Source organism: Mytilus edulis, chromosome 7 (assembly GCF_963676685.1).
Source record: "Mytilus edulis chromosome 7, xbMytEdul2.2, whole genome shotgun sequence".
In the NCBI taxonomy this organism is placed as follows: domain Eukaryota; kingdom Metazoa; phylum Mollusca; class Bivalvia; order Mytilida; family Mytilidae; genus Mytilus; species Mytilus edulis.
The window spans coordinates 57619778-57763956 of NC_092350.1; the positions used below are offsets into that span (position 1 = coordinate 57619778).

Below are 144179 nucleotides of genomic sequence, written 5' to 3' on the forward strand. Positions count from 1 at the left end.
ATAAACGTACAAAAATCTGTTATGTTTATTATGTTGGCAAAAATGAAAGACAAGAATACAAAAACTATCATAGAACAATAACAAAGTGACGGGATGTATGGAACGCCATAGCTGTCTTATGTGGCATATTCTATTATATATATGTTGTGGATATTTCATTATATGTAGGTGCTTTTTTATTATATGATGGTGCTTTTCTATCATATGATGGGGCTTTTCTATTATCCGAAATAAAAACAATCGGTTGGTAAAATATAAAGAAAAGAGGATTACGGGTAAACATTTAAAGAACAGAGAATAATAGCAGGCAAAAACATACTTAAATTAGCACCCAACACAATCCTTTCCTCCATAATATACAAAACAATATGTGACTTTCACTGATATCTTCAATTTAATTATTTGCCGCTGAACCTGAGACTACTATAACACAGTTATAGTAGTCTCAGGCTGAACTGTATAGAATAAAGTCAACATTATGTAATCCTAGATGTATACATCTATGGTGTAATCAATCCATGTAAATTTACCATACCCCTAAAAAATATTCTGCCGAAACACTACATTTAGCGTAATTGTGTTTTGCCGTTCTATAAAAAAAAATCAGGCACACTTGATAATTTTAATAGCAATGAAACCGGCCAACGAAGGTAATAAAACAATTCCAGAGGGTATAGAATTTTAAGATAAATTATGAGAATATAGCTCTTATAATATCCTTTCAGATAAGAAAAAGAAATGATGGGGTCATGGGTCTCGTTTTCTTGCTACATTATAACATAGATAAATGTTATTACAAAAATTACTGTATCGAGTTATCTCCCCTTGTATCTGAGTTATCTATTCTTATATATGGCAAAATCAAAAAAAGAAGAAAACAAAAATAATCAAATTTTTATAAAATACAGCTGTTAATATGATAAAACATATATTTTTTTTTATATTAAAATGAAAAGTCTTGCACATAAATTACACACTACTTTTGAAATTTGCACATTTCATTAAAGATCTAGACCGATTAATATCTGCTTGTTTTCAAAATCAAAGATGGAGAGAGACATTATTTCTACCCTTGCCGACCGTGCTATGGCTGAAAAGCCAGTCAAGGTCGTTAAACACTTCCACATATCTATCTACCCTTTATCGTCTAAATACATGTTTTGACTAATTCTAAAAAAAAATCTGTTCACATGGTTTAATATCGAATAAATATTTCACACTTATAAAAACAAATATTATACTCATCATCGTCATTATATATTGAGTATTTAACATCATCTCATATTATTCACATATTATCGCCATTACTTGACGTTTTAACATCATCTCGTGTATCGTCGATTTCTAATATATCATTCAGTCAGTGCAAATAGAAAAATTTAAACCGAAAATAAACTTAAAAAATGCTGATTCTTTTTTTTTTCCTCTTTAAAAATAAGGCTTATTCTTTAAAATTCTCGTGCAAATCGATTTTGCTTTTATATTTTTAAAAGATTTCTCCATTCTGTATGTATCATTTATTTCTGTAATCGTGCAGTATTTTTTTTCTTCATTTTTATGATGTCACGTACCCTTTCTGTACAACCCGTTTTAGCGAAATATTTATTATATATTTTTAATCGCAGAAAATGTATTATATTCTTCTATTGTAAAAGCTTATCTATTAATTTTAATTAATGTTTCGAATAAGTCTTCTATTGAAAGCGTCCCATGATATAAAAAAAGAAAAGATGTGGTATGATTGCCAATGAGACATCTCTCAACAAGAGACCAAATGACACAGAAATTAACAACGTTATATATATATATATATGTTACAGTAAATTGGTGAAATTAGGAATTACACGTAATTACTAAACATTTCAGTAAATACCTGTAATTACTAGTCAATTTAGTAATTACATGTATTTACTAGCTGTTTCAGTGATTACTGGTATTCACTGATTTTTTTTGTCATTTTTACAGCTATTTACTAACTTGATATTTTAAAAAAAAAATTAGAGACATAATTCGAGATATCAAATAAGAATGATCTTTTTTGTGAATTGAATAAGTAAACTATATGATCCATCCCTTTTCTTTTATTTTCAATGTTAACATTCTTTTCCTTTTCGTCGAGCCTGCGACTTTTGTCGCAAAAGCGTCGACAGCCGTGTCCACAAATATCCACGTTGTGTTTAAAATCTTTTTTTAATTTTGATAACTTTCTTAAAATATCCTGGATTTCTACCAAACTTTAACAGAAGCTTGTTTATGATGAAAGATAAATTTAAAGAAGTAAATTTTGTTAAAATAAAATCAAGTTTTTCCGTATTAAACTTATAAATGTACTTTGTTTTTATGCTAGTAAACATTACATTCACACTGTGGTTAAAGATTTTTAAATTTTAATAACTTTCTCAAAATATCCTGGATTTTTACCAAACTTGTTCAGGAGCTTGTTCACGATCATAAGTCATGTAAGATAATATTAAGAAGTAAGGTTTGTAAAAAAAAATCGTCTTTCGTATATTATTTATAAACGGACTAGGTTTCTTTTCAGTTAACATAACTTACACTCTGCAGTTAAAAGTTTTTAAAAACATTTCATAAGTTTTCATAAACCATCCTGAATTTTTACCAAATTTGGACAAAAATTACAGAACTATAGTCAAAAGATAGTATCTAGAGGAAAGTTTAAAAAAAATCCTATTTTTGCCTGCGATTCACAACAAAAGTAGATGAGAAACTATGTTCTGCGAAACCCTTACAATTTTGATAGCTGAATACATCTGTAACCCAGCTCCAGCTAGTGGTTGAATTGAAGGTCAAATGAATATGTAAGTCTAATTATTAACTTCATTAATGATTTAACAAAAACAAAAATCATGTTATATTTAAATTTAAAATCTTGTAGCTAATGCACCTATAGTAAAAAAGTACATTTTATGCTGATAAATTTTTAAGAGTACTCAGTGATTTTATAGTAAGTATAACCATAACTTTTGATTAATCAACTATATTACAACATTGTTTTAACAGTAAGTAAATAGGTGTAAAAAATCATTTTAAAATTAGTAACTTTACAGGTAATTACTGGGCGGTTTTAGGAATTACTTGTATTTACTAAGTGCATCAGGAATTACATGTAATTCCTAAATTTTGGTAATTACATGTAATTCCTAAATTTTGGTAATTACATGTAATTCCTAAATTTTGGTAATTACATGTAATTCCTAACTTTAACATATATATATATAAAGGTCACCGTACGGCTTCAACTATGAACAAATCTCTTATCGCATGCGCATAGTCAGCTTTAAAGGGCCCGAAATGACAAATGTAAACAATTCAAACGAGAAAATTAACGGCCTAATTTATGTACAAAAATGAACGAAAAACGACAACCACTAAATTACAGGCTCCTGACTTGGGACAGGCATATATTAAACATAGATTGAAATAATTTTATAATGTTATACTAACGTTTTAATAATTTATTGCTCATATGTAATAGTTTATACCATCAGATTCACAAGTTCTTAAATTTTGTGCGTTGTATGCTGTTTTTTCAAATAGACCATATGCAAAAAAAAAAATTTATTGCGACTTTCAATTTTTACTCTTTCTCCAAAGTTTACTAGCAGTGTAGCTGCCTTATATTTGACCAAAATTATTGTAACATTTTTAGATACTCCTCAAATTATTGATATGCAAATCCATTGAAATATCAATGACAAAATTGCTACAAGTGCCTAATATGTTTAAAGACACTGAAGAGGTTTTTTTTGTGTATACCGGATGTCTCATTGCTCCGAAATAACAAGACATCAAAACATAACATAATTAAATAACCATAGATATGTAAATCTACTGAAATTTCAATGACAAAAATGTTAGCACAGTTGGCGAGACTCTCTATAACTATGCAATTAAGGTTGTTCACTTGATCCCATAACTATGTTTATGAGCGCCAGAAGTTAGCACTAGTGATGAAGCACATAGTTACATCTTTTTTTATAGGGGTTCTTGATGTTCAATCTTTTGTTTTCCGACCATTTCTTAATAAATTGTTGTGTCGTTTTGTCTTTTTAATATTTTTCCTTTTTGTCATGGTGTAGTTCGTTTCATTGTATAGCCCGCCTTCGAATCGAAAGAAGGTAACAATATTTTCCTTTTTATCCGTCCGTCCGTTCGTCCGGCCTTCTATCTGGCAACGTTGATGTTTAATTATGCGATTCCCTGATCATGATTGGATCGTGTGAACATATTATTTTTGTTATCTACGATTCCAAATAACAAATTTATCTCTTTAAGAAACTTGAAATTCACGTTACAAAAAAATTTACCTAGTTATGCAACTATACTGAACCGTGGCTGAATCACAGCGATATAAATCTGAGGATTTGATTTATAACATAAATCTGTTCATCTTTTATATATATAAGAGAATACTGAGTAATAAAAAAAACCGTTAAACTATGTCCTTGCATGTCACTTAGTGGTTAGTGAAAAAATTGTAACTGGAGAAATTTAATTGAGTTTCATCTTTTATGTTTGACGATCGTGAACGAGACGACAATTGATGCATTGAAGACGATTCAATTTTGTATAACATTTTTATAATGTAATTTCCTTTGTTTTCTAGGATCCATGGATTTTTCGAACAACGATATCACTATGTGCAATAACTTCTTAATTGACGACTTTAATCCATTGTACAACAAAGAATGGTCGCCAACGTTTCAAAACAAGAGCCAAATCAAGAACGACATCACGTCTTCTGCAGGACCAGTAATTCTTCAAATACCACGGAGCAATGGCTTCAAGGACAATGACTTCTTACTATCGCCAATGGAAACGTCGCCTAATTCTGATAAAATTTGTAATGGTGATTTCCAAAATATTCTCCAAGACGCGTTCATTTCTATGGAAACGGAGACCAGCGATCATAAATTACCCACAACACAACACCAATACCAACCAGGTGCTCCGCAGGGCGCAGCTTTATACGACCGCAGAGGTCGAACCCTGAACAGTTGGGGCAAGTATGGACAAAACATTCAAGCATGATACAGCTCTGAATTTGGATTGTTATCAAATTTTTGACATTACATGGGTTTTTTTTACACAAAACAAATGCCAAGATTTTACAAATCTATTAAAGATTTCTTCTTCAAACTTTTTAAATCTAAAATTAAATAGTTGACACAGCATAGGTTTCTGACACAGAATGAATGTGGTCTAATGAACTTAAAAGGTTTTTTTTTGCCTTTGAGCACTATGCTGTTGAATATTAATCCTCTCAAAAAAATGTTTGAAGAAATTTTCTTTTTATTTATGAAATCTGAAATGAGAAAAATTTAACCCCCCTCTTTTTTTTCACATCCCCGTTTCCCTTTTTCAAAACTGATATCAATTCAAATTTCTAATGGAGTTTGCAACAATAACTACTCATTTAAATACATCATAAAATATTAAGATGTAAAAAAACTGCTTGTTATCACTGAATGGTAAAGATTATTTAAATTTATCAGTTGGTAGTAAAAAGTGTATATACATTGTATATTGTATATAACAAAGATTTAAGTTGATTCTGGACAAAGAAAGATAACTCCAATTAAAAAAAATTCTTGCTATTGCACAAATAGGATATTTCTTGCTTACTATTCTGGACAAAGAAAGATAACTCTAATTAAAAAAAAATTTGCTATTTCACAATATTGTGCAATTAGATATTTCTTGCCATTGCACAATACTGTGCAATTGAAAAGACTTGCTATTGCACAATACTTAATATAATAATTTGAGATCCTGATTTGGACCAACTTGAAAACTGGGCCCATAATCAAAAATCTAAGTACATGTTTAGATTCAGCATATCAAAGAGGCCCAAGAATTCAATTTTTGTTAAAATCAAACTTAGTTTAATTTGGACCCTTTGGACTTTAATGTAGAATTTGAAATTTGAAAACAGGACCAAAAATGAAGAATCTACATACACAGTTAGATTTGGCATATCAAAGAACCCCAAGGATACAATTTTTGATGAAATCAAACAAAGTTTAATTTTGGACCCTTTGGACCTTAATGTAGACCAATTTGAAAACTGGACCAAAAAAACTTCAATAATCAAGAATCTAAGTACATTTTTAGATTCAACATATCAAAGAACCCAACCGATTCATTTTTTGTCAAAATCAAACTAAGTTTAATTTTGGACCCTTTGGACCTTAATGTAGACCAATTTGAAAACGGGACCAAAAGTTGAGAATCTACATATACAGTTAGATTCGGCATATCAAAGAACCCCAATTATTCAATTTTGATGAAATCAAACAAAGTTTAATTTTGGACCCTTTGGGCCCCTTTTTCCTAAACTGTTGGGACCAAAACTCCCAAAATCAATACCAACCTTCCTTTTATGGTCATAAGCCTTGTGTTTAAATTTCATAGATTTGTATTTACTTATACTAACATTATAGTGCGAAAACCAAGAAAAATGCTTATTTGGGTCCCTTTTTGGCCCCTAATTCCTAATCTGTTGGGTCCTAAACTCCCAAAATAAATACCAACCTTCCTTTTGTGGTCATTAACATTTTGTTTAAATTTCATAGATTTCCATTTACTTAACCTAAGGTTATTGTGCAAAAACCAAGAAAAATGCTTATTTGGGCCCTTTATTGGCCCCTTATTCCTAAACTATTGAAACCAAAACTCCCAAAATCAATCCCAATCTTTCTTTTGTGGTCATAAACCTTGTGTCAAAATTTCATAGATTTCTATTAACTTAAACTAAAGTTATGGTGCGAAAACCAAGAAAATGCTTATTTGGGCCCTTTTTGGCCCCTTATTCCTAAAATGTTGGGACCAAAACTCCCAAAATCAATACCAACCTTCCTTTTATGGTCATAAACCTTGTGTTAAAATTTCATAGATTTCTATTCACTTTTACTAAAGTTAGAGTGCGAAAACTAAAAGTATTCGGACGACGGACGACGACGACGACGACGACGACGACGACGACGACGACGACGCAGACGCCAACGTGATAGCAATATACGACGAAAATTTTTTCAAAATTTGCGGTCGTATAAAAAGACATTAACGAATTAAATCGTTGTTTCAACTCTAAAAAGACAACCGGGTTTAACGCAATCGATGACCTCACCAAAGATTTGATCTTTATTGACCCGCCTGTTTTATCTACTGAAGAGTTTTCACATTTCATAGTTGTTCAACAATCCACTGTTTCGAATTGTGAGCACGTGTTCGAAGACAAAAGACGATCAAGAAAGTGTTTGTTCCAACCACAAACTTCATGCAAGGATAAGGAATCGGACTTTTTCGAATGTTTCAGACCAGTTTAGACTCTTCTCGGATTTATGATATTGTATGTTCATCATTTTTTAATTGTTAATATCAATGTTTTTGGTGTACCCTTATGACATTAATATATTAGCTCATCTCATTGTAAATTAATATATACTATAGTAGGCCAAAAAGGTTTAACTGACAAAACATTAGTTTCGTTGTCCTCTATATTACAGCAGAGACATATAATACATGTATTATATGTCTCTGATTACAGATAATAAAACATAAAGCTTAACCACAATTTAATGCATAATTATTCTGTGTCTGTTTAAAGAGATACTAGTAATAGATATAAGAACATCCAAGGCACAATTGGTAAAAGCATAGAAATGTATACACGTCTCTGGTAAAAAGTAAACCATTATAGGTCAAAGTGCGGTCTTCAACATGGAGCCTTGACTCACACAAAACAGCAAGCTATAAAGGGCCCCAAAAATGACAAGTGTAAAACCACGGTCTAATCTAGATTAAAAAAAACGTGAAACACTGATGAACACATCAACTACTGAACATCAGATTCCTAACTTAGGACAGGTGCAAACAAATGCAGCGGATTTAAAAATACTATAAAATATCAATTGAAATGGCTGTAATTGGCAGATCATATTCGTTATTGGTCTATTGGTTTTTAAACAAAAATCAGACTATTTATTTGCTTGTTTTGCTTGTTTTTCATCTTTCATATCAGTGGCCTTTCATAGCTTGCTCTATTTTATGGTTTTTGCTCCATGACAAACACTTACAGACAAGAAGAGTGCACACACTGAAATGTCTCCCCTTTTTTTTACCTACCATTGTTATGTTGATAGTTCTAAAATAAAAATGTTTCTACAACCATCACATAAACTTAACATGATCATTACAATCATTCAATACAATAAATAAAGTTGATCTATTGCTTATTGTCCAAGAAACTGATTTAACCAAGAAAACTAAACATTGACCTATGAACCTTGAAAGTGAGGTCAAGGTCAGATGAACCATGCCAGGCAGACATGTACAGCTTACAGTCCTTCCATACAACAAATATAGTTGACCTATTGCATACTTAGTTTTAGAAAAACAGATCAAAACACTAAAACTTAACAATGAGAAGTGAACCGTGAAAATAAGGTCAAGGTCAAATAAAACCTGTGCCAGTGACATGTACATCATTAAATATTTCCATACACGAAATATAGTTGACCTTGTGCATATAGTATTAGAAAGAAAAAAAAACAGCTTTACTTTGACCACTGTACCATGAAAATAAGGTCAAGGTCAAATGACACCTGAACATGTACATCTTACAATCATTCCATACACCAAACATAGTAGACCTATTACTAACAGTATAAGAAAAACAGGCCAGATCACAAAAACTTAACTATAACCACTGAACAATGAAAATGAGGTCAAGGTCAGATGACACCTGCCAGTTGGAAATGTACACCTTACAATCATTTCATACACCAAATATACTAGACCTATTGCTTATAGTATCTGAGACTTGACCACCAAAACGTAACCTTGTTCACTGATCCATGAAATGAGGTCAAGGTAAGTGAAAACTATCTGATGGGCACTAGAACCTTGCAAGGTACACACATACCAAATATTGTTATCCTATTACACATAATAAGAGAGAAGTTAACGTTACAAAAAATATTTACTTTATTTTCAAGCATTCACTGAACCATGAAAGTGACAGATGTGACAGACGGAAACTGTAAAATAAGGCAAATATATACAAAGTATCAAGCATCCAGGTCTGACACCTTCTAAAATATAAAGCTTATAAGATGTTATTTAACGCTGCCGCCAGATCACTATCCCTTATGTCGTGTTTTCTGCAACTATAGTAGCTAGCTCGAAAAAAACTAGCGATTGTCCTGTAATTATGCTTTTCTACAGTTTTTACATTTCTATAAATTGAGCAGTGAGACAACTCTCCACAAGAGACCAAATGGCACAGAAATTAACAACTATAAGTCACTACGACCTTCAACAATGAGCAAAGCCCATACTGCATAGTCAGCTATAACAGGCCCCAAAATGACAATGTAAAACAATTCAAAAGAGAAAACTAACGGTCTAATTTATGCACAAAAAAATGAATGAAGAACACATAAACAAAGACAACCACTGAATTACAGGCTCCTTACTTGGGACAGACACATACATACTGAATGTGGTTGGGTTAAACATATTAGCAGGATTCCAACCCTCTCTAACCAGGGGTCTCATTGGGGGTTTCTGATCCCTGATCCCGCTTACTGTTTTGTCAGATTTACGTATCCCGCTTACACTATGTACGTAAGCAATTCTCATTTTTTTTTGTAATTTCCTGTGTCACGCTAGCATTCAGTTCCTGTTTTCACGGCACAATAATTCGACTTTCACGTGTCACGCTTACAAAAAATCATCATCCTGCGTCATGTAAGACCCAAATGAGACCACCTAGCCTGGGACAGTGGTGTAACAGTACAATGAAAGAACAAACTAAAAACCAGTTGAAAAAGGCTTAAATTGGATAAATTCTTCCAAAAAAATAATAGTTTTAAGTCCCTACAAAATAACCTATTTGACAGTGGCAGTAATCTCTGATGGAAAACATGGATGGAAGGTTTATAAATGTCACTGTAAATTCAGAAATTAGTGCAAAAAATGCCACAGGGTTATAATCGCAATAAATTTAACTTGCAATTTGAAATTGTTTATATAAATTTAACAGGGTTTTTCTCAATATCGCATAAATTTAAATCTTGTTTTAGTCTAAAATGACAAAATTGCAATAAATAATGCACTTAATAATTTACAATATTGCGATCTCAGGAAAAACTGTAAACAAATATATACATATAATATTAGTATGCAAATCATTATTTGGATATTCACCCTGTGGTATTATTTTTATTATTAAAAACTTCATAATGATTTCTGTATTTATATAACCATTAATTTAATTCTATTATATGTGATCTGTTTCATTAATTGGACTATCATCACATGCTAGGCTCCCAGTTGTACTTTGACCTATAATTGTTTACTTTTACAAATTGTGACTTGGATGGAGAGTTGTATCATTGGCAATCATACCACATCTTCTTATATCTAGGACTATCATTTAAGTGTTTGTGCGTACAAGACATTGGGAAAAAAAACATTATATGAAATGGACAATGGTCAAAACGATCAGAATTTAAAATGGCCATTATAATACAAGAAAATTCAAATAAAGAAAAACATAGTGTTCCCATCTAATCAACAAACAAAGATATAAAATTTAATCTTTTTTATTGTTGCTATAGACATTTTATAACATTTAATAATCAAATCAAAATGTTCATAATTGTATATTGTCATTTATTTAGCACTATTTTTATACTAAACACCTGGTTTGAATATTTTCATCTGTTGCATATTCATATAAATTTAAATAAAACATATAAGGTAAATCAATACATTGTCTAATGTTGTTTTTTTACACCTGAATTAACTTTTCTAACATGCTCCATCATAAACTCACATACTGTGGATTCATTTATTTAGGAAAACTTGCATTTGCCTGGATATTCAATTTCATTGTTTTGGCAAAGTTTGCATTCATTCTTTTAAAAATGTGTAGTTTGTTCATCATTTAAATTCATCACATGAAATCCACAAAATTGGTATTCAACTAATATTAATAAATCCACATGAAGTTTGAAGTTATACAAACAATAGATTTCATTTAGATGGTAAATTCCTTGGAGGGTTTCAATACGTTTTTAATGTTTTTCCTCCACCCAACAAATAACATTTGTACAAAATAACTTAAAGTTGATTTTTTTTAGTGCAATATTGATCATGATTGATATTATGTGCATTTTTATGATAAATATATACAAATATATGATGACTAACATTCCATTTTTACAGGAACACATAGGTTCACATTTTTCATAGAATCACTGATAAACATTCCAATCACAGGATGTAGAATTACAGGAGCTGCCTCATTCATAGGATGCAGAATTAGAGATGAGCATTACATTTTAGAGCTGTTGGATTCATTTCTATAATTAATAGCAAGTTGAATTATTGTCTTGTCACCATTCTGGGTCCCCAAATCTAGCTATTAATTTGCCGTGATCCTCCAAGTCTTTCTGAACTTTCTTCCTCATGTAGAAAATTGGACAATCTCGACTACAACAAAAAATTAACAATAAAAAAGTGTTCATCTTCATGCATTCTATTTTATCCACATATGTCAGACAATATTTCCACTTTATGAAATCATATCAGGGGTCTTTTAAAATCAAGCATGTAAATATTTAAAGTGTCTACAAATAAACTTCTAGAAGACAAGTGGATGCTCCATACTTTTAATGTACACCTAACTATAAGAGTGTAGTTGATTGAAATGAGCATAAAAATATTATTTTGACAGTGCTCCTAAAAATTTGGAGATTAAATATTTTTATGTTTGCGCACAGCTTTTGATAACATTTGTACAGGTAAACTCAGGTAAAAATAAAGGTAATATCAATAAAAACAGTATTAATATACAAATGTGACTATAATTTATTAATTTTCATTAAGGAATGACTGTAATATTTTTTCTGTCTATGAAGAAATAACATAAAAAATGTGGTGCACACTGAATAATGTGCATAGCTGGTTATTTAACAGTGCACCACATTTTTTTATGTTATTTCGAAAAGACGACAAAATATTACAGTTATTTCTTATAATTTAATTCTAAATTCCATTTTAAACCGGCGTAAATCATGAAAAAATGTTGATGACGTCATGGTCACATGTCAAAATTGTGTCTATCATATGATAAACAGAACGACGTCAGCCAATCAGAAGACGCATTACATCCAAAATTAAATTATTAATAGATATGACTGAAAATCATTAATTTTGAAAATATTTGTTAATTTGAGTTATATATTTTTCATATTGAAATATAAAACTGAATATAAAGTGATCATGCTAAATCCTGTTATTCATTGCAAATATATCAGATTGAAAAGTGTTTCACCAAAAAGTAATTGCTTTTAAATAAGTAAATAGTTTAAGTTAGCTTGTGTTACACATTCAATAAATACATATCTTACTCCTACCTTGTACAAAGCACATCTTCATGTAGACTTCCCTGACATCTTTGACACTGTGTCCAGAGACGAGAAAACTTCTCTTCCAGAACATTTAAATGGGAGATCTCTTTCTGATATATCTGGGACTCTCTTGATTTACAATAATTACACACAGCACCTGTTTAATGTATGATATCACTAATTTATTTATTTGGTGTCTTGCTTGTAAATGTATAATTATATATGTAATTGTTAATGTATAACTGGTATCCGCTTGTAGCACCATATGTGTGCCTAAGTTGTACTAAATTGTCTTGTCTTGAAAGATGATAAAATATAAAGCTAATAAACAGCTGCGCCATGAGCGCATGATACGCCCGACGTCTTGTGTGGAAGTTTTATGCAATAATCATAAATAGTTTCTGAGGAAGTTTTAAGCAATAACCATTTATTGTTTTTGAGACACGGCGGGACATGTGAAACCCCCCCACCCTGTTTTTTTTTTACAAATATCACTAAAATAAAATTTTGAATCAAACCAAAAAGTATACAGATCTTTAAATTAGTATAACAAAGAAGTGTGTACAGTTTCAAGCAATAATCATAAATTGTTTTTGAGATACGGCGCGACATGTAAAAAAAAACCTCCCCTTTTTTACAAAATACTCAATAACTCAAAAATGAAATTTTAAGTCATGGACGGACGGACACCGGACATTTGTATACCATAATACGTCCCGTCAAAATTTTGACGGGCGTATAAAATCAACATATATTGTGAAATCTTGATTTGTTTTAAATCATAAAAATTCATTTCTCCTCTTGAAAAACAATTTAATGGTTTGGATTTTGCTATACCAAAGTGAAGTTACAAAATTAGGGGGAAAATAATCATATCAAAGCTCCCTCGTTCCTTTCTTTCATATGGTACAATTACAGTATTGGAAAATACCATAACAACCAGTAAATTGTCTCATGTTCTTTACAGCAACCAACAAGACTGTGTCTATAGTACACGGATGCCCCACTCGCACTATCATTTTCTATGTTCAGTTGACCGTGAAAATTGGGGTTAAACCTTTAATTTGGAATTAAAATTAGAAAAATCATATCATAGGGAACATGTGTACTAAGTTTCAAGTTGATGTTACTTTAACTTCATCAAAAACTACCTTGACCAAAAACTTTAACCTGAACTTCGCACTATCATTTTCTATGTTCAGTGGACCACAAAATTGGGGTCAAAACTATAATTTGGCATTAAAATTAGAAAGATCATATCATGGGGAACATGTGTACTAAGTTTCAAGTTGATTGGACTTCAACTTCTTCAATAAAGGGCTGCGCTTTAGCGCATGATACGCCCGTTGCTCTTTTAACTTGTCTTTTATGCTTTAAATGAATTTATATGATCAACTAGAAATATATATACAAATCAAAAGGGATGTTACATTAATATATTCACCAAAGTTTCATAAAATCCTCCTTTTTTAAGTATAAAAATTCATTACTTAAGAAAACGTAAAATCTAAAATTTATAAAAATGGAAAGGGAGCTTATGTCAATAGATATAAACAATTTATCAAAGTTGCATAAAATTTTGTGAAAGTGTTAGTTATTGTCCCAAAATTGGAAAATCCCCCCTTTTTTAAGCATAAAAATTCATAACACGGAAATGTAAAATCTGAAATTTATAAAAACTGAAAGGGAGCTTACATCAATAGATATAAACAATTCACCAAAGTTTCATGGACATTGGTGAAAGCCTTTTTGAGTTATTGTCCGAAGTGTTGAAAATCCCCCTTTTTTTTATGAATAAAGCCCCATAAATTTAAAACTTAAAATCTGAAATTTATAAAAATTGAAAGGGAGCTTACATCAATAGATATAAACAATTCACCAAAGTTTCATGGACATTGGTGAAAGCCTTTTTGAGTTATTGTCCGAAGTGTTGAAAATCCCCCTTTTTTTATGAATAAAGCCCCATAAATCCAAAACTTAAAATCTGAAATTTATAAAAATTGAAAGGGAGCTTACATCAATAGATATATACAATTCACCAAAGTTTCATGGAAATTGGTGAAAGCCTTTTTGAGTTATTGTCCGAAGTGTTGAAAATCCCCCCTTTTTTATGAATAAAGCCCCATAAATCCAAAACTTAAAATCTCAAATTAAAAAAAAACGAAAGGGAGCTTACGTCAATAGATATAAACAATTCACTTAAGTTTCATGGAAATTGGTGAAAGCGTTTTTGAGTTATTGTCCGAAGTGTGGACGACGGACGGACGGACGGACGGACGGACGGACAACGGTATACCATAATACGTCCCGTCTAAAAGACGACGGGCGTATAAAAACTACCTTGACCAAAAACTTTAACCTGAAGCGAACGGACGCACAGACGGACGAACAAACGAACGAATGGAGGCACAGACCAGAAAACATAATGCCCCTCTACTATCGTAGGTGGGGCATAAAAACATATTACCAACTACTTCTGCGTAATCCCATTTACCTTCTCTGTCCAAAACAGCTCTGCAACCGACACATGTCTCTCTTTTCTTGGTGAAGGCAGACAGTCCGCCAGCTTTAGATGTCACAAATGTTTTTGTTCTTGTGTGGTCACCCTCTAAAATAAAAGTAAATCTTTGCTTATATCAACTGGTTAATTCAGTTTTTGAATAAAATTCTTCTATATTTTTTTTTTATGACAAACTCTTGTAATATGGCATGGAAAGAGGCTTAAATATGCAAAGAAGTATGTGATGACCTGTATTGAACCTTACATTTAAAGTTTCTAATTATACTGTGCTATAATATAAAGTATTGTTTTTATCATGTCATATATACAACCCCCACCAAGACTGTTTCAGACTGTTTTTTTTCAGTTTTTCCCATAAGTCTGTCCCTTAAACATCCTGTTACGGGCTATTCCACTAAAATGTATGTGGGAGGGTAGGAAGGGACTTTCAAAATATCTCTACAACCAAGAACTTTTTTTTTAGTTTATTGCGCATAATGGTAATAGATACATACTGAAAAAAAAGACCAATGACCCCCAATCAATAAATAAACTTATTACATTGGTTGCAATGAATTACATTGATTTCCCAGTTTAATAAAAACCGATAATTTCACATGCGAAATAAACATGGTTCATGGTTATTTCACTCTCTAACATCATACAACAATAGGCGAAGAAAAAAGATATAGTTCCTTACATGTTTACATTAATTTCTTTAAAAAAAGCCATTTGCCAATGTAATAAAAAGAATAACTAATTAAAGAATTCAAATATCAAAAAATATGCAACTAGTGACCGATAAACACTGATAATTAACTCATGAATGCGCTAAACGCATTTCTGAATTAATGTGTTGTTCGGTCACTCGTTGAATATTTTTCTCTATTTGAATTCTTCGATTAGTTATTCTATAATTCCCTTTGTAATTTCCTATATAATAATTTTCACATGCATTATACAGAGGGTTTATGAAGGGGTGTAATCCCTTATTCCCAAAGAAATTAAAACTGAGTCCAGAATTTTTGAAAAAAGAAACATTTGGACCTAGATCCCCAAAAATAATCTTTAATTCCCAGACATGTGACAGAGTTGTCAAGCCACAACTGGAGATTTGGAAATTTTCAGCTGGAGTTTGGGCCTCATAACTGGAGATTTTTTATCGACCTTTTTATCGAGGTATGAAATGGTTTTATGGTGTTTAAAAACTGCATTTCTTCCTTTTTTTTGGTTATAAGAACAATAATTCCATACCTTTAAATACATGCATATCCATTTTTACTTCATGTACTTGTTAAAAATAGAAGATAAGGGTTTTTTAAATATTTATTGATTATGTATAATTCAGGATAAAATGATCAGCCATCATACTGTTACATAGTTGGCAAAAAGTATCTCTGATTAAGCTACATTGTCAACTTTGGAACCACTACTGAACAAGCTTGTAACAGAAGGTGTTAAATTGATAGAGTTGTAGGCTTGCTGGTGGGTAGCTGTCTTCATAAGTTTGGTCAAGTCATTAGGGCCACCATAATCAGCTTTGCATGAAGTGTAGTTAGCATGGTCTTGACACTTAGTACTGGATCTGCACCATTTGAAATCAGACATCCAGGCAGAGTTGAATTTGGCTAGATACTTGGTCTTCTTTTATTTGCTGCTGGGGTATTTGGTGATAAAATATGGTTTGCATTTTGTCAAATTCTAAAATTTTACAATAGTTCAAGACAACTATACTTATATAGGTGTTGGCTTGGATAGAAAATAAGCCATAAATATCATATTTGAGTTGATTTCATTTGTCTTTGAGGTTCAGTAAATGCTCAATGTTTTCAACAGCATCAAATAAATGGTTGTTTATACAACTTGTACAATTAGTCAATTTTATCCTTTGTCAGTATTCACTTTTAGTCAACCAGGCTTGTGTCTTTAACTATTTAGTTGATCATTGGGTAATTGCCTATTATCTTTGATTTATTGTTGTATATGTTACAGGGAATTTGTGAAATCAGGGATTTTGTAAAATCACTGAAATTTCAGGGAATTTGTAAAATCACTGAACTGATTAGTGATTTGATAAAATATCTGATTTTGACCAGTGATTTTACAAAATCCCTGAAATAATTAAGATCTTTTTTACAGATTCACTGATAAAATTCAGGGAATTTGTAAAATAAATTAATTCAAATTTTGTTAAGAATTTCTGTGGAAAAAGCCTTCTATAGTAACACTCAGTAAGCTTAAGGTTAATCTAGCCTTTATTTTAATATTAAGTGAGCAGTTTTCATGCACTATAGTATACAACTGACATACTGTAGAACAATGGCTCAGGCACATATATCTTAAAAACAAGAGCAAACATACACACAAAAGTTACTTCAAATATAAATTGGAGGAAAATTAAAGTGCAATATATGGAACCGGGGAAAATATGATGAAATTTTGTCAAAAGCCACAGAAAGAAGACAAAACAATTAAGCTCTTATCATCACCTTGTTTGAAAGAAAGTTACTATAAAATTGAGAATGGAAATGGGGAATGTGTCAAAGAGACAACAACCCGACTGTTTATTATAGTTTTTCTGTAATTACTGTCATGACTGTATAAAATAAAACCAATTATATCAAATTTTTTAAACAAATATAAAAACGGAACATGAGGTTGATTGCTGTCATAAGAGAAAAAAAAACACATATGTAAGGTATAAGAAACAAGTGAAACTGCGAGCTACTGCTCACTGATGATACCCCCGCCGCAAGTGGATAATATTAATAGTGTAAAAATATGCAAGTGTTCGGTAAACAGGAAGTTGTCGAGTGATGAATCTGAAAACGCATCACACGGTATAGCTGACTTATATAAATCCTGAAACCAAATTTCAGAAATCCTTGTATTGTAGTTCCTGAGAAAAATGTGACGAAAATTTTCAACTTGGCTATCATGTGTAAAATCAGACAAGTGTTCGGTAAACAGGAAGTTGTCAAGTGATGAATCTGAAAACGCATCACACGGTATGGCTGACATATATAAATGTTGATACCAAATTACAGAAAGGGTGGATGTGTAGTTCCTGAGAAAAATGTGACGAAAGTTTCATGGGACGGACTGACTGACAGACTGACGGACTGACAGACAGAGGTAAAACAGTAAACCCCCCTTTTTTAAAGCGGGGGTATAATGACAGACAGAGGTAAAACAGTATACCCCCCCCCCTTTTTTAAAGCAGGGGTATAATTAAGTAAGTTAGGGTATGTGATCCAGTGGCAAATATTACATGCATATCAGAGCAAGAGCATCTTATTGCTGCATGAACATTGATAGATAAAAGCAAATAAGTGTTGTATTATTATTTGCCTACAAAATAACATTTATATTCTCAAAATAATAACAATAAAAGACAACAGCAAATATAGTAAAGAATACTTTGTTTTGTACTTGCATGTTATGAATAGGTTCTAACCAAGCAAAAATAAAATAGTTTTACTTACTTTGGTCATATATCAGATACATGTTTTTTATCACTAAGTGATATAACTTTGAATAAGTTTCTAAACTTTCTCAACTCTTTTAATCCAAATAAAATAAATATTTTGTTAATATTTTGTTAAATGTAGGTATGAAGTTCTTCAATTTGGAGATTTGAAAAAATCGTTAAACGCAGTATTCATCAGATGAAGATGTTTTAAAAATATTATGTATGTCTTGAAGATATGTACAGCATCGTTCAGAAAATTCACGTATCAATAGGTCATGGTGGTAGGGACAAAATGATTTTAAAAGTAAGCAAATAGAAAGTGTGCAAATGTTTCATACAAAGCTTTAGAACTTTACAAGGAACTTTGAGAGGAATGCCAATTAAAAAACTTAAGAGCTGCTACAGTAAAGGCATGGTCGTGAAGTGTATAATAAGCAAAGAGTTCAATTTTCCGAGTACAGGTTGATTTGATACAGACATGCATCGAAAAGCAGGGCAATTATGTAACAGTAGATGTCACCCAAACTTACCATGAAAAAATTGGTAAATTCACAGTGGTATAAATATCCGTTTACATGCCTTTTAGTCATTATCATTATACACTAGTTCTAGCTCATAGTGTTCAAATAACAAATACATTTCAAAACCATTAGTGATCATTAGTTTATTTTTATATTAAGAAAAACACATTTCTAAGAGCAAGTTATACTTAATCGTAATCAGGGATTTTACAAAATCCCTAGCTCTATTTTCAGTGATTTTGTAAAATCCCTAACAATTTCAGGGATTTTACAAAACCACTGAAACTGTTAGTGATTTAACAAAATCACTGATTAGTCCAGTGATTTTACAAAATCACTGATTTTACAAATTCCCTGTAACATATATACAGTTTGAGCCTTAAACACCTCAGGCTGATTTACCTATTTTACGACCTCATTTTCGTTTGACACAACAGGAAACTTCCGTTTTTTTCAGACTTTTCCTATATCAATTTCGAGTTTCTCTGACTTTTTCTCTGTCCTTATCAATTTTGTAAACAAAAATGTGTAATGAAAATTTTACGAGGTTGACATTTTCAAAAAAACAGAAGATTTCAAATTTTGACAGGAGGGACAGAAGAGGGTCTGAAAAGCGGGGGATTTTGACTCCCGCCGGAAAAATCACATGTATGAATTCCTGAATCCTAAAATTCTACATAAAAAATTGGCCCAATCCAGGTTCCTAGTGAAAAAAGGCCTTCAGAACTTGTTATGTATACTGTGGATTCATTATTAATAGTTAGATACCAATTTTTGTGGGTTTCGTGGGTACAGGTGAACCATGATTCAAATTTTCAACTTATTACAAATTTTTTATATGCTATGTATGCAGAGATTGGCAAAACCACGAAATCCAATATCCACCAAAATGCTAGTTTTTCTCAATCAACGAAAATTGATACCAACGAAAAATAAAAGAATCCACAGTATTACGTATTAAAAAATATAAAAATAAGGTTAACTTACTGAGAAGTACTGATTCTGCTTTCTTTTCTCCCAAGATTGGTTCAAATATCCTGAGTAAAGGTTTGGATAACTGATTATCTAGGTAATATGATGTGTCTATAGGAATGTTGTTCTCTAACACATATATAGGATCCTAAATAAACAAAATATATATTTGTAAGGTTAAGTTACTTGTCAAATCTCACGATTTTTTTAAATACATGTATAATGTTAATTAATACAGATTTCAATGGATACTGTAAATCAAAAAATTATTGCATGCATTTATAATTGTGATTTTTTAAAAATTGAAAAATTGCGAGATTAATTTATGAGATCTCAGTAAAATGTACATACAGATAATACAAGTTCTTATAATGTTGATACTCACCCCGTTGCATTATTTGCATTAATGAAAACCTTGCGATAATTTCTGAATTTACAGTAATCTTCTTTGCCTATCCCTAGCCAGTAACCTTGTCAGTGGTTGTATGATGTTATAAACTGTTTTTTTATTTATTTTTATTTTGGAGAATTTTGTGTTCATGTCCCCTTTCGTCAGTTTCAATTTAGTAGGCGATTTGGAGCCTGTTTAATGTATAGATTCAAGGCTGTTTTTAGAAACAATGCTTTGACGGGATACATTTTTTAATATTCCTGGTGTATGGTTGCTGTCAGATTGACGTATATCTTTTATTTACAATAAAGTTTACTGACTTTTCCTGTAAAATCTCAAAAAATAAACCCTTCTAATTGAAGGCAATGGTATTAAAACTATAAACAAATGCAAATACCTCTGACTTCATGAAGGCAGGTGTTTTCTTGCTAGCAGCTATGATGACATATGGTACTCTGTCTCCTAACTGTGGAGCACTACCAGGATCTCTTTTCTTTATCCTACAATAGTTCTGTTTTATTAACAACTAACCTCCAAAATATATTATATGTACCAGATCAGAAATCAATAAAAAAAATAAATAAGAATAAGCAGGGGATTTATTTGCTTATGAACCTATTTGTTTTAATACAAAATAAAATTAAGGAGATGTAGAGCTCATTGCCAACAAGAAATCCTCAAAGTTCAAAAAGTGGACAAAGCCTTGCAAGGTGATAATGTCCAATTATAAACAAGAAATTGCACTGTTAATTGTGCAAAGTATATCGCCCTGAAAAAAATCCATGCTCTGACAGTTAAATCAATAAGAATTCAAAGTACAATATATCATCAAACAGGAAGTGCCTTCTTGTTAGATCTGGAAATTGCCTACACCGGTTAAATTCAACAATATAAAGTTCTAGACCTAGTTAATATCAAATGATTTCTCAATAAAAAAGCTGATTAATATCTAAAGAAAGTTTAGGAGGAATGAACAGATTTGAAAGGCTATAAAAATATACCTCACTTAGTGAAAAGGGATGTCATTATTATTTGCTCTTACTAAAAATATCTCAACTCTAAAATACCAAAGTTGACAAACTGAAAAAAAAGATTTAGCATGAGATCCATCATGTGTTTGAAAATATTTTACATTCTCTATTAAAAGTATTCATGTATAAAACATTTCTACTATCTGCTTCAAATGAATCAAATGTCAGAAAGCTTGAGTGTCCTATCTAATGTTTAATTAAGAAACGAACATTTGAACAACTAGTTATAGTATTGTTCATGAAAAACAACTTTACTTGTTTATATAATGGTGAAAGAAAGATTTAGAGATTTTTTTCTAAAATACTTATGAAAATAATCTTCAAAGAATTGTCTTTGATCAAAACTAAAAGAAAAGATGTGGGGCCAAATATCATACATTGCACCTATTGGCTTATTCTACATGAGCCTGTTTTCCTACATATTCAACATCAACCAAAAGAATAGAATATAACAAGATGTGGTATGATTGCCTATGAGAAATTTCTCCACAATAGACCAAATGATACAGAAATTAACAACTATAGGTCATTGTACGGCCTTTAACAATGAGCAAAGTCAATAAAGCATAGTCAGCTATAATAGGCCCTGAAATGACAAATGTAATTGAATTCAAAAGGCCTAATCTTTGTACAAAATAAAGAACGAAAAGCGAACATGTAACACAGCAACAATTGACAACCCCAGAATAATAGGTTCAAGACTTGGGACAGGCACATACAGAATGTGGTGGATTAAAACTAGTTTGAAGGCACCAACCCTCCCCCAACCTGGGACAGTGGTGTAACAGTACAACATAAGAACAAAGACTTTAGCGTCAAATATCCTACCTGTTTGCTAATTCTACATGAGCCTGTTTTCCGACATATTCATCATCAGTTTTAGACAATTCTTTGGTAATGACGAGTTGTGATATGTCTATACGGTTACACAGTAAATCTGATATGGTCTGCTTGGCATACTCTGTAGCACCATCAGGGTCCCTTAAAAATACAGATTTAACAAAAAGTTAAACATTTATCATGTCGACAACACTGAAAGATTTAAAATAATACTGTAACATACAATTTTAGTGTTATGCAAGCATAAATAGTCTTCTTAATACAACTGTTAAATATGACAAGACACTTTGTACTGTATAATTGCATTATAAATGGAAACCATATAAAATTCATTGATAGAAAGAAAGAAAAGAAGAATGTGTCTAAGGACAGTAAATCATCTGTAATTAGTAAACCTACCTGTCTATTAAGTTCATCTGTAAATTATAAACCTACATGTCTATTAAGATCATCTGTAAATAATAAACTTACCTGTCTATTAAAATTGTATGCAAGTAATAAACCTGCCTGTCTATTAAAATCGTATGTAAGTAATAAACCTGCCTGTCTATTAAAATCGTATGTAAGTAATAAACCTGCCTGTCTATTAAAATCGTATGTAAGTAATAAACCTACCCGTCTATTAAAATCATATGTAAGTAATAAACCTACCTGTCTATTAAGATCAACTGTAATTAATAAACCTACCTGTCTTAAGTTCATCTGTAAATTATAAACCTACCTGTCTATTAAGATCATCTGTAATTAATAAACCTGCCTGTCTATTAAGATCATCTGTAATTAATAAACCTACCTGTCTATTAAAATTATATGTAAGTAATAAACCTACCTGTCTATTAAGATCATCTGTAATAAATAAACCTGCCTGTCTATTAAAATCGTATGTAAGTAATAAACCTACCTGTCTATTAAGATCATCTGTAAACACATGTTGATCAGATTGGCTACCAGTGGACTGTTGTCACGCCTGACTGTTTCTATCCCTTTACAATCCATCTTGTCATACTTGACTGGATTTGTCCAGTACAAACCAGCATATCTTTTCTTATTGATTAATAAGTATGGGAAATACACCTGAAAATCCAATTTATAATCAACAGTAAGCAAAGCTAGAACTTACAGTATAGGAAAATGGTGCAGCCATGCATTGCTGTTCTTTTAATTTTCCAATTTTTGGAAATAATCAATTGTGACATTTATCACATGCAACCACAATTTCTATTAGAATTAGAACATGGCTTTGTTTTCAAAGTATCTTCATAGATACTAACGAATACATCAATTTCATTCGTACTAGCTGCCCTTTTATATTCAACAGTTTGCTGCCAATTATACAGCTCATTTCTCGTTCCTTTTAAAATAGAATTTCCAGTAGGGTTTGATAAATGTCATAAATTTCTATTGAAGTCAATGTTGGGGATATCTTAATCTTCTTATAAAGTGTGTTCTTCGGCTAGTAAATAGTGGCCTTTCAGTAGCTGTCCTGATGAGGAAAAGTAATTAAGTTAAATTCTGCTTGATGACTTTGATATCTTTGGATCTCCTGCTCCATATCTTTTTCACCTCATGTTGTATTCATATATAGCACTTCAGGTTAGTGATTCTATAGGTTAATCATTGATCAGAGCTGATTAACAACTTTTACCTCTATATCAGACCGAAAAATTATATTTGACCTTATATGCTATGTTTAATCATTTAGAAATTCAACTCACTTTTTCAAATTCCAATTTGATTGGTTTGACGAACTTTTCAGAAATAAATTCTGCAGCTTCCTGACCGAGTTTCATGGCATCTTCCACTGATTCAACGCCAAACTTACACATCACAGAATCCGTGTCACCATAAATAACCTACAATATTATACATGTACATCAATAAATGTATCTACACTTTTGGTATTCAGCTAAATTTTGTCTCGAATGACCTTTGACCTGCTCATAATAACCCTCTGACGTCAAGCAACAATCACTTTTTAATTATGATTATAAATTGTGATGTCAAAGTTCACGGGAACGGTAATGACGGACAAATTTGCATACAAGTGTAAATATGTATATTATGCAAAACTGAGAAGTTATTTTTGATTATTTTAGTAGCTTAAAAAAGAGAAGGATTTCAAAGAATTTTTAGATCTGCAATTACATGTTTAGGCTCAGGTCTATCATTGAAGGTTGTTCTAACCACATATTTTTTGCATTGTAGCCTAATGAAAACTTTCCAAATCAGCATTTAGATCCTTTGGGGCTGAGTGATCTCAGTAGTATGTCATGAAAAAATATTTTGTGATACGCGAAAAATTTGCACAAGACATGACACTGAAATTTTCATCAAAGACTCTAATGTACACAGAAGGCAACCTGGTTAAATTTTCCCCAAGCAAAATGAGCTAACAGGTATCATAAAGGTCCCAAAAACTGTTTCCTAACCTTTTGATTAAGAGCATTTTAGATTCAAGGTATGGGTTTACTTACATTAAAATTTCTAAATTACTAAATTATTAAAAAATACATCCAGGTACTACATTTTTTTCTCCAATTATACGATCAATCATGTAACAGATTTGTCAAGTGTATTCATAAGAAATTATTTCAGCATCATGATTGTAACCACTAGAAATGTTGTTGAAATCTCAGTGGTATAAATATGACCATTTGTGACTGTTATTACTTGAGAATCTAGACTGCTACCACAGTTGTTTGTGTATTTACTGAAGCATCCTGATTGTAACTACAGATGTGCGTCTATTTATCTTAGCATCATAACTGTAATCATAAGTGACGGGGTGTTAACTTATGCATCATGCATATATGTTTTGTGTATTTACCTACGCATCATGTTTGTTACCATTGCTGATTGTGCATTTACCTACGCATCATGTTTGTTACCATTGCTGATTGTGCATTTACCTACGCATCATGTTTGTAACCATTGGCAATTGTGTATTTACCTTAGCATCATGTTTGTAACCATTGGGGATTGTGTATTTACCTTAGCATCATGTTTGTAACCATTGGCGATTGTGTATTTACCTACGCATCATGTTTGTTACCATTGCTGATTGTGCATTTACCTACGCATCATGTTTGTTACCATTGCTGATTGTGCATTTACCTTAGCATCATGTTTGTTACCATTGGCGATTGTGTATTTACCTTAGCATCATGTTTGTTACCATTGCTGATTGTACATTTACCTTAGCATCATGTTTGTAACCATTGGCGATTGTGTATTTACCTTAGCATCATGTTTGTAACCATTGCTGATTGTGTATTTACCTTAGCATCATGTTTGTAACCATTGGCGATTGTGTATTTACCTTAGCATCATGTTTGTAACCATTGCTGATTGTGTATTTACCTACGCATCATGTTTGTAACCATTGCTGATTGTGTATTTACCTACGCATCATGTTTGTAACCATTGCTGATTGTGTATTTACCTTAGCATCATGTTTGTAACCATTGCTGATTGTGTATTTACCTTAGCATCATGTTTGTTACCATTGCTGATTGTGTATTTACCTTAGCATCATGTTTGAAACCATTGGCGATTGTGTATTTACCTTAGCATCATGTTTGTAACCATTGCTGATTGTGCATTTACCTACGCATCATGTTTGTTACCATTGCTGATTGTGTATTTACCTTAGCATCATGTTTGTTACCATTGGCGATTGTGTATTTACCTTAGCATCATGTTTGTTACCATTGCTGATTGTACATTTACCTTAGCATCATGTTTGTAACCATTGGCGATTGTGTATTTACCTTAGCATCATGTTTGTAACCATTGCTGATTGTGTATTTACCTTAGCATCATGTTTGTAACCATTGGCGATTGTGTATTTACCTTAGCATCATGTTTGTAACCATTGCTGATTGTGTATTTACCTACGCATCATGTTTGTAACCATTGCTGATTGTGTATTTACCTACGCATCATGTTTGTAACCATTGCTGATTGTGTATTTACCTTAGCATCATGTTTGTAACCATTGCTGATTGTGTATTTACCTTAGCATCATGTTTGTAACCATTGCTGATTGTGCATTTACCTTAGCATCATGTTTGTTACCATTGCTGATTGTGTATTTACCTGAGCATCATGTTTGTTACCATTGGCGATTGTGTATTTACCTTAGCATCATGTTTGTTACCATTGGCGATTGTGTATTTACCTACGCATCATGTTTGTAACCATTGCTGATTGTGTATTTACCTTAGCATCATGTTTGTAACCATTGGCGATTGTGTATTTACCTTAGCATCATGTTTGTAACCATTGGCGATTGTGTATTTACCTTAGCATCATGTTTGTAACCATTGGCGATTGTGTATGTCTCTTCCACATAACATTTAGTCTGTTCTATCATCATCCTTCCAAAAGCTGTTACACTCTGTGAAACATAAGTTATATAATTCAACTGTTATGTGTTTAAAAATCTGACTAAACATTCAATATCTTAATAATCAGTATACAAAGCAAAAGACTGGTGTTGAGATAGTGTCATGAATGTTCATTGGGCCACAATTAAAAATATTTTGGTTTGCCCAAACCCTACCGAAGGTTAAGACAGTGGGTAGGTAGGTTGGCATTTTAACCCTTTCAACGCTATACACGGCATATGCCACGATGACATACGCCATCCGCCACTGTTATATGCCGCGATGAAAACGGATTTTTCAAAAGGACTCTTAAACCATTCGGTTTTCATTCGGGTCCTCTCTAATTTTTCCTTGTATGAATCGAGGATATACAAGGTCTCATTTGCGCTTGAAATCCCGGCAATTTTTATTGTAAAATCATGCAGTAGAAGGAAAATTGAAGGAAACTAAAAACAAATATTTTGACAAATGCAAATGGCGGAAATCGGAAACGAAGCTGTAAATATGGAAGTATTTCAGCATTTCTATGGCGAAACTGACGACGAGGATTAGTTAAAAGGTTTATTGTTATCTCCATGTGTTTATTACATTCAATTTGTGTGGGAAATATGATTTGATCGATCATTATGAGACATAGAAAAAGGGGGGAAAACGGTGGTTGACTGAAAATGTTGAGGACGGAGCCACTGATTTAAATACATATTCAGGATGTGAACATAATCCAATATGAATATAGACCCTGCTTTGTACTAGACTAACAAGCTGATTTAAATTTTAAACAGTGGTTGTCGTTTGTTTATGTGTTACATATTTGTTTTTCGTTCATTTTTCTCGTTTGAATTGTTTTACATTGTCTTATCGGGGCCTTTTATAGCTGACTATGCGGTATGGGCTTTGCTCATTGTTGAATGCCGTACGTTGACCTATAGTTGTTAATGTCTGTGTCATTTTGGTCTTTTGTGGATAGTTGTCTCATTTGCAATCATACGGTCCGAGTACACAGTTATCGTCCTTTGATTTTCGTTGTCCACGAATATAGTCCTTAGTGTGGACAGTGTGTTACTTGCCAATTTTTGTTATACCCCTTCCAAATTTATTTCTCCATGTTTTATGCCTCATATAGCAAGTTGGGGGGTGAAATGACACTGTAAAAAAATTTGGGTCATAAATATTAATGTAAAGTAGTGATTAGGTCCAGCTGAAAAAGGTCAGAAATTAGCACTTCGGAAGCTGTCAAAAGATTTCAAGACCCCCTTAACACAAAATTGTCCATATTTTGAGTTAGAGCTGATGAAGTTTTCTATAATTTTGATATAATTTGTCCCAAAAGTAGTACAACACACTGTAAAAATATTATTGAGAAAGCGCAGGTGGGATTTTTTTAATTTTCATTTATTGTCTAAAAGAAATGCACTACGAAATAACTGTGTACTCGGACCTAAGAGGTGAAATCAGGAAATATAGAATCTGTACTTTGGCAACTTCCCTGAATGATTTGATGGTGTCAATTTGTCAAATAGCATTAAACTAAAGGATTTAAACTTTTATTTGATAGAATTTCTGCAAAAATGACCAATTTTGGCATTATATGGTCAAAATAAGCATTTCATAGCTTTTTCAATTTTGATGCATAAGTGGCATTCTGACTTTCTATCTGACATGTTTTCATGTGTCAATTTTTGTGTTTCTATGCTTTAATCCAGTTTTATTACTCATGTGTGAACTCTGAATCTACAGAAAAGAAGATTATCTTAGACAATATGAGCAAAATGTGTTGTATAAATGACCCTCGCCTAACGCCCTGTTTGGATCAAGTTAAATGTGAGGAGCATGGCACATAAAAGTTAATAATAAAGACCTCACTAAATTTGTATAAAAAGCACTTAACAATGTCTTTTGTACCTGTTTCATTTCACATAATATCTTTCTTTACTTCTGTAGGATAGCATGGGGTTCAAATATAAGCCTGTTGAGACTAAAATTGCATGCAAGTTTTTCACTAAAAAGTGAAAAATCTTTGTATCAGACCATACTGTCTGCTAAAAAAGTTGAATGTAAGAGCCTTTTTGTGCTGATTAATTGTATCATGTCACCTGAGTATAGAAATGATAGAAAAGACACAAATTTTTATTTCCTATAGCTTCAATATGCATTTTTTAATGTAAATATGTGCTACGGCCTAAATTGACCCTGAATTATTTTTAGTCTTACTTGGCCTAAGACCCTTTTTAACTAATATGATATGTTATTTGTAAGTTTTCTTTCCATTTAAAGTACATTAAATACATATGTAAGGATTATTTATAATCAAAAAGCTTCACAAATTTAAAATTGCTGGAAAATATTACATCTTCATGTAAGGCCCCCCTTCATTGGAAAACCTCCATTTTTAGGCACAGGCTCATATAAATTTGACTTTTGAATAATTATGCTAAGTCTGATATATCAAATGAGTACTCTATTGCTTTAAATACATGATATATTATATATTAAGGCATTTTAAAAGTATTTTTTTGCAATATTTAAATTTTAAAAGCCCCAAATGTTGATAGTTGAAATTTCTCAATTTTAACATCTAAATTTAACACGCAAAGTTGAATATAGAATTAATCTTATTGTCTATAATATATATCCTATTGCTATGAAACTTTGTAAGCAGTCTTATAATATATTAAGCTTTAGTCATACCAAGTTTTATTAAGATTGGTCAACTTATTCTATCCTATTAGGTCCGAGTACACAGTTATCGTCCTTTGATTTTCGTTGTCCACAAATATAGTCCTTAGTGTGGACAGTGTGTTACTTGCCAATTTTTGTTATACCCCTTCCAAATTTATTTCTCCATGTTTTATGCCTCATATAGCAAGTTGGGGGGTGAAATGACACTGTAAAAAAATTTGGGTCATAAATATTAATGTTAAGTAGTGATTAGGTCCAGCTGAAAAAGGTCAGAAATTAGCACTTCGGAAGCTGTCAAAAGATTTCAAGACCCCCTCTTAACACAAAATTGTCCATATTTTGAGTTAGAGCTGATGAAGTTTTCTATAATTTTGATATAATTTGTCCCAAAAGTAGTACAACACACTGTAAAAATATTATTGAGAAAGCGCAGGTGGGATTTTTTTAATTTTCATTTATTGTCTAAAAGAAATGCACTACGAAATAACTGTGTACTCGGACCTAAGACACATCTTCTTTTTTATATAGTCCACAAGGCAATTGGCAAAGGAAAACATGTCACCATACCTGGACACTTAATGTCTGAGCGGACCAGTCTTTGCTCTTCTTTTTTAATGATGCAGATTTTGAAATTTAGAAAATGCATAAAAACATACCTGTGAAATTTCCAGACAAGGTAGTTTTCCTACTTGAGCTCCTGTAAACCCATACACAGAGTTAGCACTGATCTTCAGAGCCAGCTGTCTTCCATCTAACACCTGCTTTTTAAATGGGTCAGTTTCTTTCTTGAGATCTGATTTTGCTCTATAAGTATAAATATGAGTTGTACAGAGGAGGTTCTGTTTAATACTTAATGAACTTAGTCTGCAATTTTTTTTAAAGATAGTAAACTTTGGCAAAAGAAATAATATGAAAAAGAATACACAGAAAATCTTGTCAGATCAAAATCGTATATTTACCAGTTTACTTTATAATGAAAATAGATAACTACCCTTATCAAAAATTTTATCCTTTACCTATAACACCCTGCCTAGCATAATCAAAAAACATTATGTTTCTTTTGTTTAATGATTTTTTTCAGGGCCTTTTATAGCATTATGAGCTTTGCTCATTGTTGAAGGCCTGTTATAGCTGACTATAAGGTACAGGTTTAGCTCATTCTTGAAGGTTGTACGGTTACCTATAGTTGTTAATTCTGAGTCTTTTGGTCTCTTGTGGAGAGTTGTCTCATTGGCTATCATACTACATCTTCTCTTTTATATTTACAAATAGACTCTATCTAAACAATACAATAGTCATTCTGTTTGAAAAACAATCATGAATAATAATAAAATATTACTATTTATGTGGTCTCCTCAAGTGTGATGAATAGTTCACTCCAAAAATTTAGATGTGAGTATAATACACTAGAATATCATCAAAAAGTTAAATTAACTTCCCTCAATGGAAAAAGACCAACACAATAATCTTCTTGCTTTAAATTGTAAATAATTCCAATTTTCCAGTCTTTACTAATAGAAATTCTATTGTAAAATCTTACTGTTTTCTTGCACCGAGCAAATGTTCTAGGATTTCTGGTAATAAGCCTTTTCTCATTGTAGATTTTATAAATAAATTTCCTGAGGGCGTCTTGATGAACTGATCTGGGGTCAATCTGAAATATACCAAAACAAAACAATGATATTAGGAATTTGCTATTTTTGAGTAAGAAACTGTAAAATGTTGTACTTTAGTGAGATTTGTATTTAACAATTTCTATGTCCAATCCTTTTTGCAGGGTTTCAATATTGATTTTTTTGTACAGAATCTTGGTCTATTTTTAAAGAACAATATTATGAGAGGATGTTTTTGCAATTTTATTATGTTTATCTCTAGTGTAAAACTAGTTCAATCTTTCTCTCTGCAGAAAACTAGAAGTCTCAGCATCTATAGTGAATGAAAGGGGAATTGATTGATTTTGTTGGATTTGTTGTGTTTTATTGCCACTTTTTAGCACCGCTTTTGGCCTATTTTACAGCAGCCAGTTTTTATTGGTGGAGGAAGCCAGAGTGCCTGGAGAAAACCACAGACCGCGATAGGAAAACTGACAATCCTAGTGAATTAAGATTGGAGTTGAGTGTACCCACACAGGTGTAATATCTGAACACACCATTCTTAATTATTAGACAATGTAAAATTGTCACCTATGTCAAACTTGAAACTTCTCTAATATGATAAATTTTGTAAAAATCAAAACTGGCAATTGCAAACTTTGATAGCATAATTTATATGCAGCAATTCCAGAAATAGATATAATAAATCTTGAATTTTTTTTCAATAGTTCACATTCCCAATAATAAATATAAACAGAATTGCCTGAATTTATAGTATCTGATAGAAACATTTTAAATAACTTCAGTTATACATTTTATAACATTTCTTCATATACATGCATATCTATTTACCCTTCTTTCTGTATGGTATTCTGGGTGAGGAGTGTAGTGTAGCATAGATTGTGAGCCATCATAATGGAGGGATACAGCGATGAAAAATCTAGTGTGGCTATTGGCATGTTATAATATCTGAAAACAAAAGGTTACAAGTATTTCTAAAACATGTAATAGAGACAAATATCAAATCTTTTTTTCTGTTGTATTGTATATATGTGTTGTTGTCACATTGATCTTTTACTCAGCACTGATTCATTATTCTTTTTTTTGTTGCATCAATACTCAGTGCTGATTTAAAATTATTTAATTATTTTAAACGAGTCACAGTTGACCAACAGTTTTGTCCATTCAATTAAGGCCATCTTGTTTTGATGCTCTCTCAAATTTTGATCCCAATGCATACTTAATGTAGGTTATTCTAGAATTGTGTGTTGGAACTATTAAAGTTCATATATAACTTAAATCCAGAGGGTATTATAAGCTTATAAGTAGTTAGTGCTTAGGTGCCAATATGATTAATAACATACTTTCTACTATTTCTCTGTTGAAAAAAATTAATGTTTTTTGCAAACTAGAGTTCTACCTCCCTCAGGCATCATATTAACATGTTATTGTCCTACATATATATATATATGTATTTAACTTGAATCTAGACTTAAACGGCCACCAATCATCCTTGAAAATAATTTCCCCTTACCCTTTATTTGGTTCAATCACTGTTGCCCCTTCATACTCATCACCAGGATCAACCCTTTGGGTTGGTAACACTAAATCTTGTTCCTTTGCCTGAAAAAATAAAAGTTAACATTTCAATTATTGTTGCCAATAAAATTAACTCTGACTTCTGATGACCTCTTTAAATTTACATTTTTGAATTGCTTTTGGACACAAAATGTTTAATTTCTTGCCTTATCTTTTCATGGATATTACTCTATGGCCTTGTTCTTCAATTTATAGTTGTGGGATGATTGTGATTGACAGTTTACAAAGAATTGAGCTCAAACCAGTGCTAGGGTCCATCTTCGACTTGGAGAGTGGTAAGAGTGTTCTGCTCCAAAAACATGATAAAGTCCTATCTTTGATTTTTGGGATGAAGAGCAGCAATAAAAGTCTTGTTCCTTTACTTTTTGAATTTTTTTTTTGTTCATGAAGGGATTTGGAGTCATGGATGGATTCCCCTTTTCCTTCCTTTCTCTTCTACAATACATTCAAAATCTCATAAATATGTCAGAGCAAATAATGTAAGTTTTCTTTGAACTGTTGACTTAAAATAGATAGTATTAAAGAGGCACAACTGTTACCTTTGCTAGTTGTTTTTTTAGATAGAATGTATAAAGGATACCCATACCAGTCACAATTACCTTTCTCAGTAACTGGGAAATGACTTTAATCTGTTGACCTCGAGACAGCAGGTATGGAAGAGGCACACCAGTTACCCTTGCCATTTCCATATAGTTAATAACACACATAAGTTTACCCAGCAAACGTAATGGTAGAATGGCATCTTTTAAACAATAAACTGCTAGACGTCTTCTGGTCTGGTCTGTACCATTCTGTAGTATAAAATCGTATTGATTAAAAGAAGATTATTTTTAAATTAAAGAAATAACAATAATTTTTCTAAATACTTAATTTTACCAATTTTTCTTGTCAATTATTTTTACCAATATGAACTATCATTTGCATCAAAAAGTAGACATAAAATAAATTAACCCATTGTCTCGTGATTTCTTCAATTTTTACCTTCATGTATTCTACTTGTGGTAAAGGGTTCTCCATCTCAAGATGCTTACCACTGTTATTCGTTCAAATGATACATGATTTCGTATGTAAATTTTTAGTTCGTAAAATTAGGTTATTGTGCTATTATAAAACCTATCTCCGTCAAAAATGGTTGTTCTTTGACAATTTGGTTGCTAGCTTTGCATGTTGTTGGTGCAATATTTTTGATGATTGTTGATAAAGTTTATCATTGTGTGTGTGTGTGTGTGTGTGTGTGCAATCATTTTAGTGTGTGTGTGCAATCATTTTATTGTGTGTGTGCAATCATTTTATTGTGTGTGTGCAATCATTTTATTCAGATATGTTTGATACCTGTAAATCTGTAATGATAGAATGCTGTACATCTTCTTTTTGTTCTTGTAAGAAATGGAATGACACTGCATTTAATGTGTAAGATCTCAACTTGTAATCTCTTAATAAAATCTGCAAAAAAAAAAAATAATTTTATAATATGATCCTGCTAACATGTTTAACCCCGCCACATTATTTATGTATGTGCCTTTCCCAAGTCAGGAGCCTGTAATTCAGTGGTTGTCGTTTGTTTATGTGTTACATATTTGATTTTCGTTCATTTTTTTTTTCTTTTTTTTTTTTTACATAAATAAGGCCGTTAGTTTTCTCGTTTAAATTGTTTTACATTGTCTTATCAGGGCCTTTTATATCTGACTATGCTGTATTGGCTTTGCTCATGTTGAAGGCCGTATGGTGACCTATAGTTGTTAATGTCTGTGTCATTTTGGTCTTTTGTGGATAGTTGTCTCATTGACAATCATACCATATCTTCTTTTTTATATTTAGGTAAAAAACTCAATTCTAATTTCTAAAGAAGGCACTGTTTATTTGACCCCACCATGCATACATCTTAAATTGGATATTTCATTTGAATGTTGAAGCAATATTTCTAAAATAACCACAAATAACCACCGCCCAGCCTTCCACCCCCACTCCCCCCCCCCCCCTTACAATTAATTCTGGAAAAGCCCAAATGTAATTTTATTGCATTCTGAGGCATACAAGAAGCTTTAAAACGCCCAGGCAGTGTTTAAATTTGATTTATTGTTTACTGAAACATACTTGTGACGTCACCTTCTTTCGTTGCCATGCCAAGACGACAACATCATTTAACGGAATTTTTTGTTTTATGAAATTTTACCACAAAATATGTATTGAAGTGGACTGATTGGTTTATTTTGCTTTAGAATAAATTATAAAATTGTATCTGAATCTTGCCCTATGTAAACTGTGGGTTTTGATGTGGAAAATTGAATACATGAAAGTATAATTAAGTTAGACGTAACGGGGAACAGCAGGTTTTGTGTATTTATGCACTTGTGCTAAAAGAAGATATACTGTAATTATAATGGTTGACGATAATAGATCGTCATATTAAACAAAATTTTAAGACCTGTCCAGATATAATATAGGTTTTTTTTACTTATAATTCTTACAAAATTCACAGGAAAATTAAGTCTCAGATGTCCAATTAGTAAAAATGAGAGACTCCCATCACACAACACACAATAAATGTTTGAACAGCCCTTAACCCTTTCAACGCTACACAAAAAAATAGAAAAATGGCTGCTGCTGCTGCATTTTTTTTGTGTTCATTCATTAGAACAGTATTTTCCTTTTCAGACTGCTGTATCTTTTTTATTATATGAGATACAGAGAAAGTTATTGCATGAAAAATGCTCAGGAGAGCATGAACTGTAATGTTATGCCATTATTTTAGTGAAATTTTTATCAGGTTACCTGCATTTTCAGGTAATTAACAGGTAAAAGGTGTAATTTATTACATTTGTGTTGAATTTTGAATAAAAACTACTTTTAGTCCTCATTTATTTTGTTGTTTTATCTGCCATATAATAAAGAAGACACCAGTTGACCGATTCCGTAGCGTATTGCACCATACACAACGTATTATGTAATCGTGGCACAAATAAATAGCTCCGTCCTAAAAAATTTCAGTCAACCTCCGTTTTCCCCCCTTTTTCTACGTCTCGTAATGATCGATCAAATCATATTTCCCACACGAATTAAATGTAATAAACACATTGAGATAACAAGAAACCTTTTAACTAATCCTCGTTGTTAGTTTCGCCATAGAAATGCTGAAATATTCCCATATTTACAGCTTCGTTTCCGATTTCCGCCCTTTGCATTTGCCAAAATATTTGTTTTTATTTTCCTTCTATTTTCCTTCTACTGCATGATTTTACTATAAAAATTGCCGGGATTTCAAGCGCAAATGAGACCTAGTATATCCTAGATTCAAACGAGGAAAAATTAGCGAGAACCCGAATGAAAACCGAATGGTTTAAGAGTCTAAATGAAAAATCCGTTTTCATCGCGGCATATGCCGCGAATAGCAGTGTCGAACGGCGTACGTCATCGCGGCATATGCCGTGTATAGCGTTGAAAGGGTTAATCATAGTGTCAAAAGTATTTATCTTTGTGGGGACCAAAACCAAAGGGGTTTAAAAAATGTTTTGTTATTAATATTTGATGTTGTGGTTTTGTCTTTCGTCTGCATACAAGCCTACATAAAATCTGTACTTCAATTAACTTTTAAATTTGTGGTTCACCTATATGTAAGCCTACTAAAATTGGTATATCACAAACAATTATAAATCCACAGTACTTAAATACTTTACCTGTAACAAGTCAAACTGCACTCTTCCCTCTATATTTATAATTTTATTTTCCCTCCTCCCCATTTGTTTGCTCTGTATCATTGCCTCTTTGATGACGGACTGGATACCACTGATTCTACCCAGATATGGGAATTCCTTCACTTTTAATGTTAAAGCTCTGTTTATAAGGTACGGGAAATCAAAGTTCTGTATATTATATCCTGTTATTAAGTCTGGATCTACTGCTCGAACAAACTCTGACCATTTCTGAAATAGATGACAAAGTTTCATTATTATTGAAAATGCAGATCCTAAATGCGTCACTTAAACTCACACTCTTGTTCTAGTAATAACTACAGCAGGCAATGACATTTCAGCCTTCAAATTTTTGAAGGTGTGTATTTTACCAGGAAACCATAAGATCACCAAAAGGTCCTTGAAACAGAAAGTAGAACTAAGCTTGGTCAGATCCTTGTAAGCAAAGCGCTTTGCTTGATGATGGGAGTAAGGCCACACTTAAAAATATTCTGGCTTGCCCAAACCTTTATACCCAGAATTGGGTAGGTAGACATTTGCTTGCCCAAACCTTTATACCCAGAGTTAGGAAGGTAGACATGTGTTTGCCGAAACTTTTATACCCAGAGGTAGGTAGGTAGGTAGGTAGGTAGGTAGGTAGGCATTTTCTTTTCTAAGTCTTAGTGAAATTAAAGTATCAGATATTTTTGAATCTTCATGCCTATCTGTTTAAAAACTTCACATCAAGACAATTAAGGGTTTTGAGTAGTCAGCTATTTTCTTGGTAGGTAGGGTGAGGGCAAACAAACATGTCCTTTTTAATGGCCTAATTGAATTATCTCAAGTGAAACAAAAACTGAAATTTAAAATTTCACTGAATCTACCACAAATTTCAAAATGAATGTTCTTGATAATTTCTTGTGTTTGTGTGATTTTACTGTTGTTTTTGATAATTTTTTGTGTTTGTGTGATTTTACTGTAAGTATAAATTAAATACTGTGAAACCTTTACCTTCAACAAATCAGACTCCTTTTTATGTGAAAACACTTGTGAGCCCACTACAGAAGCACATGTGTTGAGTGTGAAGATATTTCTGATGAATGGTTCAGATTCACCTTGTTTCTGTACCATGTTGGCTATCTGTATAACTGGATCTTTTTCCGCCTCAGGAAATATGCCTAGAAAAGAAAAGTTACCTTTCATATGAATTTTGTTTAACATGTATAATTAATGTAATTTTTCAAAATAATCTTAGATTTTTTTTTTTAATTTGTCAGGGGTCTACAGAACACAGAGTCTCAACTACTTTTGCTGTTAATCGCAGGCTGAACAAAAATGATGAGAAAATATTAAAAAAAAATCTCTAAATATGTATACTATCTTTTGATTGTAAAAAGCTTCTGTCCAAGTTCGGTAAATATCCAGGATGGATTATGATTCTGATAAATGTTTCAAAAACTGCAGACTGTGTTTCTTTGTTATGTTAGCTGGAAGAAAAACTAAGTCCATTATAAGGAATTTACGGAACAAAAATATTTTTTTACCAAATTTCTTTCTTAATAGATACTAGCTTCTGATCATGTCTGCACTATATCTTGAAAACCATTATGATTTCACAGTTTATACTTAACATGTATATTAACCAACATCAGTTGGTGTGTGTAAATAATGTATGTTCAACTTCCCTGGTCAAAGGTCAAGGTCAAAACTTTGGTTTCAGTTGACAACCCCATGTCCTATGGTAAAGATACAAATTATTTACTGGCACATGTTATTTACAGCAGGGCCCACAGAGATTAGCCCATCTCCATGATGTCTAGTTATATCTAAATTAACAGTAAATACCTTTCCTTCCTGCACACTCAATATCAAAACTAAGAATTCTAAAGGGAGCAACTTTTGACCACTCCCCTTCTGGCTGGTGGGCAATAAACTCCTCCCACGATACATCTAATTCTATTTGAGATCGTGATGTAGGTGGAGGATTTTTAGCATCATCTTTGTTGGTATGGCTTTTATCACGGAGATGATATTTCCCTGCAGGAATTTCTATCCAACTGCACCCAACAACATTACTGTCGACCATAAACCTAAAAAAGATTGATAGATGTTTAAATGACCAATACCGCACCTGGGATATGTTTAATGAATAGTACTAAGTATCATATACAATTAATTGTACTGTGAATGTGTTAACAATATATGAAGCTTCATTGTTTTATTTTGTAACACCAAAACAAATATTAACAAAGTTTTCTATAGGGTAGTATGCAGACTTTGGAAAGCCTCAAATTTAAATATCCACCAAAAAAACTTAATTTATTTTAATTTGTCATTTCTGTGTGACAATGTTATTCTTCTGATTGAGATAATTGGCAAGGGTTATTTTACTCTATATAAGTTTGTCAAATCCACTACTGATACATTATATATTTGTACTTGAATGAATGCATGTTGCTGTCAAAGTTTTTTTATTACTTGGTACTATACCAGAAGTAAATGTAATTCAAATTAATCAAAATTTTATGAGATGCAAAAAATCACTGCCTTGCATATGATGTGCAACATCATAAAAGAGTTATCATTTTAATAATCAATTTCAAATACTGTAAACCAACTTATTTTTGCAGATATTTTATTTCGCGTTCTACCAATTCTAGTCCATTTCGCAGCTTTTAAAATTCGTAATTTTCTTATTTACTTGATGTAGATTAATAAATATTTACTAATTCCCGATGATTCATATTCACATTGTTTGTCTCCTCGCGAAAGTCGCGAAAAATAAATTGCTCGCAAAAATAAGTTTGTGTACAGTAAGGGTAACTTAATGAATACCAAATAAATATCTTCTGTAACATAAATCAAACGTCACTTAAAATTTACAAGGTGAAATCATCAATAGTTTTTCATAAACATTACCTGATTTCAAAATCAATATTACTTTCATATGACTGGTACCCATGATTGGTGTAACCAGGACATGTAAACCCTTGCTCCAACAGTCGCTTAGAAGGAGCAATCAGTCGCTGAATGGCAACAGTGATCTTCAGAAAAGGCAGTTTTCTATTTCCATGGTATCCATATATACCTGAAAATAAAAATATGTGATAAATATAAAAGGGGATGTTGTATGATTATGAATCAGAGAACAATTCATTTAAGACCAAAGTTTAAAGATGTGAACTATAGTTGGTTACCTTACAATCTTTAACTAAAGAGCAATCATTTTTTAAACTGGCCAATTGAGTGCCTCATAATTACAAAACAAGAATGTGTCCCCAGTACACCAATGCCCCACTCGCACTATCATTTTCTATGTTCAGTGGACCGTGAAATTGGGGTAAACCCTTTAATTTGGCATTAAAATTTAAAAGATCATATCATAGGGAACATGTATACTAAGTTTGAAGTCGATAGGACTTCAACTTCATCAAAAACTACCTCGACCAAAAACTTTAACCTGAAGCGGGACAGACGGACGGACGAACGGACGGACGGACGGACGAACAGACAGACGCACAGACCAGAAAACATAATGCCCCTCTACTATCGTAGGTGGGGCATAAAAATAACACAATTCAGAAGAAATAGTTAAGTTAACAAAAGGGAACAACACATTTCAAAGTTGGTTGTTTTGGATGCACAATTTTTAGAAGCACCAGATGAAAGATGCATTTCAAAATCGTGAAAATTAAGCTCTAAAAGCTAAAATTAGGGGCTACATGTGCACAAGGGTCTTTCTTCAGTATGTGTCTGTTACCATTATGACAAATTATCTAACAATACCAGATTAATTATGTTGATTTCACGCAAATCTTCCTACAAGATATATGTTCAGATAAAGCTAGTTCTTAGTATTTTGATATTTATATTTATTTATATTTTACAAAATTTTCCATTGTTCTTACTGACTGATAATTTCCTTTCTCATTACAGTAGATATGAAAAATTAATGCTAGACACTAAGGGAGCACATGCTGTTGTCAATGAAATTAACAAATTCATCATAGGTAAAATAGTGATAATCTATATAGTCTTTATAGTTCTGTTATTCACATTAATATAAATCGTTGGTTTTCCTGTTTGAATGGTTTTACACTAGTAATTTTGGGGCCCTTTATAGCTTGTTGTTAGGTGGGAGCCAAATGTATTTTATTTCGTTTGAAATAGGGTTTTTCCCGTTTGCTATTTGTAGTTAATATTTACAGATGGGAACTAGTATAACTAGTTCGGATACTGGTTTTGTAACAGTATGTACTATTTATAAGTTTGATGTTAGGTGCAGGAGGCACGAGGAAAGTTTTGGCGGTTTTTATGGGTGGGGTTTAAAGGTACTATATAAAGTTTGGGATTTAAATGTATTAGTATCGAAGGTGCTCGCAGTTACGTCGGATTGAAGTTGGTCACATAGGTATATGTGCAGTTGCTGCTATGTTTATTGTACGTACAGGCGTTGGAGGCATTAGCCGGGGGAAAAGAAACGATGCGAAAGAGGAACATGTTTTCACATGACGGAGTTGAGTATAATGTTGACTTTATTTACATTCTGAAATCATGCCTGGAACGAATTATTAAGTTAGAAGCGAAAATCAATATATTTGTGTTATTGTTTTTTTTTTAAAAACCGTTTTACAGGTTTATGATTTTATTTTAAAATACTACAGAATTTGGTTATATATTTCCATTCAATACTGAACCATGTTAACCATGTTGAGTTCATTAATATGAAAAACAAATCAGCTTTTAAGCATGCAACTTTTATTTAAAAGTTGATAGATGAAATGCTCACTAAATATTACAGTGTCCACCTTTTGTATAAATCTGATTACTGTTTCAGTACAAAGTTCAGGTAAAGAATTTGTAAGACTTGTACTAAATTTGAGACATGGAAACAACATATGTTTAAATCTTCTCGCAGTGAGATGATTTTCTCACGGAGAGTGATACGAGTTACAGATGAGTTTAAAATGGTATGTATGAAATTTATTTTATTAGATCGCTGGGATCGATGTGATTGGTTGCACAGTGTAGTGCACCATGGAATGTTGTCGCTGGGAGCGATGTGATTGGTTGCACAGTGTAGTGCACCATGGAATGTTGTCGCTGGGAGCGATGTGATTGGTTGCACAGTGTATTGCACCATGGAATGTTGTCGCTGGGAGCGATGTGATTGGTTGCACAATGCGCCATGGAATGTTGTATAGTTTAATTAATATACAGAAAACAAAAGATTAAATATGAAGGCATTAACTTTGTACATTATTAAATATATGTATACAATTGATTTTAAGATGAGACTTGTAATAATCATCATGTGAACCATGTTGAGTTCATTAATATAAAATCTGATTACTGTTTCAGTACAAAGTTCAGGTAAAGAATTTGTAAGACTTGTACTAGATTTGAGACATAAAAACAACATATATTTAAATCTTCTCGCAGTGAGATGATTTTGTCACGAAGAGTGATACGAGTTACAGATGAGTTTGAAATGGTATGTATGAAATTTATTTATTTTATTAGATCGCTGGGAGCGATGTGATTGGTTGCACAGTGTAGTGTACCATGGAATGTTGTCGCTCGGAGCGATGTGATTGGTTGCACAGTGTAGTGCACCATAGAATGTTGTCGCTGGGAGCGACGTGATTGGTTGCACAGTGTAGTGCACCATGGAATGTTGTCAATGGGAGCGATGTGATTGGTTGCACAATGCACCATGGGATGTTGTATAGTTAAATTAATATACAGAAAACAAAAGATTAAATATGAAGGCATTAACTTTTGTACATAGTTAAATATATGTAAACTATACAATTGATTTGAAGATGAGATTTGTAATAATCATCAATTTTATATGTTTTTTCATTAAATACCACAATTTTGATTTTATTTTATCAGCAGGTCGCATTTACTATAAAACGATCAAAGTTTTAGTACCATATTGGAGACCTTATGTATGTGCTAATTATTTCCCGGATGCCACAAATATGCAGGTGTAGGTATAAAAAGTAGTCCGTTTTTATGTGAGATAAATCGGACAGTACCAAGAGTTCAACTTGGAGAGATTTTAAAACGGTAAGCAGTAATATTTTACAGTCCGTACACATGGTACATAACATATTGAGTGGAAAACTTTTTTAATTTAAAATCGATAATAAAAATGTAACAAAGATAATAAGAAACCTTGTACAAAGTCAGAGCTTCAGACATAGCTGTAGACTTTGTTTTTTGTTGTTGTTGATATAATAGATATATATATATATATATATATGTTTAGATTTTTATGAATGTAACAATAGGATCACACAGTGTGATATGAAGTTGATGTATGTAGATCTGAGATGCATATATGTTTAGACTTTCATGAGCTATGTTGCAGTGTGTAACATAAAGAATCACATAGTATGATTAGAAGTTGATGTATATAGATATGAAATATGTACAGTACTGTTCAAAAATATCGATTCGATAACTTTTTTCTCCGATTTCCGTGTTTCTCGGAATCACACCGAGTACCGCGGATTTCACTCCTAAAATCCTCCAAAGATTCTCTCCCAACACCGCGTGGCTGTTAATTGGTTTATTGCCCATCGGATGTACTTCAAATTAACGACGTGTGACAACATAATTGGATTACCCAGATAATTTACCTTTGAACATTTAATCGATCTTGGTTGCACAGGTGTGCTTTAAAATCACGGTATTATAAATTGAACAAATGTTTTCCTTTCTTTGACAGATAAAGATGTGACAATATCATTTAGAATAAGATAATTATTATCTTTTATATTTGTGTCTTATGCCGTTATCTTTAAAATAGAACGTACATACGAAAAAGTATGAAGAAAATTGTTATTTTGTGTTTCTATTACAGTCCGGTCAGGTCATACATTGTGTTCTTTCAGCAAGGACGATTTTGCCACAATTAGTTTCTTTTATAACTTATTCAATAAGCAATATCAGCGCATTAATTGTTCATTATTAAAAAATCAACTGGCTAATAAAATCATGTTTTTTTTTCGGTAACCCGATTCATCGGGTCATCAAGTAAACTTAATTTATTGAGCAATGTAAAATATGATGTTTCACCACCTCGGTACATTTATACAGACTTGAATAATTCAAATTACGAACAGAAACTGTTAAATGACAACTCTGTTGACAAAGGAAATAATTTCATGATATTGATAGTGTTCGTCATTTTCGCATTTTACGGAACGGTTTTCAAATTGACGAAAGTATTTATATCAATTTCGTCATTTGAATTTGAAAAGTGAAAAATATTTTCGCATTAATTATATTATAAATGTACTATAATTCTACCGGTGTTTGACAAGTTTATGACGCTCAATCATTTTACGTTTACAAAAGATGTTAAAAGTTGTGATGATAAGTAATCCGCTTATCGCTATCCGATAGGTCACTAATCCTTTAATTATTAATAAAATTTATCAAACCTCATAATTGCTCATCATAATATTCTATTCCAGTTAAATCAGTCATCATTTTATTTTCAAAATTTCCCAACCGCCTACAATTGGCATTTCTTTATCGTATTATCATGATTATTGTCATTTGAATACAATCAGTCACCCCGGACAATTTCCATCATAATTTCCATTAATACATCACCAACTGTAAATCTATATTATTGACCATGGACATATAACTAATGTACTTTCTTTTTTGAAAGATAAAACATTAAAATTCAAATAGTTAAAAATGTGTTCACGTTTATTCGGATAAGAATTATATTTTCCCGATAAATCAATTGTAAAAGGACCTTCTGGAGCCTCAATACGATTGCACAAAAATGTCGTTCTGCAACTTTAGAAACCTTGAATGGACTTTCCCACGGTCGGCCAGAAAGGTCACCTGAGTTTACTAGTACGCGATATTTTTTCCCGCCCTTTAAAAAACTCGTGCTGTGGATAACATTGATGTTAACTATTTTTAGCATTTAACATTGTTAAGTAAGTCAAGTTCAACCCAAACTGTTGATAACTGAGATGTGTATCGTGGAATTGTCTTCGCACGGCAAATAATTGTTTTTAAAATCTTTTGTTGAAAATACACAAATTTACATTCATTGTGCGAAAGTTAATATTAAACAAAGACGAATTAATGCAGCTGGAAGTATTCCTGTTGTAACGGAAATGTATTATTATTCTGCTGTACTGCCAACAAATCGTAAAACGAAAATGCCGTAATTGTTAAGCATAACGAATGGTGAATAATCTTTTCCTTTTTACTTGAATATACAAAACTTTCAAACACGTAATTTTATGCTCAGATTAATTTAGCGAAAGTTTCCGGTTATTTTTACACAAGTATGCTCATTTCGTAAATAAAATATTAACTTACTGGTGAAGACATCGAGGTCAAAATTAAGTAGTTTTCATTTTTTATAAAACTTAAATACAATTGAAAGAATTAACAACAACATTTTGCTTTTAAATCTTTTATTCATTCCAGCAATTAGATAATCGTAAAAAGAAAATGCCGTAGATTTACACAATTAATACGGGGCAATCATTTTGTCTAATGAATGGTGAATAAATTTTCCTTTTTACTTGCATATATAAAACTTTTAGACTTATAATTTTTAAATAAAGACTTTAACTTTGAAGTAGAATATTTTGTTTTTCACATATTCCGCTATATTTTATAATCGTTTTTTTTTTTTTTAAAGCAAGTACATTAAGGTTAAGATATTTTTAGATGGGCTAACAAAAAATACGAAAATATTTTGACTTTAGTTTTTATTACCACAAATGAAATTTAATTAGTATAAAAGACATTTAAAATTATACACCGGTTTGACACTTAAACTGGTACAGTAGACCGGAAATATAACTCTTTATAACTTCAACCTTTACCTGTCAGGTAATCCAATTACCCATTCAGTCTTGTGCCGGTATAGATCAAAGTAGGATAAGGGCAATTAATTCCTCGGTGTCGAGAGTGAGCTCGTTATCACAATAAACATTTACCTGATTTTGGGAGAGATTACTCCCAAATTCCTCCCAACATTTTGAGAGGAATATCGGAGTTTGTCGGAGTGGCTCCGACATTTTCCTCGGTGTAGGGTGTGGGAGAGTTGGTACTCTTGAACTGTACTGTATATATCTATAGAGTTTAATGTTTATCTGATTAAGATACAAGTACATGTATGTATGAAGTTTTAATTGTGTTCTTCTATTTACAGAATCAAGGAAAACAGTTTGAGAAATTATCCATCGATTCAAGATTTGCAAAACATTTGTCTGCATAACCATCTATTGCGGAAGCTTCCGGTTCAATATGTCGTATTTGACGTTCCGATTATTGACTTGAAACTGATATTGGTCCAGTTTAGTGGTTGAAGATTTATCTTCAATTAGCAATATCTAAAAAGACTTTTTTATATCAGCATCTTATTCTGAACTGTTTCATTTCCTTTGTTTCGATGTAACTGCGAGCAACTAATCCTATATCTGTGTTTGTCTTGTTTATAGCCTATTGAATTAGAAATTAAATGCTTTAAATTCGGACGAGCAGGGCGAGGGAGAATTTAAATGTATTTTATTTCGTTTGAAATAGGGTTTTTCCCGTTTGCTATTTGTAGTTAATATTTACAGATGGGAACTAGTATAACTAGTTCGGATACTGGTTTTGTAACAGTATGTACTATTTATAAGTTTGATGTTAGGTGCAGGAGGCACGAGGAAAGTTTTGGCGGTTTTTATGGGTGGGGTTTAAAGGTACTATATAAAGTTTGGGATTTAAATGTATTAGTATCGAAGGTGCTCGCAGTTACGTCGGATTGAAGTTGGTCACATAGGTATATGTGCAGTTGCTGCTATGTTTATTGTACGTACAGGCGTTGGAGGCATTAGCCGGGGGAAAAGAAACGATGCGAAAGAGGAACAATGTTATATGTCATGTGTTTATATAATGTTTCGATTGAAGAAATATGTACAATTCAGTAAAATAAAATATTGTATCGCAAGAGAAAATAAGATGTTACTGCGAGCAACTAATCCTATATCTGTGTTTGTCTTGTTTATAGCCTATTGAATTAGAAATTAAATGCTTTAAATTCGGACGAGCAGGGCGAGGGAGAATTTAAGGCTCCGTATTGAAGGCTGTACATTGACCTATAATGGCTTACTTTTTTTTTTAATTGTTTTTTGGATGGAGAGTTGTCTCATTGGCACTCACACCACACCTTCCTATATCTACTTGCCATGATTTCTAAATGTACCATATTTGACTATACTACTCACTTTCCCTGGTGACCAGCTCTACACCTAACACAGCATGCTGTATCCCTTCTCTGTTTGACCTCATGTCTTTCTTTACTGCATCATCTAAGGCAGTCTGCAATAAAAAATAAAACTATTTTTGAGTTTTGTGATGTAGGTGGCTGTTTCATTGACCTATACCAATATCTTCGTGTTATATTCAAAGCTTCTTTAATGATTGGAAAAGTTTACCTGGGCAGAGAAATAAGACCATGCAAACTAAGTAAGATTTCTTTAAAGAAGAAATTGAGAAAACCCATAGTTCTGTAGTAAAAGATATATACTGGTATATGCAGACTTCTATATACTGTTGATTACTGTAAATTCATAAATTATTGCGTGCATTTATTATTGCAATTCTGTCATTTTAGACCTAATTGCGATTTTAAATTTTACGATTTTGAGAAAAATCCTGTTTGATCCATATAAAATAGTTTAAATTATTGCGTTTACAACTCTCTCGCATTTTTTGCAATAATAAAAACCTAGCATTAATTTCTGAATTTACAGTAATCTATTTTTGTGGATACCAATATTTGGGGATTGAAGGTAACTTCTATCTTTTGTGGATATTTTGATTTCTTTGTTTTGCAAATTGCAAAATGAATTGCAAAGTCTGCATAGAATTCAATAATAAATATGAACTTCATTAAACATTTAAATTTGTGGTTCACTTGGTTTCATTTTGATTTGGTGATTATTATTAAAAAATTATTAAATACCCTAAATGCATTACAACTCTCTGCTTTAAAGCCAGTTTGTGCTGGAACAAAGAAATATGGAGCGAAGCCATGAATGTGCGCTAACACACTGTTTCCATTCTCTGTGACCCCAAACATTCTGACTATAGGCACAGGTCCACTGGATGCTCCTGGCATCTTAGGCATGTGTTTTCCTGAAAAACATAAAATGTCAAACATCTAATTTAAAATAAATCACAAATTCAATTTACAGAGAATTTTTAAAAGTCCGTCAAGATTGCATTTCAATTTGTCATTCCAAAAGGATTTCCAAGATTTTTAACATAAAGTTTCAGCACCAATATTTTATAAGCATGTAATTTCCCCTTACTATATATTTCATGAGTAAAGTATCAAAAAATAAACAGGGAAAGTGTGTAATTTTTTTTACACTGTTCACACTACTAGGGACTAAATATTCATAGAAAACTAAAACCAAAGGAGGATAACTGTGTCCTTGAAAATAAGGTTTAAGTCCAGACTTTCTTTTCTTTTAAATTCATGTTACTATCATTATGCATTTATTAAATAATTATGTTAAATGATGAGGACTATGACAAGTTTTGTAAAACTTCTGAATGCATTTTCATGCAATAAGTATGTTTATTATTGGGTATACGGGGATGTGCCAAAAATATGGGTCATAATTTTGCGAGATTTTATATAAAAATGACCCTCCTTTTTAATGACATCCTATATTAAAATGCATTTACGGCGGATAACTGTATATTGATTTGGGGTATGATCTACCTATCATATATAAATATGCTATTATGATCAAATATATGTGCGCCAAACGATGTCAATTCATATATGAAACTATATTTATGAATTATCAGTGATGATGAGTTAGTGCTAATATAAACATGGGTCATATTTTAAATATTGTATATAAGTATAGGTCATTCTTTCTTAAATATTTACATAATTATAGGTACTGAATTTCAGTGAATGTTATGTTAAAATGGGTACGTTTTTTCTGAGGTAATAAACATAAACTTTTCATTATGATGACATGGGGCAGACTGTGCAATAATTATTTCCGGTATTAAGACTTAAAGTGTAGCAATGCATACTTATAGAGTGTTTAAGAAAACAGTTATATTCCTAAATTTGATAAAGAGTACTTTTATTTTTATGTTTTGTTTTAGATTGCATATTTGAGTGTCCCAACGATAATTATGACACGTATCGGTTTGACCACAAGATATGTAATATATTTCATCGATGTTTCAACGGACATCTGTACACACAACCATGTCCCCTGGCAACCTTTTTCAACACTAATTCATGCACGTGTGATCATACAGACAACTTAACAGGAAAATGTGACGCACAGAATGAAAGGGTTGAACAGGAGGAAAAAACAAAATCTTGTAGCTGATGTATGTTTTTTGGCAAAGCTTGTGATGCAAAAGAAGTAATTGATCATCTGTTTCCAACCAGGGGAACAAATATACCAAAATATCTTACAATCTCTTGACATATAAGGTAAATTCAGATATTATTGCATGCATTGATTACTGTGATTTTGTCATTTTAGACAAAAATGCAATTCTAATTTTTGCTTGTTGAGAAAAATCCTGTTTAATTCATATAAAACATTGCAAAATTTGAATTTAAACTATTGCATTTATATTCCTGTTTCATTTTTCGCAATAATGAAAACATCGCAATAATTTCTGAATTTTAAGTATGTAATTATATATTACCTATATAATGATCCACATCAATCTGCTGAAAGACCACCTTATCCTTTTGAATATTCAAATCAGGTGGTGGTGGGCGTTTCCATTTAGCACATGCTTCTGCATCTTGCGGTCCCATTCCACCTTTAATAAACAAAATATATGCAAATTGTATTAAGACATCAAAAAATTTTACAAGTGTTTCCACTTACTCTACCTACTATAATGATTTTTTTGTCATATTTAAACAAGCACTTTTAAAGTCAGTACGTTGTCCCCTCATTTAAACTAATTAAAGGTTTTATAAAGAAAATAACATTATTTTCATAACTACTGAACCTTTTTTTCTTCTCTAGTATGTTTGGAGAAGCACATGTATTTCTTTTCGGTTATGAAATTTCTATAGTATCTGTCAGTTATCATGGTTATGAAATTTCTACATGTATCTGTTACAGATGATAATTTACAGGTATTTGTCAGTTATGGAATTTTTACATCCATTTATTAAACATTTTTGACATATAAGTATTGTAGTACACATGACATGTACACCAAAATTTCAAATATGAATACCATCTGTATCCTGATGTGTTTCACTTTCCATTTCATCCAGCATGGCCAGTTCTTCTTCAAATGCTGATGGATCTTCTTCATCATCAAAATTATATCTGTAAATATACACATTTTCTTTAAACTGTTATGATTTTCATATTATATGTAAAGAAGATGTGGTATGACTGTCAATAAGGCCAAACAAATAATATGTGTGTTTCCTATTACATCTTTGAAAAAAGGGTACATGTAGGTAATTAGGGATTTATTTTTACCTTGAGTCTATTGGAGGGACATTCTGACTTTTAACAGCGCTTATTGAAAATTGTCAAAACAAACTTTAGGATGGGCTATTTTTTAGCTTAAAACAAGAATGTGTCCTCAGTACACGAATGCCCCACTCGCACTATCATTTTCTATGTTTACTGGACCGTGAAATTGGAATAAATTCTCTAATTTGGCATTAAAATTAGAATGATCTTATCAAAGGGAACATGTATACTAAGTTTCAAGTTGATTGGACTTCAACTTCATCAAAAACTACCTTGACCAAAAACTTTAACCTGAAGCTAGACAGACGGACGGACGAACGGACACACAGACCAGAAAACATAATGTCCCTCTACTATCGTAGGTAGGGCATAAAAAGGGTACATGTAGGTAAATAGGGATTTTTTTGTTTTACCATATTAATTTTTATCTTTAGTCTATTGGAGGGACTTTTAACAGCTCTTATTGAAAATTGTCAAAACAAACTTTAGTATAGGCTATTTTTTAGCTTAAAAAAATAGGGAGGATAGGGTAATAGGAAACACTCATTTTTTATTTTATTTTAGAAAGTAACAAATATAGGCCACTGTATGGCCTCCAACAATGAGCAAAACCCACACCATATAGTCATCTATAAATGGACCCAAAATGACAAATATAAAACAATTCAAACAAGAAAACTAAAAGCCTTATTTAGGTACAAAAGTCTTTTTAGTCTATGCTAGCTTTCACCATGTTCACATACTGTGGCATTTTTTAATACCCCCAAAAATACTGTTGTTTATTTATACCGCTTTGTTATGATCAAGGAAATTAACAGTGTTCTAGCAAGAATGTAAGGTCGAAGGGGCACAGTTAAAAAAAATGAAGGACACTTTAGCATTGTCTAATTTCTGAGAATCCCAACTTGATCATGTATATTGAAAACAAATTAAATAACTGAATAGTTTTATGCATTTGTGATGAATTAATAGTATTTTTGGTAGTAATTTCCTTTGCACTGAAAAGTAATTATTTTCCTCAAGAATCAAAAACGCATTGGGAGAACTTTTGGACAAATGTGTGCACAGAACAGGCAGAGGAATGCTTCTCCCTCTGTTTTAGGCTAGCTATAGGACACTGGTATGTACAAAAATGTACGTGTGGTTTATGTGTAAATGTGTAAAAGTTAAATTTGTACATTTAAAAAAGATGTGGTATGATTGCCAATGAGACAACTCTCCACAATTGACCAAATGACACAGAAATTAACAACTGTAGGTCACCGTAAGGCATTAAACAATGAGCCTAATCTTTTTGTTCGCTTTAAAATAAAATTTAGAGTTGATTGCAGATCTTTGTTAGACATTGTTTGATGTAGTTTAAACATATTTTATTGTCCAAAATGACAAATGGTTAAGACACAAGTTTTACAACTTAGTAATGTCTTCTCCCAAAAAAAGGTATGTATAATATGTTCACAATATGTCTGTACTTGATGCAGTATTAAGAATTAGTCAACAGATGTACTGTTTGCTTGCCATAAAAAATCTTAAAAATACCTTGCTTTCTTAGATGGTGGGACTCCATTTTGACTTGAAGGTTTCTTGTTCATTTTATTCTGTTCTTAGTTGCACTGTGGGCCTGGAAAATAATAAAAAATAACAGAGATGCAACTTATCGTCGGACCTGTCAGACCTAAGGGGCAGAATTTCTGAAGGTCTGGCAAAACTCGTTGCTGTGCAGGACCTGATGACCAGCAATATTTTAGTCTGCTTGGGTCAGCCAAAACCTAATTCCCCTTTGGTCCCGACAGATTATTTTGTTTATAAAATTGTGATTTTACAACCATGTTGCATGATTAGATAGAACAACATTCAAGGCTTCGATTACATAATAGAAATCGGGAGTTCAAACTGTTTTAATGATAAATATTATAGCCTGACATAACGTCCAAATATCCTTCCTTATCAAATAAAAAGTAAACCTTTTGCAGAAATTCAGTTTTGAAATTGTATGTTTGACATCGTTAATTTATTGAAATATTTATATCAAACGCAGTACTAGTTGATTAGTTGTAACAGAGAATACACACCATTGGTTTGAAAAATGATGTAACTATGACCTCCGTAGCAGAGTTAAAAAAATATATGGGTCACTGAATATTCACAATATATTTCAGATATGGTCTGTTGTTTTGATGTCAAAGATTATTTTATTTTCTAAACTTTTCTTTCAAATTAGTTTTAATCTACAAAAAAGTGAAAAAAGTAAAAACATTGCTTGACTGTACCTTAAGTTGAATATCTATATCCAAATTCAATTAATTAAAGCTGTAATCCATGATCACAAATTGAATGCTTTGTTTACAATTGTTGAAAGCCATGTGCTTTTTGGTGGGAAAATTTGGGAAACCCCTCAACTGGAAACAGTTACATTTCATTGTTATTTATAGACAATAAGAATTTCATTTTTTTTAACTGCTTACATTTATTCATGAAAAATTAAGAATTTCTTGGGATGAAAGTGACAATATTTTTATACTCTACATCTAGAGGTGTGTAAAATGGAAAAGGGGGAGGGGGGCTGCCTTTTTAGTTTTTTTTATATTATATTACAAACACAGATTATTTTGAGTGAAAATATAGGTCTGGCAATGTGATGGGTCTGGCAAAACTTGGTACCCTGTAGGCCCCAATGTCTGACTGGGAAAAAAAACTATTTGCATCTCTGAAATAACATTGTAAATAATCTTATATTGTTTGAAAGTCTGACAAACGAGAAATTCAATGTACATGTAGAAATGTCACCTCGATTCTTCCTTGTACTATAATATCATAAAGTTTAATATATTGCCCTCATTACGGTACCTGTACATGTGTTCTCTAACACTCTTCACTTCAAACTACAAATAATATAAAGATGTAAAATGTAGTTTTAATTAGATATAGGAAGATGTGGTATGAGTGCCAATGAGACAACTCTCAATCCAAGTACCAATTTATGAAAGTAAACCATTATAGGTCAAGGTACGGTCTTCAACACGGAGCCCAGGCTCACACTGAACGTAATGAAAATTATTAGTCTTGGAGTATTCAGTGTCTCCTTCATTTAAATTTTTTTCTTTAAAAATAATGAAATTTCTTATGTTAAACATTAACACTACTTTATACTATTGAGACTTTATACTATCGATTTATTTATTTTTGTGTGTACCAATTTTCATTGATTGCAGGAACCTTGCATTTTCATGGATATGTTATTTTGTGGTTCTGCCAATGTCTGGATACAATTTTAAAAGAATTGATATTTTGTTGCACATTTAAATTCTTGATTCACCTAGCCGGCCTGTACCCACGAAAACCACAAAAATTGGTATCCAATGAACGGTAGGTTCACCCACAGGCACTAGACGTTCTGTCAATAGCATGAAAATATTGGCAATGGGAAGAAAATAGTGTCCATATATATAATATATATGGACACTATTTTCTTCCCATTGCCAATATGGACACTATTTTCTTCCCATTGCCAATATGGACACTATTTTCTTCCCATTGCCAATATTTTCATGCTATTGACAGAACGTCTAGTGCCTGTGGTTCACCATCGAACACCCGAAAAGTTTATTGTTTTGTCTTTTATCGTTATAAATGTGATTTAAATGTTATATTTAAGGTATTAATTCAACAAATCAGAAGATTTAGAGTCCAAATATCTAAAGAAAACAGAAAGGAAGAGTCTTTAACACCCCACTTTCTGAACTCGCAGGCCCCCATGGACACCACAAATATATTTTTTCTTCTTTTATCTGTTCTATAAAATCGAGGATACTTGAAATGATTACTAATTATGAATATTTTATTTTAATAACACACACAATGTAATCCAGAAAGTGATGAATCTGGAGACAGGGGCGTAGCTAGGTATTCAGTCAACTGTAGGCACCAATCGGCAGGGGGTGTGGGGACCGCTTAAGGCCCCCAGCAGGTCCAGGGCGTAGAGGGTTCAGGGGGGCGAAGCCCCCCGACGGAAAACGGTTTTCAGCGTTTTAGCTGCAAAATTTGATGTACAAAAATATTAAATTTACTGGTTATTTAATCATGATAATTATTATATACATGATGAAAAGTTCGAAGAATTATGAATAATGTACCATAACATCTGACTGGTGAATTAAATAACGCAGTACAATCCGTAATATAAAAAAAATATTTACAAAATGCATTGCCCAGCGTAAATCAGCGTATCCCTTTAATTAAGCAGTACACCCTGTTTGGTATTATCATATCTATTCCGTTCTGATTGATATATACGTTTAACTTAAATTATTATAGTACATATTGACGATCCTTCATTAAAAAAAAAAAGGAACGTTAACACTAATAGAACTATCCTTTTGGCTAGACATCAACCATCAATCTTTTGAATTTTAAACCTTCACCCTAGCCACACAAACATATACAGACATAGTCAATGCCTAACAAAATTCAAGAAATTCGTAATCTTTATATCCTCTACTGTAAAATCCCTACCTGCTTAGGAATTTTGAATAATTGTGGCCATTACACGCAGATTTGAGTACTCAAAATTACAGGAAACCAGTTGATTGATTGATTTCTTTACATCCAGTGTCAAATATTTATGCAAGTTCAGGACCGTTGAAATTTTTATTTACAATAAATAACACTTGGAGCTAGGTCCTGTAATAGGTGTGGTCCAGGACGAAGGTCTGGAAATTTAAAAATGCCATGCATTGGAAAAAGAGGGATTATTGGATAGGAGCAGAAATTTTGCCTTTCAGTAGAACAACTACGAATTCCTCAAAGAGTTGCATTCTCTCTACAACTAGGCATCGGATTAAATGTCCCTATTCTGACCAAACGTGACTGCGTATTTATACATCCTGCACAGCCAAACAGACGACCAACATTGGCAAGTCGGGTGAAGACAAAGTGGAAAGCTAGTTGAAAACTAACAACAACTAATTAAAATTCAATTCTATCCAATATTCCATTCACTAGTCTAAGGACGAGAGACTAGTGTACACATGACATTCGATAATTAAAGAGTTTTGACAACTTCACCGGCTTTCATCTACAGATAACGTTGTTTATTATTTTTTTAAATAACAAAAAATATTTGTGAAAAAAATATGTGTAGGCACCTGCCTAAAGTGCCTAACGGCAGCTACGCCCCTGGGAGACGTTTTTCAATGATCAATTTTAACATAAATATGATCCCAAAAGACCCACCCTCCAATGAATAAAATTGTAATAAATCCACAGCTACACCTGCTTACCCATCCTTAGATTCTCTGTTTTTCTGGAGTTTGTCTTGCTAAGTAGTTTCAAATGTTGTGTTTTGTTTTTTGTGTTTGTTTATAACTGTGGATTTGGATAACAAAATAAATAACAAAAGTCATAGATCTGTGAATCACTACAGGCAGACTTCAATATAATACAGATCGGGACGAACTAATTTTAATCTTTTCTTGTTACACGTATTACATGGTGTATCTAAAAGTGATTACGACTACTCGTACTCAGTCGTTCTCGTTACTGTCTGTTGCTAAACTGAAAGTTACCACAAATCAGTCATTTTATCAGTTGAGAGATGTCAGTGTCTAGTTATCCCAGTGCATCGTCTGGTCTTTTAAACTGAACATTTGATAACTGAAATGACATATTCCATTTGCAAAAATATCATCACAAATAAGATTGAACAAAATATTATTAATCTAATAAAATTAAATAGAAGTTACCCGTCGTCATCAAAAAATAAAAATAAAGCGGGAAATCATAACCGGAAGTAAATAAGGCTGCGATACAAATTAAGACCAAACAAAACTTTAAAATAAAATAGACAGAAAGGGTAAGTAAGTAAGTAAGTAAGTAATGACTTTATTTACAGAGGGTGACTCAATTAGCTTTCGCTAATCTACCTTGAGGCCCTCACAAAGAACAAACAGTACAAATATTACAAAGCTTACAGTTTCTAACATATTATGTAAATGCACTATTCATACTAACTATAAACTGTCTGTAGAACAAGAGAAAGTTATATATAACCAAACATTTTTTATAAGGGCAAAACGCAAGTTCTCTTACCAATTAAAATTTCTGCTATACCTGATGATAATACTATTCCGAGGGATTTGATCTTTTTATTCATTTTAACCTTGCGTCTGAAAGAGGAGGTCGTAAAACTGGGAATGCTCACGGTGCTTCAGTGGCGGATCCAGGGGGGGGGGGGGTTCCGGGGGTGCGCACCCCCCCCTTATTTTTGCCGATCAATGCATTTGTATCGGGACATATGTTTTGCACCCCCCCCCCCTGCACCCCCCTTTGCCCTGGGTTAGCACCCCCCTTTCGAAAATTCCTGCATCCGCCCCTGGTGCTTGGTGAAAGAATCATGGCATATATATCTTATTTTTTAGTACAATTTTTGTGATTTTTATTTTAGTTAATATAACTTCATATTACTTTAAAATGTTCACTTATGATTGTATGTGTTCTTGTTTTTATCAATAATATTTTACCGTCAATTGAATCAGTAGTTTTTATTCAGAAAATTGTCATAATGTCCCTATACTTTTCAGTATTTTCCATCAATTAAGCCTGGGGTACATTCCCAAGACAAGTGCATGTAAGCTGAGATTGATACATCAACCCATCTTTAGATCCTAGATTGTATTTACTTTATATTCTGAATTAGTTATCGGTCATTCATCAAATGTAGGGAGAATATTGTGTTTCAAGTTGCTCAGGGCAGGCTACTATATTTTCCATTTTTTTTATAAAAACATGTTTTATCAGTTAGTTAATTCAACTTTTTTGTTCTTGTTTTCAATTTTATCAGAAACACATTATTTTTACTTCTTTTTTTATCTCAAAGGAACACGTTGGGTTTCCCCCCCCCCCCAAATTAAGAATCTCAGAAACAAGTCTATGTTTAAACTATAGTACGTGGTTCGTTGCCAATTCAAAATAATAAGTTACATCTTGCCTAAAAGTTGTATACGCTTCAATAATATTGAGTGAATAAAATGAAAACATATGTTATGACTCAGTCTGTCACCTGCGTTTTATATGCGATTCCTAAATGTCACGGTTATGGATTTTGCAAATGGAAAAACCAACGGCAAATTGAGTAAGAGAAGGCAATAATTCCACACTAATACAATTCTGATTTCTAAAACAGCGTAAAAAAAGATTATTTTAATAAAAAGTCGTTCGGCACATGTTATATAGCAAAATGTATCGACTCTATAACATATTCCCCCTTTTTTTGCCGATACACTTTTTGAATTAAGATCGCATCTGTGAAAATAAGCGAAACCTTTATATTAGCAACATTAACGAGGGGAGGTAGGAGGGGTCCTGATGCCGAAATCCCGGGCTTAAAAACACGAAATCCCGAGGTCCCGAATTTAAATAAATTTAAATCCCGACATCCCGAAATTCGAAAAAAGTATTCCTCGATCCCGAAAGGGTCAATCCCGTAATACCGAGCTTAAAAACACCCGATCCCGGAGTCCCGATAAAGGTCCTACCCCCCCCCCCCCCCCACCCCCACCCCACCCCCCATGAACTGTGACCTATCTAATATTTCATCTTACACCTACCTAAAAATTTCAACAACAAGAGATCCTTTTAAATTAGTAGAAAGTCATAAGTTTGACGGGTCAATTTCTGACTGTATCAAATAGGTGTACTGTAAACGCTATCAAATAAGTAATGTAGATTAACATCTTTTGAATCTAATCCAGTCTGATCACACACATGTGGATAATTCTGTGAGTTTGATTTCTAACCTTTTAAGACAAATCTGAACTCGGATTCTTAACTGAAAAAGTCGATGCGAGACAAACTCATGAAACTGTTATGGTCTACTAATGGAATATCTGTTCCACAAATGACGACGGATATGTTCCAATAGTTGTAACCTCAATCATGATTCTCTATTCCAAAAAATGTGGCCTACCAAATCAAATTTATCAACAGACTTGGCCATGGATATGTGAGCAACACGACGAGTGTCACTTGTGGAGCAGGATCGTCTTACTCTTCCGGAGCACCTGAACACTCCCGGTTTTTGGTGGTGTATTTCTCAGTTTTAGATTTCTGTTTTGTTGACTGTTCTCCGGGGCGGATACAGGATTTTAGAAAGGGGTGGCGAAATTTAAAAAAAAAAATTGGGACCTTTTGGGGGCTAAAAACATTAAATAAGTGTAAAATGCACATTTTAAACGATTCTTTTTTGGCATGTTTATTTTATAGTTGCTGTAAAGTGTAAGGGTTGGACATTTTTGATGCTGTATTCTCCCTATTAATTGTTTATCATAAAATGATAGTATGCATGATCCAAAGCTATGTACTGCTATATTACATGTGGGACTTGTCAGTAAAAAATAGACATGGAAAATTCTCGTTTGTTGTATGTTAAGTTAGAATAACCTCACAGATTTCTTGTAAACCAGATATACACCGGGCTATTCGATGGAATTTACAATACGACCGACTCGATTTAAGAAAGACAAACAAGCAATTTTTATCCAAATGTTTGGTTGATATGTTTCACACAACAAAATTAAGGGAAGTGAGGGGTTCCAAATGCAGTTTGGTCTTGAAAAAAGTAATTAATATATCAGTTCGGCGAAACAGACATTCCAGTCACACATGCAAACCCCCGCCCCCCAAAAAATACGCCCGTTTTTTTTATTCATCATGTTTATTCAATGCTACATATTTCTGTTGGAAATTTTCGTTTCTAATAGCAAAAAAGTGGACAAGATTATTGTTTGGGGATCATCATTCAGCCATGTTATTTCTAGTTAAAATAGGCTTGGGCGTTTGGGGTTACACATGTTTCCGTAGGTAAAAAATATTGCTGTGGAACTTTTTAACATGAAAGTGTAATAGAGTATAACTTTCTGTCTCGTGGAATTGTGAAATAGAAGTCAATATGTTCTTGCTCAATCCTGTTTTGCTTTGAAGATGCATGTCATGATTGTCATCCTCAGTCTATCCATGTGTTACTGTAATTTGAGTTTCAACTGAAACGACTGAGTAACGTTTTTACGGCGAACTGGTCAACTCCACCATAGCGAATCACATGAGTTTGACATAATCAGTAAATACCAGCAAAAAAGATCATTATAAGTAAAGACTTGTCGCATAAAAAATAAATACACGGGAAATGGCAAAGTTCTCGAAGTCTTGTCTGATTAATCAGTTTACAAAAAGGGGGCGTACGCCCTCTACACCCCCTTCTGGATCCACCACTGAGTATTATCTTTTGCTGGCATTGTTAGGTCCGGTTTCGACGTATAAGTTAGACTTTTATATGAAATCTTGCACCTCAATTTAAGTGTAATGTAGTCAAACGTTTGCGAAACGCATTAGAAATCTTTTAAGTATTGATATTCAAAAAGGGACTCGGATACTGAGGTGTTTCGTGCAGTCAGTATGGTGTTGTTAGAACCTTCGAATATCCAAATGAGTTAAGCTTCTTGGAGTCAGTTTTTTTTTTACTGTAGACTCAATCTTTTTCTAATCTAATTTTTCCCTTTCGTGCACTGTACTATCTGCACATGTATTTCTTTGTTTGTATGCTTGACGATTCACATCTCCTTGGGGTCAATCCTCAAATTTGAAAAATTAATAAATTGAGAAAGATCACATCATTAAGAACATGTGTACTAAAAGAGGGACGAAAGATACCAAAGGGACAGTCAAACTCATAAATCTAAAACAAACTGACAACGCCATGGCTAAAAATGAAAAAGACAAACAGAAAAACAATAGTACACATGACACAACATAGAAAACTAAAGAATAAACAACACGAACCCCACCAAAAACTAGGGGTGATCTCAGGTGCTCCGGAAGGGTAAGCAGATCCTGCTCCACATGTGGCACCCGTCGTGTTGCTTATTAAGTTTCAAGTGTTAAAGTTATACTTCAACTTCATCAAAAAGTGCCTTGACCTAGCACTTAACCAAAAACTTTAACCTGAAGCGGGACAGACAGACGGATGAACAAATAGACGCACAAACCGAGAAAAAAAAACATTCTGCCCTTAGGTTTGGCATAAAAAAAAGTCTCCCACAATTAATTTTTCATAATATTTTAACAATCACCTCAGCGAAGGTAGCAGGCTAGGGAGAACAGTCAATTCGTCCCCCAAACATTAGTTTTTAGATACAGCTAAGAATGTTAAATTTGAGTATCTGCATATCATATACATGTAGATTGATAATAAATGTTGCTAGATTAACATCCAGTGGCAAATATTTCAGGCATATTCAGGACCTTGTTAGTTGATACACCATTCGAAGTGAAGAAGAAACACAATATAGTTAGGTAACCTTGGCCTACATTTTAAACAAGACTAAGTACAGTGAAAGCACACAACTTTGTTAATTTGTGGTCAGCTTAACTGTCTATGAGGTTTTTTTGAAGATTTCAAAAATAAATGATGTTACTGATGGCAACTTGGAATTTTTTTTTCATTTGCTCTATCTTACACGTAGTAATTTTATTATGTACTATAACATGTAGATTTTTTTCCCATGACAAAAACTGTGGGTCTTTTCTAGAGGTGGCATGAATCAGATGTAGATACTAAAACCAGGTGCTCCGCAGGGCGCAGCTTTATACGACCGCAGTGGTCGAACCCTGAACAGTTTGGGCAAGTATGGACAAAACATTCTAGCGTGATACAGCTCTGAATTTGGATTGTGATCAAATTTTTGACATTACATGGTTTTTTTTTTTACACAAAACAAATGTCAAGATTTTACAAATTTTATAATTAAAGATTTCTTCTTCAAACTTTTTAAATCTAAAATTAAATAGTTGACACAGCATAGGTTTCTGACACAGAATGAATGTGGTCTAATGAACTTAAAAGTTTGTTTTTGCCTTTTAGCAATTCACTATACTGTTGAATATTAATGCTCTCAAAAAAATGTTTGAAGAAATTTTCTTTTTATTTATGAAATCTGAAATGAGAAAAATTTAACCCCCCCCCCTTTTTTCACATCCCCATTTCCCTTTTTCCAAAACTGATATCAATTCAAATTTCTAATGGAGTTTGCAATAATAACTACTCTTTTAAATACATCATAAAATATTAAAATGTAAAATAAAGTGCTTGTTATCACTGAATGGTACAGATTGGTTGGTAGTAAAAGTGAATATACATTGTTTATTGTATAAATCAATAAAAAAAACTTCATCAGCAACATTTTATATTGGCAAATTTCCAATGAAGTTATTTACATAAAGTTATTGGCAAATAAAAATAGAAAATGACATCATAGTCATGTCTGGCAAATGTCCAACATACATTATCTAAAAACATTTTAGATAAGATAAGGAAATAAGATGTAAAAAAACTGCTTGTTATCACTGAATGGTAAAGATTATTTTAATTTATCAGTTGGTAGTAAAAAGTGAATATACATTGTATATTGTATATAACAAAGATTGAAGTTGATTCTGGACAAAGAAAGATAACTCCAATTAAAAAAAATTCTTGCTATTGCACAATATTTTGCAATTAGATATTTCTTGCTTACTATTCTGGACAAAGAAAGATAACTCTAATTAAAAAAAAATTGCTATTTCACAATATTGTGCAATTAGATATTTCTTGCCATTGCGCAATACTATGCAATTGAAAAGACTTGCTATTGCACAATACCTAATATAATAATTTTAGATCCTGATTTGGACCAACTTGAAAACTGGGCCCATAATAAAAAATCTAAGTACATTTTTGGATTCAGCATATCAAAGAACCCCAAGATTTCAATTTTTGTTAAAATCAGACTAAGTTTAATTTTGGACCCTTTGGACTTTAGTGTAGACCAATTTGAAAACAGGACCAAAAATGAAGAATCTACATACACAGTTAGATTTGGTATATCAAAGAACCCCATTTATTCAATTTTTGATGAAATCAAACAAAGTTTAATTTTGGACCCTGATTTGGACCAACTTGAAAACTGGGCCAATAATCAAGAATCTGAGTACATTTTTAGACTCAGCATATCAAAGAACCTAACTGATTCATTTTTTGTCAAAATCAAACTAAGTTTAATTTTGGACCCTTTGGACCTTAATGTAGACCAATTTGAAAACGGGACCAAAAGTGACCAAAAGTTAAGAATCTACATACACAGTCATGACAGTTAGATTCGGCATATCAAAGAACCCCAATTATTCAATTTTGATGAAATCAAACAAAGTTTAATTTTGGACCCTTTGGGCCCCTTATTCTGTTGGGACCAAAACTCCCAACCTTCCTTTTATGGTCATAAACCTTGTGTTTAAATTTCATAGATTTCTATTTACTTATACTAACGTTATGGTGCGAAAACCAAGAAAAATGCTTATTTGGGTCCCTTTTTGGCCCCTAATTCCTAAACTGTTGGGACCTAAACTCCCAAAATCAATACCAACCTTCCTTTTGTAGTCATTAACATTGTGTTTAAATTTCATTGATTTCTATTTACTTAAACTAAAGTTATTGTGCGAAAACCAAGAATAATGCTTATTTGGGCCCTTTTTTGGCCCCTAATTCCTAAACTGTTGAAACCAAAACTCCCAAAATCAATCCCAACCGTTCTTTTGTGGTCATAAACCTTGTGTCAAAATTTCATAGATTTCTATTAACTTAAACTAAAGTTATAGTGCGAAAACCAAGAAAATGCTTATTTGGGCCCTTTTTGGCCCCTAATTCCTAAAATGTTGGGACCAAAACTCCCAAAATCAATACGAACCTTTCTTATGTGGTCATAAACCTTGTGTTAAAATTTCATAGATTTCCATTCACTTTTACTAAAGTTAGAGTGCGAAAACTAAAAGTATTCGGACGACGACGACAACGCCAACGTGATAGCAATATACAACGAAAAAATTTTCAAATTTTGCGGTCGTATAAAAAACCAAAGATCTTTTCGAGTACATACAATCTAAGACTCTTTCATCTTGCATTAGTATTAAAACATATAACTTTTTTACACTTTACACAAGTATCCCTCATTCCAAACTAAAAGACAAATTGATAGAGTTTGTATTGGTTTGTTTTGTAAAAAAAATAATGACCAATGTAGATACAAGTATCTTTTCGTAGGGAGGGATAAATCCTACTTTGTAAAAAAATAACTCTACATGTATCAAATAAAAAATTATCTAAAACTGATATATTATCAAGATGCTTGATTTCTTGATTGACAACATATTTATTACATATTGAGGATGTGTTTTTCAACAAACTATCAGCATTTCTATGGGAACCAATTGTGCCCCATTTCCTGCGGACTTGTTCCTTTATTCTTATGAAGCGGTCTTCATACAGGAACTTTTTTTAATTTACTTTCGGCTAACTAGATGATGTTCTCTCAATAAATAATTCAAAATTTGGTGACTATGTTGAACTATCCCATAGAACTAGAGATAAAGGATAAAACAGATACAGTTTAGTCTGTCTCAAAAGTTGACAATGAGAGTCAGTTGAAAACAAAACTTTACGACAAAAGAGATGATTTCAGCGTCCCCATTGTCAACTTTCTATTTCTATGTAGCAACAATCCAGCAAAGCCTGCATACAGAGTACATATCTCCTAATTGATACAATATTCCTGTGCTTGTAATTCCTATCATGATTTTCTTAGAGTGTTGCTCAAACAAAGGGCGCTTTTAAACCAAGAGTTCCATATTGTGAAGTTGAAATCATTCCTTAGATAATTTGGATGAAGCCATCACAAGTTGGTTGACCCTTATGAATATCCATTGCACAGATGATATTGGATATGATCCTTATGTGGTAACTACAATCTGTTCCTTTTTTACAAATGTGACCTACTGAATTAAGACTATTTACCAGGTTTGTAATAACTTTAGCAACATGATGGGTGCCACATGTTGAGCAGGATCTGATTACTGGTCCGAAGCATCTGACATCCTCCTCAGTTTTTGGTGATGTTCATGTTGCTTATATGTTAATTTCCAATGTTGTGTCTGGTGTACTATTATTTGTCTGTTTGTCTTTTATCTATTTTAGCCATGTCGTTGTCCCTCTGGTATAGTTTGCCCCTCTTTCATATACTCTTTGATTCATATACAATTAGGGTCTTAATTTTTTTTTTAAATTGATTGGTTGTTGTTTGTTTTACATCCAGTGGCAAATACTTCTTGTATGTTTGGGAGGAAACCAAATTAACTATCAATACTGTATATGTAGCTTCTGCAATATGGGGTCATATATTAGGTGGCCTGCTGGATGGCATAATTTCTGTTCCTTTCTAAAACAATAATTCATACATCCCCCACAGCCAAACTAACACCTCAATCGGCAAAGGTTTGGCTGAAGACCAAGGACTGGCCATATTTCTATACCCCTTACAACTCTTAGGGTTATAAGATTTTGACCATTTGAGTCATAACCATTTATGGATAATTTTCCAATACCACTTTCTGAATATAAGGCATTCTCTTTAACATTTTCAAAATCATACACCAGAATGCTGTGATTGGTTAACAAAGTACCAAACAATTGAAATTCTACCAATGACATCACATTGTTTTTAATTGAGGTATGAACAATGAAATTACCCATAGTCCTTTAGATTATGAAACAGCAAATTTGCTGGAAACATTTTTAAATACTGTAAATTCAGAAATTATTGCGATGTTATTATTATTGCGAAAAATGTGACAGGGTTATAATCGCAATAATTTCATTTCCCATTTAGCAATTTTTTATGAGAATCAAACAGGATTTTTCTCAATGATGCAAAAATTAAATTCGCATTATAGTCTTAAATGACAAAATCGCTATAATAAATGTACACAATAATTTATGAATTTACAGTACCAAATTTAAGAAAATTTTGAATTCAGATGGTGCTTTTGACTATAAATTTGAAAGAGTAACTATACTGGGATATAAACTTATAATCTGACATAAAATTAACACAATCAATACCTCTGAGAGTGATTGATTGATTGTTGGTTGCTTTACCCCGCATTAACACCTCTGAGAGTAAATGAAAGTCATAAGCTTTAGACTTGTAATATTTTTATATTTTCTTTCTCAATGTATAATTATAAAATAAAACTTTTTTTCTCAATAAACAATAATAAATAACCTCACAAAAACAAGCAAAAGACATACATGAATAAACTCCACTTGGTCACATGTGTGTGCATGACAATAGATTGAAAATCGTTATATGAACAACATCAATAATCTATGAAAAATTAATTGTAAACACTCATCCCCCTTAGTTGGAAATCATTAAATGAAACACATATTGTTATCTCTATGTAAAAGCAATTTTAAACATACAACCCTCCCCTCAATCAAAATTCATTAAATGAAACAATTAATCAATCAAGAAAAACAGTTTCTTGACGGAAGCGCTTCCACTACAAAAATTAGCATAGGAGGAGGAATTGATTTAATTTTACCTCACTGGAGATGGTACAAAATATAATACTGTATACAACTTTTGTTAAATAATTATTATCCCTATTTTATGATATTTTCCTTTGATCTTGCTAACTGATAATTTCTTTTCTCAGCAGAGTCGAGTGATATGAAAATTATCGCTAGAAACTAAGGAGGCATGTGGCATTGTCAAGGAAATTGACACCGTTGTCATAGGTTAATAGCCATAAACAGATTATCATTGGTCATCTCAACTCGATTGCCATTCTCACTTTCGCCGTACCGGCTCAAGCGAGAAAAGATGATCAACGATAATCTATAAACATGCACTTCTGGTCAGGCATTATAATTCTGAAAATAAATTTTGATGACTTAATAAATAAACTGAATGATTTAAAATTAAAAACCATTAAATAATTTTTTTATAAAGTAAAGATTTTCATTTACTTTGTTGCTTAAAAAAAAATTAACAAAATTTTTATGTTCAATCAATGAACATAAAAAGTAATGTGATTATATAAAAGATGTGGTTAAATAAATGAATGGGATGAATTAAAGTACACCACAATATGAATCCCCTCTTTTTCATAGATACAACAAATTTTTATATACAGAAAATTAATGGATTTGTAATTTAATCATGTTGATATTCTAAATCAAATTATAATGCCTCTGAATGTGGATTATTTTCTGGTAGTCTGTAAAATGTAGAATGAAAGCTATTTTTAGACAACTTTTAAACATCTTAAAATATCAACAATTTTTTTCTTCAGAAAATGTTAGGAAAATTTTTATATTGTATGCATAAGATTTTAGAAGAAATTAATATAATTTGATACTAGGGACTATACATGTACTAACAAAAGTCAAATGTATATGAGAAAGAAAAAAAACCAAACAAATACATTGTGCACAGAGAGTTTCTGTTAATTCCAAAGAAACTTTTTACAAGAAAAAAACCTTTATAATAAGTATAATGTTTCGCCTCAAGCTATAAATGTATGTACAAATCCCCCATATGTACACATACGTTTATTATGCCTCATAAAGTTAGAACCAACCCAGCTTTTTACATCTGATTTAAATCTATGAAAAGTAATTAGACTGGAGAAGTAAATTGTAGTAGAATTTAAAGATTTAGAGACTATTTTTTGTATGAGTATTAAATAGATATACATTTATTTACACCCAGTTAAAATTCATTGGTATCTTTAAGACAATTTGTACCTTTTAATATCCTTAAGTTTTGCATTTCATTTTAAGCAATACATTTTTTGTAATTTAGACTCAAATATATATATATGTTTCAAATGGAGAAAAACCTTAACAATATGTGATATATGTCAATCATATATTATTAGTGCATTCAGAAATATGATAGAACATTACATTACATCAGCAATGACTGGTATTCAATACACAGAAATATCATTGAAAATACAAGACAAGCATCTACAAATTTTAATCAAAAAATACCTACAACTTTAAATTTGAAAGTCATTACGTGTAAATTTCACCAAAAAACTTGCCACAAAAAAATATTCTAATCATGAACATTTCAGTATGAGCTATGATAAATTTTTGTTGTAAGATTTTTTGTGAAAAGGGATCAAGAAACATAAATATGTACAAATTACTCAACACTGTAGATTATTTTTTCTTGAGACAATGACATTTTATAGACAACCTTTTCATCATGGTTTATAGGTGACAATACCATGGAAATTTTAAGTCCCTTTTAACAATAGTTGAATATTTATGTCAAGTGGATGTTTCTGTAATGTTTGTAGAACCATCAAAGTCAATTATGGTTGGCGAATACAATATCGATTTATAATAATATTTCAATTTTACAATGTACTGGTTTTTATATCTGTTAGCACTACTACTTGACCTCCATCAGTATTTTATCTCATCACACTTGTTGGTCACATTATAACTCCAATAAATATAGTCTTTGTTCTTATTTTCTTCATTTTTGTTGTGTTAATGTGTTTGCAGTCCTGAAATAAAAAAGAATTTACAAATAATTTATTGATTGATTTTTTGGTGTTTAATGCCACTTTCTGAATAAATGGCTATATAGTCGTGGAAGACAGAAGGCTTGACGAGAACCACAACTTTAGACATGAAAACTGACCATGCTAGTTAATTAAGATTGGAGTCGCAAGCACCTGCCATGTGCAATGTTTAAACCCACCACAGTGTTGACAGACTAGTGATAGATATATAGATTCCAACACTGCAACAAGTGTATTACGATATTTCTCCACTTGAGATAGTTAAATTTTATAATTTAAAGCGCGAGGCTTGCCGAGCTCTTTAAATAACTAAAACTTAACTTCGAGAGTGGAGAAATATCGTAATACACGAATTATAGTGTTGGAATCTGTTTCTCTAATGATTTTTATCCTTCTTTTTCAAAGATTTTCAGAAACTTGTGTCTTTTATATGAGACGTCATCAGGCATTGTCGCCTTTTTTCATGACGTCACAATAGAAAAATTCAGAAGAAATCAAAACATTTAGACGTCATAATCAAATTTTCGACTTATCATTTGCCAGGAACAGATTTTTCACTAGTGAAGAGAAATATTTTTCTCACATCGGTCAGGAAATGTGAAAATAGCACAAAAATTAGAGAAAGATAGATATAGATGTCAATAATGTATGATAAAGTACAGTATGATTAACCACAGAAGACCATTTGACCATGAGGTGTCTTTTTCAATTTGTTTAAGAAATATAAAGTAAAGCTACTTGGTTCTTTTAGATTATATTTGAGTAATCTTTGTATTGGGTTGATTCATAATTACTTTTCAGGTATTAATTTTTTTGTCATTTCATTGCATTGGTAAACATGGTTAAGGAAAAACATATGGATAATTTGTACAACAGATTTTAATATAATCAAATTACAACTTTTAAGTTGTTATATGCAAACTATGAAACCACTAATACTGTAACCAACAAATGGAAGGGTTTTTTTTGTGGACAAAACACCAGCATTTTTTTCTGCTTTAGTATGCAGACAATGAAACCACTAATTAAAATTCTAAAGCCAACAAATCAACTGACTTTTTTACAAATTACAAAATTTTGATCCATGAATAAATATATTTTACAGTAACCATGGTAACCTACCATTCCATTGCTTCATTTAGTCCTTCCCCTTTGATTGCTGATGTTTTAAATATCTGATATTTATGTTTAATTGCTGTAAGTCCTAATGCATTAGCTACTTCGCTTGGTGTCATAGCGCCCTCTATATCCTGTTTATTGGCAAATATTACGAGTACAGCTTTTCTTAATTCATCTTCCTATAGAAATATAGTAAATAGAATATGAAAAACATTTTATCGTGAATATTAGTATAGTAAATGATGATGGTTTTGTTATTACTATCCTTTTTTTAACAATCAACAAGCTGCAATAAAACTGTAAATTCAGAAATTATTGCGTGCATTTATTATTGCGTGCATTTATTATTGCGATTTTGTCATTTTAGACTTAAATGCAATTTTAATTTCTACGATTTTGGGTAAAATCTTGCTTTATTCATTTAAATATTTTAAAATGCGAGTTTAAATTATTGTGTTTATAACTCTGTCGCAATTTTCGCAATAATAAAAATCTGGCAATTATTACTGCATTAACAGTATAATTATATGATGATCTGGCCATTACTATTCTCGTTTAAATATTTGTCATTTTAGGGCCTTTAATGGCTTGCTATGCAGGGAGTTTTGTTAACTTCTACACTATTTGGTCTCCGTTGGACAGTCTCTTTGGCAATCATACCACCTCTTTTTATTTTGATATGTATCATTATACATTCTAAAATCTACTTTGTTGAACATAATTGGTTCAAGATTGAGCTTTTCTACTAACAAGCAAAATGCATCCGCTTTCTAATACTTCCTATTTAATAATTTTCTTACCTCTAACATAGAGAACAATTCCTGTTTTGAGATGCCCATTCTTTCTCTATCCATACTATCTACTACATATATAATGGCATCTGTGTTACTATAGTAACATCTCCAATAGGGTCTGAAATTTTAAAGTTAATGTAACTATATATTTATGAATAGTAAAACAACTATTGTTAACAGGACAACTGAAAACTCATTGTATAGGTAGTAAAAGAAATTAAAAAAAGAAGAAAACATGACTTTTCTTCTTTTATAAGTTGAAATTTGAAACGTCTGAGCGATATGTTAACCCTTTCGCCGATGAGTCCCGGTTTACCGGTATTCACGCTTCAGACAGCTGACGATGAGTCCCGTTTTACCGGGATCGGAATACCTCTTTTATATTTCCCGCTCAAAACAGTGCAAACATGAGTTATCTTTCTTTGATGAATACCCGGGTGAAAGTGTAAACATGACGCTTCCGTTTGTTGAAAACCGTGTCAAAATCAGACGAAATTTACGAGAATTTGAAATGAGGGAACATTTTTTTTGAAAGAATATGGAAGAATTGAAGCCAAACTAGTATACTTTTTTGACATAAAATGTCGTTTTATGTACAAAACACTTGGAATGGACATCGTTCAGTGCGACAAATTTGTACAGCCTCATAAATTTTTTCAAAATTATGCCGTTTTGGATTAAAAAATTACGATTTGGGGTCTTAGAGCAGAATTTTGAGAATTTCACCTTGATAATGCCGAAAATTTGAAAATTTGAATATTTTATGAAGAATAAATTATCAAAACATGAACAAAACTGTGAACATGATGTTAGTCAATGAAATAAATACACAAATAACTACAAACAAGTTTTTATTGACATTTATTATGAAGATCTCCCACTTGAGTAATAGTAGCCAGGGAAGCCATCATCTCAGAGTAGCTTCTGTCTGGGCAGCAATCGGTGAAAGGGTTAAACCGTACATCCTAAATAATTCATCTGTCATATAAATTTTAGCATTGAAATACATGTATATAAATTGTAAGTTTTTTTTTGAGAATCAGCGATGCAATGCATTGTGACGTTTTTCTATTGCATTAAATACATCTGATCATATACTGTACTTGTGTGTCAAGACTTAGAGTCAGCAATACATGTCATGCATGTTAATCATTGTATTCATTATTACAAATGTGACATTTTTCTATAACATTAAACACATCTTATTAGAGACTGTATGTACATGTATGTAGCAAATCTAACTCTTTGTAACAACTGTCTAGCAAACCTCACCCTATACTTATTACGTACCTTATACTTGTTTGTCCACCAAGATCCCATACTTGAAATTTTAAATTTTTAAACTGAACTGTTTCAACATTAAAACCAATTGCTGAAAAAGACAGAAATATGTTAAATACATGTACAGGAAAATGATCAGTAAAACACAACAATGAATTGTCATTTAAATATAGAGTATTATTAACCCATTTTTATCATTCATAATTGAAGTAAATCATGACACCAAATATGAAAAATATATATATGTATTTTTTGGTAATAAGCATTGCTTATATTATATGCATCCCAGGGACTCATGGGTTTCAAAAATGATGCACCCAGCTCGATTTCCATGTGTCCAGGACGTGTATACACGTCTTAACCAGAACCCTGTATAAGTTTCATAATAATAATGATGTTCAGTGGTTGTTGTTTGTTAATGTGGTTCATAAATGTATATAGATTATAAAGATTAGACCATTTAAATGGTTTTACACTAGTCATTATAGGGTCCCTTCATAACTTGCTGATTTGGTGTGAGCCAACGCTCCCTGTTAAAGACCATACCTGGACCTATAATGGTTTTCTTTTACAAATTTTTAACTTGAAGGGAGAATTGCCCCATTGCTATTGGCAATCATATCACATTTTCTTGTATCTATAGTTATTACAAAAAATAAAAAAGGAAATTGTAAAATGAACAGTCTATTTTGTCTGTCTGTTTGATTGTAGGTCATAAAATAATGTCTGTATGACATATGGCATACTTGGAATAGTTGTCACAACTTCGCCAACTTGTAGTCTGTATAATATTGTGGTTTTTCCTGCACCATCTAAACCTAAAATCAAAATTCTCCTTTCTTTTGTTCCAAATAAACCAGAAAAATAACTCCAAATTCCACCTGAAAAAGAAAAAAAGTTTATACATGTAACATATATATATATCATGTATTATTGTATACATTTACAATGTAGCATAGCAGGCAACTGCACAATGTTGGTAGCTATTAAAAAGATATTCAACTGATCATATATATCTCACCCTACATGTACATGTATGCTGTTACAGAAACAAATGTTGGTTTTACACTAGTTATTTTTGGGGCTCTTTAATAATAGCTTGCTGTTTGGTGTGCGCCAAGGTTCTGTGTTGAAGACCGTACTTTGACCTATAATGGTTTACTTTTACAAATTGTGACTTGGATGGAGCGTTGTCTCATTGGCACTCATACCACATCTTATTATATTTATTGTTTTTTTCTTCCTCACACATTTGTGATATTCATGATTGTGACATGACTACGTTTTCAATGGTCATTAACATTTCAAAGTGACAAGTGTTTGTTTTAAACAGTGCTGTTGTGTGGTGGTTGTTTTCAACTTATGTATGAAGTCAGGTCAAGTAGGACTAGGTGGTTGCTTATGTGACAGTAGTCCAAATAATTATGACGTCTGGCAAGGCTATTTTAATTTTTTTCTGGGACGACTTCATAACGCTGAAGCCATTTTTTACGTCTGGAGTTTGAGAGCAAATTTTGAAAAATATTAAAATCGATAAATTTTAATGGATCCGAATTTCCAGAACGTTTGATTTACATTATACGGAAATTCGGTTCTGTCAAATTTTACCGAATTTTAAATTTTATATTCACCAGAAGTGATGTTTCGTTGGTAATTGTGGGAAATCATTTCCAAACAAAATAAATATTTCCCCACTTCAAATGGAATTGTATCTTATTTAATCCTTTCTTTTGGATATTTCTGGAAATATTTTACATCAAGAAGCACAAAAAAGGTAGGACTTTGTACATGTTGTAACTACGTAAAATTTTCTAAACGGCAATGAAAATTTCTTGTCTAAATTAGGTGCCAAAGTTGCCCCCAAAATTTGCTATCAAACTCCAGACGTAAAAAAGGCTTCAGCAGCGTAATGACGATGTATGAAGGCGTCCCAGAAAAAAAATAAAATAGCCTTGCCAGACGTCATAATTATTTGGACTAATGTGACAGTAGGTCCATAAAAAAAATATGGTTGTTTGCCATAACCCTACTGTACATAGTACCTACCAGTACATGTATACAAAAAATAGCTAGCTGTCTACAAAAAATCTTTTATTGTCCTGATGTAAAAAAGTGTTTTTTAATCAGATAGGCATGGAGACTAAAAAACATAGTCACTCAAGTGGGTCTCTTTGGGGTCTAAGCGACGTGGGATTGACGATTTTTTGTAAGCGTGACACATGAAAGTTATAAATTTTTGTGTCGTGAAAACGGGAATTGAGGTCTAGTGGGACCTGGGAAATGACAAAAATATGAGAATTGCTTACGTACATAGTGTAAGCGGGATACGGGAATCTTACAAATCAGTAAGCGGGATCTGGAACCCCCCAATGAGACCCCCACTCAAATGCAGGCGATTGTTTAGGCAGGCTTTATGTAACAAGGCTACAAGTGCACTACAGCCTTAAGTATCGTCTGACCCTAGAGATGTCTTTCCAATTGAATCACAAAGTCACAGGCATATCATCACCAGGAGTGACTGTAACTTGATTCACCGAGTCGGTGAGGGTGTACGAGAAATTCATGACACTGACAGTCTACTGTAGACTCTCAGTCTCACATGCAAGCATATGTATAGCAGATATCTTAATGCCATGAGTAGGTTACTGTCGAAAAGTTTGCCTAAATTAATTTTGGTGAATGACGTACCCATTCTTTTTGTATTTGGACAAAATTATTGCGGAATGAGTCTTTGCCGATAACCGGAAGTTTACACGTGTATTTGTAGTACGCATGCGCAAAATTCACTATTCATGACAACAAGTACGGTGTAACAAATCCGGGATTTTGAAAATGACGTTCCTGATGTGGGGATGGGGGTCAATCATATAACTTCAGACAACAAGTCCATGTTATCATTCCGATAAAACAAGGAATGCACGTGATTAATGTCATTATCAAATCGAACAACGACGGAGTCTGAGATGCGCTTTGGGAACGGACCCCCTTTTTCTATTTTTTTATGAACTTTTTTTGTGTTAGTGTTTTTTTTTATACAATGTTATATATGAAATTAAAATAGAGACATATATACATAGATATGTATACAAGTCTCTGGTTAAAATGACAAGCGTTTGACTTTTTAAGCCAAACTCTTTCCCACGAGCGATGATGGAAACTATGTGCTTTTATAATTATTAATATAGATATGATCTACCCGCTATATGGTCCCTATATATATGATTTTTCTCTGCAAAAATCTGCAATGTCGTTATACTATGTAGTGAAAAACTTGTTTTACAATACTGATTAATCTAGATACTATTATAGATAAAGTAAACTATGATGTACAGATTTTAATATCTACTATTTTTGTAGTGGCTCTTGCAAGTCTTTTATAACAGTAACTCAGTAACTAATGAGGGGGGATAGGACCTTTATCGGGACTCCGGGATCGGGTGTTTTTAAGCTCGGGATTTCGGGATTGACCCTTTCGGGATCCGGGAATCGTTTTTTTCGGATTTCGGGACATCGGGATTTACTTTATTTAAATTCGGGACCTCGGGAATTCGTTTTTTTAAGTCCGGGATTTCGGGATCAGGACCCCTCCTATCCCCCCTCACTAATTGCATGTTTTATAATACATAAAACTTGATGAAGCATTGTCTCAAAGTCAATGTCTAATATATAATAATGTATTTATTACAAGTAAAGTATAAAGTCAGGGACTTCGTTATCACAAATTCAGATGTCGATATCTATATTTTGGCATGACATCCCGGGAAGGGGGAAAGGGGGGGGGGGGGGGAAACTGTGCCGACAGCACTTGCCAAATCATACCCTGATTATTGAAAAACATATGCCCTGTTCTAAACAGAAATATTGAAAAACATACTGTGACGACTGGCGTTGGGACGACTATGTATTATAAAGGGCGTATAGTCAGTAGTTATACTGTCCCCTTTCGTATTTGAAACTCAAAACCGATAAACAATTGGAATTAAAAGGTACAGTAACAATTTCCTTATCTGATTTAATACTTACCTTAAACTTCATGGTATTTATTAGTTACAATTTATTAAAGTTACAGTAAGGTTAATCATTTGATAAGTTGACATCCCTTGTTTCTATGATATGAACTCATCCAGGGTTAAAATACCCTCATTACATTACTAGGCAATACAGGGTAATGGTATTGTCCAAAAGTGGTATATCCCAATCATCTAGGGGTATATAAACGACTGTCAGCAGTCCATTCCATTCACATTCAATCCAGTCACGTCTCAGTCCTTACAGCTGAACGGACGTGCTGGGTCAGCTCTCCTTTACCCGCTATCTTCGATGAGGGTTTATTGCTAGATGGTCAACGACATACTACTAAGATGACAGAAACCAATCCATGCCGTACAGAGAGACGTAGTAGTAGGCGTACCCGCGTTAACATGCCTCCAAAACCATTGTCTATTATGGGGAGTGTCATGCCGATTAACGTCCGAGGGCTGTATCCTAGGCTGTTGGGTGATACGACCTACATTTCACTGCCTCAGGGCTTTGGTCCTGATAACGCTTCCTGTCATCTTAGAACTACGTCCACGATTCATCTACCGGTACTCCATCATCGAGGCTAGCGGGCTGCCAAGCTGACCAAACTGGCCCTGAAAGCAGCCGTTGTGAAGTAAAGAAAACAACAAAAATAGTCAAAAAGTAAAATCAACTCACCAAAACCAAGATGGCGGCCTCCATTCGGCGTCCTTTGCTACCCGTTCCTGACCCACGGCACAAAATATTTAAATGCTCACCAATCGTCTTCGGGCACCGAGCCGACCGTGCGAGGGCTGAAAGGCCAGTCAAGGTCGTTAAACACCACCACATATATAGTCAGGGTCGGTATTACGATCAGATCACACTTATAAGTGATAAGATAAATACCTGCTTATCGTTCCAAACATTGGATTCACTGCTCAAGTCTTTCCAATAACTGAAACTTAGCAGAAGAATTACCTTAAGCTATAAGTGAGCTGTATCGAGAGAAACGGAAGAGATAGAGAGCTAAGAGAGCTTCGTTAATTAAGAAAGACATAGCGGAAAGAGCAACAATATTGCAATCCGGTTGAGCTATCTATTTGAGATAGAAATATTGTGAGCCAGTGTAGCTACATCACTAGTGAGTCTGGTGAGCTAGGAGCTACAGACCTAGTGAGCAAGTGGATCTTGCTATTTAGTTGACCCATAGAGTCAGTATGCCAGTTGGGCTTTATAATAATTGAGCTGGAAAGCTTTAATGAGCCGATCGAGAGTTAAACAGAAGAAAATATATACACAAGTCTCAGATCTCGAGAATCAACTCGGGTACGGACCCCAGACACGTTACAATACCCTGTTTTATTATAATCCTGGTACCTTTGATAACTAATTAGACACGCTCAGAAAATGTAAACCCCGTTATAAAGTAACCGTATAAAAAGATGCTGTTCTAGACCCGGATTCTAGACTGTATCTTAAACAGTTAAATAAGCGATCCTGTTCTAGACAAATACTTTGTTTTATAAAAGACCCTATTCTCAACAGCAGAGTATGAAAAAGCGACCCTAGCTGTTCTAACCATCAGGATATAAAAAAGGGACCCTGTTCTAACCATTAGGGCTTGAAAAAGCGACCCTGTTTTGCGGCACACTCATACCACTAAAAATTTAGGAAGTACCCCCCCCCCCGGGGCATTGCATACAAGCATGTTTTTCTCTAACTGTAAATGACGTCTTTATGATAAATCCAATGGAGGTTGGATGGGTACTAATTGATAATCTAAGTCTTATAAACATGATTTATTCACATAATAGTTCTTGAAAAACTGGTCATTATCGTGATATATGGACTGCCCACAGGACAGTGTTATTGACTAAGATAGTGATAATGACTGAGACGAAGGCGAGGTTATTATCGCCGACACAGTCAATACCACTGTCTTACGGGCAGTCCATATATCACGATAATGAACAGTTCTTCAATAACTATTATGTTTATGTCATTGAGGAACTTTTTTTTTTGAAAATTCTCATAAACTCAAAATGTCCAAAGCAAACTCGAGTAGTTGTGCGATTTATATGGCATAGAGTGAAGACCAGTCGTGGTAATACTGCCATTCATTTTAGTGCAATTTTTCAGTATATATGCATACTAAATCAAGTTTTCTATGATTTTATAATTTACCAAAACATATGGTAAACAATTCAATAACTTAATAAATATAAAATTGAAACAGGAAAATATTTTATTATATAGGGACATCTCTCTAAACAGAGAAACCACGCCTCACCGGTCATTAACAGAGAACTCACGCCCCAACGGTCTTTAACAGACGGAAACCACACCCACCGGTCATTATCATGTAAAAATCCGTTACGACCGGTTTTCTGGTCCGTTTTGTTCTGTTAATAACCGATGGAATTTATTACTGAAGAATAATGAATGTCATGTGGCCCCTTTTTATCCAATAAGAGAAGTTTATTCTCAACCGATATGAAATAATCTTCATTAGTTGTTATCTATTTATGGCTTTGACCGACTAGCTGTCAGTAACTGAGAATACTCTCAGATCTCTACTTAGTTGGCAGTGTTTTTACTGGTTCACGTTTCAAGGATGTTATAAAATCACTAATCATGCAGTTCAGGGATTTTGTACAAAATCACTAAAATAATTAAGATCTTTTATACAGATTCCCTTTGATTTGAACATTCTTATGAAAAAGTCTACAGAAATTACAATTAACGTTAAACTTGTAAACTACCTAGTCTAAATCAGGGCAGAGACATATATACACAGAGATTGGCAACTGTAACATATGTGTATATATGTCTCTGATCAGGGGTTTTATAAGAGCACTAATCATGCAGTTCAGTGATTATAAAAAATCCCTGATTTTACAAATTCACTGTAACATATATTATTATAACTTGTCAATCTACAACATTTTGTAGATAAGTCTCTCTCTCTATATATATATATAGAGGGGTGTGTTGAAGGATGCGGATGTACTGTTAATATTCATTTATACGTGCTTATATATATATATATATATATATAACTCGTCTAAACATCAACCCAACAATGTTAGATCTGTAAATTTGCTTTCGCAAATTTTTGGTTCTTCCCTCGCCGGGATTCGAACCCATGCAGGGAAGAACCAAAAATTTGCATGGTTCGAATCCCGGCGAGGGAAGAACCAAAAATTTGCGAAAGCAAATTTACAGATCTAACATTGTTGGGTTGATGTTTAGACGAGTTGTATATACATTATGTACACAGCCATGTATCACCATCATTGATGGCGATCCGATGGATACATCTGTTGTAGAGTTGTCACTGACTCAGACGTACTTATATATATATATATATATATATATATATATATAGGCATTTGTTTTGTGTTTTGTACACAATCCAATCCTACCCACCAATACGGCAAAATAATATAATTATATATAACTAATATAGTACAAAGGTGTAGATTAAAAATTACACCACTCCAGGCCCTTTTGTTTTCCACTTAATTAATATTGCCAATAATTAAGTTCCGGGTCGAGTCCGCTACCGATACCAATAGTATATTCACCTGTTACCTATTACCTTATCTGTACGTTCCGCATCTGACAGGCGCACCACCAAACGTTGTATCCAGGATTAATATGATATATACACGGGTCATAACCACAGGGTTGACACTACTAAATTGTCAAATTGTTACCTGTTGTATTTTAATCAGTAAGACTTTCTAAGATAACAATACGAATACTAAAAATCTGGACTAAAAATAAGGCGTATAGGTACAGTTTTCAATTTGTTAGTGGGCATGACGTAAAACAGCGAAGCAAAGAATTCAACTTTATTTATAACTTATATAGGACAATGCTGTTGATTAAAAAATACTCCATTCCAGGACCTTTTGTTTTCCAAATAATTAATATTATTGTTTCAGTTCGACGGGTTCAAACAGAAAGACTTGAAAGCAGAGAAAAACTGTGTATCTTATAATCGGCTGGACTTTATCAGATGACAATACTAATACTAAAAAAGGCTTGCGCATAGTTATATACTTTAATTCAGTCACGGACCCGTGATATCACGGGTGTGTTCTAGTATTTTTAAAAATTATACATCATTGTGTCTCTGGTGAAGATTTTTCTCATGGGCAATCCGCCCGTATGTTTCATGCATAAACCATAAGCAGTATCACTCGAACAAACAAGAGCTTGCCAGCCCCTCTTTTTTTTAATGCACGACCTGCACGCACCGGAAGATGCGTTAAACATGAAAAATAGTTGCGCAAATTGAATGATTGTATGCAAGTATAGTAGTCTCATAAAGTTTTAACACATGTTCGTTTTGACTCTTATCAGTAATTTGCACAAAAGCAGTGCAGTCTGTTATCTCTTAAGTAAAACTCTGTCGACAAAATGGAGACTTTCTTTTGTATAGTGCTTTTACTGCCTGGCATTATGGCAGCAGTTGACATGCAAAAAGAAATCTCAGAAATTCGTAACATACTTCAACAACAGGAATCGCAAATGATAAGTCTCCGTGAGGAAAACCAGGCTATTCGGAAAGACGTTAGTCGACTAGATATGGAAAAACACTCACTCAAAATGGAGATTCGTTCCCTTCGGAAACACGTCGATCGACTAGATCTTGAAAACCTGGCACTTAAGGAGGAAGTTGACAGTCTTGGACTCATAATTTCGCGCACAGGTGACGACGAAACAAAACTAACTGACGATAAAATTGAACACACCAACGATGTTTCTAGAGTTGGGGTTATGAAGGACATAAACGGGATAAGGAATCGTTACCCGATAACAAGGAGGGGTTAGTTTGTTATATACCATTTTAATTTTTCGTGACTTCACACGAAAATCTAGGTTATAGATGCTCCCTTCCCGACACATACTTATGCCTGTATAAAGTAAGGGTCGATACCTCTCAAGTGGCTGTCAAATTAAGGTGTATTATAAGTTGGAGAAATTTATATGTGTTGACCAATCCTGTAGCTAGTTTCTGTTTCTATACAAATTGAATATGCATCGTCCCGATTTATAGGTTGAAATATTGGCACCTTTCTTATATTGAAAACTGTGTGTTGACTTTTCGATCATGTTTTTGGTGTAACATAAGCATGGGGTTTGCTTCTCATTGTCTCACATTGCACCTTATATACCATGTATACCATGGAGTGCATTAAATTGCTGTAGTTAACAACGTTCTGAGGAGCAATACAAGAGTGACGAAAGATACCAAAGGGACAGTCAAACTCATAAATATAAAACAAACTGACAACGCCATGGCTAAAAATTAAAAAGACAAACAGAAAAACAATAGTACACATGACACAACATAGAAAACTAAAGAATAAACAACACGAACCCCACCAAAAACTAGGGGTGATCTCAGGTGTTCCGGAAGGGTAAGCAGATCCTGCTCCACATGTGGCATCCGTCGTGTTGCTTATGTGATTACAAATCCGGTAAATAGTCTAATTCGGTAGGTCACATTCATGAAAGGGAAGGGGATTGTAGTTACGACGTAAGGAACATATCCGATATCATTTGTGAAACGGTTATTCCATAACGGTCAACCAACTCGTGATGGCGTCGTAAAATTTACGAAGGGATGATTTCAACTTCACCATTTGGAACTCTTGGCTTAATAGCTTCCTTGTGAGCAGTAACCCTCTATCAAGAAAATCATGATAGGAAATGCAAGCACGGGAATATCGTATCAATTGGGAGATATATACCCCGTATGCAGGTGCTGCTGGAATGTTGCTACTTAGAAATGGAAAGTTCACAATTGGAAAGCTGAAATCATCTCTTTTGTCGTAAAGTTTTGTTTTCAACCGACCCTCATTGTCAATTTCTAGATGTAAGTCAAGATATGAAGCGGACTTAACTGTATCTGTAGTATCCTTTAATTCCAATTCGATGGGATAGATGCGTTCCACATAGTCACAAAATTTTGAATTGTTTAGTGTTTAGTTGATTGTTTACCCCTCCCACCAGAATGAACATTTCACAGAAAAAGTACATCTGTTCATATATTGATAATAATCACGAATAAATTATAGGATTACTAAACACATTTGGTGAGTTTTCTTTATTTATTTTCAGAGCAATTGAAAGCAAAACGTTTAATTGGCACAGGACAAGTAAACACACAGACAACTGCATTCTATGCTTATATGAGTAAGGATGAACCACATCCAAGCGCCCATCACCAACTTATATTCGATGAAGTGAAAACGAACCTTGGCAATGGTTACAGCAAATTCACTGGAACCTTCACCGTACCGACTGCAGGGGTGTATGTCTTTTCGTACACGTTATACACTGGCAATCATGGTGCAATCAATTTTGACATTCACGTTAATGATGCTATATACGATAGCATATATGGTGAAACTGACGATGTCAGTGCTGACTACGATTCTGATTCTGGAACTATTGTGGTGGCGCTTAATCAAGGTGATAACGTATACCTACGATCTAGCAAAGACTGTACCGGGATTGTACTTGGTGGTAGATATGCAAAGTCTACATTTGCAGGATGGAAATTGAACTAATTTTGTTCAATAAATGATATAACATTTTCTGCCTCCTTTTCTGATAGCAATGTATATTCTCATACTAATATAAATGAGTTGACTCTCATTTTGTTTGTTGGTTTCAAGGATTCCAGGTCGTAAATGTTCAACTTATTATGAACAATGTGTCCGATTCAGAAATTGCATGCAGATTGTGGTGTTTTTACTCTTCATTACTTCAAATGATTAAAAGTCCTTGAAGACATTTATTTTTGAATTTCCTTCCCGGCGCGCCCTTAGCCGAGTCGCATTATTTCCTCAACCCTCCATATAAATTCTATATATCATCAGTTGCAATGATAGAAAGAATGGCTGAGTTGTTATGATGGGAGAAATGTTGACATGCGATGTGCTTTTTCTGCGGGAGAAGTTGCTGTCTTTGTTATATACCTCACAAATTTACTTACTAAAGCAAGGATAACAACAACATGATTAAAAAACTTACATAGAATAATAACATTTAAGTATAAATTGGTGATAATAATGATGGATTTCTAATAATGAACATGCATATCTGTGATTTATTTGAGGTGGTTGTTTCTTCTTTTAGAATTAATGCAAAACAACAAAATGCTCATAAAATGTGTCACGGTCGATTGCTATTTATACAACTTAATGCAATAAACTAGCGAAATGTAACTGAAAGTAGATTATACAACTGGAAAACGAAGTAATTTATACAGAACAAAACATGCAATCGACACTTCCAGCTAAATAAGCAAACAAAAACAAATCTACGAGACGTTTATTTTCCTGATGCTATATGTGTCAAATTCAAGAGAATGGAGTAATGCCGTTTTAGTTAAAACGATAATTTGTACTTTATTCGATTCAGAAATCTGCATGGAAGAGATTTTTTAAAAGCTAATACTTGTTTAAAGTAATGGTTAAATTTAAACATCACATATATCGACCCTATCTTATTATTATCAATATTTCACCAAAGGTATTAAGCTTCCTGGTCGCCATTTTGATAAAGATATTATTTCTACAAGGTAAACTTACAATTTTTCTAGTTGATTGTCATTTGAAGTCTTAAAAACAATAATTAAGACACTCATAACTAACCGTTATTTCAAATTTTCGCTTATGTCGACAATAGCTGCATAGTTTATCCATTGTAGTGTGGCAGTTGTTATCTTTTAGTTCGTTTCTGTGTGTTTTGCATTGTCGTTTGTTTTTTGTTCACTTAGTGTTTTTGTTTTTTCGTTGTTTTCCACTTATAGTTGATCATGTTGATGCGTTCCCCTCGGATTTAGTTTGCAACGCGGATTTGTTTTTGTCTTAATCGAGTTATGACTTTCGAACAGCGGTATACCACTGTTTCCTTTATTTACATAATGGGGTCAAAAGAGTCAGGGTTAATTGTGTTGGTTTATTAGAAAAGTCTAGTCTAAAACACGAACGGAATAAGCATGCATTTTTCTGACAGCAAATGGCCCCTCAAAGTGCTTTCCTATAAAAATAAGTCCTCCCTTTTTCTAACTTCTTCGTTTCGCTTCTACATGTTCTATTCTTCTTTCCTCAAATACGGGTGTCTCACTTCCCCTCTGTTCTGTTTCTAATCAAAATCGATATTTTCGTTATAGCAGTCAGCGTCGATGATTATTTTCCAAATAATTTCATAATCCCCATAATTTATTATTTTTATTTCATAAATTTATTCTAAATTCATGTTTAATTTAGTGTATTTTGCAAATATTGTAAATACTATTTTATAAATCAAGGTGATCAGTATAAAGAAATCACCGTGCGTTTCTTTTAAACGACAAGGTTATTTGGAAACAAATTTGGCCTCAATCATCTGTGTGGTATATAGTTTAACAGTTAAGTCCAATGATTCTAGTTTCTTACCCAAATGTCCACTATGGCTAAACATAGAACATAGGGAAACATTCATGTATTGTCTATTGTTTAAAAAAACAAACATTATAGATTGAGTCGTCTTAGGAGTATATAATCTTAAGAAATATAATAGATTAAGTGGAACTGTCCTGAACAATAATAAATGATCCGTTCACACTTATACACAAATCCTCTCCTCTGAAACTATACTACTTCAAATTTTACAAAACTTGACAACAATCATAATTAGGGTTTTGTATTTTATTTATTTTTTAAATATGTCCGATGTCCCTGCCGGACAACCAACATGGCCGAAATGACTAATTATAAACCAAACAGCTATCAATAGGGAAAATCTGACAGAAGCTGACATATTTAAAATATTAGGATCTACCTATAATTGTCTATTTTTGCCTTTAAAAAAATATATACTCAAGCTTAATAGAAACTTTATTAGCAAAACTAATCAGCAAGACAAAACCTACAAATAAACCTGCTTTGTCGAAACTATCTGACGACTCCATGTAACAAGAAACCGTCGACATAATTTAATTTAATGACGGTTTTGTTTTGTTCTTCATACGCAAAATTTAACAGATAATTATGAAAAACAAAGCTTGTTTGGCTTCATAAATATTTTGATACGAGCATCACTAATGAGTCTTATGTAGACGAAACGCGCGTCTGGCGTACTAACTTATAATCCTGGTACCTTTAATAACTATTTACACCACTGGGTCGATGCCACTGCTGGTGGACGTTTCGTCCCCGAGGGTATCACCAGCCCAGTATTCAACACTTCGGTGTTGCTAAGTGTTGACATGAATATCAATAGTGTGGTCATTTGTATGAATTTCCTGCTTACAAAACTTTGATTTTTTCGAAAAAGTAAGGATTTTCTTATTCCAGGCATACATTACCTCAGCCGTGTTTGGCACAACTTTTTGGAATTTTGGCTTCATAAATATTTTGATATGGGCGTCACTGATGAGTCTTGCTTATGTAGACGAAAAGCGCGTCTGGCGTACTAAATTATAATCCTGATACCTTTGATAACTATATTGGAAATCAGGTGTCATGGCAGAAAGCATTAGTTTTATAACATACTAGTATACGAATTATTCAAATGACCAACTGGCACACATTTAAATTCAAATTCAAATTCTTTTTTTTACTGATTTCTTTTTTGTGTGTGTGATTTGCATTACTAAGACACTGCCTGATACTATAGACACAGCATTATTTTAATAATAAATTCTTTTTGAAAATATAATAAATAATTGTATATAAAGGCAACAGTAGTATACCGCTGTTCTAAATTCATAAATCGATTGAGAAAAAAACAAATCCGGGTTACAAACTAAAACTGAGGGAAACACATCAAATATAAGAGAACTACGACACAACAGAAACACAAACATTAAAATGTAACACACACAGAAACGAAATATAATATAACAATGGCCATTTTCCTGACTTGGTATACTTTTTCAGTTAAGATTTTTTTTCCATTGTAGAACTATGGCTGCCAAATACTGTGAACCATGTACTGCGCGTGGTATGACTCCAACTGCGTCCCAATGGTGTACCGAATGTGAAGAAGCCCTGTGTTCCGATTGTACAGAGGCACATAGAGTTCAAAAAATGTCCCGAAATCACCATTTAGTACAGATGGATAACATACCCAAACAAATCCATGTATCGTATAATTGTCCAAAGCATCAGCAACTACCTTTTGACTATTTTTGTGTTGATCATGATGTTATTTGTTGCAAAGAATGTTGGCCAAAAAATCACCAAACATGCAAGAACGTCACATCCATCGATATTGCTTCAAAGAATTCCAAACAATCGCAGTCTTTTCTGGATTCTGAAGAACAGTTGCGTTTTATTCTAGAGACATTAGAAAAATTAAGCAAGAATTGCAAGGATAATGAAAGCCGAATTAATGCAGACGACGAAAAAATTTTGAAACAAATAAAAACAATAAAAGAAAATGTTATCAAACAGTTGAAAGCTTTAGAAGAGACACTTCTAAAACAATTAGCTGAAAAGAAAGACAAATATGTAACCAGTTTGAAAAGACAGGATAGAAGTATAAAGGACTTATCAAACTCCACAAAAGCTCAAAAGGAATCATTGGAATTTTTTCGAGATCATGGTTCTGAAAAACAAGCCTTTGTTTCTATTCGTTCGTCCAAACCAATCTTAGATGAAATTGAAAACAAAGTGAAACAGCTTATCGAATCGTTTGCAAACATCAGTCTTACGTTCGTAGAAAGCGGTTCGAAGGAAAAATTAACAGATCTCGGGACAATAGAAATAAAGGAGACCCCTTGTTCCTTTCCATTTTCCCCATATAAGCAGCGCCAGTCACAGGTTCCAGTTGTTCTGAAGCGCCAGATCACCTCTTTCACCCATTTCTATGACGTCGACACGAAAGGCGAAAAATTGAGAGGAGTAACTGGCATGACGGTATCAGATAACAACACATTGGTCTTCTGTGATGTAAATACGAGCAAAGTGTATTTTTGCGATGACAACGATACCTACCAATCATCTATCATCTCTCCATATAAACCATGGGATATATCAACAATACCTGGAACAACAACTGCTGTTATGTCTAGTAAATATGAACCGTACATACAGTTCATCGACATCAGCAACCGTAGATTATTATACAAGATAGAAGTGAAAGGGAGCAAAAATAGTGGTATAGCTGCAACAAAGGATCACATAAGCATATCAACGAACGCCGAGATGCAGGTACTAGACGTTAGTGGAAAGTTTAAAAGTAATATATGTCTTGAAGGAAAAATTTTGGCTCTTTCATATATTTGTGTGTGCTCAAATGGGAACATTTGCTTTTCATCCCAGGATACAGTCTACTGCATTACGTCTGACGGAGATTCTGTTTTTACCTATGCTTCTACCGATCTTTGTAGCGCACGTAGTATACAGGTGGCGGGTGACGGTCACATATATGTAGTTGGACGCCTTTCGAACAATATTCATAAACTTACATCTACAGGAACTTTAGTCGACATTTTATTGAACGATTATATATCAAATCCTCTTGCGTTTTGTTTTAATCACGACTTTTCTAAAATTTACATGGCAAATAAAAATGGTGAGGTCATATCAGTATTCACGACAGATCGGTAATATTTTATTTTTCAGATTTATATGTGTCAATGTATTGCATACATTGTTATACAGATAAAGGTCTGTTGTTGATTGAATAGCAAGATTTAATCTTATTTGAAGATGTATATATAGATATTGTATTCTACTGTATTCATCTTCTGAAGAAATATGTCGAGAAAATTAGAATCGTCGTCTTGATTTTTCTCGAGCCTGCGACTTTTGTCGCAGAAAGCTCGACATAGGGATAGTGATCCGGCGACGGCGGCGGCGTTAGATAACTTCTTAAAAGCTTTATATTTTAGAAGGTAGAAGACCTGGATGCTTCATACTTTGTATATGGATGCCTCATGTTACGAAGTTTCCGTCAGTCACATGTCCAATGTCCTTGACCTCATTTTCATGGATGAGTGATTACTTGAAAAAGTTAAGATTTTTTGTAATGTTAAATTCTCTCTTATTATAAGTAATAGGATAACTATATTTGGTATGTGCATACCTTACAAGGTCCTCATGCCCGGCAGACAGTTTTCACTTGACCTTGACCTCATTTCATGGATCAGTGGACAAGGTTAAGTTTTGGTGGTCAAGTCCATATCTCAGATTCTATAAGCAATATAGGTGTTGTATATTCGGTGTATGGAAGGACTGTAAGGTGTACATGTCCAACTGGCAGGTGTCATCTGACCTTGACCTCATTTTCATGGTTCAGTGGTCAAAGTTGAGTTTTTGAGTTTTGGTCTTTTTTCTAATACTATATGCAATAGGTGAACTATATTTGGTGTATGGAAATATTTTATGATCTATATGTCAGTCGCGCAGGTTTTATTTGACCTTGACCTCATTTTCACGGTACATTGCTCAGTGGAATGATTGTCAGCTGTACATGACCGCCTGGAATAGTTTATCTGACCCTGACCTCATTTTCATGGTTCCTTGATCAATGTTTAGTTTTCTTGGTTAATGTTAAGTTTATGTCACAGTTGTAATTAAGCTTTATCTTTAGGACTATCAACATATTGATATCAATGATTAGTAAAGAAGGCGAGACATTCTTGTTTGTTTATACTTGATGTTGAAATGTTAATTTTAATATGCATTATATTCGTGTTATATTAGCCCTCACTTTCGCTCGGGCAAAAATAATCACGAATATAATGCCTAACCATGTAAAAACTACAATAAAGTATAGCTTGCATTAATTATTTCGATTCTGAATAGTCTAATTAAGGTAATTTCTATGTCAAGCTATACTTAATTGTAGTTTTAACATGGGTAGGCATTATGTTCGTGTTATTTTAGCCCTCACTATAACCCGAATAATTCAGTCGTTATATTCCGCTGATCTACGAAGGCTACATTAACCTCGTGTGGGAGAAAATCGGACACGGAAAGGGCTTGAATTATTCGAGTTACCCTCACTATCGCTCGGGCAAAAATAATCACGAATATAATGTCTACCCATGTTAAAACTACAATAAAGTATAGATTGCATCAATTATTTCTTAAATCACACTGGTTTTTTTTTCATAATGAAAGTGTTGATTTGATAAAATACTGTTTATTTAGTAGTTATTTAATATTTTTATTGTAATCAGAGGTTATATAACCGGGCGTTTTCCGTGTTATAGTGATGCAAAGACGGAATACCAATACTTTAAACTTTATTAGCAAGGTCCGGACAGTACCAGACCTAAGACCTAAACTCACAACAAAATGACATACAAAAGCATATATAAAAAACAGTTACTATAGAAAAGGATAAGTGTCCAACGGATTAACTTGTCATGGTCAGAGTGCTTTCCATTACGACAAACATATATTTAACAATAGAATTAATTAAACACAAAGAAATATAAAAGGTTAGATAGACGGATTAACAAATTGTCACTTTAGCACTTAAAATTTATTGTCTGAACTTGATTTATTTCTAAGTCCCAATTGTCCAAATCTTCCTGGTTATATTCGCCACTACTCCACCTAAACTCGGTCTCCGAGTTTGCCGAATGAATTTTGTTATCGTCGTGGGTATCCTCCTCCTCGCCGATGACGTTGCTGCGAATTGCCACGCGAGCAAATTGCATAGGTCGAAAGCGCACCTCGGTTTGAATGTTTTATATCTAGATGTTGAATCTCGTGTCTACTGTTTACGTTCTCTGCCCTAAGTCTCTGAATTTCGTCTTCCATATCATTTAAGATGCGATTGTACTGCAAGTCAGTATTTTTAAACTCCATTGTTAAGCGTTGTCTAGAGTTCGTTAAATTTAGGTTTTCCTCTTTCAGTTGAACTATTACTCTTTCCAAATGCTCAGTTCTACTTCTATGTTCGGCTAACTCATGTTCGATCTTTTGAATTATCCGACCATGTTCTAAACGTTCCAAATTTACTTTGTCCAAACTGTTCTTTAAAATAACATTTTCTTTGTCTACGGTGTCCAATTTAGAATTTTCAGCCTTAAGCACAGCGATTTCTTTCAACGAGTTAGTGTGAGAAACTTTTAACTTCTTTAGGTTCTGTTTAGCGGATTCGTCTTGTATGGAGCACGTAAATGAAGCGATTTCCATGTTCTTAAGTCCTTGAAACGGAAATTGAGACATTTGTTTTTTCTCAATAAATGTTCTCATGCGGTCGCTGTCTCTTCGCATTTTAGATTTTGACTTCTTCTTTGGTTTTGGGTTTTCACATGACTTCACGTGAAAACTACACATACGGGCAAAATGTCCACGATGTCTGCACTTATAACAATGAGCGTTAGCTGCATAACATCGATGGTAGGTGAAAACGTTCAATGTCTTACCGCAATATTTACACAGAAAGTCCAAACAGGTATTTTCTTTTCTTATCGGAAACGGATGTCCATTTCTGCAAGGCTGGTAATTCCAGGTTCCTTCCATAGTGTTGTTTCTGAAGGTATCCATTTACTAGTTTGGGGGGAACTAGCTCAAGATCGTGCCGCGGGTACCTCCACCAATATATAACCGGGAGTTTTCCGTGTTATAGTGATGCAAAGACGGAATACCAATACTTTAAACTTTATTAGCAAGGTCCGGACAGTACCAGACCTAAGACCTAAACTCACAACAAAATGACATACAAAAGCATATATAAAAAACAGTTACTATAGAAAAGGATAAGTGTCCAACGGATTAACTTGTCATGGTCAGAGTGCTTTCCATTACGACAAACATATATTTAACAATAGAATTAATTAAACACAAAGAAATATAAAAGGTTAGATAGACGGATTAACAAATTGTCACTTTAGCACTTAAAATTTATTGTCTGAACTTGATTTATTTCTAAGTCCCAATTGTCCAAATCTTCCTGGTTATAGTTATTCGAGTAACACTTAATTTTGTCGGAAACAAGCCTGAAAATTTGTTGTATTGGCTAATTTTTACACGATCGCAAAAACGTGCGGCCTTATTATAGTATGGCGCTGTGAGCGTAGTCGTCGTCCTAAGTCATATAGTTACAATATTTTGAATACAACTTTATTGATCTCTAGGAAATTTTACCGCAAGGTTCCGTAAAGGAATTCATTTATGAACGTTTAAGAATTTTGTGCAAACAAGGGGCTTAAAGTAAATATTTTCTGGTCTCCGAACGATAACTTGTCTATTGAGTATAAGTGTATGGATTTGTATGAAATTGTACCTCAAGGTACCATATGCCACAAAAGTAAGGCTAGATTGAAATCGGTTAATTTGTCGTGTTTGCGTAGGATTTAGGGCTATACCGTTGTATATAATAAGCATTTTTAAACTTTGTTAGAATTGCTTTTTTGTGAACAATTTCAATGGGGTTTAAATAATCTATAAGTACCGGGTTTTATATGCCTATTCTTACCATGTATTTAGAATTTAGAATTTAGGTCGAAACTTTAAAAAAAATATTTGAAAATTAGCTTATAGGTCCCTGTAACACTAATCAATTCAAACTTTTAAAAAAGTTTTTAACTTTAGTTTTTTTGGGACTTTTTGTCAAAAACCGGGAGGGTTGAGTGATCACCCGCCACATTCTTTACGTGCCAGTCCAAGTGAGGAGCCGATAGTTTGGTGGTTGTTGTTGGTTCATGTTTGTCTTATTTGTTGGGTTTAACACGATTTCACAGCAAGCAAATATGAAAACGATGGTTATACTTCTTATTTTAATGGATGTATTGAACAAAAATGATAGATGCTTCTTACAGGTAAAAATGGTTTTTATGCATGCAAGATATTTATCATATTTAATAAATATAATTCTTTACTGTACAAAAGTCTGTTATCTTAGAAAGTAATATTATACTGTGAATATAATGTATATACATGTATAAATGTTTGATGATAAAAGAATTCTTTGATTTAAATACAGTCCCATATAATTTTGTAATGGTGCCTTTTTTTATTTTTCAACTTAATTGTTCACGTTAATTGCAGATTTATTTGTAGTGCTACATTTTTTTTGTTGAGAGATGGGCATTTGCTCAAACATTAATATTACATTGCATGAATGTTTCACTATGATACGCTATTTTGATTGACCAACAGCAATATCGCGTCCTTCTGAAATTTACATTCATTACACAATGAAATGTCACATTGAATTTCATGATAATTTGGCCATTAAACTTTTAAATTAAACAAAAATTGTATATTTTGACGAAACTTGGTCATTGTAAAATTGTGTTATCTCCCTTTCGTTTAATTATACACATGGAAAAAAGTATTGCAACACCTTGATTTTTTAAAACTGATGGAATATGATAAAATATTTGTAAAATAATATTGAAACGTAGTTAATGATAACATTGGCATTACAACGAACAAAAAATGTATGAAAAAAAAAGTTTTATCTAACCAAAATTTATATAACAAAATAAAGTGTTTTTTGTGAAAAAAAAAAATGCATTTCACAACTTTTACTGTAGTCGAACTTTACATTTCAAAATTAATCTTTAGATGATTTTTCACATCATGGTTGATCGTTATACGCCAAAGAATTAGTACTTTATGCGCAGCCTCCATTCAAACGGATAACCGCAGCTTAACGTATTCTGATTCCTGCCATAAGTCGACTAATTTGTTGCTAAGGTAGCAGCAATCATTCCTGACGTAGGGTATTGTTTAGTTCATGACATTTTTGAACTGGGGTGTCCTTTCGTGCACTTTACGCCCAATAGTGTCCCATATATGCTCGATATGGTTCTAATTCGGGCTACGATTGGGCCAAGGAAGATAAACCGAACCGTATTCCATTGGAATAATGGATCTTCCTCCAAGATGCTAATTTCCAATTTTGCCGAGCTCTGCACTAAATTGGATACGGGCAACTGTGTGTCTGTTCGTAGGCAAAGGTCCCCGAAATGGTCTTATCGCACGATAATCAGTAGCGATAAGCCAATCTCGAACAGTTCTTGATTAAAGTCTCCTGTATAGTCATCACTCTCTTTTTAGGATTGTATTGTTTGCAATGGTTTTTTTTCTGACCAACATTCATTATGCTTGATTTTCCCTAGCAGATGTTATAGGGGGTCTTTTTGATCTCGGAGGTCTTTTACATCGTTTGTTGCCCGATTTTTATTCTCAAAACGATTTATAGTGGAATGGTGATGACCAACAATACGTGCAATTGTCACAGCGAAATACATGCTTCTCTCATGCTGATTATCTGCCATCTTGTTGCAGATATGAGTTGTTGATGACTAATTACAAGGTGTCAATCACATAACTTTATAAACTTTAAAAAAGAAGATGTGGTATGATTGCCAATGAGACAACTGTCCACAAGAGACCAAAATGACACAGACATTAAAACAACTATAGGTCACCATACGGCCTTCAACAATGAGCAAAGCCCATACCGCATATCTTAAACTTATCGAGTCGATATTTATTGATTAAACTCAGGTTATATTTAAATAATGTTTAACTAGTTCTATTTCTACAAATTATATCACAAAAAAGTAAAGCGTGTTTTTTTAATTTGAATTTCAATTTGGTGTTGCAATACTTTATTCCCTGCGTATAGTTCAAATCTATTTTGAAATAGCGTATATTACGATAGAGCAAGTTTTAACTTGTATTTGAATTGACAAAAAGTCAAAATTTGTTGGTATAGTCAATTGCCATACTCAAAAAGACCCAGAGCTGCGCTTAAACACTGAAATAGTTTTGATAATCTAAACGCATCGTACCTTAAGGATTTACCCCTTATAATCTAAATTGAAAAATCAAGTCATATTAAAGTTCAGTAAAATTGATTGTGCTCGAAAGGGGACAAAAACAAAAACAGGAACAGAAACAGAAAGGTGACCAGTATAATGCAAATAAGCCATCTAGGTATAGACAGATAGAATAATCTCCCCTCCCCAGTGTGTACCGAATACTGATGGAAAGTCTGACTAAATAGTATACTGGATACTATTTGTTACCCAATACATTATGAACACACACTACATTTATAACTTCTTTTATTAAAATTAAAAAAACCAAAAACAATATATGATTCCTGCGTACTGAGTATCAGTTTTTCGGGGGGTATGTTGATTATGGATTTTAAAAAGGAACTAGCAATAAAAAGTCTAGTAAACCTCAATTACGAATCGTCTGTTTTAAGCCCCGGTTACAAAAGATCGTACGAATTTTTTGTCGTGGAAAATCTATACTAGTTGTCTTGGCACTGTGGTGCAAAATGTCATAAAATATTTTGAGTGGTCACATCAGCTACGACAGGTCCACGATGGTTCCAAGATGGGTACAGTACAGAACAAAATTGTAATTGTACTGTCTTTGGTTTGTCGCTAGCGAATCGTGCGAAAGTCGTTCGACAGTTGTGAGTTGTTTGGTGCTATTTTTCAGGTTTTCAAGTCATGCAATACGCGTGTTACTGTCGAACGAATGTCGCACAACAGTTGTGGGTCACTTGCGCGTTTGAATCCGAACTACTAGTATATGAAAAAGGCCCGATTTATTGCGTGCCATTTGCTTATTTCCATATCAATATTATTCAGTGTTGTTATAAGTTCGGTCCAAATTAACGACGTTTTTCGTATTAGTTAATATTATAATTGTTAAGCGAACTTAAACAAGGATGCATCCGAAAAGAAAAATTATCAAAGGAAAGGTGGCATCAGTATAAAGCGTGGGTGATGTTGACCAGACGAAGGACCCCCTACCACAAGCTTAAACGATTCGGAAACTGCTGTAGACGACCATGCTGATACTGTCTCGTGCAAGGAGAGCGCCACACTCTTTGCATGTTAAGAACGCTTGCAACAACTCTTTTGAGGGGTCCGTAGGTGGCCTGTAGCAAGGCAACATTTCTGTCCCTATCCAATATACACTTATTTTCCAGTGGCAGTCTTAATTTTCCCCGACTATCATACCGGATGGCCTGTATCATTAGAAGGCCAACCTATTGTATTTATTGTAACATGTTCTCGTCCTGAACACGCATGAAATATTTGCCACTGGACGTTAGGCAACCAACAATCAATCAATCAATCGTCACTGTGACGGGGGACGAGGAAGAGTCTACAGAGATTCCCGTCGAATTGTATTTTTCTAAATTAAACGAAAATATGTTGCACGACGAACGTAACACTGTCGTACGACATACAATTAATGTTATGTGAGCATCGTACGAAATTGGGTAATCCTGAGACAATCGTGTCACTGTATCACGAGTGTCTTGCGACAGTCGTGAGATTGTCGTATGACAGTTGTGCGACAATCGTACGATTGTTTATATCAAAATAGTTTATTTTGGTACCCACGACAATGTGTTTATCGCACGACTGTGGTAAGACACTCTCACGACAACCACAAGACAGTCCCACGACAAAAAATCGTAGAGCAAAAAAGGTGCATCATCATATTCAATTTTCCAACCACGACACACGACAGCGCCACCGATGCTGCAACTGTCGTGCAACTGTCGTGCAACTGTCGTTCGACGATCACAAATAACCCGCGATTTGACCAAGTTTCATGTCGTGGGTTCTTTGTGACCAGGGTTAAAACCATGAGTTATCAATTGCAGTAAGTTTATTAATAAAAAAAAAAAAAAAAACCCAGGGTCGTGATTCTGTATCTCTTCATGTACATCAAAGGATCTACTATCAGGTAGTCCAGAACAATTAACTCTTGAAGAAACATATTATTTATTACACGGTCTAGTAATTTTCTAGGTTTCATCAAGACATTCAATCTTATTCGTTGGCTGTAATTTTTCTGACAAGTTATCAAGTGTATTTTGCGAGGCCTTATTCACAGCTTCAAGTTCATCAATAACGACCCAATAACTTTTGTGATGTTGCACTTTTGTTTTGGGGACCTCAGTGGCCAAGTTGTCTAGTTGTTACTACTGTAATCATTAGCCAGTCAACACTGGGGCTTAAAACAATTAACTAGGATTATCAGTTTTCCCATCGAAGGTCGGTGGTTTTCTCCGGGCACTCCGGTTTCTTCCACCAATTAAAACTGGCCGCCACGAAATAGACTTAATGCGGTGCTTAAAAGTGGAGTTGAAACACAAAAAAATCAAAAATCAATCACTATTGTTTTGAATAAGGATGAAAGTTGGCAATCTAAATAAAAACCGATCTCTCATCGCTCCCGTTTTCTGATATGTCGCGTGGGAGATCTAACGAAACCCGCTTTGAGGTCACATGTGAGTGACCTTGTAGGTGTGTCTTTTTCGACCAATGAAATTAAGTCTTCCACGATCTTGAAAGTTTAACGTAAGGTAAAGGGATGTAACTCATTTTATTTACGACGAAATCGTCAGTCAAAATAATTCATAAACGTTTTTGATTGGCTTATTAATAGGTCGTCAAGTCATTTGCATATCATTATAAATTCATAACTTTCAGTTCACTCACATGTGACCTCAAAGCCGGTTTAGTTAGATCTCCCACGCGACATATCAGAAAACGGGAGAGATGAGAGATCGGTTTTTAATTAGATTGGAAAGTTGGTACCTATTAAAACGTTTAAATCCGCTGTCGTTTGTTGATGTTGTTCATAAGTGTTTCTCATTTCTCGTTTTTTATATATAGATTAGACCATTGGTTTTCCCGTTTGAACTGTTTTTTACACTCGCCATTTTTGTGGCCCTTTTTGGCTTGCTGTTTGGTGTGAGCAAAGGCTCCGTGTTCAAGACCGTACATTGACCTTAAATGGTTAAATCCGTTTAATCTTAAGATATGCGACTTGGATTGAGAGTTGTCTTATTGGTAATCATACTACATCTTCTTATATCTATTGGAATATTTATAAATATAAAGGTTTAGTTCGAAAACTAAATGTACGTGATCAGGAATGTATCCAAATAGTAAATGAATACGACGTTTAAAGTCTAAGACTTAGTGAATGTTGGATCAAATGCCCGGGTGAGTTTGAATTAATCGGCTATGAAAAAATAGTTGGCTAGATCAAAATGTAATGGTGGTAGGGTAGTATTGTTCTAATAAATTGGTCAATGTATCGAAGTAATTAAAGATAAAGTTTATAGTATGGTGTGGCTAAAATTTGACAAACGTATTATGCTAAACAATAAAAATTTAAAGTACATGTATATTTGTTATTTAAATGCCAGCTGTTCGAAATGTGTATTATAAAAAATATAATATAGATTTATCCTGCAATTAGTACAAATAACAGGTATACCAATATTTTTTTGCTTTATTTGTACTTGTACGGCTATGAAAAATAGATTTATTTGTACTTTATTTGTACTTGTACGGCTATGAAAAAATAGCTTTATTTGTACTTTATTTGTACTTGTACAAGTACAAATAAAGTCTCCTGTTTCCTAACCAGTTAATTTTGGGGTCCTCTTCGCAGTCCGCATTTCAACTATGTCGACTTCTTTGAGAAATTAGAGACAATGACTTCGATTTAATTACTAAAGTTACCACTAATTTCAGGACAAAAATAATATAAATTTGTCCCGCACAGTGTTATATGAACATTTTCGGAAAATATCAAATTTATTTGTAATCGCTACGATATAGGAGAAAAGCTCGCCAGATCCACGCTTTTCGTCCTGTTTCTAAAGCTCATACAAATAAATTTTATATTTTCCATTTTTCCGACAATGTACATATGTATCGTATTTTATTTTATTAGTATTATGTATTTCTGAACATATACATTTTAACTATTTTTCTTCATTTTCTTCAAAAATTAAAAAAAGTTCGTCTGTTTATTTATCATTCTACATTAGACATTTATGGCATATACAGTAAAAATGATATTTTAGGATCCGCACTTTACATACTGTTTTCCGACAATGTACATATGTATCGTATTTTATTTGCTGTTTTAAATGAACAAATTGAACTATTTGCAATATAAGGCACTGTGTTTATCATAGGTGACTTGAATGGACGAGTTGAAATAGAACCTGGTTTTATTGTAGAAGACAAACTACAAATGTAGATACACATTTATTATTGATCGGCTATAACATTTATAAGTTATGTTTCTAATGTTAAAATAACAGATAGATTGTCCGAAGACTTAAAAGTCCAAAAATAGTTTGGACGTCGTATACTTGATTTTATGAATATCTACAGGTTTACAATATATGTAATGGCAGAATACAATTTAACTTGAAGGTCTGCCTCCCTCTGAAATATAAAGCTTTGTACAAATTTTGCCACTGGTGCATGGTTTTTAATCTCTTTGTCACGTATTCTGAGCCTCGTCGCAGACAGGACAAAAGTAAATGTTTTATTTATCTTCCATTTTATTAATAAACAGTTCACATAGAGATAGTCTAATTTTTGTTTAGCTTTAAGGTACATCACTATTATTTTAAACCATCCTTGCAATGGTCCTTTACATCCTTTACTACTTTATTAACCTAAAATAAAAGAAAATTCCATTACAAAAAAACCCACAGAATATACAATATACTGTTAACAAACTAATTGTTTTCCAATTTTTGTGAATAGAAAAATAACATGCTATTAATGGGCATACATATGACACACTTTGGTGCTCTTTTATATAAAGTCATTGGTTTTCACAAACTATCTTTTTTTCCGGTAGTCACTGAACCATGAAATTGAGGTCAAGGACAATGGACCTATGACTGACGGAAACTTGGTAGCATTAGGTATCTGCATACAAGGTTACGAGGCATGGTCATCCAGGTCTTCTACATGTACCTTATAAAAATATAAAGTTTTTTTATTAACTGTTTGAACCGACGCCGCTACATACTGCGACAAAATTTGCAGGAGAGAAAATAAAACCACTAATTTTATAGCATGTGTAGGTCGTGGTGATCTTTAGAAGTGTGCTGAAAAGACAACTACAACGCTAACTATTCAGTTAGACAACAATTCGAAGGATTCTTATATATATTTTAAGTAATTACTTAAAATTGTTACCTCTTTGTCTATTTGTTTCCCAGTTCTTTTTAAGTCTTGTTTTAATTGTTCGACTGGTGGTTTTTTCGTCTTTTTGTCGTAGATGTAAGTCTTGGCAAGTATAGCAGACGCTGCAACCACAACAATACCAACAGCTACTGCTGGGAAACCCTGAAACACAAAGCATGTGTTGATTTCTCTCTACCCTCTTGCTGCCGGAGGGACACATATGTGATGCCCATGTTTTATGTTATGCAAGCTTCTCCTCATTGCTGTATCTTTTTCAAAAAAAAAGATCAAAGATTAAACAGTGTTATTTTTTCTTAAAGGGTCCCAAATGTAACGGTCATTATGGCGTGTTGGACATCTAAATTCACAGACATCGAGCTATCATGACAATTCAAATACCAAATCTACCTTTAAAGTGGACATATCAGTACACTGGTGTGACAAATTCAACACCATGCATGATTTTAAGAGACCACTTAAGGGAGAACAAAAAAGTGGTCTCCTTAGGGAACGACCATTTGAAGTCTAAAAAAAATATTGTGATACCCAATTTGATAAAAAAAAAAAAAATCTGTTCAAGCAAAAAAAAATATTCTGGTCAAGCAGATGACAACAAACTAAAAAAAATCTGAATGCAAATACCCTCCATACCTAGAAGTATTAAATATTGAAAAAAAAATCGAAGAAAATAAAACATACCCCTCCCCCTTTTTGATGTTAATGAAAAACATATATACTTGTATGAGTAAATGTTTGGAGGTGATTAAGGGGAGATCTTTCGAACCTAGAAAAAAAACTTACAAGTTTACTTATACACGTAAATACTACTAAAATCTTCAAATAAAAAAACCCCTGTATTTATCAGTATAACCCCTAACTGCCGTTTACGGAACAAATTGCTTGTAAAAAAAAAACTTTGCATAATATTCAAAATTTTGAAAGACCTAACAGTGATGGCGTGAATTTAAATATACCTATTCAACTCTTTTTTTTTTTTAAATCAAAATTGAATCATGTACAAAATGTTTTATTTTGTAATATTTGATTCTTCATTATGTTTAGGTCAAATACATCCCCGGCATTGAACATGTCTGAAATTCAGCGGCTGATCCAGAGGGGGGTTCCCACCGGGTTGGAACCCCTCCTTTTTTTTTTTAGACAATCAAAGATTTGAATGGCAACATATGTTTGGAGCCCCCTCCTTTATTCTGGGTTGGGACTCCCCCCATTCCCCATATAACCAGATGCTCCGCAGGGCGCAGCTTTATAGGACCGCAGATTTCGAACCCTGAACAGTTGGGGCAAGTATGGACACAACATTCAAGCTTGATACAGCTCTGAATTTGGATTGTGATTAAATAGTTGACACAACATAGGTTTCTGATACAGAATGAATGCGGTCTATGAACTTAAACTTAAAAACTTAAAAAATTAAATTAGACATTTACCTATTATTGTCCAATGTCCAAAATCTAAATACATAGTTAGATTCAGCGTATCAAAGACCCCCAAGTATTCAATTTTTGATGAATTTAAATAAAGTTCAATTTTGAACCCTTTAGACCTCAATGTGGACCAATTTGATAACCGGGCCCAAATATCAAAAATCTAAATACATGGTTAGATTCAGCATATATCAAAGAACCCCATGTATTCAATTTTTGTTGAAATCAAACAAAGTTTAATTTTGGACCCCGATTTGTACCAACTTGAAAACTGGGCCTATAATAAAAAAATATAAATACATGTTTAGATTCAGCTTACCAAAGAACCTCAAGGATTAAATTTTTGTTGATATCAAACAAAGTTTAATTTTGGACCACGATTCGGACATACTTGAAAACTTGCCCCATAAGCAAAAATCTTAATACATGTTTAGATTCAGCATATCAAAGAACCCCAAGAATTCAATTTTTGTTGAAATCAAATAAAGTTTAATTTTGGACCCCGATTTGGACCAACTTGAAAACTGGGCCCATAATCAAAAATCTGAGTACTAAGAACCCCAAGAATTCAACTTTTGTTTAAAATAAACTATGTTTAATTTTGGACCCTTTGGACCTTAATGTAGACCAATTTGAAAACGGGACTAAAAATTAAGAATCTACATACACAGTTAGATTCGGCATATCAAAGAATCCCAATTATTCAGTTTTTGATGAAATTAAAGAAAGTTTAATTCTTTGGCCCTTTGGGCCCCTAATTCCTAAAATTTTGGGACCAAAACTCCCAAAATCAATCCCAATCTTCCTATTGAGGTCATTAACCTTGTGTTTAAATTTCATAGATTTAATTCTATTTACTTTAACTAAAGTTATAGTGCGAAAACCAATGTGTCTTCGGACGACGACCACGACGACGACGACGACGCCAACGTCATACCAATATACGATCAAAATTTTGCGGTCGTAAAAAAATGGCTGGATCCGCCCCTGTAACCTAACCTCTTCCTTCTCTGTTTTCCATTTTCCACTTTATCCGTGCACATATTCAACATATATTTAAAGACTATCGTTGATCCTCTCAACGAGATTGATTTTCTCGCTTGAGCCGGGACGGCGAAAGCGAGAAAGGCAATCGAGTTGAGATTATCAATGATAATCTATGTATCGCTATTTTACCTATGACGACGTTGTCAATTTCACATGTCATTTTCGTTAGCAACGCCACGTGTCTGCTTAGTTTCTTGCGATAATTTTCCATCTCAAGCGAGTAGCATGATATGAAAAATTCTAACATGACGTCCTTCAAACGCTTTGAGTACACACCCGTGGTAAAATATGAATATATTGCCAGTGCTGTTCCGATTGTACTCCCACGTCATATGCTTTTTTATGAATGAGATACCCGACGTCATAGAACAATGACGTTAGAATGTAAGCATTTTACGGGAAAATACACGCTTGTGAATCCGAAAATCATCACAAGGAAACATACACAAATGATGCTAAAATGTGGCAAAAGCCCTTTATTGTACATCATATAAGACATATAAATAAATTATCATTCAAATTCATCCAAAACTGTCTAAATACATTATTTTAAATAGTTTAAGCATGTCACTAATGCAGTTTGCTCCGTTCTTTTACGCTAGTTTATTAGTGCGTTTATTTATGGGAACGGCAAATATTTGCCTACACCTAGAGCGCTTCGATCTAAAAGAATTGCCGTATGTGTCCTATCAGAATCGAAATAATTCATGGGGGCTTGAATATATCTAGATTTTACCACGGGTTGTCCCTTTATGCCGATATTTTACCCCTCGCTATCGCTCAGGGGTAAAATATTTGCCATAAAGGGCCAACCCGTGGTAAAATCACGATATATTCAAGCCCCCATGAATTATTTCTTAATTATCACAAAAAAAGATCAAAGGAAAAATGCACAAAATAGCGATAAATTAAAATATTTAAATGTATACAAGATATAAATGTATGTGAAGTACAGGTATATTCTGTGCCAGGTAAATAATATTATATATAAACAACAAACACATCAACATTATCAATAAGAACAGCGGACACCGATAAAACATCATTCAATTGAATGAGTCAGTAGGTGTGTTCATGTATTTAGCCAAAATATAAATACTTTCCGACCTCTAGAAATTGGCATGTTAATTTTCATTCTTCATATATTGGTACACACAAAACACATGAGTAAAATCGAAGATGCATTGAATATCAGAAAGTTTCTAAAACAGATGTAAAATATGTTTTATATGATAAAACATTTAATCTGATTTACTGAAAGCTGTGTTCGTAACTAATTAACTGTAAAGGAGATATGCACATCTTTAGAAACAATAATAGTACATGTGACATAATAGTTTATAGTAACAAATTAAAGTCTATTATTAGACTTTGCAAAGAACGAAATAACAAACACGTAAATATTGTGTCAGCGTTAAGCATCCACTAAGAAAGGCGGTTATTCAGTAAATGAAATACTAAAACGGCGTACATATTTTATTTTCCCGCGTGCATGCAATGGCATATTTTACTATGACTCACTATGTAGTGGCGTATATCTGAAACTGTGCAGTGACGTGTATTAGAAATGTCGTCAGTCTTAGTCAAACGTCATATGACACAGAAAGTAGAATGAATGAATTAAATGAACTGATAAAAGACAAAACAAACATTTTGATTCTACATATAAATACGACGGTGACAGATAGTTCAAACACTGGCACTTGTCTCAGAAAAAAATAATCCTAGTATTATACCTTATTAACAATATAGGAATATATTTTTCTGAGACATGTGCCTGTGAGTTCAAATCCTCTTTTAACACTTTGTCTGAATTTGTCATTATAGACAGTCCGAGTTATCTTATAGTCGGCCCGATTTGAATCGGTCCAAGTCGGGTCCAGTTGTCCCACATTGCGCTAGTTAGAACTTTGCGGTTTATAGATATGAGTCAAGACGTGTTTTTTTTAACCGGGAAGCACATCAGGGACCGCACATCAGTTCATGTAGATATTCTCAATTTTAAATCGACGTTGATGTCTTATCTAGGAGAATAGAACGTTTTAATACTTATGAATTTGAGCTTTTAATACAAAATGAACACTAAATCTTTTTTTTTCTTTATTTGAGCAGTTATACAAAAAGAAAACAAAAATAATAAAAAATATCAGATGCAAATTTATTTGAGAAGATTGCACTTACCAATTCTATGCCCATATCTGTTCTATACTTTTTTTTAGCTACTCCTGGAGGGAAATAAAATCACAAATTTTCTTTACATCGCAAAATAATAACCAGGAGACCTTCACCTCTTGAAGGTTTTTATCTGTTTTATAACCAGAATAAATACGCAATTTCGAAAAATGACTAATGGAAGAGAGATAACTCTTGCTCATTAAGTTGACTGAAAGAAACAGATTACAAAATGATTCTTTGATAAAAAATTCCTTATTTTCATCCAACTTTTAATAGTTTATCACAGAAACGAAATTGGCCACATTTAAAAGGGTCTGGATGGGTATTTTTATTTCTTCATTCAATGATTTTTTAGGTAATGATTCTCTATTCTTTACAATGTTTTGATCACTATTTTTAATACTTTATATACATATGAGCAACCCGTAACTTTCTATTCTTATTTTTTAAGCCCAATTCTTCATAAAAAGAATATCCGACTCTTGAAAACAAAATTACATACCCCCTCCTTTTGAAGTTAAATGGTTGCTGCCTTATTGCAGCTGTATCAGTACCTTCATTGCAATGAATTAGTTATTATATAATTATTTGATCTTAATTGGCGCATCCTGAAAGAGTCAATGTTTGTTGCAGCTTTCAATTTTTCTTGTAACATTTTATTTGTGTTGAGGAACTTTTCCATTTTATAAATTCAAGGCACAGATTTTTTTGCTTCGCAGAATTCAGTGTGTGCAAAAATATATAAAAGCTCGTGGGAACAGAAAAAAACAGCCTTGAAAAGATGTTATTGCTATTTAAGACTGAAGCGTTGCAGTTACATATATATACCGGGGACAGTCTATACTAGTCATCTAGTACATGGTTGGATCCAGCCATTTTTAAAAGAGGAGGTTCCAACCCAAGATAAGGTGGAATTCCAACCATATTTCCTTATTCAAAAGCATTGACCCTAGACTCCACCCCCCCCCCCCCCCCCAACTCCTTTGGATACGCCACCCAAGTGTTTTTGATTCCTTGATATTGTTAGTCCCTTGTGCAATGTTGTTTGATTTATTAGCAGTATGGTACGCTTGTCAAAGAATCTAAGAATATATTGTGTTAATATGAATACTAGTGAAGGCATGGGGTGTGAGGATGTGTTGTAATCTTACACCTTGTACGTAAACTAAATTATAGTTAAATTAAATGATATAGTTTATGGTAAAAAAAAAGCATGCAGCAGTTGCAATAAAAAATGACACAAAGAAATGCCCCGCAATCCACAGACAGACGTTGGACGGGCAGGGGTAAAACAATATGCCCCCACCTTTTAGTTGCGGAGGGATAACAAAAATTTGTTAATTTATGCTTCAACACTAATTATTTTAAGGTATTTTATTCACATATACTTGGGTAATAGGAATGAGATATTTGATTAGATAAATTAACTTCCCCCCCAAGGAAACAATACAAGTCCAATTTTCAAGTAAATCTTGAAAACAAATGTGAAACAGTGAATCTACATGTATGCTACACAAAATTAAATCTTTTTTATGTTCATCAGTTTATTTTCTTTTAGCCTCTATTTCTTCAATCCTCTGGTTAAGAGTTCCCTTCCCTCCTTTTAAATTTCAATCTCTTCTGATAATAATTTTTCTTTAAGAATTTCTGTGCCATAATTTTACCTTTGTCCTTCTCATTTTTTTCTCCCGGCCATTTCATTGCTTTGGTTTTTTTTCCAAATTTTTTTTTGTATTAATGGTAGCCAGACTTATATAAAATTAAGGAGATGTGTATGATTGCCAATGAGACAGCTATCCACCAAAGTTCAAATAAAGTGGATGTAAGCAGTTATAGGAAACAGTAAGACCATCAACAATGAGACTAATGTTTGGTGAGATAGTTTTTTTTTTTTATCCCATAATCCTTTATTATAACACAATGTTATAAGATGGACAAGAAATTGACTCATCTATTTTTTTCTCAGATGAAGAGTAGTTTTTTCCACCATTTTTTTTGTGCATTTATTTGATATAGATAAAGCTATTTGCTCGGGATGTTGAAGAACTGCGGAGAATGCAACATGTGGTTTTAAAACATCAATATTGAAAGCGAAATGTGGGTAGTTTCACCTGAAAACATTATATACGCAGTGTCTAAAAATAGAGGTGGCTTTTAAACAATCTTGTCAAATTCGACAACCAAAATTATATAACGAGTTCATGCTGTTCTGACAGGAATATGCATGAAATATTTGCCACTAGCTGTTTTTGGTTTTCATTCCCTCATGTCCCTTTCCATTTTTCATTAATTTTATGATACCTCATAGTTGACAGCTAAATTTTACGACAAAAGAGATATAGATCTTTCTAATGTGAACTTTCTATTTCTGTATTATTTAAATTTGCTGTATATAATGTAGGTATATAGTTTTCAAACTTGATTTTCTGTAAAACAAAGTATTTACATATTTACCAATACAAATTTGTGTTATCTAGTGTTGACTGAAGAAAATAAGTTATTTATTTTACGAAAAAGTAAGTAAAGTACTATAACTCTTCCTTTTGAGTCTTGCGTCTGCAATAGTCATGTTCAATCAGGATAAAAGGACATATATATACAAGAAGGTAACACAACTGATTGTAATCAGAGATTGGAAGTAGGATTGGAATCATCCACAATGACTAATCACCAAGTTTGTACTTACATGAGAAACACGACGGTTGGCACAGGATCGGCTTACCCTTCCACAGTAACTGATATCATCCTTGAGTAATTGGTTGTATTTTGTTTTGTCCTCATCTGTAATTTTCTATGGTTTTGTGATGATTTTGTATCTAAGGTTAAATTGTTTACATTGGTTACAGTTCGGCAGAAGCCTTATTTTGTATATTTATATGATACTTTAACAAACGTATAAAAGAATTGGATGTTTCGCGGGTAAACTTTGGGTGAGGTCAAATGTGAAGGGGTGTTCCAAAGGAAACTATCCATACGAGTAACGAGACGCTTTGGTAGAACACCCCTCCTTTTAGAATGGTACAGCTACCATCAGGGTATATAAGCAGGAGCGAATCCTAGCTTGGTCACCGACCGTGCGAGGGCTGTATAGCCAGTCAAAGTCGTTAATAACTTCCATTTGTTGCTCTTGATCGTTCGTTTGATGCTACGAAGGCGATGGCCATGATATGTACGGTACATGGTGATTAGAGAAAGGATATTTGAGATCTTTGTCTATTATATAAATCTATTAATAAGTGTAATAAAGAACAGGTTGGTGCCTGTTAATATTCTCTAATATATAGAATTGCATTCATGATGTAATGCAACAAAGAACAAGGTTGGTGCCTGTTCTTTAGACTTGTTCAACTGTAGTTTGTCACGTATGAAGTTAACCGTAGTATGGATCTGTGTGACCAACTTGTAGGGTACCATAATGTACCATTAAGACAAGTCGTAGCAAAGGTACCAAATTGTATAGTGCAAGTATGGATCTGTGTGACCAACTTGTAAGGTGCAAATAGTTCCAAGAGAACAAGGACAAGTGTGAGTCTGTGTGACCAACTTGTAATGTACAGAATTGTGCCAGGAAAACAAGTTTGTATATATTTGAAGTAGAATAATTGTAGATAGTTTATGAGAACGCAGAGAGTAGTTGTACATATTTTGGTTCATTGACGTTAATTTATGAAAAAAAGTAAAACCACAAAAATACTGAACTTAGAGGAAAATCAATTCGGAAAGTCCATAATCACATGGCAAAATCAAATGACAAAACGCATCAAAAACGAATGGACAAGAACTGTCATATTCCTGACTTGGTACAGGCATTTTCAAATGTAGAATATTATGAATACAGTTTAATTGTTATATATTTTGTAAATAGAACATTTTGGATCCAGTATCAAACTTGTAAAGAACTCATTCTAAAATAGAAATAGATACGCTTACCCGGTGTACACGTTACACTTTGTTATGTACACGGTTATTTGTCTTTCTATCGTTTTTCGTTTTAATCAAGGCATTGTTAATATTAAAAAGAAGGTGTGTCATGATTGCCAATGAGACAATTCTACACAAAAGACAAAATGACACAGAAATTAGCAACTGTAGATCACCTTACGGTCTTCAACAATGAGCAAAACCCATACCACATAGTTAGCTATAAAAGGCCTCGAAATGACAAATTTCAATTCGTTTTCGACTTATGAGTTTGACTATCCCTTTGGTATCTTTCGCCTCTCTTTTAGCACTATCACACGATGGAATAAAATGGAAAGTATTTTGATTTTCTCTTTACATTGACCAAACCAAATTTATAAAAACAAAGAACACACAATGAGCCCACAATGCAATACATTTGGTGTCGTTTTATTTCTATTTCTCAAATTTTTCTTCGAGATTTTAACACATTTAAGAATAAGATATTGTCACCTTTATTAAGAGGGTCTAAAGCTATACTGAAATCATCTACCGATATCTGGTGATAACTTAACAAATATTCAAAAACGTAAATTAGCATAAATATTTATGATTGTAATCTGGTTTCCCATAGTCCTTACATAGATAATATATCAATATTGTAAATATATGCATATTTTATATCACGTCCTAGCACATTCTTATAGCACATGATTTTCAGAAGTGAACAGGAAAATAATTAATTATTACACATTTTTCGGTTTCCTGTTTTCGGAGATTTTCTTCTTCTTGATACGGGAGTAGACTTCTTGGTAGGGATGTTAAACTTCCCTGAAATTTATGATACAAATCTGACTTTTGGTAGCAAACTACTTATTTTGGTTTATATACAAATAGACTTCTTGTATCCAAACGGACGAACGTCCCTTTTTTTTTCTTCATTTGATGAAGACTTTCAGATCAATAATTTCAATGCAATAAAGTTTGTGGTCTTTAAGATTGGATGTTAAAAACGGAAACATATATACTTATAAAAATATATAAAACGTATCACGTGGAAAACATTCACTTCAAATATGAGTTTCTTTAAATATTGCCATCGAATGTTAAGCCCCTGTGGCCAAATCGACAGTTGACTCCCTATAGTCATACGCAGATTTATCCTACGATAAATTATGTGCAATGGTTATCAAATACCGATGTGTCAACTAAAATTGGTATAAAAAACAAACAATAATTATCTTCCATTCTGAAAGAGTTTTTTTCACGAAATAAAAAAACACAAAAGAACTCAATATCTTATCAGAAAACAGTGCCCTACTCTCAACACAAAAAAAAAAAAACACAACGAAAGATTGTAATAACATTGGTTTGCAGTTATGTTTTGCGCGACCAGGATATAGGGGAAGAGAACTATTATTTTCGCAATTGAAAGTATAATGAACAGAACAATAAATATATCTCATTTATTAAAAGATTTAATATAGAATTTCAAGCGTCGGTCTTAAATATCAAACTGTGCGAACCAAAATTATTAATTGATGTACAATGTATAGGAAACAATTTTTCAGTTTCCTGTTTTTCCGAGATTTTTTCTTTGTCCAATTCTCAAATATAAAGGTAGGAGTTCTTAACGTCCCGGAAATGTATGATAAAAATCTGACTTCTCGAAGGAAACTACTTATTTTTATTCATATGTATGTGATGTTTCAAGTAGATTTACGTTTGACAACATTTTAAATTTTCCTTTTTCGGAGAAATGAGTTAAAAATTTTGATTTTGACTCATATCACAATATGGGGCAGTGTCAATGATATGTCTTAAGACCTTATTAAGGATGGTCGTAGGACGTGTCTGAGACATGTCTTATAGTGTAAAACAAAGCTATTCATTATCACTGGACTAGTATATATTTCTTTAGGGGCCAGCTGAAGGACGCCTCCGGGTGCGGGAATTTCTCGCTACATTGAAGACCTGTTGGTGACCCTCTGCTGTTGTTTTTTATTTGGTCGGATTGTTGTCTCTTTGACACATTCCCCATTTCCATTCTCAATTTTATCTAAGGACAGTCCTAACTTTAGTTGGCCTAGGACCATCCTAACACATTTATTCAATTGATAAGAATATGTAGTGAGTTAAATGCCAAATATTTTATTGAATTTCAGTAAATACCTAAAGGAAGGGAGGTTGCATCTTTTATTTAAAAAGAATTAACGCAAAACAAAATTTGTTCCCGTTACTTATTATATTATACACTTTAAAAGAATATAAATGCATTTCATACAAAGATAAAACTAAATAGTCACAACGCTTTGTTAGAGGGGATAATTCGTGCTACAATTTAATCTATATCAACTAAAGTTGTTGTCCGTAGGTCCACTGTATTTTAGTTTCGTTGACATGGCCTCAGTTTTGTGGTGTTTCATATAGAGAATCATTTTGAAAATAACAAATGTTGCTACGTACATTAAATACTTATTTAAAGTCCCAAATTTACATAAACAATAATTTTTTAACAAACAAAGTCATCAATTTTCACCACAAATATAGTTGCTAGTATATAAAATATGACGACATTCCGTTCACAAAATCACTCGTGTAGCTTCCGTTGTGATTCGAATGATTTATAATCATTTTCTAATCTATTGAATGGATTGTCTGGTACACGTATATATAAAAGTAGGTAATGTATAAGATGATTATAAATATGTTTATAACCTGCTATTCTCTACAAAATTAAGTAAACATATTTAACTATAATGTGACTAATTAATTTTAATTTTTTTTTATTTGATTCATTGACATAGATTTAAGCTTTTTACGGATCAAGTTCACATTTGATTGGACATTTGAATTCTTGAAGAGAATACACCATTTACTATTCACTGCCAGTCATGATAGGTAAAGCTAAAACATTTAATAATCAAAAAGTTGTTTTAAAAAATAAATAAATATATGCAGCTTTGAACGTTTAAGTTCATAAATTGAATTTATGTGTTGCAGAAGGAAGTGATCAAGTAATCTTGAATCTTTGAAATGAGAAAGAAATGCGATAGATATAAAATTAGTAGTACGGAGTGAAACATTTCAAATTTGAAGTTATCCCAAATTAAAAATATAATTTAGTATAAACAATATATGACCAAAACAAACAATGCCCATATTTTTAAAAATATCTATTTATTTAAACATGTTCAAATTACCATGTTTAAAAGAGAGGCGAAAGATACGAGAGGGACATTGAAACTCATAGATCGAAAATAAACTGACAACACCATGGCTAAAAAAGAAAAAGACAAACAGACAAATAATAGTATACAAGAAACAACATAGAAAACCAAAGACTAAGCAACACGAATGTATTTTAGTATCACTCTGGTAAACTGTAGGAGTATTTGCTCAGTGAACTGATCTAAAGTACTTGTCCTTAGAATAACTATATGTTTATAAATTTTAAGCAGAACAATTATAATGAGACAATGGTTTTGCAAGTGTTCAGTGTCGTTTTAAAATGATAATTAATTGTAACAAATTATCTTACTTCTGATCTACTTTAATACATTTTAAATGCGGCGTTTGCGTTTTCTGCTGTTTACAAAAGAACTACTACAGATGAGGGCAGAATAAAATATCACACCATGAAAACAATGTATCATTAATTTCGATATAATGTTTAAAAAAATAGACTACTTCTTTCCAAACGAATGAACGTACTAAGTCTTTTTTTTCATTTGTTTTTTGATTTTTATGTCATAATATCAATGTAATAAAGTTTGTGATCTTTAAGATGGATTATAAAATGAAACATATTACGTGGAAAACAGTCACGTCATCTTTATGGTTTTCTTTAAGGATTGCCCTCAATTTTTCTCATTTTGTTTTTATAGTTTTTATCGAATCTGTAGTAGAAAGACAGACAATGTCACAATACAAAAAAAATCAGCCGATCAATCTTTACAAACCAGGAAATCATGGCGGAAATCACTTCCTTTCTGAAAGTTTTTTTTCAGTCTCACGAAAAATTAATCAATTTATCGGGGAAAATACACACAAAAGACACGATGACAGTTTTTTAATAATGATGACTGGCAGTTGGGTTTTCCCCTCGATCAGGATATAGGGCTAGATAATTATCATTTTCACCTACTGCTAGGTCGTCATATTAAAGCAGTGCTAATATTCCTTTTGATTTTATGAGTGTAGCATAATCATTTTCAACATGTCTTGGGCAAGTTTATTTATTTTCAAATTCTATACAAGGACAGAATATTTATTTTTATAATCCTCCCTGCTTATTATCCAGTGGGAAATATACGTACTGTTATAAGGTGCCAAGAACATCTGGAAATATGATATAAAACTACTTAATTTGGTTCATCAGAATTTTTTATTTCCTTATACAATTATGTTCTATGTGATGGTTCAAGTAGATTTACATTTTACAACATTTTGCTTTTTTCGGAGATATGATAAAAATCTTAGTTTGGCCTGAAAATCCTAATTTCTAGCATGAATATAAAGTAAGTGGCCGGTTCGTTATTTTTTATTCGATATTGAATATCACTCTGGCTGCTAGCATATTCAAATTTCCTACTTTAAAATATTAAAAAATTAAATAATCGATAACATTAAAAGCATGATAGTCTGTAGAAATTCGTTCAAATAAAAACCCTGATGTAAATCGCACATTTGTCCTTATGAAATATATATTTTACTAATAAAATGCAAGCAAAGATTTATTTTTATACATGATATTTCTAGAAACAAAAACAAATGAACACTCTTATTAGCAAAATTAAAAAATAGAAATAGAATTAAAATGTCAATTGTTCTTGAACAATTGAGAGGTCTTTCCTTTTGTAATGTAAAATACATGTTCCAATAGACGTAGAATGTATTGAAAAGTTCTTACACAGGTTATGCCTCTACAGAAATCTCTTCGGTCAAATGTAAAAAAGTTGCGCCTCATCCACCTCAATTTTTTTTCACTATTTACTATTTCTGTAAGTACAATCGTTTTTGAGATATCGACTAAAAAGTTGCAAGGTCAAAGGTCAAGGTCAACCTTAAAAAGCTTTAAAACACACTGAAAATCCTTTAAATAAGGTCAAAAACACATAATTCGCTATATAGGACATGACCTTGACCTTTGACCTTTTGACCTTTGTCAAGGTCATTATTCCCCAATGTCATTGCTGAAGACCCCATGGGTCTAGGACCTTTGGTCATATAGTAAAAGCTGATTTTGCCTTTTCAGAAACCTAAAACAAGAGTTATACCCCTTACAAAAAGGTCAAATCTCTTCGGTCAAAATGTAACAAAGTTGCGCATTAATGACCCAAACATTTTCCACTATACAACACTTCTGAAAGTATTAAGGTTACTGAGATTATCCCCTTAACAAGGTGTTAGGTCAAAGGTCAAGGTCAACAAACACATTTGACCTTGAGGTATTTTTCAAAGTCACATGAATTGATGATGAATGGTGAAGATCCTAGGTGTCTTCGACTTACGGTTTCTGAGTTTTGGTGGCCAACCGACACCGGTTAATTTTAATAGGGGCATAACCCTACCAATGAGTCGTTGAATCTTTTCGATCCAAATGTAATGAATAACCAGGGTCTGGTCCTGAACAAATTTCCCCCTTCGGTTTTTTTCTACCTATTACGGTTACGGTGTTGGAACGATAACAAGGTTTTGGGGTTTCGGAGGGATTACTCCGAACCGACAAAATATTTCAACTCACAGGGTGATTTCCGGATAGGTACATGTATTCATGACACCGATACAAAGTGTGAACATGAAAGCGACACGTCTTACGGTTAAGGCGGATAACTTCGTCAAAGTTTGACGGAAAAAGAATAATAATAAACAGAAGAAATACAGTAAGGTCTTTCCCTTTTGAAAAAGGAAAGACCTAATTAATTATTTAAAGCCCCAAAAACTAAAAGTCACTCTTCAGCTAAATTCGTCAAAAATTCAAATAAAAGAGCACATGACAAAGGCTAGACCTCCATGATCATTCAATCTGCTTTATATTTTGCAGATATTTAATTAGTATAAAGATACAAATGACAGCAAAAGGAGTGTGGGAAAACTTCTTGTCTTCTATGTTTACGAAGGCACTTTGAGCCCTCCGAATGACTATATGTTTATACTCAACTCCAATTTTAAAATGTAAGAACAAAACAAATATTTCGGTTGGACAATTGGTTCAAGTAACAGAGAATGAAGTAATTTTACTAGTCTTATTAGTAAGATTTATTATGCCATAACAGTTAAAAAGGGAAAACAACCAAAAGCTAACGCATCAAGCTTGAGAAAACGTAAACGGAGTCAGATAGACAAAATCTGAAAACATAATTAAAAGAAAATATATAATGTGTTCATGTCTCAATTCATGAAATTAAAGTAATTACAAACGTGTTCACCATAAAAGGAAAGATATATCTTTTTTTCTTTCACATTGGAATCTTTAGTTCATTGATTACCAAATTTCATGAATAATTCAAGGTTTTTGGAACATTTTAACAAAATGCATCCAAAATTATTTGTTTTGATGCAAAATAATATCAAATATAATTTTTTAAACAGATAATAAATTGCCATCGTTATGAACAAATTTTGGTCTCTTTGCAGCAATTACTATGATTTTGTCACAATACATTGCCATCATTTCAAACATAGTTCGGTGTCTATAGAGGAAATACATTGGTTTCGCAAGGTAAATGTGCATTTGATAAATGTGTTACATTTTAACAGTATATGAAGCCAGAGATGTCTCGTAAACAGGTTGAATCTGATATATATATAAATTATTTATATTAAAGATGTATAGCTAACATATTGATAAAGTTTTTCACCCTCATTGAAACTCGTTGCAAAGCAACATAATATACGAGAATAATATTAAATATCACTATTTTCAGAGGGCATGTGGAATAGAGCTACAACATGACAAATGAACGGAAAATTTGATGGTGGATCCAGACACAGATCTCTAAGACCTAAAACAAAACATCATTTTTTCACTTTGTGTTCCCGTCTTTGTGATTTTTATGACTACCAACCTTAATATGTTGATGATATACTCTTTAATTTAATTCATTCAGAAAATAACATGAATTGAATTGCTTAGTTCAGAATTATTTTTAATGTTGAAATATGGAAGCTAAATTTTGCGAACCGTGTACTGCACGTGGTCGGAATCCTACAGCATTCAAATGGTGTTGCGAATGTGAAGAAGCGCTGTGTTCCGAATGCACAGAGGCTCACAGAGTTCAAAAAATGACTCGAAATCACAATTTGGTAGAGATAAGTAAAATACCGGAAAGAATTAATATATCCTATAATTGTTCAAAGCATCAACACTTACCTTTCGACTATTTATGTGTAGATCATGATGAAATATGTTGTAAGGAATGTATGTCCCAAAATCACAGAGCATGCAAGAACACAACATTCGTTGAACTAGCATCGACGAATTTTAAACATTCGCAGTCGTTCATTGATTCAGAAGAACAACTGAGCTCTATTTTAGAAGCTTTAGAAAAGTTGAGCAACAATTGCAAGGAAAACAAGAATCGATTAGAACAGCAAGACACAGAAATTCGGAAAGAGATATTAAAAACAAAAGAACACATCATTAAACAACTCGAATCTTTAGAGAAATCGCTTCTAAAACATTTATCTGAAACGAAAGACAAAAACGTTATCATGCTAAACCGACAGGAGAAAGATATAGGTGACTTAGTAACATCATCAAAAGCCGAAAAGGAGGTATTGGAATTTGTGAGAGATCATTGCTCTGAAAAAAAAGCGTTCGTTTCAATTCACTCATCCAAACCAGTCTTCGATGAAATTGAAAATAAAATTAAGCAGCTATCCGAATCGTTTGCAGATATCAATCTTACATTCGTCGAAAGCGTAGCAGAGCAAAAAATAACAAATCTCGGATCAATAGCATTAAAGGAAACACCTTGTTCCTTTCTATTTGTCCCATATAAGCAGCGCCAGTCACAGGTTCCAGTTGTTCCAAAGCGTCCGGTCAGTTCTTTTACCCATCTCTACGACATTAACATGAAAAGAGAATATCCGAAAGGAGTAACTGGCATCACGATATCAGAAAATAACACATTGATTTTCTGTGTTGTAAATACTAAAAAAGTTTACTTTTGTGATAAAAACGATTCCTATCAATCATATATTACCTGTCCTCATGCACCATGGGATATAGTAGCTATACCAGGAACAACAACGGCTGTCATGTCTTGTAGATTTGTACCGTTCATACAGTTCCTAGATGTCGGAAGGCGTAAGCTAGTCATGGAAGTAGAAATGAAACAGAGCGAAAGTGTAGGTATTGCTGCAACAAAAGATAACATCTTCGTAGCAACTGAGGAAACGATAGAGGTTCTAGACTTGAAAGGAAATTTGAAAAGATCTATTAGTCTAAAACACAAACCGATGATGATTTTGTACATTTCTGTTTTCTCAAATGGGAACATATGTTATTCAACTCGCAGTGAAGTTCACTGCATTACATCAAATGGGTGTCCTATTTTTTGCTATGCTTCATCGAATCTTCGTTTTCCACGGAATACGATAACAGACAATGGAGACAATATATACGTCTTGGACTGCGATTCACATAACATTCATCAACTTACATCTATTGGAACTTTAGTTGGTACGTTATTAACAGATAGTTTGTCAATTCCTCACGTGTTCTGTTTTAGTCTGGATTTGTCGAAAGTGTACATTGCAAATAAAAGCGGACAATTGATGTCAGTATACAAGACAAATTTCTAACATTTTGATTGAGTTTCGAACATAACTTTGTGATTATACGTGTGTTAATGAATTGTATTGATTGCAATGCACCATAAGATGGTGTCTCTGTAGGATGTTATTTCATTGGAGCAAATACACATAAAGCATATACTATTTGACGGTACCATAAAGTAGAAATGAAACGCGATGATAATTGTATTTTTTATTGTTTGACATTTGGCCAAATGCATCGGTCTGATTTTCTTTAGTTTATGCATTTTTTACTTCCAATATCATGTATAATACAATTTGTTATAAAAGAAATTTCATGATTTATTTATATAATTACAACAGTACAAACCATATTCAAAATATCCTGAACGGATGCAACAACCGATTAATTCAAATAACTTACAAGTGCTTTTTGTACATCGCATTCTTGTTTCTCAGTGAAACATGATATCTGCAGATATTAAGATATTTAAACTTCCATGACTACTAGTATATGACCAAATAATTGCAGTAAATGTTTGAAGGATTTGAGAGTATTTAACCCTGCATTAAAAAATAAGCATAGTCGCTTGCAACTTAAATCAACAAACAGGTGTTTGTATTACGTAAAACAAGTGTAAATGTGTTTAGATGTTGTTGATAGAACTTTTTGGTACATGCATTTTCCCCAGTACAAATCGAACGGAGTAATTTTGCTGTTGCCTTATGTATGATATCATTTTTTCGAAGCAATGTGGGATTTAAAATCAAAGAAGTTGATGATTTGTTCCATTATTGCATTTTGAAAATGGTTTGTAGTTAAGATAGTTGACATAATTTTCAAGTATCTAATGGCATCACTATGATATAAATGAGAGGAAAACATACCAAAGGGACATTAAAAATTAAAAATAAACTGACAAAGCCATGACAAAACACTAAAATTACTAAAAACGAACAACAGACGTATACAAACAAAAACATAGAAAACTGAACAACACGAACCCCATCAAAAAAAGGTCCAAAGTAAAGATCCAAAGTAAAATATGTTGTAAGTTATTCAATTGTTTGTTGTCGAAAAGGGTAGATAAGAAACCAAAAGAAAATCAAGTTGAAATAAAAATTGACAGACAACACTATGGCTTAAGTAAAGACGAACAGGCAAATGAAACACCACATGGAAAATATATCCTTGTGTTCCAAAAGTATGTAAATATTCCTGTTCCATAAATGGAAATCGTCATGATATTAATGGCAAGTAAATTCGATGATAAGTCGCATTCATTGATTTCACTACTTACAAAAAACACAGCTTATAATAAGTAAAACAAATACGTTGTCAGTAGATAATTATGTAAAGCAAGAATATCAAGCGAGCCCGGCAGGCTGAGATCACATTCGAGCTGATTCAATCAGTATCATGAAATGAAATGCTGTTATTCAATTTATCTTAACTGTATGTTCTTTTTCTTGATTTAAATTTAAAAAGTTCGTAAAACATCTTTTACGTGTGAAAAATATTGAGGCAATTGTTAAATTTTATAAAGGTAGTCACGTGCATTTCTTTCATAAAAAGCGGATGATGAACTTGAGCATAAGAGTCAAGTCCTGCCAATGATCTAAAAAATATAAGACAGTAAAATCAAAAGAAATCACCTATAATTAGAGTTACAGGTTTACTTTCACAATTTGGATGTATACAGTAAATTTGCAAACCATTAAAGTCTATTGATTTCGATGTTCCGAGCAAAAATATCCAGAATATGTTGATTGGCCTCAATATAAAGCTTTACTACGAGTAATACATAAACTTAACAAGATCCAAGAAAATGACGTCAAGATCAGATGAAACATGCCAGACAGACATGTACACCTTAGAATCAATCTATGCATCAAATGTAGTTGACCTATAATTGCTTATAGTATCTAAGAAACAAAATTAACCATGAAAACTTAACAATGACCAATGAACCATGCAAATGAGGTCAAGGTCAGATGAAACATGCCAGACAGACATGTACACCTTAGAATCAATCTATGCATCAAATGTAGTTGACCTATTGCTTATAGTATCTAAGAAACAAACTTAATCATGAAAACTTAACATTGAGCAATGAACTATTTAAATGAGGTTAAGGTCAGATGATACCTGCCAGTTGGACATGTACACTTTACAATCATTCCATTTACCAAATATAGAAGACCCATTTCTTATAGTATCTGATATATGGACTTGACCATGAAAACTTAACCTTGTTCATTGGTCCATAAATAATGACGTCGGGGTCAAATGAAAACTGTTTGACAGGCATGATGACCATGCAAGGTACGCACATACTTATTATAGTTTTCTTATTACTCATAATAAAAAGAAATTAACAATACAAAAAATCTCATTTTTTTTTCATGTAGTCACTGAACCATGTAATGAGGTCAAGGACAAAGTACATATGACAGACGAAAATTTCGTAACATACGAACATAATGCATCTATATACAAAGTATGAAACAGTCAGGTCTTCTTGCTTCTAACATATAAATCTTTTAAGAAGTTAGCTAATGCCGCCGCCGCCGCCAGATAACTATCCCTATGTCGAGCTTCATGCGACAAAAGTCGCAGGCTCGACAAGAACTAATCATAGATACCAGGATTGAAATTTTGTATTCACGCCAGACGCGGGTTTCGTCAGAAAAAGACTCAATAGTGACGCTCGAATAAAAAAAAGCTAAAAAGGCAAAATAAAGTACGAAGTTGAGGAGCATTGTGGACCAAACATTCCTAAATGTTTTGCCAAATACAGCATTTACAGCTAAGGTAATATATTTCTGAGAAAGAAAAGCCTTACTATTCCAAAAATGCAAAGTGTTGTAAATAGTTAATTTATGATTATATCACTGATAATGTCCACACAGAAGTGCTGACATCACAAAAAAGTTAAAAAGGCCAAATAAAATACGAAGTTACGGAGCAATTTGTGTCAAATAAACGAAATCTTGGACATACATGTGCTCAGTTACGACATACAGTGGCATTTTCATTCACTATAAACTGTTCAGAGTCTGAATTGACCAGTTTTTGTGCTCGACCAGTAAAATCGAGCACATATTTTACTCGACTAGTTTCGACATTGTCTCGACTGTACTTAACTGTACTTAAGTGTACTCAACTAGGTCTCGACTTTACTTAATTAGTCTGATTCAGTTCTTGATGATCTTTGTGTAGTCTGAAATGGTCTTGATCAAGGCTCGACCTGTCTCGACCTGTCTTGACTAGTCTCGACTCAGTCTCAACCAGTCTCGACCTCTCTCGACTAGTCTTGACCTTCAAATCTAGTTTTGACTGGTGTAAATGAGCCCATCTAACTTAATTAAATATCGATCTTACAAAATTCAAGCTTATTTGGTAGTTTCATTTATTGCTGTGAAATGAAAGAATTTAATTTTACAACAGGTAAAAATAAAAATTATTATATAAATTCAGATAGGCATCTTTAATTTTTTTTATAACTTTTTCAAATCAACATGGATTTTCATCAAACTATGCAGCTATCTTAAGCTAGGTTCACACTGTCGATCAGATCAACTCGATCAAGCCCGATCAAGACAAATTACGTGATCGGGAGACTGGTCTGACTCAAACGACAAGAATGTTCGGGATAGTCTACCTTGCTCGTCAACGATCTGGCTTTCTACCCGAGAATTTTTGACATGTCAAAAACATTCGAATAAGGATCGAGAAGCAAGTCACTGGAGCAGAGATCGAGAATTCGTCGGGTAGCGGTCGAATTGATCGGGAAAGGATCGTGTAGAAATCGAGTTTGGTCGGAATACAAAATTTTTACCGATCAGTACTCGATCATTTCGACCTTTGCTCGACTAATGTCCGATCATTTTTAGATTAACTCGACCAATGCCCTGTCGCTTCCAGCTGATCACTGCGACTTCTATATTTATTTTATCCCAGACCAATTCGACCAATACCCGATCCCTTCGCACCCACATTCGACCACCTTTCGATCTCTACTCAACCATATACGAGAACACATGACTGCTACACGTTTCTCTAAAAGTGTGTAAAGATCTGGTTAACTCTCATAACTCTTTTAACTGTGCAAAAATTCCTCCATGTACAGTACGTTTCTTAACTTTTGCAAGGAGAGGTAACATTTTAAAAGAGAGACAAAACACACCAAAGGACCAATCTAACTCAAAGGTCGAAAACAAACCGACACAGCCATAACGAAAAAAGAAAACCGACGAGAAGACAAACGGCAGTCCACATAACATAGAAAACTAAAAACTTAGCAACACGTAACCCAACAAAACCTGGGATGATCTCGGGTGTTCCGAAAGGAAAGAAAATCCTGCAATTTTGGTACCGATGGAATTTTCAAATATGAAAGTAATTGTGCAATAACATTCATTGTTAGACTGCTGATGACTAAGTTATCTTTCAAAGTTGGATTATAAGAACATCAAGATTATATTTTATGGGCTATTTTCTGTTTTGTCTGCCCGTATTTTTCGTTTGTCCAGAAATATTTGTAGTATTTTAAAAAAGAGGACAAACGAAAAATTGCCAATGAGACAGCTCTTCACCGAACACCAAATAACACAGACATTATAAATAACCGCTATAGGTCACATTACAGTCATTTTTTTTCATTCGAACTTTTTGGCGTAATTTCAAACAAAAATGAGACGAAAATTATTATGCAATATGATTAGTATCTTAAGTAAAGATGTGTTTGAAATTTTACCGTTTAAACTAAACTACAAAACTCAGTTTACTATCTAACGCATCTATCCCATTGAACTAGAGATAAAGGATACAATAGATACAGTTAAGTCGGCCTCATATCTTGACTTACATCTAGAAATTGACAATGAGGGTCGATTAAAAACAAAACTTTACGACAAAAGAGATGATTTCAGCTTTCCAATTGTGAACTTTCCATTTCTAAGTAGCAACATTCCAGCAGCACCTGCATGCGGTGTATATATCTCCCAATTGATACGATATACCCGTGCTTGCATTTCCTATCATGATTTTCTTGATAGAGGGTTGATGCTCACAAGGAAGCTATTAAATCAAGAGTTCCAAATGGTGAAGTTTTAATAATCTCTTCGTAAATTTTACGGACGCCATCACGATTTGGTTTACCGTTATGGAATAACCGTTTCACAAATGATATCGGATATGTTCTTGACGTCGTAACTACAATCCCCTTCCCTTTCATGAATGTGACCTACCGAATTAGACTATTTACCGAATTTGTTATGGCATAAGCAACACAACGGGTGCCACATGTGGAGCAGGATCTGCTTACCCTGGCAGAGCACCTGCGATCACCCCTAGCTTTGAGTGGGGTTCGTTTTGTTTATTCTTTAGTTTTCTATGTTGTGTCATGTGTGCTATTGTTTGTCTGTTTGTCCTTTTCATTTTAAGCCTTGACGTTGTCAGTTTATTTTCGATTTATGAGTTTGACTGTCTCTCTGGTATCTTTCGCCCCTCTTTTATTATTAATGACACCAAGAAAAAGAAGATATGAAAAGAAGATGTGGTATGATTGCCAATGAGACAAATCTCCACAAGAGATCAAAATGACACAGAAATTTACAACTATAGGTCACCGTACGGCTTTAAACGAGAAAACTAACGGCCTTATTTACCAGTTTTTCTTCCTACATACGATTGACTAAAAATAAACATTAAAACACACAGAACTTCAAGGTAAATTTAAAAGGAGGGGAACTCCCTGAAAACAGATAAAACCAAACGCTGTTAATCAACGGGACAAGTGACTGCCATATTTCTGACTAGTATGGGCATACATATCTTTCCTAAATAAAAATTGTTTTTATTAAAATTTAAGTTGGTTGAAAAAAGTTGCTTAATTAGGATAAATATATATAAAGAAGTCATACAACAGCAAAATTTCAAACGAAAATTGAAAATTTCTCCGTCAAAACACGTATAGGTCCAAAAGGGTGAAAAATTAAAAATCACAAAAAATACCGAACTCCGAGGAAAATTCAAAACGGAAGGTTCCAATCAAATGGCAAAATCAAATGATAATACACATCAAACAAATGAACAACAACTCCCATATTCCTGACTTGCATTGGTACAGGCATTTTTAAATGTAGAAACTTGTGGATTGAACCTGGTTTTATAACGCTAAACCTCTCACTTGTATGACAGTTGTATCAAATTCAATTATATTTACAACGATGTGTGAACAAAACAGACATAATAAGGTAAAGATAACTATAAATTTCGCGAAACGGGAGAATCAAAAACATTTAAAAGTAGACAAATAGTTCATGTAAATGCAGACATGACATGCAAATCCAGAAATTTAAGTTATTGTATAACATGCACAACCTGTAAAAAAAATGATATCGGACAAATTGCAAGAGAACGTGTCCATAAACCACATATCCGCCACCCATACTGATGGCAAATTGCACTCAGTGAACACTTAGATATATGTTTCAATCGAAAATTAAATATTTTCCCGTTCTACAAATATCGCCGCGATGATGAGGAATATAGAAAAGTTCTGGAAAAGCGCTTTATTAAGACATTCAAAGCAAAGCGAAATGCGTAAAGGAAGTACTCAATTTATGCACAACAATAACGTACTGACACACTACCCTGTGGAAACGTTAATTAGTTACATATATTGATAAGGATGAAAACGTTAGAACAATGTTATTAATAAATTTTTTCTACTTACCTGTTTTTTTTGTGTTTTTATGAATATACGTATCTGTACACGACTTATTTTATATAATTATTAATATAAGAGTAAATATATCAAGGTGGTACCTAACATTACATGGAGATAACTCTGTAAAATCAGCTAAACGTTTTAAATACGTTGTGTTGTGAAGGGAATGTTAAGCTTCTCAATGATCACAATTAGTGTTGGTCAAACTGCTATACAACCGGTGTAATTTTCTGATAAAATGGTTGGTTCCAATTTTTTGAAATTTTTATATTTTTGTAAAAAGGACAAAGTAAATCCTTTGTCAAAATTTTATGAAAATCAAACGGGCCAAATTAATTTAGTGAAGGTGTTGGGTACCACCTTAAATTAAAAGATAAATTGTATTGGATCAAAATTAGATATTCATATACAGACTTCAAGCATGAAGATAAGTCAAAGATGGCTGCCACATACAAAAAATGCGTGAGTTATTGACGGGGTACTAGTTAAAAAGGAAGAATTTCGGATAGTGTCCATGACTGACAGTTTTTCCAATGCACAGTGCGTTATAAGTTTTACATCCAAAATAGTTAATCATTAATGATTATTAAGCTTTGAACATGCCGTAGGACTATGTTTAATCTATTTGCAAATAGAGATAAATCTTATAATTCATGAGTTCGGCGGCAATATTTTCAACTGTTTACACTTTGTCAAAGTTAAAAAAAGATCGTCTGACTTAGATATTATAATATTTCATTATTCAGTATACATTTTGAATAATAGTGAAATGAAATAATTTAGTTAACTGCAAATTATCTGGAAAATTACCGTTTCCTGTTAAACTTTTGGAGATGTTATGATCAAAGTGCTGAGTTTTGTTTAGAAATGTTAGTTTCAGTATATACGCTATATTTGTGATCTTTCAAATAGATTAACAATTAACAACAATTCGATTTCCTTTTTTCGGAGATTTAGGATAAAATCTTACTTTTTGTAACCATGGTAACGATTTATTAATAATAGTTTTTTTTCAGTTTACTTGCAATATCAGGATTGTGGCGATTCAAAAAAGGATACATTGCAATAGAAGATCTTACTCTCTTAGTTATTTCAATATTAAAATAAATAATTTAAAAAAGAAAAGACGATTATTTTGACCAAATATGATGACATTCCGTACCCAAACACACTCAAATATTAAGTTTGATTAATTTTTAAGCATTTTATTAATGGATTGGCTGAACTTACAGGTTCATGCTTGTAAAAGTAGGTGATGTCACATAATATGACTTTAAACTACAACTACAAGTCTCTACAAAACCTAGTCAAGATTTTTATCCATAATCAAAAGGGTTTTATCTTTTTGTAAATCAAATATGATGACATTCCGGACAAAAACAAACTCAGGCAGTTTCAGTTGTAATTTTATTGATTTTTAATTATTTTCTGAATTAATCCATTGGACTGTAACTGGTACACGCATATACAGTAGGTGATTTATTATAAAACTATTTCTAAAAAGTACCATTCTATACACAACTACACGTATCTATAATCTAACGATTTAATTTTAAGATTTTCCATACATACTTTTCTAAAGCAAAATATTTTCATCTTGTTGTATTCTTAACTAATGAAAGTAATCATTGTAATATACGATTGACTATTTTTTACTTGCAACCTAGATCTAGTCAATCAACAAGTAATGGATATAAAAAAGTAGAATAATAAAGAAAATGTTTCAAAAATAAAAATAGAGAACAATACCACAGAATTAAGTTAATAGATTGAGTAAATGTGTTTCAAAATTATGTGAATATCTAGCCCAAAACAAACCCAACGAATGTGATTATAAATACATCTTATAGCTATTAACACTGCATAAAATGATGCATTTAATATAAAATTAAATGCATATGTTATGCATATTAAATTTCAAATTACAAAAAATATTATGCATTTACTTTGCTGGAAAATTTCTAATTTAATATAGATTTAAACTAAATTTAATATTGCAAATAAATTCCCAAATTTCAACCTTGTTTAAAGGTATTTTTAAATCTAAATAAATTTCAAATTTAAAGAATTTAAGTATACACTAAATTTGAATAAATTTCTAATTTAAAGAAATGTTTATGTAAATTAAATTTGAATAAATTTGAGATTTAAAGAATTTTTAATATAAATTAAATTTGAATAAATTTCAAATTTAAAGAAGTTTTGATATAATTTAAATTTGAATAAATTTGAGATTTAAAGATCTTTTAATATAAATTAAATTTCAACAAATTTCAAATTTAAAGAATTTTAAATATAAATTAAATTTAATTAATTATGTAATTTAATTACATGTAAATTCAAATAAATTTCTTGTTTATGACTTATTTAAATTAGAACTTCCATCAAATTTAATGCAATTTAAAGTCAATATAATCCTGTATAACTACTTACAAAACAATAGTGCAAATGAATAATAAAGAAAAGGCAGAATTTTTCCCTCTGCTTTTTGGAAAAGGGATGTTGGGGATTTGTTTTTACTTTAACCCAAATATCTGGTTTGAAAATATCTAATTAAATAAAAAAACAAAAATTAGGAAAAACAGGAATTTTTAATGGTGATAACTTTGTAGCTACTGTACATATAAAATTGATCCTCCAACTTTTCTGATCCATGTTTACAAAGTATTAGACTTGAAAGGCATGGATTGCTGCTCTGTGTATTTACAGTAGAATAATATTTGTGGTTTCAAATGGCAATGTGCAAATGTATAATTTGTCAGTAACATTGAAGACTGTATTTTTCAGATGAAACTTAAACAATAATCCAACGAATACATGTCACTCATTTGCAAAGCTCAATACCATTTTGTAAATATGCCTTTACCTATATGTAAAGAATTGCAACGCATCTGAATTTATATAAGAACTTGAAGAGTTAGAATCTAAGACATACAAAAAACACAAACACCAGATATAAACTATAGGACAAGGCTACAGTCCCTGTAACGTAAAAGTTAACACTTTTTTCGTTCGGGAATCGTACGTACAGCGTTCGGTAATCGTTCGTATAGAGTTCGGTCATCGTTCGTACATCATTCGTATATCGTCCGTACAACGTTCGGTCAGCGTTCGTTCATCGTTCGTTCATCGTATGGTAAATATCACCGTTGAGGGTTTTGTTATAACGTATGGTTCATGGTATCGTTAATCGTTTTATTTGTCGTATGGTTTATGGTATGGTTTAGCGTTTAGCGTTTCGTTTATCGTAATATGGTATGTGCTATCGTTTAGCGTTTCATCAATCGTATGGTATATCGTTTTGTTAAGCGTCTGATATACACGTATGTTTTGGTTTTATTTTATAAAGTTATTTCAATTATTATAGTTTTGAGTTAAAATGATTTAATATAAAAAGATGCGGAATAAAAAAAAAACAATTATTAGTTTGAATTGGATTAAATCTCTAACTAATATCATTATTGAATATATATAAAACGAATAGGAAACGTTTCTTCCATCACATTTTGACATGAATAACATGAGACCAAATACCGTGATATAAGTCAGACTCTCTATGTCTCTCTCTCTCCTCCGCCAAACATTTCTCTGATCCAAATATTTCCTTGACACAATAAATTATAAAGAATGTTCTATAAATGAGGCTTTATATGAAGTACATGTTTTATATTTAAATGTATTAAAAAAAATACAACACATCTATGGTATTTGTACTCCTCAATGTCAGAGTCTGATATAAACCGAAAACTGTCAGAGATATATAAAAATTCGTTAAAGATATCTATGGAGCCAGTGTCGTTTGTGATTCCTGCTGTTGGTGTTAAAACTGTTTTTTTTTTACTGTAAAAAGTGCTTAAGTCCATGTATGAGTAAAATACAGAATTTAAAAATAACTCTACCTTTTTTATATTTCTTTATTTTAGAGGTAAGCTTCTGGCCAAGTTTCACTTATTCTGTCGCAAATCATTTACCTTAAATAACCAATCAATTGTATTCTAAAAGAAATTGATTTGTTCTTTGTACGAATACATGAAATATTTCTCACTGGACGTTATGTTTGCAATCGATGTATTTATATGAAAGAGACTAAATAATATATTTTTTTATTATTATTCTACACAAATTTGAAGGATCGAAATAATCAGTTCTACAAATGGATGTTATTTAAAGACTTGAAATTTTACGATTATCACATGCATCTATGAAATTTTTTATCGACGCACCAAACTTTTCCCTTTCATCGTGCATAGCTCATTTTCCGATTCACTTAAGGTTTCTAACGATCTTCTTACTTGTTCATTACATTCTAAAATTAAAATCCTACACAAATTGCAAAAACTTTTATTCTCCGGTTAGACTGCGTAAAAGATGAATACTGTTTTGTTTGTGTACACACCATGTTTTGAAGGCCGATATCCAGTTTCGTTAAAAAAGAATTAATTTGAGCCAATTCTTTTTTGCATCACTTTATTGTAAAAACTGCAGCATTTATTTGTGCCAATAAAACAATCATTTAATTGCGCAAATATTATAGACTTGTTTTCAAATGTTTGACTGTTCTTAGTGCACTGACGAGGTCCTTTCCGGTATTTTCAGGTACAGATACCGCAAGGGCTTCCTTAGTGCACTTAGAACAAAATAGTGCACTAGGACCTGATGGAAAGATAAAATTGACACAAAAAACATGGCATACGGAAGGAGAAGTACATAATTCCAAATTTTAGTAATTTTAGTTATTTAACAGTTGAAGTCAGTATTTTAATGTTACATGTACGTGTAAATAGGTTAATCGTTTCGAGGTAAATATGACACAATTAATAAAATTGAGAATGGAAATGGGAATGTGTCAAGTTCCATTTATTGGCGCAATTCATATTATAAAAAAGAAGAGATGAGCGCGATTCAAACCTTTACAATATGACAAATTACACCTAACCGTTTTGACAAACCAGTAAATTCTTCGCCCGGTGATATACACCTGACAGTAATCTTCATTCAGTAACTTTACAATACCCAGCCATGTCATTTCCGTATATTGTACATGTAGATAGCACGTGTGATACATGTATATACACCATAAATACCCATTCAAGTGATTTTTATTTTTAGAAGAACACCATATCGGGTACATAAACATAAAATTACTATTGAAAAAATGTATTAATAAGTTCAAATGTTGTTTTATTAAATGCACCTAGGTATGTATTTGTAAACTTATGTTAATTCGTTATTTCATGTATCTTTTTTTTTTTGTTGTTGCTTCAATTACTTTTTTATCTTATTGAATTATTCGTAAATCGGAAAACGCACAAATTTGAATAGAATCATATGGCATTGAATGATTTCTCTAATTCAAAACAAGTTATACATGTACATGTAGATGCCTCTTAAGTTTTATTTTTCTCGTTGGGTTGCTTGTTCATTAATTGACGTTTACGCTATATTCTTTTGTTCGGTATTTGTGAAAAAAACGCTCATCTATCGATTTCACAAGAAATATAATACTCGTAAGTCATATAAAAAAGAAGATGTGGTATGATTGCCAATGAGACAACTATCCACAAAAGACCAAAATGACACAGACATTAACATTATGAACATTGAAGTTTAACTTGCTGTCAATTTTTCGTATACGCACAAACATAAAATAAAATGAAACACTTTAAAGCGGTTCAAATTATGCAGTGCATTTTGAAAATATAGTTTTGAAAAACCGGTTATTTTTGTTTCATACCTTTTCTGTCCCTTTTCTTAAAAATTAGGACTAGTGTCACTAGTTATTATAGAACTAGTCAACCATGAATAGTCCCAAACAACAAATTTTTGATTGGTTTGTCACACTTGCTTATATTATCAATATTACGTATTGTTTTCGGCTGAGACTACTACATGTACATTGTATAACAGTTATAGCAGTCTCAGTTTTCGGCAATATTGAAACAATATCCTTAAGAATTTTAATTGCTTCAGTCATTTAATATATATATATATATTTATTTATTTATTATTTCATGATTAATATTTTTAGATTGATAACATAATTGTATCATTTTTTAAGCATTTATTTATTCATATAAACATTTTCAATATTTATTTAACGTGCATAACGATTTGATAACTGTTTAAACACTTGACGCCGTATTAATATTATATATGAACATTTCGGAAAATTAAGGTGGATATTAAATCATCGGCTCTCATGAAGTTTTCTTGTAGGTTTTTAAATTATATTGAGAATGACGTTTTTATGCCAGATCTTTTATCATTTGTTAAATCAAAGACTTGTAGTACATGTATTTTATTTTCCGGGATAAATTATTCACAATGATAAAGAAATAAGGGATGATTTAGAAATTGGCATGTTGTATATACACCTATCTATAATTGGTGAACACTTTATAATATAATTGCAATGTTCCGCTTCATTCTTAAACAATGACCTATTTAGAGCTAATATTATAGATGATCCTTCTTGCCATTGTGGGTCCGATATTGAGGATGCCTACCATTACTTCTTCGTTTGCCCAAAATACACATTATGTAGAAAAACCTTATTCCATAACCTTAACTGGCTATCTGAAAACTTTGTTTTAGATACAAAACTATTAATTTGCGGACACTTGGAACTTTCGAACAAACAAAATATTCAAATTTTCAAACATGTTCAAAATTTCATAAAAAGGTCAAACAGATTTCTTATGCCTTGATAGAGCGTTATTATTACTGACACTGCACGTCATCATTGCCATCAATTCACAAGTCATCGTCACAGAATTATACGACTTTTCAAACTTTCTTTTTCTCTTTTTACTTTCTATCCTCTTTGTTCACCTATGAAAGCTAGTATTATATTGTATAAATTGTTTGTTTTATATGCATGTCCATTGTATTATACTATTATTGTAACTTTATATTGTATTATGGAGAAGACTTCATAAGTATGATTTACTTGTGTCTAATCCATTTTGCTTCAATTCAGCAAATAAAATATGTTTAAACTAAACTATATAATGTTACCCACTAGCTGTCCTTATGTGTTTTTGTTGTTTGATTGCTGTCTCGTTGTCGTTAAACCCACTATGATCTCCTACAGTTTCAATATATATTTCCCTTGCTCAGAGGAAAGTGATAGAATAGGTTTGTATATACATTTTAGCGTTTCACTTTTCAATTTTTAACTCCCCAAAATTTTATTTTAAACTATTAATTTTGAAGATGTGTGTTATCTAAACGAAGTCTAAATGGTCACCAACTTACCAGTTTATTGTTTCCCTATTTGGCACACACCTAAACATAAATCTCATTGTAAATACAATTTAATTGGTCGCAGTAAGTTCTATTGATCACAAAACAAATCCACGTTTTTTTTTTAATAAGATATTTATTATTTTTACTTTGAAACAAGGAAATAATACTTTAAATTACATTGTGCAAAATATGACGTAAATTCTTCCTGCGAATTAGAAACTCTTTTCTTCATAAAAATGTTTGACATAGTTTACACTGGACATAAAACAACTTACAATCAATCAACTAAAATATATCTAAGGGATTATTATTAATTTATGCATGTACATGTATATATACAAAAAAAAAAAAAAAATGCCGTATACCATATACATATATTGTGGGTTAATTATTTTAAGCATAACGTTCATAAATCGGTCTCTGAAACAAATTATATAATTATATAGAATAAAGTCAAAGTAAAGATTAAACGTATGCATGGCGGAAAAGAAACATATGAAAACGATAGATGCAATGGGCATGCAGGGCATGCAGCCTTGCAAATGATATTATAAAAAAATATATATTTACTTTATTAAACTTAGGACTTTAATTTAAGTATTGTTGATGGGATGTTGAAGTTTCCAGAACATAGAAAATACACAAGAAAATTTATCAGTACACTACTCTATCAAAATGTGTTTGGTGTCCATTTTACAATATATTTGTTTAAGAATTTAGTGTTTTCTTATTCCTTCTGACATCTGTGTCCATGGATCTAAACAAGAAATTGCGAAGACATTATGCTTATCTGTTTACCTTTAATTTAAAAAAATAATTTTTCAACAGAATATTTTATATATAAAATTATTTAATTTTTGTTTGTCTTTGCGAAAACAAAATGGCCCTAAAGCTAAATGTCATCGTCAGCATGTATAATGGAAGGCGATAAACACTTTAGAATATACACCGCCTGCTGGATCTTTTTACCTGGGCCCAGATCTTGTTACGTAACAAGTATGAATGTAAAATACTCGATATGGTATATTCAGTCGAATATACACGATATCTCTGGACTGGGTTATTTAAGGTATTTTGATCTCATAATGTAACATGTAAATTTATTTGTGCTTTATGTAAACAAAAAAATGCATTTGACCATTTTATTTTCAAAACTTCTTTAAAATGAGTTGACTTTCAGCATTTATTTATTTTCAAAACCGGGTACAAATCACTGATTTCCAATTTTAGACCAATCTCATTATTATCAGTAGTAGGAATATATTTGAAAAAAAACATGTATTTAAAAACGTATTTAATCACTTGATTAGTTATATTTCAAATATACAAAATGCGTTTCTGTTTCAAGTTCGTATTTGCCTTTTGAGAATACTAATGCCGGAGTTCCACAAGGCTCTGTATTAGGTTCCCTACTATTCCTTATTCATGTATATGACATAGCTGGTAATTTGATAAGTCTAACTCGATTGTGTGCTGATGAAAAATCCCTGTCTTATTCATCGACAAGTACTAGTCCTAACAAATTAGCGAATGCCTTAAATGTCTTAGAACAAATGTTAGCATGGTCTAAGGATTGGTTTATTGTTTTTAATCGGAACAAGACTATTATTATGCTATTCTCTTGTAATACTTCTCCAGATGATATTAAAATAGAACTTCAAAATCAAGTAGTAGAATTGTCTCCTGTCATAAACATTTAAGTATTACTTTTGATTTCAATGGTAAATTCTATACAATATAGAAAACGTTTCAAAGTGTGAAAGCACAAGATTAAATTTCTAAAAAAATTGAAATATGTATTGACCATGAATTATCTTATTCACATAAACTTAACACTTATAAGACCAATTATGTAATATGCACGTGATTTATGGGATGACTGTACTCAACTAGATTACAACAATCTGGAACATGTCGTTCAGTTGGAAGCAGGAAGATTAGTTACTAGGTTGCCTGTGTTCGCTAGTCCAGAAGTTATATATATTTTCAGTGGTACAGGCAGACATTTGCTAGTGGACAGAAGAAAAACCAAAAAGCTGAATACGGTCTATTCTTCACATAAAGTGGGACTGCCTCTACGATTTAATGCCATTTTTTTCAGTTATAGATAGAATATCAGAAAATCCTTTTTTTTCATCTGCTACTATCGAATGAAAAAGCCTAAACTCTGACATATGTACGTCCAGAAATATGAATATATTTATCTAACTTGACACAGACACAATTGCACGTCAATCTTTATTATTAAGGACAGTTGATTGGATAAAAGTGATGGATTGCCACGCCTATATTAAAACTGAGATCCTATGAACAGACTTCAGATAGCTCCCAGTATTCGAATTTGATAAACAAAAATATATTTATATCTTGCATTAATATTGTTTCAATATTAAAAGTGTTGGGTAACGTAGTTGAATTTTAGATTAAATTTGGGAAGTCGTGGATACATGTATCCCCATTTGTAAGGTTATTCAACACGAAGAAATGAAAAAAAATATCAGCTGGTTTTAAGAGTTGCAAATATTAACAAATTAAATTTATGATACAGAATTATTTTTTATTTGTGTTCCTCAACAGTGTTTGCTAAATATTCTTTTTCCTCGAATCCCGAAAAGTGAAGAGGTTTTAACATGTTTTATACGTGTAAATCCCGAATTCACACAAACGACGCACAGGCACTTGTCTCAATAAAAAAAAATCCTATATACCTTAATATTAAGGTATATAGGAAAACAAAATTTGAGACAAGTGCCTGTGAATCGACGTTCATAAATGGTCTATTCAAGAGTTTAATTTCACTTTTCAAAATATTTCAGACACGTAAATAATATAGGTTATTCGTAAGATTTTTATATTAAAATTTTCGATAACATTTATTTATTTTTGTTCGCCGTACCATTCTTATTTATGTTTAAAGTGACTTATAGACCCAAAGGGTCGGGTGTTCTAATTATTGTTTTTGTATCTCACTGGATAATACAATATTTTGTGAAGAAAACACATGTCACTATAATAAATAATTTACCTACTTACTTTATACTTGCTTACATTTTACTTACTAGTGCTAGCTTCACAAAGAAAATATCCACTGACATGCATAATATCTAATGCCATGGGTCACGCATGGACTGTCTTATTTTATAGGGATGCCCATATGGCACATCAAAGATAAGATTGATTTAACCATTGTACTTTAGAATTGCAACAAATCTTAAATTCACTTGAATACATAAACCTGTTATCTTCTCGACTTTACAGCTAATTTCCCAATGCTTGTAGAGTAACACTTTGATAGGCTTGTTTGCTCTGTTTGTATAAACATGGATTCAAGCTTTGTAAATAACATTGACAACTTCAAACAATATAGAGGCATATTTTCATCTGTATATATTATATTTAAATTTGATTGGTTATCCCAATTACAATTGTAAAATATACAAACTAAGCAAGCAAGCTAACTAAAGTCTCGCTTTACATGCATTAGGAAATTAGCTGTAAAGCCAACAAACAGATAACCGCTATATCCTGAGAAGAGACCACCATAAAATTTGAAAGTTAAACAAATCTTAGTTTTCACGGGAACGAATATTTTGTTAAAACGTAATTTATGAAATAAGACGACAAGGTTGAAAATAGTTCTAGACGTCTTATAGCAAGAAAGTCTCCTCACTCAGCTTGTGGTTATGTGTTGGTGGTGGATAGAGTCACACCGACTTACAATTGATTATAATATACAATTTACTGTTCAATCAACACAGTTGAAAGTCTTATTGATCTATAAATTTAAGTGAAAAATATTTAATCAAAGGACAGTAATCGTACAAGAAATTTTAATAAACATGATGACAACATCACTATTTAGTTTATGTGAAAAAGGTAAATATAGATTCATGTATATAGATCGAAAGGGCTAGGATTTTTTTTTATCTTAGCTAAATGCTGATTAACGGTAAAAAATTCGTTCGTGGACACGAGGTAAAATAAATCTAGGAGTGAACGCCTTTCGTTTTAAATTTGAAAAGAAAACATCCCAATAAGTTCCTGGATAACTTCTTTGCCCCAACCACTATAATCCAAATGATCTCTTCTTATTGATATATTGTTATAAATTGGTAGCCTTAACAAGAAAAATAAAGGAAAATATTTAAACTTATATATTGTGTTTTTTGTTGTTATCATGGCCTTTCTTATTCTATGTGTGTATGTTTTCTCTATAGTATAATTATGAGTATATACATATTTTTTTTTCTTGTTTATTGTTTCCGTTAAGCTTCTATGGCATACTGTGTATATTTCCTCTATTTTTCATATTTCTCATTTTTCTTTTTAGTTAGCGGTGTAATATATATAAATATATATTTTGATAACTATGTGACTACCAGTTGTGTTAGTGCTGTAGCACTCATACTTTCAACAAGAACACACAAAACTCTGTTTCTAACGATAGATCGAGTGCACCTTTGAGTTTCTTTAACTGATTCCCAATAAATATTAGAAATAAAAAAGCTATGTTGCGACATATCTATTCAATATACTCTCCGATACGAAATAATGAAACTCAAAGTAACTCAAACAGATTGGACCCATAGAAGGGACGTGTGGATATATGAAATATATTAAAGTTGTGTTATCTCGATCACTTATCAATCCTTTACAAAACGCTAATTTCGCAATGAAATGAATGGAATATTTGCCACTGAACGTTAAACACCAAACAATCAATCAACCAATTGCAAACTAGATGTGTTGAATTTTTTAATCAAGGACATTATAAAAAAAACCTTTTTGAATGGATAAGGGAGATAAATCGAACGCATATATGCGACATGTCAATAAACGGAACTCAACGTAAGAAAACGAAACAGTCAAAAACAGAAAATAAATTGGAACACGGATGTTTAATGACAACAATAAAATGCAAGGTTGCAAAAAAGGATATTAAGTTGTTAACTGTTGTCTTTTAAACACACTGCAGTATCTTTAGACATTTATTATGGATTTTATTATAACAAAATTACTGCTCCATAACGATACGTTCGTAGAGTTTCGTCCGTTCGTAAGATGTTGAGAAACCTATATTATCACCTATATAAAAAGATTTAACAGATCACAATTCATGTTTTATATTAAAAAAAAACAACATATACGCTAAACGAAACTATGCACGCCAAGAAACGATGTACGCTAAACGATACGATATACGCTAAACGAAACGATGTACGCAAAACGAAACGATGTACGCTAAACGATACGGTATACGCTAAATGAAACGATTTACGCAAAACCATAAGATATACGATAAAAGGGCGCTTATGTTATCGTTTATGGAATGGTTTATGGTACATGGTTTCGTTCGTACATCGTTCGTTCAGCGACCGTACAACGCTCGGTCAGCGTTTCGTTTGCATTCGTACACCGTTCGGTAAGCGTACGTACATCGTTCGGGCATCGTCCGTACATGGTTCGGGCATCGTTCGTATTGTTAACTTTTACGTTACACGGACTGTATCTATGTGTGATTTGGATTTTGACAATGGCAGCAATATACAATACAGGAGATAACAAAAACTTTTGGACAAAGCATAACCATACACAACAATTTCTAGCATTTTCTTATTGTCATCCTGTCTTGGGCATAGTTATTTTCACTTCTAATCGGGTCAGAATAATAAAAAAAAACAATTTTGAGTTATCTCCCTTTGTATATACTTCAATAAAAGAAACAAAGTATCTAACAAATTAATTTTATTCAGATACTGACAAATTAGAGTTGTTTTGGTGATAAATTAAAATAAAATGTCAAAAAGTTTGTTATACAATTTTAAAAACATTTAAAACAAATAAAAAAACACTTTTGTTTAAAAAAAGTCAAGTTCTACATCAAAGAACCTCATCAAATTCAAACTAATTAATAAAATAAGGGTTATTGACAAATTAACATGCTTACTTGTATAGATTATTTAAGAATCATAACAATTGGGTTATAACAAAAAGCAAACATAGGCACCTCTAAATTTCAAGTTTGGCATCATAAAAATATTAATGAATAATCTCCCCTGCTAGCATTATTTGTCAATTTTAAAAACTTCAAAAAGCAAAAAACAAAAAACATAACATTATTAACATGATTAACATAATTCGTAAATTCACAAGAGTGCACACATTGAAATGTCTCGCCTTCTTTACTTATCATTGATATTATGTTGATAGTCCTAAGTATAAAGCTTTATTAAAAACTGTCACATAAACTTAACATTAACCAAGATAACTAAACAAAGAGCAATGAACCATGAAAATGAGGTCAAGGTCAGATGAACCATGCCAGGCAGACATGTACAGCTAACAATGTTTCCATACAACAAATATAGTTGACCTATTACTTATAGTTTTAAAAAAAATAGACCAAAACACAAGAACTTAACACTGAGCAATGAACCGTGAAAATGAGGTCGAGGTCAAATAAAACCTGCACGACTGACATATAGATCATAAAATATTTCCATACACCAAATATAGTTGACCTATGGCATATAGTATTAGATAAAAAGACCAAAACTCAAAAACTTAACTTTGACAACTCAACCATGAAAATGAGGTCCAGGTCAGATGACATCTGCTCGCTAGACATGTACACCTTACAATCATTCCATACAACAAATATAGTAGATCTATTGCATAAAGTATGAGAAAAACAGACCAAAACACAAAAACTTAACTATAACCACTGAACCATGAAAATGAGGTCAAGGTCAGATGACACCTGCCAGTTGGACATGTACACCTTACAGTCCTTCCATACACCAAATATACTAGCCCTATTGCTTATAGTATCTGAGATATGGACTTGACCACCAAAACTTAACCTTGTTCACTGATCCATGAAATGAGGTCAGGTCAAGTGAAAACCGTCTGACGGACATGAGGACCTTGCAAGGTACGCACATACCAAATATAATTATTCTATTACTTATAATAAGAGAGAATTCAACATTCCAAAAACTCTGATCTTTTTTTTCAAGTGGTCACTGAACCATGAAAATGAGGTCAAGGACATTTGACATGTGACTGACGGAAACTTCGTAACATGAGGCATCTATATACAAAGTATGAAGCATCCAGGTCTTCCACCTTCTAAAATATTAAGCTTTAAAAAAGTTAGCTAACGCCGCCGCCCGATCACTATCCCTATGTCGAGCTTTCTGCAACAAAAGTTGCAGGCTCGACAAAAAAAAACATCCTGCTGCTCGAACATTGATTAAAATTTCATTCCAAATGCTGTATGCAAGAATAAAAATAATAAGGTGTAATGAAATACTTCAAATATGTACAATTGAATAAAATAGCACACAAATAAACTTTTATCAACAAAATTATGTTGTTAAAAAAGTAATGTCAAGCAAAAAATTATCAATATTGAATATGTACTTGGACAATTGAAGAAAATAATAAGTTTATATGCTTATAAATATATTTTGTGTATTGACTGTCTCCTGATTAGTTAAAAAACTTTAGTTTTATTTTCAATTCTTTTTGTTTACAAATTTTATGAAGTCAACATGTGCATGATGTGTGTACTTTGTTATTATTATATAAATAAAATAAAAAAATTCTTTGAGCCTTATTTTTGATAGAAATTTATTTATAATGAATGGCAATAACTTATTTTGATTTTATTGAACCATAAAATTAATTTTCAACTATTTACATTTTACATAATCCTCTTCGCAGATTATCTAATGTGAAGATTCAAAAAGTTATCTCCCTTTGACCAAGCGATTATAAATAATGTGAAATCTTACAGGAAAAATCTTGACAGCAAATACAAGACACTGAAATGAGCCACACTCAAATTATTATTCAGCATTTAATTAATTAGAAAAGGCAACAGAAAGTTTAAGTAAAAAGAAATATGTGTAGCTTAACCAAACACATTAACATAATCTGATGTCACCGATATGCTGCACTTGTAAATAATTTTAAAAAAAATGCAAATGTTGAAATAAAAGAGCAGTAATTCATTTTTTTACTTTAAAAAATAATCAAATTCAATAAACCAAACCACTTCATTTTAAGGGTTCCCCCCTTAAACTGAAAACTGTCAACTATAATTCAAAAGTAAACATGAAGGTATTTTTGTTCTTGCAAATTCCAAAAGTGTACCTTTGAATTGGTCCTTATTAAAATTTAAAGAAATTTTTATTGATATCTCTCAATTTTGTGTCATATGCCCTTAAGTAAAAATCTATGCAAGTTCTGTACATTTCTTGTGACAAGGCCTCTCTGATTTACTTGGACCTCAGCTCTCTGCCTTGTGCATTCAGCTGTCTCTGGTATTTACAGTCTAGTAAATGACTTTAGTTTATCCATGTAAGATTTAAAATCTTGTGACAGTCAAATCCCAGTTGTGATCAGGCGAGTTTATCTACAGAATCACTGTCCCAACTTGACATTAAATCAATTTGCATGGCCTTTCTAAGTTTGTCCTTTTCTGACACTGGCAGTTTCTTGGTTTAAAGGGCCTTAGCTCTATTTTGTAGCTTCTGTAATAAAGTAATAAAAAAAAATGTTTAATTTTATTAAATTGACAAGTGATATATATGTGACAAAAGCAATAATTTTCTGCATGCAATTATTCTATCTTAATGCAGTTGTAATCAAAATCATATATTTAAAAGATATTCTAATGAGTGACCCAAAAATATCTCGTGGAATAACTCTATAAAAAGAATAGCTAGAAGTTGTGATAAATTTTCTATTTTCAATGGACCATGAAATTGGGGTCAAACCATTAATTTATCCTTAGAAAGAATATAACATAAGGCACATGTATATTTATTTTTAAGTTGATTGGTCGTTAACATCATTAACAACTATCCTGACCAAAAACGTTTACCAAAACTTGAACCTAAAGCAGAACAGATGAAAGAATAAACAAACAAAAGCATGGATCATTAAACATAAACCCCTTCTACTATTGTAGGCTGGCATAACAATTTATTACAACTATAACACATTGTGATTTATTTATCAACATCAAAAAAATTATTGATTTGTATCAGTTTAGTTTTTCAATTATATTTTAAAACTAACTCCTTCTATCATTGTTTGGTCTTATTCACGGTGTAGAATATATACAACTTTTATAATTTGATGTGTGATCCCCTCAGGGGTTCAGGCTTATATTTTGGCAAGTGTTTGATGTGTCTATGGGCACTATGGAGGTCTAAAATTAGGTAGCACCCCATTTTTTCCCTAGGGAGATTGATATTGGAATAGCTCATTATTGAGTTTGTTGTCTTTATCAATTTCAATATAAATCACAATATCAGGTACAGCAATTTTTTTTTCTTTTGACATATAAGAAGTATTTGTAAATAGTATTAAAATACAATCAGCTGTATACAATATAACCAAAACAAAAATCTGAGACTGGATTACTGCCCTTTTATCTATTTATTATTTGATCTATAAAATAATATTTAATCAATAGAAATGTGAAAATTTCAAACAAGATTTAAGTCAGTTATTGTTTGATTTGGCTAATTCTACTAAATACACAATTATTTTGATTTTTGTTGTTGGTTTTTTTTTTCCTGCAATTATTTTGTAACACTCTAATAAAAATGAGTATGAATTCAATCCTCCATGATTCTATTCATGCTATTTGTTAGATGTCTCTACTCTCATTGGCAACAACACTTCATCTCCTTATAAATTAATTTTTGCAGGCCTCAACTAACAGTATTTTCCATAAAATATATAAAACAATAAAAAGCTAGTACAATCATGACAATGAGTACTATTAATTTATCCCAAGACTTGGTCTGGTCATGTCAAATTAATGTAATCATCAAATAGCTTACTTCAAAATAGAACCAGCTGCTGTTTTACATGTCCAGACTAGATTGTTTATGCCTATAAGCATCACAAACAGCTGCTTACTGCAAAATAAAACATAAAAAGTTCCTAAAATAAATGTGTATTGCCAGGAGATAATTAGTTGAATTTAAACATTCATATTATATTTGTTAAACTTGGTCTAAGGAAAGGGTGTACAGGATTTCCAATACTCAATATATATATATATGTCTAGCGGGACGGCTGCAGTGCAGGCGATTTGGTGTCACGATATCACAGTAGCATGGGTTCGAATACCCACGAGGGAAGAACCAAAAATTTGTGAAAGCAAATTTACATGTACAGATCTAACATTGTTAGGTTGATATTTAGACGAGTTGTATATATATATATACATGTATATAGCCCAGGTGGTCGTGTGGTCTAGCGGGACGGCTGCAGTGCAGGCGATTGGGTGTCACGATATCACAGTAGCATGGGTTCGAATCCCGGCGAGGGAAGAACCAAAAATTTGCGAAAGCAAATTTACAGATCTAACATTGTTGGGTTGATGTTTAGACTAGTTGTATATGGCAGATTCCATATAAGAAAGTGAAACAACTCCCATAAGCATGTTAGGCAAAAATCATACGCAATGAACTTCTGTTTTTGAATATATGCTTTACTAATAAAGATAAAGACAATTTGACCCCCAAAAAAATTATGAGCATCATCCTTTTAAAATAAACGAAGCCTTAAATGTTATGTTTCTGACATAAGATTTGACAGACTTTATTATTTCTGACATAAGATTTGACAGACTTTATTTTTTCATACATAAGATTTGACAGACTTTATTTTTTTCATACATAAGATTTGACAGACTTTATTTTTTTATACATAAGATTTGACAGACTTTATTTTTTCTGACATAAGATTAGACAGACAAATTGAGTTTCTGACATAAGATTTTGACAGACTTGATTCTGACATAAGATTTTTCATACATAAGATATTTTGACAGACAATATATATTTGTTTTTTTTGACTGACATTGGAAATCAAATCCTAGTTGAAAGTCATTTTTAAAACTCCTGGAAAATACTGCAGCCTAACATCTAACAAGATTTCACCTCAGGTCAAATTACTTAAATTGTTAGCACATTCAAATGTTTCAGACATAAGAAAACAAGTTAGACAGATCTTATGTAGGAAACATATAAGTTTAAATTATTGCTTGAATAAAGTTAAATAAATGAATCAACATGAGTTTTTTCTTATGCACAGCATGATTTACAGTTTTAACTGGCATATATTGGAACCAACAATGATTTTGAAAGTTTTTACAGCGATGTTCCTGACGTAAGATTTATTGACAGACACCGAGCTATAAAGCAAGATATTTGAAAGTGAAAAAAAAATATATCACAGATGTTTTTGACTAAAAAAAGTAACAGATTTGGGAACAGCGATGTTTGAATAACCTGACTACACTAGTAAATACCAGTATACAAGTGTCAACATAAAGCATTGCAACACATAAACATTGTGTAAAAAAAATGGGAGTTAATTCTGTCAAAATTTTGGCATTTTTTCAACTTGTTTTTATCATTTCTACTTTAAACAGAAACAATCATATCCAAAAATTATTTTTATAATTTCATCTAACATCATTATTCATCAAAACATTCACAGATTATCTTTCAAATAACAGTAATTATTATTTTTATCTATTTATTCATTTTGACAAACATTTCCATTTCTTACATGGAATCTGCCATATATATATATATATATATTTTATAATGTTTGGCTATTTGAAACATTATGATCACATGCATATATGTATATATTCTGACAGACATTTCAACATACATGTAATATACATAAGGTATATTTATAGATTTTAACAAGGCTAAGTAAGTATATAAGCTGATAATACTAAAAAGGCATATATATGTACATGTAACTCTATCTTTTATCAAAGACAATGGCACGTCTCTATTTGAATTACATGACTTACAATGTACATTTATATCTTTTGAAAGATTTTTAAAATCATAAATTCAGAAAATGTAGACAAAATATATATATACAATATACAATGATATATACCTTTATATATGAAGGAACATGGATGGCTGTTGTATTCCCTTATCTTTGAGCATCTGTTTCTGCTTGAAATCGATTCTCTGTAACAATTGGTGCAATTCTTCAATTTTTTCACTGTCATCAAGATTTCTGTTTGGGAATCCATCATCTTCTTTATTAGCTAAGTAAAATAAAAACTTTTTGAGAAAATGTAAATATTCAACATGATGTTCATACAAAATGATATTAAGTTTAAATTCTTTTATATAAATGCCTTTTAAACTTGAGTCGCTGAACTGTAGTAACATGTATATGTTACAGTAAATAGGTGAAATTAGGAATTACATGTAATTACTAAACACTTCAGTAAATACCTGTAATTACTAGCCAATTTAGTAATTACATGTATTTACTAGTTGTTTCAGTGATTACTGGTAATCACTGATTTTTTTTGTCATTTTTACAGCTATTTACTAACTTGATGTTTTTGTTTTAAAATTAAAAACATAATTCAAGATATCAAATAAGAAAGTAAAGGGGTAGGGATTTTAACGGCGCTAACTTAAGGATGTAGGAATATAATGCACATCCAAAGTGCATACTCTTTAGTGTTTGTGAATTGAAACTGGAAAATGGTGTTTTATAGGTTTTGAAACTCCGTAAATATATGTATGCAAGACAATGATATCTATCCAAAATCAAACTAAAATCTCCATCATGCACTGTGGCTCAAAACTTTAAAAAAAACTTTCTCCAAATATCCTGGATTTCTACCAAACTTCATGAACTTGGACAGAAGCTAAATGTTTATGATCATAAAATAATATCCAAAAGTAAAGTTTGGAAAAAAAATCCTTTTTTTCGTATATTACTTATAAATGGACTAGTTTTGTCCCAGTTAACATTACATACACTCTGTAGTTAAAGTTTTTAAAACATTAGATTTTATAAACCATCCTGGATTTTTACCCAATTTTGACTGAAGCTTCTTACAGTACTAGTCAACAGATAGTATCTAGAGGAAAATTTTAATATTTTTTCCTCATTTTTGTTAAGCCTGCGATTAACAGCAAAAGTAACCGAGACTACATGTATTTGTTCTGCAAAAACCCTTACAATTTTAATAGCTTAATACATCGATAACCCATCTCCAGCTAGGGGTTGATTTGAAGGTCACATGAATACGTATTCAATGAGGTTCAAATATTCACTTGCAAGTGCACAACTCATCAACCTTGTTTCTCAGCTAATTTAACAAAATAAAACCAGAATGGCTGCTAACAGTGAATTATAATTTTACAATATCATTTTTATAAATGATTTAACAACAAAAAAAAGATATTTTTTTTTTATATATCTCGAAGCTAATGCACATAACAGTTCATTCCAGTTCTTAACCTACATAACGTTATCTTATCTTTATAAGGTAATAAGTCTAAATATTCTTCATATTTAAAGAGTTCTTTAAAAAGTTAAGACATAATGCTTTGGGAGAATTTTCCATTTCTGATTTCCATGTCTGCTGAAGTTGGTCAAAAATTATCTGTATTATAATGCTCAACTTAAACCATTTTGGATTAAAACTAAAGTTACTCTGATTTAACCAAATATTTGAAAGTCCATATTTATTCAAGATATTTTTTATACATATCAACCATTCAAAATTTTAAGTGTACTAACTGATCTTCTAGTTAGTATTACACAGCTAAAACAATGTTGTATTATGGTCAGGTGATCAAAAGTTATGGTTGTGTTAGCAGTCAGTAAATAGGTGTAAATACATGTATTCATTTTAAATTTAGTAATTACTGGTAATAACTGGGCCGTTTAAGGAATTACTTGTATTAACTAAGTGCATGAAGTGCATCGGGAATTACCTGTAATTCCTAAATTTTAGTAATTACATGTAATTCCTAATTTCACCTATTTACTGTAACATATATAAACAGCATGTAAAGGTTTGAAATGTTTCCAAAAAAGTACTCAATAATCATAATATAAATGAAGGAAGTATGGTAACCTACATGTATGTATCATTTGTTTGGCTATAGTAATTGGATCAACATCAGTTGGTCTTTATAGAATAGCATTTATTTTGGAAACATACCACATTGTTTACTTTAATCTAATTAATCTTCATATACAACATGTACAATGTACATATACATGTATCTTAGTTTTCTCGTTTGAATTGTTTTACATTGTCATATCGGGGCCTTTGTGGTATGGGCTATGCTAATTGTTGAAGGCTGTACAGTGACCTATAGTTGTTAATGTCTGTGTCATTTTGGTCTCTTGTGGACAGCTGTCTCATTGGCAATCATACCACATCTTCTTTTAATATATCATTAAGCATTTGAATCACAGGCACTTGTTTCTATCCATTGGAAGACCCACTATCAACGTATATTTTCGAGAAGGTACCCAAGTAATTTTTTCACCTCTCCGCTTAAAACCATTATTTCTGGTAAATATATACGTTAATAGTGGGTCTTCAAATGGATAGAAACAAGTGCCTGTGATTTGAATTTATACCAATATCAAGGGTACAACTGATATGTCACCTGGGTAAGTAAGGTACATGTACCTATAGAACAAGTCAATTATCCAATAATCTTAAAAACTATAGCACAGTTTGTTATTATTCCGTGACAATAAACAATAATTTGGTTTGCACGACACTTTGACCATGTCCCCTCCTTTTTAAATAAGGTTTTGGGAATAAAATATATTGGGCATGCATATCAGATTAATCATAAAAAGTAAATTGATTGTGTAAGGTTATGTAATATATATTGATCTATATTAAAGTAATGCGGTTACCAAATCGAAAATCATGTTGAATTTGAAGTGTGTTCTTCTTTTGGGATTTGAAAATCCCGCAACATGACGACTTAAACATTGCTATAATAGAAAACACTCGAGACAACCGAAAGGTGCACGGTCGCACTAAATACCAATAATATGTTATTAAGCCAAATAAAATAATGTATCCTAATTGATAGATTGATATGATGCGTATATAATATAATTGTTTAAAAGATGGTAAATCACATCGAATAACAGAATAAATGACAGACACATGATCTCCAGAAATTAACTAGTAAAGATAATAAAGTATTTTCCTGGTCTACTTTTTGGTCTTAACTTACACTGTTATTATAACAACATTACAAAAAAAAACGCGGGACATGACCAGATAATAAATATAATTTTTCATACGTACAAATCAAGTTGATCGAGTTACCTGGACTCATAATATTCACATATTAGTATAACCCTTATTATATATTTCTCAAATTATTGCTTTAATAGTAAGCATAGGTACTTGGGTACAGGACATTTTTTTTACCCTACCCTTTTTTTCCAAAATCTGTTATATTTTCGTTTTCTCACTCGTATTATTTATTTTTTTCGCGTCTGTCTGTACGTGTCATTAGAACATAAATACACTACAAATTACTTGGTTTTGCTATTTACTATCAATTCCAAGTTTACTATCCACAGCGGTCACGGATATATTACTAAAGAGAGTGAATTTTAAAATAGAAAACGAAAAAATAACGGATATTGGAAAAAAGGGGGAGGGTAAAAAAAATGGTGACATCCCATTAGTCTGACAACCATTATTCGGACAGCCCAATACTCCGACAACATGTACTATTCTG

General features: G+C 32.4%; 5 protein-coding genes and 2 long non-coding RNA genes across 8 annotated transcripts; 3 read left to right on the forward strand and 4 right to left on the reverse strand.

Annotated features, from left to right (window-relative positions):
• Positions 1-10615: 10615 nt before the first annotated feature.
• Positions 10616-55433, reverse strand: LOC139481881 (DNA polymerase delta catalytic subunit-like). 2 transcript variants are annotated; one of them, XM_071265398.1, is made up of 25 exons: positions 55376-55433; positions 51174-51255; positions 49384-49478; positions 48835-48954; positions 47105-47277; positions 46365-46458; positions 39016-39184; positions 37942-38186; positions 37108-37274; positions 36103-36348; positions 33761-33871; positions 33028-33219; positions 32364-32452; positions 31682-31798; positions 30778-30891; positions 29894-30041; positions 26474-26569; positions 23886-24023; positions 23072-23244; positions 22159-22311; positions 20697-20799; positions 19924-20056; positions 14938-15051; positions 12450-12600; positions 10616-11523 (listed from the first exon to the last, which is right to left on the reverse strand). In XM_071265398.1, the coding sequence occupies exons 2-25, from the start codon at positions 51224-51226 to the stop codon at positions 11427-11429; spliced, it is 3291 nt and encodes a 1096-aa protein (XP_071121499.1). In that variant the 5' UTR covers positions 51227-51255; positions 55376-55433; the 3' UTR covers positions 10616-11426. The 2 variants fall into 2 exon arrangements, with proteins under 2 accessions (XP_071121499.1, XP_071121500.1); XM_071265399.1 differs by lacking the exon at positions 55376-55433 and adding an exon at positions 52482-52514.
• Positions 55434-64687: 9254 nt separating this feature from the next.
• LOC139481863 (ADP-ribosylation factor-like protein 1) lies at positions 64688-73088 on the reverse strand. Its single transcript, XM_071265377.1, has 6 exons — positions 72980-73088; positions 71038-71172; positions 70301-70382; positions 69017-69128; positions 68220-68395; positions 64688-67079 (listed from the first exon to the last, which is right to left on the reverse strand). Exons 1-6 carry the CDS (start codon positions 72981-72983, stop codon positions 67049-67051), a joined length of 540 nt encoding a protein of 179 aa, XP_071121478.1. The 5' UTR covers positions 72984-73088; the 3' UTR covers positions 64688-67048.
• Positions 73089-78678: 5590 nt separating this feature from the next.
• Positions 78679-80907, forward strand: LOC139481864 (uncharacterized). The gene is made up of 2 exons (XM_071265378.1): positions 78679-79130; positions 80429-80907. Exons 1-2 carry the CDS (start codon positions 78722-78724, stop codon positions 80878-80880), a joined length of 861 nt encoding a protein of 286 aa, XP_071121479.1. The 5' UTR covers positions 78679-78721; the 3' UTR covers positions 80881-80907.
• A 906-nt stretch (positions 80908-81813) lies between these two features.
• LOC139481865 (tripartite motif-containing protein 2-like) lies at positions 81814-86082 on the forward strand. The gene is made up of 2 exons (XM_071265379.1): positions 81814-81896; positions 84264-86082. The coding sequence occupies exon 2, from the start codon at positions 84268-84270 to the stop codon at positions 85912-85914; it is 1647 nt and encodes a 548-aa protein (XP_071121480.1). The 5' UTR covers positions 81814-81896; positions 84264-84267; the 3' UTR covers positions 85915-86082.
• A 10234-nt stretch (positions 86083-96316) lies between these two features.
• LOC139481866 (uncharacterized) lies at positions 96317-102094 on the reverse strand. Its single transcript, XR_011654716.1, has 3 exons — positions 101942-102094; positions 97281-97430; positions 96317-96748 (listed from the first exon to the last, which is right to left on the reverse strand). It is a non-coding gene; the product is annotated as an uncharacterized lncRNA (long non-coding RNA).
• Positions 102095-112999: 10905 nt separating this feature from the next.
• Positions 113000-114646, forward strand: LOC139483247 (uncharacterized). Its single transcript, XM_071267276.1, has one exon. The coding sequence runs from the start codon at positions 113000-113002 to the stop codon at positions 114644-114646; it is 1647 nt and encodes a 548-aa protein (XP_071123377.1).
• A 19667-nt stretch (positions 114647-134313) lies between these two features.
• On the reverse strand, positions 134314-142288 carry LOC139481867 (uncharacterized). The gene is made up of 2 exons (XR_011654717.1): positions 138447-142288; positions 134314-137123 (listed from the first exon to the last, which is right to left on the reverse strand). It is a non-coding gene; the product is annotated as an uncharacterized lncRNA (long non-coding RNA).
• Positions 142289-144179: the final 1891 nt, after the last annotated feature.

Bases quoted from the DNA above. Each gene is read 5' to 3' on its own strand.
- LOC139481863 (XM_071265377.1), bottom strand. The intron at 70,383-71,037 runs GTATGCCATATG...TGTCTTTTTCAG, and splicing joins AGTTGTGACAACTATTCCAA to CAATTGGTTTTAATGTTGAA. The intron at 69,129-70,300 runs GTACGTAATAAG...TTAAAATTTCAG, and splicing joins GGTGGACAAACAAGTATAAG to ACCCTATTGGAGATGTTACT.
- LOC139483247 (XM_071267276.1), top strand. From the start codon at position 113,000: ATGGAAGCTAAATTTTGCGAACCGTGTACTGCACGTGGTCGGAATCCT.
- LOC139481881 (XM_071265398.1), bottom strand. From the start codon at position 51,226: ATGAACAAGAAACCTTCAAGTCAAAATGGAGTCCCACCATCTAAGAAA. The intron at 30,892-31,681 runs GTAAATAGATAT...GGTATATTTCAG, and splicing joins AATACCATACAGAAAGAAGG to ATTGACCCCAGATCAGTTCA. The intron at 15,052-19,923 runs GTAAGTTAACCT...CTTTTATTTTAG, and splicing joins AGCAGAATCAGTACTTCTCA to AGGGTGACCACACAAGAACA.
- LOC139481864 (XM_071265378.1), top strand. From the start codon at position 78,722: ATGGAGACTTTCTTTTGTATAGTGCTTTTACTGCCTGGCATTATGGCA. The intron at 79,131-80,428 runs GTTAGTTTGTTA...ATTTATTTTCAG, and splicing joins TTACCCGATAACAAGGAGGG to AGCAATTGAAAGCAAAACGT.
- LOC139481865 (XM_071265379.1), top strand. From the start codon at position 84,268: ATGGCTGCCAAATACTGTGAACCATGTACTGCGCGTGGTATGACTCCA.